The 144,179-nt window shown below is 42.8% G+C and overlaps 2 protein-coding genes across 4 annotated transcripts; both read right to left on the minus strand.

The window, feature by feature from the left end:
• Positions 1-3,336: 3,336 nt before the first annotated feature.
• LOC101282393 (anaphase-promoting complex subunit 15-like) lies at positions 3,337-3,663 on the minus strand. Its single transcript, XM_033429873.2, has one exon. It carries the CDS (start codon positions 3,634-3,636, stop codon positions 3,337-3,339), a length of 300 nt encoding a protein of 99 aa, XP_033285764.1. The 5' UTR covers positions 3,637-3,663.
• Positions 3,664-14,780: 11,117 nt separating this feature from the next.
• SYK (spleen associated tyrosine kinase) lies at positions 14,781-111,407 on the minus strand. 3 transcript variants are annotated; one of them, XM_004270606.4, is made up of 14 exons: positions 111,264-111,401; positions 69,367-69,795; positions 66,865-67,025; positions 53,724-53,859; positions 50,493-50,574; positions 50,070-50,113; positions 48,310-48,378; positions 39,181-39,262; positions 37,582-37,759; positions 34,117-34,326; positions 33,085-33,274; positions 21,732-21,872; positions 20,204-20,316; positions 14,781-17,421 (listed from the first exon to the last, which is right to left on the minus strand). In XM_004270606.4, the coding sequence occupies exons 2-14, from the start codon at positions 69,766-69,768 to the stop codon at positions 17,349-17,351; spliced, it is 1,881 nt and encodes a 626-aa protein (XP_004270654.1). In that variant the 5' UTR covers positions 69,769-69,795; positions 111,264-111,401; the 3' UTR covers positions 14,781-17,348. The 3 variants fall into 3 exon arrangements, with proteins under 3 accessions (XP_004270654.1, XP_012388807.1, XP_012388808.1); XM_012533353.3 differs by lacking the exon at positions 48,310-48,378; XM_012533354.3 differs by lacking the exons at positions 14,781-17,421; positions 20,204-20,316 and adding an exon at positions 31,136-31,205 and having other exon boundaries at positions 21,731-21,872; positions 111,264-111,407.
• Positions 111,408-144,179: the final 32,772 nt, after the last annotated feature.

The following is a 144,179-nucleotide window of genomic DNA, read 5'->3' on the forward strand; positions in this document are numbered from 1 at the left end:
AGCATCCTCACCAACTCACAGCAAAGCCTCAGTGTCCAACTCTGAAGGAACCATCGAGTTGGTCAGCTAGAATCTCTCCGAGCTGGGAGTGAAGCTCTGGTTGGACCCCAGTGGAGACCCAGCCATTTCCAGTCTCTTGAGATGAGCCAGTGAACAGAATGACATAGAGTCCATCTGCACAGTGTTATGGGCTGTGTCATGTGCCCCAAATTCTAAAATCCTAACGAAGGGGAAATATGGACTCAAAGACAGACACTCACAGAAGGATGACCACGTGAGGACATGGAGAAAACAGCTGTCTGCAAGCCAAGGAGAGAGGCCTCAGGAGAAACCAGCCCTGCCCACACCTTGATCTTGAACTTCCAGCCCCCAGGACTGTGAAGCGATAAATGTCTGCTGTTGAAGCCACCCTGTGTGTGGAGCTTTGTTACAGCAGCCCTGGGACACTGCTGCACACAGGGATGTTGACCGGGGGAGGACTTGGTTCCGCTGGTCTAAGGGAAAGGTTGGTCACAGAAAAGAGCATGTAGAATGTGGTCTTGGGGGCAGGGCCTGATGGCCACACCCAGCTGCAGACATACACACAGGTGTGCGGACAGGTGTGGCAGGCAGTCTGGAGAACACAATTTGGTTCTTGTTCCGTGAGACATGGGCCAGGAGCAGCCCCACTGGGCCTTGGTCCCTGCATGGACTCCAGGGCAGGCTGTCCTGAATGCCCATCAGCGTCCCTGGCCAGGGATTGCAAAGTCTGTTGGGGCCACATGTGAGACCCTGGGGCGCTCAGCAATAAGACGGAGTGTTCACAGATGCCGGGAGCCAGGGACATTACCATTGTCTCTATGAATCTGGCCTTAGTTTCATCCACAGGTGGTGTGACCTGGTGAAAAGGAGGATGGAGAATGTGGGGGCCAGGAGGGGCCCTTCTCAGAGCCTGATGATGTCCTGATGGGGCTGAGCTCCAGGGGGCCCAGCTTGGGGGTGTAGAGGGGGTAGTAAGGGTCCAGGCAGAACCCACAGTAGAGTGTGGCCCTAGCAGGTGACTTCTCTCCTCTTTTTTGGCACTACTCGCCCACCTCCTCTCACACCACCCACACCCAGTTTCTCCCCTCCCTCCCTCCCTCCTCCATTCTCTCTCTCACTCTCTCACTCTCTTGTTCTCTCTCTCCCAACACCCAACTTCTCTCTATCGTATTGGCTGTTGGCAGAGATGGGTTCACCATGCAGCTATCTATAATTCGTATAATCCTCAGGGCCTGGGGTTTGCATGGGCTCCTTCCAAGATCCTTGGAGAGGACCTAGCAAGGTAGTTATGTTTTTTACATAAAATTTTCCCAAGTAAGAAATTTGATCTACAATCTCTCAAGACAGCTGTCTCTTTCCCCTCCATGTTCCTGGGTAGCATTGGAATAGCCATGGGCACTGTTAAAATTCTGAGAAAGGAAAGCCAAGTTAGGGATGCAGAGAGCCTGGGCTCCCTGCAGCAGAGTAGCTTGGTTCCCTGCGTCTTCCATGTATACTTAGGTCACCGCCAGCCTTCCAGGCAGCCAAGGCCACCACCCATTCTACTGAGCACGTGGTTTGAGACGGGAAGGTCACAGGTGATAGGATAGTGCCCTGTTTGCTAGCACTGGATTGGTGGGGCGGGGGGACTTGCAGGAGGAATATGGTGGCCACATGCAGGGCTGGAAGCGTGTCTGAGAAAACCTCCTCATGGTGGGAGGAGGGGAGGTCCTTATTGTGAGGTGAATCCCCCTGGCAGCCACACGCCCTGCACAGTGAGACTTATACAATCATTCATATGATTGCACCATGCTTTTGTTTTTTCTTTTGGATGGGAATTAATGGAATTTACCAGAATTCCTATTTTCTTGCATCAAACCTGTAGCCATCTTACACTCAGTATGCAGAATTGCACATTTTGTATCTCCCAGCACTTTGGACCAGTCTTAGCACACCTGGGCCAGAGCCGATTCTGGTGGTTCCGATGAAATCTCTTTCTTAAAGTCGGCTCCACAACCCTGCGTGTGAGCTTCAGACTCCACGAGCCTGAATCCGCCCTGGCCTCCGGGATAGACATAAGAGGTATTCGGTTCACCTGTTCCAGGGCTTCAGGGATGTGGACCTCCACCGGGATGTTTGTAAGGGAACGGCTTCAAGCTGAAATTACCGTGGATTTTGCTCATTGTTGGGCATCCTGCAAGTCATCTGGGGACCCAGGTGCTGAGGCTCATGCATTCGAGGCTGAGATCTCCCAGATTCTTCTCCTGAGCGAGGCCTGAAACTCACAGGTTCCTCTGAGCCACCCTGAGCTGACAACAGCTCCTGACGCCTTCTCAGGTCCCCCAAACCCCAGCCCCCTGTTTGTCAGACTCTGCCAGCAGAGAGGGAGTGAAGGAGGCAGCTCAGTTCCCAGGCTGTTCCCCAATTTGCTGACCAACACCGACAGGCTGTTCCCTGTTCTTCCATGAAAAGTTGGAACCCACATCACAGAAAAGTGATGAAGTTTAACAGGGAAAACCACGAAGTCAGATTTCTACCAGCCAAGAGAATTTTAGACCTTCACTCTTCACTGGGCCACTTTGGGATTGCAGGGACCTCTTAGAGGACTGTCCTGGCAGGTGTTCAGTGACCCATTGTAGAAAACATCGGTCCACGCTGTTTGGCTTCATTGGAGAAACCCAACCTGCTGGAACTCAAGAGAGGCTCTGACCTCAGCTTCCTGTCCCAGGACCCCAAATGATTCCAAGTCCCCTAAGTCAGAGCCCTGATAAAAGGGAGCACCAGTGATGGGCCACACAACGGGAATGGATTGTACTTTTAAATATTGTCAATGCCTTGACCTCCCTGGGCCCCACTTCAGAGGAATGCAGCCATGCTCTGGGAACGCAGCCTGGACATGAGCCTTTTTAAGGCTCCAGCTGATTCTGCTGTGCAGTCCGTCCTGGGACCCAGTGGTATTAGGCAAAGACATCTGGGCTGGCCACTTTCTGGGTGCTCTTTTCTGAGTCAGGGACTTTTCATTTGTAACATAAGGAGTTAATAATCACAGCTATCTCAAACGTTGGTTGTTTATTTTTATATCAGTCCTGTGTCTTTATTAAAGAGAGTTAGAAAGAGACTAGGTCTGGCAACCAAGGAGTGAGGTACTGGCCAGAAAGGTGGGGAATGCAAGGGCAGACTGATGAGCTGGGAGGGGCTGAGGATACCAGGTGCTGGCAGCAGCTGAGGAGGTGCCCGAGGGTGAGCTTTCAGGCACTGGGGTCGGTGTGGGGGGTGTTGGGTGATCAGCTGGTTCCGCAGGGCATCCAGGATAGATTGGGCGGGCCTGGAATCTCCCTAGATCATCCAGTGGTCCTGATCCTGTGAGCTGCCTTCCATGTCCACCTCACTGACCTCTCCATCATCGGGTGACTCATTGTAGCCATTCGTCTCATCCATGCCCTGCGCGTCCCCATCAACCTCTGAGTCCTCTTCACCATCTTCATCCTCATCTTCATCTTCCTCATCATCACAGTGCCAGGCCTGATGCTGCTGTTCCTGCTGCTGCAGCCCTGTCTCCTCCACACAGGGTCGATCCAGATTAAACCACAATGTCTCAGTCACACAGGGGAAGGGCGAGGGGAACAAGGTGCGCATGGCTTCTAGACTGGGTTTGAGTCCTGGCTGCACCACTTACTAGCTGTTTGACCTTGACCGAGTCACTTAACCTCTCCAAAACTCAGTTTCCTCATTGCACCGTGAGGTGGCAGCTGGCGGCAACCCAGAAGCACTTCACTTTCAAAAGTTGGTTGTTTTTAGGCTTAAAATAGAAAATATATCTGAAAAGGCTTTGCCAGCTGTATTATGCAAATGCAACTTCTATTACAGAGGGCTCAAAAATGACACTGCACATACCTAGTCTACCAAAGCAGGTTGAACCATTTGTGTGCCTGAGCAATGCTCTGGGCATTCACACACTGTTTGAGTTTTTTACTATAAAGCCCTTTGCGTGCTGGTGCTCAGTGGTCAGAGGTGCAACCCATGGGCTGCTGCAGGGCATCATAGAGACATTCATTTCTCTGACCCGTGAGTGCTCACTGGGTGCTCTCCAAAAGCTGAGAATGGGGAGAGAGGAAGACTATGACCCCCACAGACTCTAATTCCACCCTCAAGTGATGTGGATAAGTAGTCTAACTTTGTTTTCTCTCCTGATGAAGCCTCCAAGAATCACCAGTGGCCTGAGGCTTCACCCAAGGACCAAGTAGTGTCCGCCCCTCCCTGTTGACCATGCAGGGAGTTGTCTTTGGGAAAACCTGGGCCATGACTGGCTTCCAAGTGCCGTGCACTGTCGCTCTGCTGGCTAGGCTGGTTCCTCAGGGGCAGGAGGACAGGGAATTGCAGCAAAAGTCCAAGTTCCACTGAAGAAGTACCTGCAGGTCCGGAAAGGATGCCCCCTGCTCTCGGTGGACCCGATTCTCGCCTGACTTGGGGCTTCCCAGCACCCACCCCACCCTCTCACCGCAGAGCAGGGGGTCAATCTCTGCGCAGTGCAAGGAAAGCAGACCTTTCCTTGTGCACTGAAATACTTGGCTCTTTCGAAGACGTCAGTAACAGTGCGTCAGGCCCCAGGTCCATGCAGGTAAGCGGGGGAAACCTGTTCTCCACACTGAGAACTGAAAGGGGAAAAGCAGTTCAAGCTGGTTAATAAGAGAGAGTTATTTTCATGTTGAGAAGAGCATTAAAAGTACAGGAAGTTCTGAAAAAAAGAATAGACCCAGACACCTGTTTGACAGAGTCACACATACACACAAAGAATCCCTGGGGAAACATTATAAAAGAATACAGGTCCCATGAGCCAACTGTGGACCCTGTGTTTCCAAACGATAGCATACAGATGTAGGAATTCGGAATAGAATGAACTCTTTGGCACTTTAACCAGCGAGTTCTCATTGCAGAACGTTTAGGAAAGGATGTCGTACTGACTTGAAGAGAAGAGTGTCCCAGAATGAACAAATGTCTAAAAGTTTTGCTTGCAGAGTAAAGTCGATAGACGTGGCTCTCTGTTCCATGCTATGCTTTACCCCGGCAGTCCTTTTCTTTGGAGAGATCTCCTCTGCTCAATTCTGTCCATCTCAGGATAGAACTCATCTCTGAGCCAAGGAGAGTCTGCTCGGGTCCTAGTGTCCTGATACCCGTTGTGTGTTTAGGTCACTTTTTTTCTGTCTGATTTCCCCTCCATGTTCATAATTGTGTGAGGTACAAAGTGCTGGTAAGTGGGATTGGCTTCATCAAGCATCCTCTTTTCTTTCTTCTTCAGGGTTGAATGCTGACAGAAGTAAGAAGAGATAGGGAGGGATGGAGCAGGCTGGAGGCTTATCAGGCAGCTCGTGCTCCTCAATTCTGACAGGTGGTGGGGGTGGCAGCATGCTGCAGTGTAAGTTTGCTCACCTGGGCACCTTGGCAGGCAGAAAGCTCCCTGGCATCCCTGGGAACACAACCAGTGTCCAGGGGTCCTGCTCTCCCAGATGCCTTCAGTATGAGAGGAGACACTTCTCTGGATGTTCTCCAAGCATCTCCAGGTGCATCATGAAATGGAAAACTCGCGTCCTGCACAACAGATGCAGATTACTCGCCTACTTCAGTGAAAATCACTTTCTTTCTGGAACAACCCACCTGAGAAGGACTCGAATTCAACAAAATGTTTTTTTTTTTAACATCTTTATTGGAGTATAATTGCTTTACAGTGTTGTGTTAGTTTCTGCTGTATAACAATGTGAATCAGCTATACATATACATATACATATATCCCCGTATCCCTTCCCTCTTGCGTCTCCCTCTCACCCTCCCTATCCCACCCCTCTAGGTGGTCACAAAGCACCGAGCTGATCTCCCTGTGCAATTCAGCTGCTTCCCACTAGCTATCTATTTTACATTTGGTAGTGTATATATGTTAATGCTACTTTCTCACTTTGTCCCACCTTACACTTGTCCCTCCCCTAGTACTCAATTCCATTCTCTACATCTTCGTCTTTATTCCTGTACTGTCCCTAGGTTCATCAGCACCATTTTTTTTTGTTTTTTTAGATTCCATATATATGTGTTAGCATACAGTATTTGTTTTTCTCTTTCTGACTTACTTCACTCTGTATGACAGATTATAGGTCCATCCACCTCACTACAAATAACTCAATTTTGATTCCTTTTATGGCTGAGTAATATTCCATTGTATATATATATACCACATCTTCTTTATCCATTCATCTGTCGATGGACACTTAGGCTGCTTCCATGTCCTGGCTCTTGTAAATAGAGCTGCAGTGAACATTGTGGTTCATGACTCTTTTTGAATTATGGTTTTCTCAGCGTATATGCCCAGTAGTGGGATTGCTGGGTCATATGGTAGTTCTACTTTTAGTTTTTTAAGGAACCTCCATACTGTTCTCCATAGTGGCCATATCAATTTACATTCCCACCAACACTGCAAGAGGGTTCCCTTTTCTCCACACCCTCTCCAGCATTTACTGTTTGTAGATTTTTTGATGATGGCCATTCTGACCAGTGTGAGGTGATACCTCATTGTAGTTTTGATTTGCATTTCTCTAATGATTAGTGATGTTGAGAATCCTTTCATGTGTCTGTTGGCAATCTGTATATCTTCTTTGGAGAAATGTCTATTTAGATCTTCTGCCCATTTTTGGATTAGGTTGTTTGTTTTTTTTCATATTGAGCTACATGAACTGCTTGTATATTTTTGGAGGTTAATCCATTGTCAGTTGCTTCGTTTGCAAATATTTTCTCCCATTCTGAGCGTTGTCTTTTGTCTTGTTTATGGTTTCCTTTGCTGTGCAAAGCTCTTAATTTTGATTAGGTCTCATTTGCTTATTTTTGTTTTTATTTCCATTTCTCTAGGGGGTGGGTCAAAAGGGATCTTGCTGTGATTTATGTCAAAGAGTGTTCTTCCTATGTTTTCCTCTAAGAGTTTTATAGTGTCTGGACTTACATTTAGGTCTTTAATCCATTTTGAGTTTATTTTTGTTATTGTGTTAGGGAGTGTTCTAATTTCATTCTTTTACATGTAGCTGTCCAGTTTTCCCAGCACCACTTATTGAAGAGGCTGTCTTTTATCCATTGTATATTCCTGCCTCCTTTATCAAAGATAAGGTGACCATAGATATATGGGTTTATCTCTGGGCTTTCTATCCTATTCCATTGATCCATATTTATGTTTCTGAGCCAGTACTATATTGTCTTGATTACTGTAGCTTTGTAGTATAGTCTGAAGTCAGGGAGCCTGATTCCTCCAGCTCCACTTTTCGTTCTCAAGATTGCTTTGGCTATTCGGGGTCTTTTGTGTTTCCATACAAATTGTGAAAGTTTTTGTCCTAGTTCTGTGAAAAATGCCAGTGGTAGTTTGATAGGAATTGCATTGAATCTGTAGATTGCTTTGGGTAGTATAGTCATTTTCACAATGTTGATTCTTCCAATCAAAGAACATGGTATATCCCTCCATCTGTTTGTATCAACTTTAATTTCTTTCATCAGTGTCTTATAGTTTTCTGCATACAGTTCTTTTGTCTCCTTAGATACGTTTATTCCTAGGTATTTTCTTTTTGCTGCAATGGTAAATGGGACTGTTTCCTTAATTTCTCTTTCAGATTTTTCATCATTAGTGTATAGGGATGCAAGAGATTTCTGTGCATTAATTTTGTATCCTGCTAGTTTACCAAATTCATTGATTAGTTCTAGTAGTTTTCTGGTAGCATCTTTTGGATTCTCTATGTATAGTATCATGTCATCTGCAAACAGTGACAGCTTTACTTCTTCTTTTCAGATTTGTATTCCTTTTATTTCTTTTTCTTCTCTGATTGCTGTGGCTAAAACTTCCAAAACTATGTTGAATAATAGTGGTGAGAGTGGGTATCCTTGTCTTGTTCCTGATTTTAGAGGAAATGGTTTCAGTTTTTTACCACTAAGAATGATGTTGGCTGTGGCTTTGTCATATATGGCCTTTATTATGTTTAGGTGAATTCCCTCTATGCCTACTTTCTGGAGCGTTTTTATCATAAATCGGTGTTGAATTTTGTAGAAAGGTTTTTCTGCACGTATTGAGATGATCATATGGTTTTTATTCTTTAACTTGTTAATATGGTATATCACATTGATTGATTTGCATCTATTGAAGAATCCTAGCATTCCTGGGAACCCACTTGTTCATGGTGTATGATCCTTTTAATGTGTTGTTGGATTCTGTTTGCTAGTATTTTCTTGAGGATTTTTGCATTTATGTTCATCAATGATATTGGCCTGTAGTTTTCTTTTTTTGTGACATCTTTGTCTGGTTTTTGTATCACGGTGATGGTGGCCTTGTAGAATGAGTTTGGGAGTGTTCCTCCCTCTGCTATATTTTGGAGGAGTTTGAGAAGGATTGATGTTAGCTCTTCTCTAAATGTTTGATAGAATTTGCCTATGAAGCCATCTGGTCCTGAGCTTTTGTTTGTTGGGAGATTTTAAATTACATTTTCGATTTCAATGCTTGTGATTGGTTTGTTCATATTTTCTATTTCTTCCTGGTTCAATCTCAGAAGTTGTGCTTTTCTAAGAATTTGTCCATTTCTTCCAGGTTGTTCATTTTATTGGTATATAGTTGCTTGTAATAATCCCTCATGATTCTTTGTATTTCTGTGGTGTCAGTTGTTACTTCTCCTTTTTCATTTCTAATTCTATTGATTTGAGTCTTCTCCCTTTTTTTCTTGATGAGTCTGGCAGTGGTTTATTAATTTTGTTTATCTTCTCAAAGAACCAGCTTTTAGCTTTATTGATCTTTGAGATCATTTCCTTCATTTCTTTTTCATTTATTTCTGATCTGATCTTTATGATTTCTTTCCTTCTGCTAACTTTGGGTTTTTTTTGTTCTTCTTTCTCTAATTGCTTTAGGTGTAAGATTAGGTTGTTTATTTGAGATTTTTCTACTTTCTTGAGGTAGGATTGTATTGCTGTAAACTTCCCTCTTAGAACTGCTTTTATGGTATCCCATAGGTTTTCGTTCATCGTGTTTTCATTGTCATTTGTTTCTAGGTATTTTTTGATTTTCTTTTTGATTTTTCAGTGATTTTTTTAGTGATTTAGTAGTGTATTGTTTAGACTCCATGTGTTTGTATTTTTTATAGTTTTTTTCCTGTTATTGATATCTAGTCTCATAGCACTGTGATCGGAAAAGGTACTTGATATGACTTCAATTTTCTTAAATTTACCAAGGCTTGATTTGTGACCCAAGATATGATCTATCCTGGAGAATGTTCCATGAGCACTTGAGAAGAAAGTGTATTCTGTTGTTTTTGGATGGAATGCCCTATAAATATCAGTTTCAATTAGGTCTATCTTGTTTAATGTGTCATTTAAAGCTTGTGTTTCTTATTTATTTTCATTTTGGTTGATCTGTCCATTCGTGAAAGTAGGGTGTTAAAGTCCCCTACTATGATTGTGTTACTGTCGATTTCCCCTTTTATGGCTTTTAGCATTTGCCTTATGTATCGAGTGCTCCTATATTGGATGCATAAATGTTACAATGTTATATTTTCTTGGATTGATCCCTTGATCTTTATGTAGTGTCCTTCTTTGTCTCTTTAATAATAGTCTTTATTTTAAAGTCTATTTTGTCTGATATGAGAATTGCACTCCAGCTTTCTTTTGATTTCCATTTGCATGGAATATCTTTTTCCATCCCCTCACTTTCAGTTTGTATGTGTCCCTAGGTCTGAAGTGGGTCTCTTTTAGACAGAATATATATGGGTCATGTTTTTGTATCCATTCAGCCAGTCTATATCTTTTGATTGGAATATTTAATCCATTTACATTTAAGGTAATTATCGATGTATATGTTCCTATTACCCTTTTCTTAATTGTTTTGGGTTATTTAGGTCTTTTCCTTTTCTTGTGTTTCCTGCCTAGAGAAGTCCCTTTAGCATTTGTTGTAAAGCTGGTTTGATGGTGCTGAATTCTCTTAAGTTTTGCTTGTCTGCAAAGTTTTTAATTTCTCCATCGAATCTGAATGAGATCCTTGCTGGGTAGGGTAATTTTGGTTGTAGGTTTTTCCCTTTCATCACTTTAAATATGTCCTGCCACTCCCTTCTGGCTTACAGGGTTTCTGCTGAAAGATCAGCTGTTAACCTTATGGGGATTCCCTTGTATGTTATTTGTTGCTTTTCCCTTGCTGCTGTTAATATTTTTTCTTTGTATTTAATTTTTGATAGTTTGATTAATATGTGTCTTTTTGTGTTTCTCCTTGGATTTATCCTGTATGGGACTCTCTGTACTTCCAGTACTTGAGTGACTATTTCCTTTCCCATGTTAGGGAAATTTTCAACTATAATCCCTTCAATATATTCACAGACCCTTTCATTTTCTCTTCTTTTTCTGGGACCCCTGTAGTTTGAATGTTGGTGTGTTTAATGTTGTCCCAGATGTCTCTGAGACTGTCTTCAATTCTTTTCATTCTTTTTTTTAAAATTCTGCTCCCTGGCAGTTATTTCCATTATTTTATCTTCCAGCTGTCTTATCTGTCCTTCTTCCTCAGTTATTCTACCGTTGATTCCTTCTAGAGAATTTTTAATTTCATTTATTGTGTTGTTCATCATTGTTTGTTTGCTCTTTAGTTCTTCTAAGTCCTTGTTAAATGTTTCTTTTATTTTCTCTATTCTATTTCCAAGATTTTGGATCACTTTACTATCGTTACTCTGAATTCTTTTTCAGGTAGTCTGCCTATTTCCTCTTCTTTTTTTTTGGTCTGGTGGGTTTTTACATTGCTCCTTCATCTGCTGCATATTTCTCTGTCTTCCCATTTTGCTTAACTTACTGTGTTTAGGGTCTTATTTTTGCAGGCTGCAGGTTCATAGTTCCCGTTGTTTTTGATTTCTGCCTGCAGTGGTTAAGGCTGGTTCATGGCTGGTGTAGGCTTCCTGGTGGAGGGGACTGGTGCTTGTGTTCTGGTGGGTGGGGCTCAATCTTGTCTTTCTGGTGGGCAGGGCCGCATCCGGTGGTGTGTTTTGTGGTGTCTGTGAACTTATTATGATTTTAGGCAGCCTCTCTGCTAATGTGTGGTGTTGTGTTCTTGTCTTGCTAGTTGTTTGTCATGGGGGATTCAACACTGGAGGTTGCTGGCCATTGGGTGGAGCTGGGCCTTAGCATTGGGATGGAGATCTCTGGGAGAGCTGTTGCTGATTGATATTACATGGGGCTGGGAGGTCTCTGGTGTACAGTGTCCTGAACTTGGCTCTCCCACCTCAGAAGCTTAGGCCTGACACCAGGCCGGGCCACTGAGACCCTGTCAGCCACACGGCCAGGTACGTGGGGATTTCTTGCCTTTTGCGATGTCTGAGATCTTCTGCCAGCATCTTCTGTAGGAGTTGTTCCACATGTAGATGTATTTTTGATATATTTGTGGGAGGAAGGTTATCTCCACATGTTACTCCTCTGCCGTCTTGAAGGTCCCTCAAATGGTTTTCTTTTTATTTTCCAGATGGTTTTCTTGATCAATGATCTTTCCTACCTTTCCTTTCCTGTTCATTGTCTGTGAAGCTGAGGCACCACCTCTTCCCCCATGTTGGGAGAGGAGGGACTCAGAGCAACTGTTCACAAGCCGTGGGTATTAACAGTGCTGTCTTCCAAAGACATCCTTGGTGGTTTATAGAAATTCATGGTGTCATTTCATATGCGCTATGCAGAATAAACAGTACTAGACACTGGCTCTTTACTTTTATGAATGAGGAAGAGTTGTTTGTGAACAACGTACAATTTCCACTCACTGTTCCACAGTTGAATAGTTGTCATGGAAAACTGAGTCATTTGAAGACCTCAAAGACTGCAAAGGCATAAAGTCTCATGAATCACGACTTGGGTAAAATAACGCCTCGCTGAGAAAATAGCTCCTGGAAATGTCCTCAGCTGAGTAACATGTGGGCTGAGAGCATCACTTGGTCAGCTAATGCCCCATAAAGGGGCAGTGACTGGCAACGCCCAGCTGGTGAGATCATGAGTTTAAACAGGCACAGGACGGGTTTGAATCAGCTCAGGATGTGCTGGGTGTCCAGGTGGATTTTTGCTGGATTTGGTGGTGGTGGCTCTGGAAATGTGTACTTTCTTAATGTAGGTTAATTCTGTAAAACTACAAAATAATAAATAAGTGGTCTTAAAAAGAACTCTATGTAATGAAACATCAAGTTATGTGCCCTGGGCCCTCCTTCTGTATCAAAATGCTATCATTTTATTTCTTTTCTTGGAAGGAAAGATTGATTATATGTGTCCCAGTGTTGTGTGTATGTGTGTTTGTGTTTGTGTGTGTGTGTATGAGAGAGAGAGAGAGAGAGAGAGAAGCAAAGAGAGAGAGGGAACATGATGTATAAATAACCCACATTTGAGAACAGGACAGGGCTGGTTTTTCAGCTAATAAGAACAGGGTAACTGTTTCCTTGGATGATTTCAGGGACAGAATTACGTTCCCACAAGTGCACAGTATCCCACTGCAGAGACCCCTCCCTCCTGCGTGGTAAGTCTGGCATTTCCTAAAGTCTGTGAGGAATACCAGCTTGGTCTTGCTAGTAGGCATTGAGCACAATAGTGCTTCTGTGGTCAAAGAAGCCGGGAAAATGATGAGCTAGAAAAAAATGTGTGAAAAGGTCTTTGTTGCACTTTATTCCTTGAACTTTGGGCTAATGGGGCACCAGAGTCCTTACGTGGGAATGCACTCAGCCGTGTTATTTGATCAGGGAACTGCTGGGTGCAGAGCACAGCTCTGTCTTCCAGACTCATGTTTGCAGGAAGACACCTGTGAGCTGTTTCTCCGGTTTTTCTTTGGATGGACAGTAGGGAGAAGGAAAAGGTGTAGGGCCTGGGGCCTGACTGTGCTTTGCCTCTGCTGGGCTCCCAATACCTGAGAAAGGCCATGATTCAGGAGGACTTGCTTTCCCTGAAGCAGGGACAAATTCCACCCTGAGGCCACAAACCAGTGTCTAGAAGGAAGCAACTGCTGCATAAAGTGGGAAATGGCAGCATCGTTTGTCCTGAACAACGATGAATCTCTTTCTGGCTCTCTCAAATTATTTTCATTTTTCTGAAAATCAGCTTTATGTTTCAGAAGCTGGGAGCCACTGATGCTCCTGGCCTTAGGTGTTCTACAAATTGATGGGCAGTTCAGGGTCACACAATGAGTTGTCACTTCCATGTATCAGGTGGTCATTTGATACGTTTCTTTATAGCAATGTCATTCATAGCCCCTCCCCCCCATATGGGGGGTTAGTTTTCAAACTCCTCGGTTTGGCCTGTGTGGGTGGGATGGGAAAAACACATTCTCTTCCTCCAGTCACCACCACCAGAATGGGCCAATTTCAATGAAATGGAACTCTTGAGTGGACAAGAAGTCACCCAAGCTTACAGGAAGTCAGCTGTTCTCTGCCGCCCCCCTTTCCTTCGGGCCCCAGCAGCTCTCATCTTAACAGCAGCTCGGGACAGACAAGGTCTAATGGGTGCTTCTTCTAAAAAGAGAAAGTGTTTATTGGCTGGTTCTGAAGTCCCCTCCTTCCCTTGGAAAAACAAGGGCAGGTCTTAAAATCTCTCTCTGCCCAAGCTCACTTTGGTGACAAAGCCATCTCACATCCCTGCTTCCAAGGATCACAAACATGTGATTACCTGGGTTCTGCGCCCTCCCTGGGGTTGAAGAAGTCACTTCCTGAGCTGTCACACAGTGCCACCTGCTGGCCTACAGAATCCCCATCGACCAGGTCGCCCATTGCTCTTGGGGGCACAGGCTGTGGGGCCCGCTGGCATTTTTAGAATATGGCTCCTGGCCTTTGTGGCCAGCACTTACACATGTCATCGTAGGTCAGTGGGTAACCCTCAGCTGCAGTCATGCACATCAGGAGGTTGAGTTTGCAAGACTCGCCCAAGGTCAGTGCCGGAGACCACCTGTTGTGCCCTGCTTCCAGGGAAACCAGCCAAAGGGCTTTTTGGCAGTCATCCCCCTTCTGGGGCCCTCCTGGTCTCAGGGCCCACCAATGGAGTGTGAGGCCAGCCAACCCAGGTCTCCTCCAAACCTCTGCCTGCCAGGAGCCGGAGGACCTCTAGTGGGGCTGGGAGGGAGGCTGATGGCCAGGAGAGACTCTGGTACTTTACCTAGGCCCAGAGCAGGTAGAAGAGAGATGACTAGATCCACTAGCATGTATTCTGAGGCAGGATGTCTGCCCCACGGTGGCATTGAAGTGGTCATTCGGAATAAGGTTCAGTGTGCACGTGTGCTTATTGCAGTGTGTGTATGTGCATGGTGTGTGTGTGTACGTATGTGTATGTATGCGATGTCCATGCATGTGTGTAACCTCCTTTAAAACAGGGGATGGGGGCTCTGGATATCTTTTCTTGATACCCCCAGTGCTCCCTAAGCTATCTGTACAGAGAAAGGGAAAGTTCACCAGCCACAATGCTGCTCTGGCCTCTTTTGGGATTTCTATCTTGTTAGCCCACCTCTCATTAGTGTACGATGTGAGCTGTGAGGCTCTCGCTGGGCAGATCCCCTGCCCGTGAACAGAGGATCATGGCGGGCCAGGGCCCTCCTTGACAGGCCTTTTCCTTCTGTGCATGGCAGAAGCTTCCAGATCTGCTCCAACCAGCCTGCATACATCCATCTTTTTAGGATGTGGCTGGGGACTTACCATTTTTTAAAATACATGTTGCACATTTGACAATGCTGTTTGGCACCGTGTATTTGACAGTATAACCTATCATACTTTAATCACATCCATGAAAATCATCACAAAGCTCATTTAAAAGTTTTATTAAAAATCACAGTTGAAAAAAAGTCCAGTGACAAAAGATTGCTCTTCTGAAATGAATGGAGAATATGATGCCCGGATTGACAGGTAGAGTGTGCTCTTTGGGAGTGTGGGAGCCTGATAAACCGGCGGTCACCCCTACATGTGAAAACCCAGGTCGGGTTGCAGTCATTGGGCTGGGGTAAATGTGAAGTCACCACGCAAAGGACAAAGGCAAGGCTGGTACCAGCAAGTGCAGGGGAAGGACATGCTCAAACGAAAAGCACTTGTAATTATTTTAACCACAGAATGAACTGTGTCTCTGCTACAAAAACTTTTGGTCCCACTGAGGTGACAAAGTGTTTGTGGCATCAGCAGACAATTGGTACTGGCCAGGGCCGTGTGTCTGATGTGCTGTCCTTTTGTTCCTGCTAAACATGGACCAAAAGGTGAAGGCACATGGAGGGCGCCCAGACCCAGGTAAAGACGTGGTTAGACCCATCAGAAGGGCAGCATGCATGTGAAAGCCCAGCCCTGCAGTAAGCCCTAAGCTTCCAAATTTTGCTCATTTACATCATAAATCCTTCCACAAAGCTGCCTTTCCCTATGTGCCTTCCTCTGTAACCCCAGGGAGGAGAAGAGCTATCTCTAACGCAGGACACAATTTTCACTAGACAAGACTTGGGCGAGCGGCCACAGTGAAAATTCTACACACAGGCCTCTTTCCACTAGGGGGAGAAGCAGAGGGCAGAGCAGAGGGGAGTGCTGGCTGCCTCCTGGGCAGGGCATCTCTTGCCCACTCACATTCTAGATGTTCTTCATCCCCAGACTCCTGGGAAGTGTGTTGAGCTGCTAGACAGTGTGGAAAATCCCACTGGAAAGAAGGCAAGAGCTCTACATGTTTATGACATGCATGCCCTCTATTCCTGTAAGTGTGTGGCCTTGCTACAGACATACTTTGGGGGTAGAAGAAGGACCCTGGGAGTTCAGCAGTGTGTATGGATGGTCTCTTTCTCAGATGCCATTACTGCTTTATCCAGCCCTTTCTGTGATGATTCTACAAACAACCTGACCACAGAGATTGTGTCACTCATCTTTATAATCTCAGGGACTCTAAATGTGTATTGCCATTGTTTTGAGTATCTGCTCAGCACACAGGGATCCTCTCTTTAACACGATGATTAAACAACCATGTGGCAAAAAAGCATGGGCGGCTTCTGAAAGTTTCTTAACACAAGTTCTACCAGTGGACCCATGTCTTCTGCTGGCTAAGCTGGGGTGCCGACTGCTGCCTTTCTCCGTGCCCGGCTCCCCTGTCATGAGTGGGGCCTCCTCTCTGGCCATAGGCTGGATGTACACTTTAAAATGTCTTAGGTACCACTGAAGACAAGATGGTCTGAGTTTATGTGTCTCGACTGACCTAAGAAGGATGGCTACAGCAAATCTGATATCAATGAGATCAAACATTAGCCAAGGATTAACTAAGACTCAGGGACTAGAAAAAAGTTCTTGGGTCTCGTATCTTCAACCCAAAGTCACACTCAATAAGGTTGACTTGTGGAGAGGGTCAGGATCTGTGGCTTTATTGTGAATTGATACTTGCCTTAGAAACTCCTCTTTAGATGACCTTGGCCACCAGGTTGTCCCTCACTATGAATACAGAAAAAGTCAGGGAATTCTGGCTGCAGCCCCTCTCTAGGGGAGAGCAAGCTTGGACCCCACTAAGCAGACGACAGCCCGCTGTACCCTGCTGTCTGTCCTAGGTCAGACCTGAGATGACAGACATCCTCTTCCCTACTGGGTCTCCACGAAGAACTTTATTTATTAGTCTCCAGTCAAGTACAGTCTTCAGAGAGGCTTTTGGGGGGAAAGGAAGCCAAGCCAATTCATTCCAACAGGCTCCACTTTTCATACAGATGTGAGTCTTCTGCCTCAGAACATAGAGCAAAAGCAGTATCCATACTTTTTATTTTCCCTTAACTGGGCTACAGGCTTAGAAATTGCAGTGGTCCAGCCTGATTTTTTTAAGCCTCAAAACACTTTTATTGGGGAATGTTTTTCAGTGGCAGGGCTCAGTCTTGGGACCTGTAGGGGCCATGCTCTGGAGGCAGTCAAACCTCTTCTCCTCTCCCTTCCTTCCCTCCACGGCAGGCATCACAAGCCAAGGGCACCCTCTGGCCACTGAAAATGCAGCCGAAATGGGCAAGAGGGTTCAGCACCCCATGGTGATGCTGGGTATTCAAATGCAGCCCAGGAGCCCGAGAACTGAAAAGACAGAAAGAAATTTGGAAACAAATCCTGCAAATAACCTGCCACACAGACAAGAAACACACATGAATCCACGGGACCCTTGGTCCTGGTGTCCGTCTGTCTTCCCACCGCTCCTCTGGGATGGGTTGCTTTGTGGAGGGCGTGTTCCAGGACAGGCTTTGGGGAACGACAGTCAGTGGAACATTCCACCTGAGCTGGCTCTCCCGGGTGGAGGAAGATGGAGACTCAAAATCAAAGCATTGGAATAGTCTTCCCTCGACTGCTCATTTGCTCAAAGGCAGCCACAGAAGGGCGCCAGAGCCGTTAGTTAACCACATCGTAGTAGTAATTGCGCAGCCGCAGTTCCACTGCTACAAATCCGGGCCTGTTCTCCACGCTGCAAAGGGAAGAGAGGCATTATTGTTTGTAATCAATGCTTGTGAAAAAGTGCTGGTCACAGCAGGGGTCTTTGCAGGCCAAGCGCTAGTGGAGTGGCGGCGCCCCACTTCCTCATGAGCCTGCGGTCACACTGCATCCCTGCTCTAAGTGTGGCTGACCAGAAGCCTCTGGGGAATACAATGTTAGGCCCACCCCAGACCTAAAGAACGCAATATGCATTCAACAAGGTTCCCAGGTGACTCCTGTCCACCTTAAAGATGGGAAAGTTTTGTTCTCAAAGTCAGGATCTTTTAACCGCAGGTTCAGAGACTGTCTCCTTATGACCTAGCAAAACAGAACGTGTCTGAAAATACTTAGTTGGTCAGTGTGCTGCAAATATATATTTAACGTTTGACTCAATCTTTTTTTAAAAAAAATGTGGACACAATTTAAACTTCCCCTCCCCACACCCCAATCAGATGGCTCTGGATTTTCTGAAAAGACGCTGCTATTCTAAACCTTAACGTGGCCAGGCCTTACTTCTGTCACTGTTGGCAGGTGAGGCGATGATGTATATAAGCCATGGGTAAAAGTTTTTTTAACAACTTGCAACCTCTAAACAAACTTCTAGAGACATCTCTGCTTTCTCTAACATGGGCATACTGAACAGAATCAGTTGGAAGCAAGTATTTCTTAAAATTCAGAGAGTCTGTCCTTGCTTGGAAGTTAATTTTATTTTGCAAGAGTTTTGGCTATATTGCAAGTGGGTAAAACTGCCCAAAAAGTGACATAGAACTTGAGGTTAAACTGCATGAACTGTCCACATTCAACCTTTTTGACCTACAACAACTGTGATTTCACATGGTTCAGTCTAGTTATAAGAGAACAGCCAGGGACCACCCATGGGAACCAAGAATCATTTACTGTTATAAGGGCAGGGTGGCTTCTACAGAACCAAAATAGGTTGTCTTGTCAAAGGGCATCAAACAAATGGTTGCACCTACAGCTTTCAAGAGCAGGCAATAAAACTGCGTAAAAATATCAGCCATCTGTGGTCATGTCTATAGACCACACTCACTGTGGGAAGATGTCTCTGGCCACCACATTGTGTTGCAGGAGGGGACGTGATGGCCAAGCCTGGGATGTAGGACCATGTGTGGAAACCTGTGTCCACACGGAAGGAAAGCCTCCCTCCTGCTACTAAACTTCAAGCCAAAGAACACAACTTCAACATCTTTGCCAAACAGGGTGTTCTACTCCTACCATGGGGATCCACATGCACCAAGAGTCCCTTTGAGTCTTGCTATAAGGGTTTCATCCACCCAGCAGCCTAGCACCAAGCAAACAAACTAGTGTAGGGAAACAGGAGTACAGACTGGCCCTCAGCAAAGACACCTGGTCAGGTTTCCCAGGGAACCTCTCCTTTATACCACGGGTGAGGTTGCCTCTAGGACATCACTGAGCTTCTGCAGAGGAGGGTGGTCAAGTGTCCTGTGTGTGTGCCAGCGTCCTGGTCACTCCCGACTACCTGGGTCTGGGGTGCTCTTTCCGCTCTGACCCTCGTGCCTAGTGGGGGCATTGCCGGCACTCAAGCTCCTCAACCTGCAGTTCTCGGTTGGAATGCCCCTCCCTAAAAGAGGCCAGTATGGACTCTCCAATGGAAGTATGACCCTCCCCCCAAAACTCTCTACTCTCATTCAAAGCTCCCTGTAGCTTGCTCTATAGCACCCATCACAATACATAATCAGGCGTTTATGTTGGGGTTAATTTGTTTCCTGTTTGCCTAGCCCAGAATTGTAACCTCCATGAGGAAAGTGGCAGGGAAATAACTGCCCTCTCTTTTGCTGACCCTGGGTCACTTCTAGATAATAATGAGATTCTTCACTTCCACTCCCAGCTACAGTTCTGGAAGATGCTTCCCGGGGTGTTGCAGAATCCCAGGTGGCATCTGAAAGCACCTGAAATATCCATCATCCTGAAGATACTCTTGCAATATCAGCTGTCATATCTGAGAACAAACCTGACCCTCGAAGTACCAAATCTACTGGCAGATATATGAGCTCCCCCAGATGACAGACCTGCATCATTGCCAAGTTGCAAGGGCGCTATACGCACACTTCAGTGTCAGAGGGACAGAGACCATGGCTTGGAGGTTTCCCCATGATGCATGTCCAGGCTGCCAAACCCAGGCAAGGTCAAAGGCCACGTCCCTGATTCTTAGGTGCAGTGTGTTTCCCTTGCCAGCTGAGCTGCCCTGGACATCACCTGCCTACAACGTCACATGTGCTCTACCAGGCAGGCCATGTGAGGCCCCTCAGTGCAGACTCTAGGGCCACTGTTCCAAGTTCTGAGTTGCTTCTCAGGAAGTGCTACCTTGGCCAATCCATCTGTGAACTGGCCACCATCCGTGGTCATGCCTCACTCTGAAAGGTGGTCAGGAATTAGGAAGTATGACATCCCCCTGCTAAGTACCTCTGCCATCCGCTCATGCCAAAATAGCACGTATCACCAGACCAGACCCTTAAGCGTATGTTTTTACTTTGACCACCCCTCCACCCTTTGGCCAATATTATCTACGTTTAAATTTTGATATCCCGAATTAGAGTAATTGTCTATACTCTTTAGACTAAAGAATATAAGTGTGTGGTCCAGGAAGCAAGACCTCTCCCCCCATTGTTTGTTTAGAAAGGAGCCCATCCCTGATTCATGAAAAGACAGAATTCATGCTCCTTTTTAGTGCTCAGCAATTCTATCTGCCTCCAGAGCATTGGGCTAAATGGCAGGAAGGGCTGGGTACTCACTCATAGGTCCAGCACAGGGTCATCAGCTCGTACATCTCTCTCGGACACCCTGGAGGGCACCCCATCCTCTCTCCTTTCTCCAGCATAGCAGAAACTTCACTGCCTTTCATTCCCTAAAACACACAAAATATTCTTGAGCTTTTTAAACATAGCACGCAGCAAAACAAAACAAATACATCCTACCCCCCAAAAGAAACAAAAGAGTACATGCTGCGTGATTTCAACTATATAAAGTACAAAAAATAGGAGCACCTAATCTATTTTTTTAATATTTATTTGGCTGCTCTGGGTTTTAGTTGCAGCACACGGGATCTTCATTGTCATGTGCAAGATCTTTAGTTGTGGCATGTGGGATCTTTTTAGCTGCGGCATGTGGGATCTAGTTCTCTGACCAGGGACCGAACCTGGGCCCCCCTCATTGGAAGCGTGGAGTCTTAACCACTGGACCACCAGGGAAGTACCAGGAGCACCTAATCTATGATGCTAGAAGTCAGATGGGTTACCCTTGGGGTAAGTTTTGTGTGTGCAGGGGGAAAGGGGGGCTTCTGTTCTGTTTCTTCATTTGGGGGCTGGCTTCATGGGTGTGTCCCAATTGTGAAAATCCATCAAGCTGTGGCCTAGGATTTGTGCACTTTTCAGTATATATATATATATATATATATATATATATATATATATATATGAAAGAAAAAAATCGAAAAAAAGGTAACAGCTACAAATTTGATAACGGGAATAGCCATTATTTCTATTTCAAATCTAATAAATGGTGATTTGGGTATACATTTGATGAAATAAAATTTATATTTTAAGGCAGGACAAGAAAAAAATTAAACATAAAATTCTGTGTTTGTTTGGACATTCTCCCTCCCTCCCTGCTGTGCAGTGTGCATCTGCATTACACATTAACCAGAGCTCCTCAAAGATGGGAGTGTCTGTTTGACCATAAAGATCACTTTTTTTCCTTTCTTCTGACGCTAGCACTGTAACTTCTTTAAAAAACAGTGCTCTTTCCTAGCTCTGTAGGTCATGGTGACTTGCCGCTCCCTCTGTACATGTTTACCTGGACTGTATATCCCTAGTGACCTTTATGTAAAATATCGGTATGTCATTTTGATGTATGATCCTTTGTCTCAAAAATATATATGACTGTGCCTTTGACTTCTAACGGTGGAACAGTTCTCAGAGCTTTCCGAGAATCTACTTCCTGGGTTATAGTCCTCAGTTTGGCTCAAATAAAATTCCCTTTTACCCTTCTTAACTTGATAGTTAATTGAATTTTTGTTGACATATTTTATGCATATTTATATGTGTAATACACAATTAAAAAAACCCCACATACTGTCCAGATAGCTTCAAATATTTCTTTCAGTTTAGAATAAAGTGAGATCATATTCACCCCCCACTCTCAAAAGATAAAGACTCAGAAAGGGTGTCCAGATTTGATGATTTTCAGGGTCCTTTAAAGATAATCTGGGGCTTATCTGTTTTGATGGTCTGTTAATTAGGAAATGAAACAAATGTAGCTCACCCGATACGGCTTCTGCCCGTAGGAAAATGCTTCCCACATTAACACTCCAAAGCTCCAGACGTCACTCTTGCTGGAGAACTTGAAGTAGTTGATGCATTCCGGAGCGTACCACTTCACGGGCCACTTCCCGTGGGTCTGGGCCTGAAAACCAAGCACATAAAGAGATGTTTCATTAAGAATAAAATGGTGGACATCATGTTTGTTCATAGCAGCACTATTCACAACAGCCAAAGGTGGAAGCAACCCAAATGTCCATCGACAAATGAATGGATAAACAAAATGGGGTATATTGATACAGTGGAGTATCATTCAGCCTTAGGAAGGAAGGGAACTCTGATACACGCCACGACATGGATGAACCATGCGGTTACCCTTTATTATGCTCAGTGAAGTAGGCAATTCAAGTCACTAAACGACAAATATTGTATGATTCCACTCATCTGATGCCCCTGGAGTAGTCCCATTCATAGAGACAGAAAGTAGAATAATGGTTGCCTGGGGCTGTGGAGAGAGGGTGGGATGGACAGTAGCTGTTTAATGGGTATAGAGTTTCGGTTTGGGAAGATGAAAAGAATTCTAGAGATGGGTTGTGAGCAAAGTGAATGTACTGAACATTACTAAACTGTACCCTTAAAGACAGTTAAGATGGTAAAATTTATGTTATGTGCATTTTACCATAATTAAAAAAAAGAAATAAAATCATGACTCACAAAATGCCTGTGTGTATATATCTGGTCTGAATCTTAAAAATATGTTAAATCTTAACATCTTAAATTTAAAAAATTTAAATACATATTTTTAAGGTTCAGACTGAATTTTTTGTATTTTTTAGTCGCTTTCTCTTACCTCTTCCTTTGTCTACTCACAGCTTCTTGGAGCTTGGCGTGGCAATGCAAGAGTCAGGCCTGAATATTACTTCATGGTTTTGCTCCAAGAAATACTAGGTTGTTCATAATATATTTAACTATTACTGTACATTTGTCTACATCTTTAAGCCAACACTGTTTTGGGGGAGATGGTTTGCTAGTATTTAAAACAAAGTTGTAAACTTTCTAATTTAAAAAAGCAGGTGCTAGTAAAGAGATAAAAATCTTGCCTAGCAAAACTCTTTCTTTGGGGCTTTAGGGTTCAGCGTGGCGTAGTGAAGTCTTGATACCTCCCATGGAAGTCACTCTAACCTGGGTGACATCTCTTGAAGTGGAGGGAGGGAGGTGAGTTGCCCTACGGTGGTCAGAGGAGACAACTCGGGGATATCAATCTGAGACCACAGGTGCTAGGGCACTTCTCTAAATGACACACTGCTTATATGTCTGTCTCATTCATGTTATGTATTGTTTCTAGATTTTGATTTCACAAGTTGTGAACAATCTAGTCATGTGTGTTATTTCAAATTTATTCTGAATTTTAAACCGATCACAAGATAAACCTTTGACAAACCCTAAATATGATGAAAAGGGAATCTCTCTCCACCACAAACTCCAAATCCTCACCAAGAGAGACAGCACGTTTGATCGTTTTTCTTGAATCCTTCCAGAAAAATCTACATATAAGTATAAACTGGTAATATATGCTTTCTTGAGGGGTAATCAAGCTATAGGTATATACATTTTGCACTTTTTACTTTTTCTACTTAACCATGTGTCATAGATATATGTCTATGTCAGCACATGCAAAGAAAGTCACTTTTAGGAGAGTTAATTGTATGCTTCGCATAAATCTGCTACAACTGATTTAACCAGCCTCCTACTGAGAGGTCATTAAGTCGTTTCCTGATTTTTGCTATTACACATCATGCTAGAATGAACATTACTGACAGTGTGTATCTTCCCTGTGTGTAGAGTACTTGTAAGGAGTTGCTGGATTAAAGGGCATTTGCATTTACAGTCCTGCTGCACAAATTCACGCTGTCATGCACAGTTCTCTGAGCACTGAGCTAATCTGCTTTCATCACTATCATTTCTCTTTAATCTTGCTTAACTCTTTAATGTTTTCCATTTCACTTTGTTTTCTCAAAGAAATTCTCCATGTTCCCATCTTTTCATTTGTGTTCAGTCTCTTTTAGCTGCTTCTAACATGGCTTCTTTCTTTTGTACAGTATGATGATTGAGACACGTATATATTGCAAAATGTTTACAACATAAGGTTAGTTAACACATCCTTCACCTGACAAAATTGCTAATTTTTGTTGTCACTGTTGTAATGGTGAGAACACTTAAGATCTACTTTCTCAGTAACTTCCAAGTACTATACAATGTAGTACTGTTAACTCTAGGCACCGAGCTGCAGATTAGATTCCCAGAATTTATTCCTCTTATAACTAGAACTTTGTACCCTTTGACCAACATCTTCTCATTTCCCCCACCTCCCAAACCCTGGCAACCAAAATCTACTCTCTGTTTCTATGAGTTTGGCTTTTTAAAATTCCACATATAAATGATATCATACAGTATTTGTCTTTCTCTGACTTATTTCATTTAGCATAATGCCCTCAAGGTCCATCTATGTTATTGCAAATGGCAAGATTTCCTTCTTTTTTATGTCTGAATATATCCTATATATTTGTCTACAGTTTTAAGCCAACACACACATACACACACACACACATGCACACACACACACATACACGTATCATATTTTCTTTATCCATTCATCTATTGATGGATATTAGGTTGTTTCCATGTCTTGGCTATTGTAAATAATGCTGTAATGAACATGGGGGTAAAGATATCTTTACGAGATAGTGATTTCATTACCTTTGGATACATATACAGAATGGGATTGCCAGATGATACAGTAGTTCTACTGTTAATTTTTGAGGAAACTCCATACTGCTTTCCATAGTGGCTGCACCAATTTACATTCCCACCAACAGTGTACAAGGATTCCCCTTTCTCCATATCCTCAACAACACTTGTTATCTCTTATCTTTTTGGTGATTGATCGCTATTTTAACAGGTATGAAGAGACATCTCATTGTGGTTCTGATTTGCATTTCTCTGATGCTTAGTGATGTCAAATACCCTTACATGTATTTGTTGGCCATTTGAATGTCTTCTTTTGTCATAGAAATATAGAAAAAAATAGAATACTTCTATTCAGGTCCTTTGTCCATTTAAAAATCTGATTATTCGGGGGGCTTTACTATTGAGTTGTATGAGTTACTTATATATTTTGGATAATTACCGATTATCAGATAGATGGCTTGCAAATATTTTCTCCCATTCTGTAGGTTGAACTTTCATCCTGTTGATGTTTCTTTTGTTGTACAGAAACTTGTTAGTTTGATGTAGTCCCATTTGTTGATTTCTCCTTTTGTTGCATGTGCATTTGGTGTCATATCCAAAAAATCATTGCCAAGACCAACACTGAGGAGCTTTTTCCATATGTTTTCTTCTAGGAGTTTTATGGTTTCAAGTCTTACAATCAAGTCCTTAATCCATTTTGAGTTAATTTTTGTTAATGTTATAATATAGAGGTCCAATTTCATTCTTTTGCATGTGAATATCCAGTTTTTTTAACACTATTTATTGAAGAGACTATTTTTTCCCCATTGAACATTCTTGACTCTCTTGTCAAATATTAGTTGACTATATATGCATGGGTTTATTTCTAGTTTCTTGATTCTGTTCCATTGATCTATGTGTCTGTTTTTATGTCAGTACCACACTGTTTTGATTACTACAGTTTTGTAGCATAGTTTGAAATCAGGAAGCATATGCTTTCAGCTTTGTTCTTTCTCAAGATTGCTTTGGCTATTCAGGGTTTTTTTGGGTTCCATATGAATTTTAGGACTATTTTTTCTATTTTTGTGAAAAATGCCACTGGAATTCTAATAGGGATTTGTATTGAATCTATAGATGGCTTTGGGTAGTGTAGTCATTTTAACAATATTAACTCTTCTGATCCATGAACACAGGTTATCTTTCCATTTCTTCAATTTTTTTTCATCAATTTCTTATTTTTGGTACATAGATCTTTCAGTTTCTTGGTTAAATTTATCCCTAAGTATTCTATTGCTTTGATGCAATTGTAAATGAGATTTTTTTCCTTTATTTCTTTTTCAGATAGTTCACTATTAGTGTATAGAAATGCAACGGTTTTTTGTGTGTTGATTTTGTATCTTGCTATTTACTGAATTTGTTGATTAGTTTTCAGTTTTTTGAGGGAGTCTTTAGGGTTTTCTATATACAGTTGACCCTTGAACAATGTAGGGGTTGGGGGTGCCGACACTTCACACAGTCAAAAATCCATATATAACCTTACAGTTGGCCCTCTGTATCCACAGTTCTGCATCCATGGATTCAACCCATAGTGGATTGTGTAGTACTGTAGTACATACTAATGAAAGAAATCCATGTGTAAGTGGACCTGCACAGTTCAAATCTGTGTTGTTCAAGGGTCAACTGTATAAGATCATGTCATCTGCAAATAGAGATGAGGTAATTTTGGTTTATAAGCCTTTTATTTCTCTTTTCTTTCTTTCTTTCTTTTTTTTTTTTTGCCTAATTGCTCTGGCTAGGACTTCCAGTACTGTTTAATCAGTGGTGTGAGTGGGCACCCTTGTCTTATTCCTTATCTTAGATGAAAAACTTTCAACCTTTCTCCACTGAGTCTGATGTTAGCTGTAGACTTGCCATACATGGCCTTTATTGTGTTGAGGTATGTTCCTTCTATACTGACTTTTTTGAGACTGTTTATTATGAAATGATGTGAATTATGTCAAATGCTTTTTCTGCACCTAATAAGATGACCATATGATTTTTATCTTTCACTCTATTAATGTGGGATATCATATTTATTGATTTGAGTATATTGAACTATCCTTGAATTCAAGAATAAATCCCACTTGACCATGGTGTATGATCTTTTTAACGTGTTGTTCAATTTAGTTTGCTAGTATTTCGTTGAGAATTTTTGCATCTATGTTCATCAGGGATATTGGCCTATAGTTTTCTTTCCTTGTATCTGGCTTTTGTATCAGGATAATGTTGGCCTTGAAAAATGAATTTGAGAGTATTTCCTCCTCTTCCATTTTTGGGAATAGTTTGAGAAGGACTGGCATTAATTCTTCTTGATATGTTTAATAGAATTCTCTTGTAAATTCTGTTAGGCCCATTTGGTCTAAAGCACAAGTCAAGTCCAATGTTTCCTTATTGATTTTCTGTCTCTATGACTTATCCATTGTTAAAAGTGGGGTATTGAAGACTGCTACTATTATTATATCGTTATCTATTTCTCCCTTCAGATATGTTAATATTTGATTAATATATTCAGGTTCTCCAATGTTGGGTACATGTATATTTACAATTATTTTATCTTCTTAATGAATTGACCCCTTTACCATTATAAGATGACTGACCTCCTTTGTCTCTTGTACCAGTTTCTGGATTAAAGTCTGTTTTGTCTGATATAAACATAGGTATACCTGCTACTTCTTGGTTTACATTTGCATGGAATATATTTTTCTATCCCTTCACTTTGAGTTTTTCTGTGTCCTTAAAGTTGAAATGAGTCTCTTGTAGGCAGCATATAGTTGACTTTTTTTTTTTGTCCATTCAGCCACTCTATGCTTTTTTGATTGGAAAATTTCATCCATTTACAATTAAAGTAATTATTCATAGGTAAAGACTTACTAATACCATATTACGGCTTTTTGGATGTTTTAAATTTCTTTTGCTCCTTTCTTCCTCTCTTACTGTCTTCCTTTTTGATTTGATGAATTTCCATAGTGGTATACTTTGCTTCCCTTTTCTCTATCTTGTATGTATCTATGGCAAGTTTTTGACTTGTGGTTACCCTGAGGCTTACATAAAACATCTTATAAATATAAGTCTATTTTAAGGTGATAACAGCTTAACTTCGATTGTATGTAGAAACCCTACCCTTGTACTCCTCCCCACATGTTATGTTTTGTTTTGTTTTGTTTTTTGCGGTATGCGGGCCTCTCACTGTTGTGACCTCTCCCGTTGTGGAGCACAGGCTCCGGACGCGCAGGCTCAGCCGTCCATGGCTCACAGGCCCAGCCGCTCCGCGGCGTGTGGGATCTTCCCTGACTGGGACACGAACCCATGTCCCCTGTATCAGCAGGCGGACTCTCAACCATTGCGCCACCAGGGAAGCCCATGTTATGTTTTTGATATCACAATTTATGTCTTTTTATATCATGTATCTATTAACAAATTATTGTAGCTATAGCTATTTTTAATACTTCTGTTCTTTAATCTTTGTATCAGCATTAAGTGATTAACACAACACCATATTAGAGTAATGGGGTATGCTGAATTTGACTATATACTTACCTTTATCAGTACGTTTTATATTTTCATATGCTTCCATGTTACTAATTAGCTTCCTTTTATTTCAGCTTGAAGAACTCAGAATTTCTTGTAAGGAAGATCTAGTGGTGATAAACTCTCTCAGCTTTTGTTTGCCTGGGAAAGTCTTTGTCTCACCTTCCTTTCTGAAGGACAGTTTTGGAACATAAAGTATTCTTGGTTGGCAATGTTTTTCTTTCAGAACTTTGAATGTATCATTCCACTCTCTCCTGGCCTGTAGGTTTGTGCTGACAAATCTGGTGGTAGCCTTATGGGGAGCTCCCTTGTAAGGGACAAGCTTTTTTTCCTCTTGCTGTTTTTAAGATTCTCTCTTTGCCTGATTTTTGACAATTTTATTATTTTGTGTCTTGGAGAAGATCTATTTGAATTGAATTTATTTGGGGACCTATGAGCTTCATGAACTTGGATGTCCAAATCTCTCCTCAGATTTGGGAAGTCTCAGCCATTATTTTTTTATTTTTAATTTTTTGTTTTCAGTATGCGGGCCTCTCACTGCTGTGGACTCTCCCGTTGCAGAGCACAGGCTCCGGACGCGCAGGCTCAGCGGCCATGGCTCACGGGCCCAGCCGCTCTGCAGCATGTGGGATCTTCCCGGACCGGGGCATGAACCTGTGTCCCCTGCACCAGCAGGTGGACTCTCAACCACTGCGCCACCAGGGAAGCCCTCAGCCATTATTTTTAAAAATAAGTTCTCTGCCCCTTTCACCCTCTCTTCTTCTTGGACTCCAGAAATATATAACTTGTTTCTCTTAATGGTGTCCCATAAGTCCCGTAGGCTTACCTCACTTCTTTTTATTCTTTTTTCCTTTTTGCTCCTCTGACTAGCTAATTGCAAATGATCTGTCTTTGACTTCACTGATTCTTTCTTCTGCTTGGTCCAGTTTGTGGTTGAAACTCTCATTGAATTCTTCAGTTCAGTCTTTGTATTGTACAACTCCAAAAGTTCTGTTTGCTTCTTTTTTATGTTCTCTATGTCTTTGTTGAACTTATTTTGTTTTTGTACTGTTTTTCTGATTTTTATTAAATTGTTTATCTGTGTTCTTTTGTAGCTCTCTGAGCAGAAGAATTATTTTGAATTATTTGTTAGACAATCTGTGTATCTCCATTTTGGGGGGATCAGTTATTGGGAGTTTACCATGTTATTTTGGTTGTGTCATGTTTCCCTGATTCTTCATGATCCTTGCAGCCTTGTGTAGGCATCTGTACATTTGAAGATGCAGCCACCTCTTCCAGACTGTATGGGGTGACTTCAGTAAGGAAGGACTTTCACCTGTGGGTGGGAGCATGCTGGAGCATACTTTGACCCTGGGTCTAGGACATGGGTCCCCAACCCCTGGGCCAAAGACCAGTACTGGGCTGTACAGCAGGAGGTAAGCAGCAGGCAAGCGAGAAAAGCTTCATCTGTTTTTACAACCACTCCCCATTGCTCGCATTACCACCTGAGCTCCGCCTCCTGTCAGATCAGTGGCAGCATAGATTCTCATAGGAGCACGAACCCTGCTGTGAACAGCACATGCAAGGGATCTACGTTGCGTGCTCCGTGTGAGAATCTAATGACTGATGATCTCAGGTGGAGCTGAGGTGGTGATGCTAGCTCTGGGGAGTGGCTGCAAATACAGATTATCATTAGCAGAGAGGTTTGACTGCACAGAGCCCATAATAAATCAATTGCTTGCAGACTCATATCAAAACCTTATCAGTGAGTGGCAAGTGAAAACAAGCCCCGGGCTCCCACTGATTCTGCATTATGGTGAGTTGTATAATTATTTCATTATATATTACAATGTAGTAATAATAGAAATAAAGTACACAATACATGTAATGTGCTTGAATCATCCCCAAACCATCCCCACCCCCGGTGTGTGGAAAAACTGTCTTCCACAAAACTCGTCCCTGGTGCCGAAAAAGTTGGGGACTGCTGGTCTAGGGTACAGGATATCAAGTGCAAGGGTATGTGATGGCTCCAGGTCTGGGGGTAGGGCTTGATGTTTCACTTGCTTACATCTCTGTGGTTCACAAAACAACAACTGTGTGCTCCTTGGCAATAGCTATAGGGGATCTGCAGTGGCTTCAAGGGCTGTTGGGGTCCTCAGTGGTACCTCCAGGCCCAGCAGCTAGGGACCAGGCAGGTGTTGGCAGTGGCCAGAGCCAGTGGTGTGCATATACTCAGCTGTGGGGGCTGGCTGCAGCTGCCTCTGTAGTGACTGGGGCTGGCTGCAAAACACATAGTGGCAAGGGCTGGGCCTAGCAGCACAGGTTGAGGCCAACTGTGGGTGCACTAGCAGCTGCAGTGACCCTGGGCTACTGACATGCTCTTTTGTGGCTGCAGAGACTTGCCATTGGTACATGCGTGGCACTAAAGGTGATGGGAGTTGGGCTGACAGTGTGTAAGTGTACAGCTGCAGGTGAGCCCAATGGTGCAGGCCAGTGACAGGAGACAGGGATATATCCAAGCCCACAAGATGCCATAGGGGCCTTGGCTGTCAGAGTGCACTCCTGCAGCCGCACAGGCTCATCCCAGGTATACGCACAGCAGTGGAGGCCAGTAATGGGATTTGAGCTGGCAGCGTGCAGGTGCACAGCTGCAGGAGATAGCCACGAGTGCACACATGCCGGTGGGGATCAGCCATTGGGGTCCAGGCAGCTGCAGCAGCTGGAGCGGGCTGCTGGTATGGATCCTGCTCCCCAGTGGGTGAGGTGGGGGGAGTAGGGAGGGACTCAGGTGGCTGGTGAATTAGAAAACCTGTAGGGCAAAAACCCTCAGCAGTGAAATCTGTGGGGAGTCCATGATGAGATCCTGCGTGATGAAAGCTGGGGGGATCTGCAGCATCTGTAAGGGCGGTTGAAGTCCTCAGTAGTGAAGGCTGCTGGGGTTCCTTTGCAGAGTAGGTCACCAGGAACCATGCTCACTCCTGCTGTGTAGCTGATAGTGGTAGCCCCCACTCTTCTCCCTTCTTCCTGTTCCTAGCTGTCTCTAGACAGCTCAGCTTTGCTGGCCTCTGGGTTGGGTGAAACTGAAGCAGGTCCTTCGTGCACTGCTCCAAAAGGCTGGGGAAGCTGGTTGCTCACCCTGCTTTCCCTTTCCTGGTGAAGAGAACTCTTTCTAGCTGGGTTCTTGCCTCCACTGAGCAGTGCTGACCTGAGGGATGGGATGACGTAAGCAAAATTAAGCTATTGTTCCTTCCCTTTTTATGTAGCTATTCTCAAGTTTTTCGTTCCACTGTGCTGCTAAAGCTTCTTAAGTGGACTCCAGCATTCTCCCAGAGCTGTTTCATTCATGGATAGCTGTCTAACTGTTGATCTTTGTTGGGGGACAGAAGCTGGGGTCTCCTACTCCATCGTCTTGTTCCTGATCCTTTGCCTTTTACTTCTATACTGCCTTCTATATTTTCTTCCCCACTGATTTTCAGAGATTCACTGGTTTACTTTGAATGGTATGTTGTTTAATATCTGTGGCAGTTGAAAAAATTGGCCCTCGTGTTCTTTGACATTCCTCCCCACTCCCTTGAATATGGGTGGTCTGTGGCTGCTCTGACCAATAGAATAAGTGGACATGACTCTGAGTCAGTTCCTGGGCCCTGAACTTAGGAGCCTGGCGGCTTCCACTTCCTGCCTCTTGAGTAACTTGCTCTTAGGACCCAGCTGCCATGCTGTGAGTAAGCTCAGGGGCACATGGAGAGGCCACATGTAGTTAAGTTATTGTTTAATGGGTACAGCCCAGTGGAGGTCCCAGACCACAGCCCATGTCAAATCAGTCATTCGCTGTGTGAGTGAGCAGAGTGGAAATAAATCCTCTGCCCCCTTGGAACCACCTCCTGAGACACTGTGTGGAGCACAGATGCACCATTTCCACCAAGCTCTGCCTACAGTGTAGAACTGTGTGTAAATAAATGTTTGGCATTGTTTTAATGCACTAAGTTTTGGGATTATTTGTCATCTCAACTTCTTCGTCTCCTCTTTGAGTCCTTGTTTTAGTCTATATTTTCTTCTAATTATCTTGATGAAGTGCATGTTACGAAGTGTCTCCAACATAAAATCTATTTTTTTCTGGTGTGCATGTGTGATTGTTATTCTAGGCTATTGTTCCCTTTGCTCCATCTCCCAGCAGTCCCTGCAAAGGGCTCACTTGATACTTTTCTCATGATGGCTCATTTCTGAAGCAGCTTTGCTTTGGGGCCAGCTTCTCTATGAAGAATGGAGTGAGGAGCTCTGATGGGAGCTCTGCTACTGTTGCTCGTACCTTTGTGCTGACCCTTAGCTGACCAAGAGCTGCTATCTGCTGCTATCTGTCATATCCACACCTGGCTCTCAGAGAAAGGGTGGGTGGGTAGGGGTGGATACTTAGGCATATTTCTCCAGCCACTCCAGGGTGTGGCACACAGGGCAATCCCACAGATCCCATCCTGCCATTCACTAGTTAGATCTTCAAGGTATGCTGTCTATTTCTGAGGTGGCTGGACATTCCCAGGGACCTGAAGAGGTGGGAATCTGTTCTTGGTACACTCTTCCACCACCTGGTCTCAATCCTAGTACATCTTCTAATTGATCAACATAGACTCTACATACAGACTGTGGTTGAATTCATATGAGGATGGGGCTTTCTTATTTTTTCCCCTTCTTTTAGTTGCTATTAGTTCATTTGAGGGTTCAGAGAGGAGCTTTGAAAAGTCCTGCAAGAGTCAACTTGTTCAACGCATATTTTCCAAAACAATTTAACAAAGGAATTCTATTCTTGTTTTTTTCCAAATGAATCATCATTAATACCTTGATTCCCTATTGCTCCAAGGAACATAGTTTGGAAGATACTATTCTGAGTAAATCCCAAGTTGTGACATATTAGAGTATTTCCATTTTTTTAAACAATAGAATCAAAGCTTAAGAAGAAAATTTCTTACATAGTTATTTTTAAATAGGGAAATTGCTTCTTGAAACCCTACCATAATAAATTAAGAAAACATACATTTGCATTTCAGATTTTTACTACCTGATGCTCTGAATACTGGCTAAGTTGTTCCTACCTTGTAGTAGTTTTCATCAGCACGAAGTGCTTTGGAAAGTCCAAAATCACTGATCTTGGCATAATGTTGAGTAACCAGCAATACATTTCTTGCAGCCAGATCTCTGTGCACAAAATTGCACTCTTCCAAATACTTCATTCCCATAGACACCTGATGAACCAGCTCTATGATGTTCTTATCCTTGACATGCCTGAAAGTCACAAATGTGTTATTAGTAATAGTGAACAAGAGTCCATTTTAGAACAACCAACCATGCACACAGAATATGAACCCACTTACTTCCTATTCTTCTTAAGCAAGAGTCACAAATGGTGGTGACTGGTGTTCAGCTGGTAGAATTTTCAAGGTATGCTTTGCATTGCATGAAAAGCAGTATAATGGGGTGGTCAGACCTGGCTCACCAACAGACAGGCTTCAGTTGGAATCCCCCTTCCAATATTGGACAGCTAGCAAAACCAACCCTGAGTCTCAGTTAAGTATAAACATAATGTAGCAAATGGGATAAAGTAATCAGTGGCTATTATTATGACTTATTCCACGTGAGTTCCTCCATCTCAACCATGGCTGGAGATGAGCACAGAATGATTACTCCATCGATGGTTGTAATCAGTTAATAGCAATGGATGTTTTCAGAAGTAATTACTCAAGGGAATGTAGAGGTCAGCCAGACATGTAAAATATCACTGTTTTCTTTTATAATTGTTTATTTAAATATTTCTTTTAAAAGAGCATGTTTTTTCTGCTTGGTGAGGGGAGACTGCTTGCCAAGATAGTCTAAGGCTGATTCTATCACCAGGCCAGTACAGAGTGAGCAAAGGAGACCAAATTGTTGGATTAGAGTTTTTCTTTACACATTAAGAACTAAAGAGCACTTGATCCAAAGACTACAGCTCTCTTGTCTCCCTGAGTGTGGACCAACCCTGGGAAGGTGTGGGAGGAGACAAGGCTTCCTGTAGAAATCAGGTTATGATGTGCATTGGGCAGGTGGGTCCTGCCCCTCACAGTATGAGCTTCTGGGGTACCTAAGGATACCTGTTCTGCTGTAAATATTTGTTGAGTGGACCAAGTTCCGCCATCTCCATAACCAGCATCCAGGACTCGGCTTCGCATATCCCAATCATGCGCACGATGTAAGGGTTGTCAAGTTGCTGCATGACGTTTGCTTCTGCTAATAACTCATCTTTAAGCGCGGGGTCATTGGCCTCGTTTTTCAGGATTTTCACAGCCACTGTTTTCACAACTCTGCAAAAGAAATCACAACACATAAGAAGCTTTTCAAAGTGGCTCACATGTAGGTAACTATCTTTCATGAAGCATAATTCCTACGCTAGAAATGATGTTATAGAAATATCTGTCACAGAATGGAAATGCGTCTTAAGAAGCCATGTTACACATGATTAATTTTCCAATCATGTTCTCTCATTTTATAGACAAGGAGAGGAACACTCAATTGGTTAAAAATAATGGGAGAGTGCTGTAGAATGCCACAACCAAGCAGAAAGCCAACACATTGTAGAATATTTAAATAACTTTCCAACAAACTTTACAAACTATGACATACATGAATTCCAGTAACATCTTGAGATGTATCATCTCAGATTATGTGTAATGTATGTAAATACAACATGCCTTTAATATATGTTACAATGAATTTCTAGCTGGAGAATTAAAAAACATATACTGTTAAAGCTCATAATTTATAAAACTTTTAAAAACTGAGCTCTGCTAATTTTAAGCACATTTCAACAAGTTTGAAAAAAACTAATTACTTTCCATTTTCTAATAAAAACACCACCTGGGTCATGTTTCAACTCTTGAAAATATTCTGATATAGTGGGGCTTAAATAAATGAATGGAACTTAACTACGTATGATTTGAGAAACTGCATCTCTCCATGATACAGTTCCCACAAATATAAGAAATATACCTCTTTTGTTGAACTCTGAAATGGGAGAATAAAAACAGAACTATCCCATAAAATAGGGAAAATAACAGAGTAACAGACTAAGTCTGACATACATTCAGAAAAGAACATACAGCTTCAGTGCAGAACTCAGAAGAGTATTTACACATTGGACACATGCTATAGCTCCTACACAGATAGAGATACACAGCATCACCAGCACCCTAGAAGACCCCTGCATCCTCTTCCTGAGACCAAGGAAATATTATCCTATGCTATCTCTAGACAGTTTATTGTTTTACCTTTCACATTTCAGTCTGCCATCCACCTGGAACTGGTTTCATGTATGGTGTGAGGTAGGGGTCAAAATTAACAAGGAAAAACCTCTTGATTCTTCCCAATGTTTAAGGAAGAGAGAACACCCACAAACTCTTCCAGAAACAAAAAGAGGAAGGGAACTTCTCAACTCATTTTATGAGGATGACATTAACCTCATTAAAAAAAAGGAAGTTACAAGAAAATAATTTACTGATATCCCTCACGAACGTAGATGTAAAAATTCAAAGGGAAATATTAATAAATTAAATTCAGTGATTTATGAAAAAGATATGATGAATATATAATTCATGAACAAGATGGGTTTATTCCAGGAATGCAAGGTGGGTTGAACATCTGAAAGTCAATCAGTATAATTCACCACATGAACACAATAAAGGAGAAAAAGCCTGTGGTCCTAGCAGCAGAGGAGAAGAAGTACACAAAAAATGTAATACACATTTAGGATTAAAAACAAATCCCTCAGAAAAGTAGAATAGAAGGAAACTTTCATAATCTGATAAACAGTAGCTATAAACCTAATGGTGAAATGTGGAAAGTTTTCCCCCTGAAATCAGGAAGGAGGAATGAGGCTACTGCCACTTTTATTCAACACTGAACCACAGTTCCTAGTTAGTACAATAAGGCAAGGAAGAAATATAAAAATATAAGGATTGGATGGGATGAAATAAAACTGTTGTTATTTATAGATATATTTCTGGGTCAAAGAATACATAGATAAACTACTGGAAATAATAAGTGAGAAATAATAGGGGACTTTAAGCAAAGTTGCTGGGTATCAGGCCAACAGACTAAACCAGTCATATTCCTGCATTCAAGCAATGCCAAGGAATAACAAGTAAGAATTTTTAAATTATACCACATATATTAACATCAAAAATACTAAATACCTATGAATGAATCCAACAAAGAAGTTGTACAAGATCTCTACACAAAAAAACTAAACAACTCTGCTCAGAGTAATAAAAGACCCAAGTAAATGGAAGGATGGGTCACTGTTATTGATTGGAAGCCTCAGGATTGTAAAGACATCATTTTGCCCCAAATTCACCTATATGGCCTCTCCTCTCCCCAAATCTCTAGCTGAAATTATGTATCTATAGTTATATCTATGTTAATTTATATATTTAATTAAGTAAGGAATTTGAGTATCACAAACTAGTTGAGAACATCTATACCTTAATACAGGATAATTTATATTCATTTTACAAAATAACTGTGATATATATATGTATACACATATATTTAAAAATAAGCACAGCAGTCACATATATATATATACATATACACATACATATATATATATATATATATATATATATATATATATATATATATATATATATACACATGTATCCACACACACATACGGTGGAAGGGGCAGGATTAAAAGCGTAAGTTTCTGTGCATACTTTTGTCTATATTTTTGACCCTTGAATCATTTACATGATTCAAGGGTCAAAAAAAAAATTTACACTAATTCCTTAAATTTAAAATAGCATCAAACAACCAAACCCAATTATATTCCTATCAAACAGATTTTCAGAGAAGATTTGTTTCAAAGGACTTTAGAAACCAGTATTTTTCAAAGTACTTAGGGACCAGTACTTTTACTGAACATTCCCTGTTGGATTCCTTCTAAAGACCAAATGAAGTACAAAGAGATTTTTAGTAATTTAGCAATTCTAACTGTTATGTAATATATACTATTATTTGAAATTACAGGATAAAGTAAATAATTATGCTAAGGATATTTGTAATCAAGAATTTTCTGGTTAAGGGAAATGAGACACAATTTTTAAAAATCAAAGAAAATAAGTGAGAACACTGGGTTATCACTGAATGATTGCATTTTAATTAATTAGTACATATGTGCATGTGTGTACATATAAAGATCAAAAAAAATATAGACACGTTTGTTAACAGTAGTGGTGTTTGAGTGGTAAAGTAGGATGTTTTTATTTTCTTATATTTTGCTTGTTTCTATTTGCTAATTCTCTGGAAGGGACACATAATACATCTAAACTAATATGTATATAATTATTACATACACAGTTAATATATATAATGGATGCTTTCACTTCAATTGTACCAGAACAGAACAAAAACTACACTGTTGATAACAAAGGATTTAGCCATGCCAGGTTAAATTTTGCATTTGAGATTAAATAAACACAATACATGTATATGTGGTAGTTTCTAGAATGTAAGCTCACATGAGAATGAGTGTGTTGTGACAGGGCACAGCTTTGACTTACTTTTTCATCTGGTAGTAGCCCTTCTTCACCGTCCCAAAGTTCCCAGAGCCCAGTTCCTTGTCCTCCAGGGTCAGCAGCTTCCGGTCCAGGTAGACCTCTTTGGGCCTGATCTCCTCGGGGTCTGCATAGGGGCTTTCATAGACCTCGGTGTCCATGGGCAAGGCTTCTCTCTGGGCTTCTGCAACGCAGTCAAGAAATGCACAACCCTGGGGCTGGATCCCCCATGAAACTGCCATCGTCCCCCCCACCCCTACCTCCTGGGCTCACAGCTTGCCTTTTAAGACCTTGGTTACCTTGGGCAGTTATGGTGTCTGTGAGTGCTCAAGGCACTCAAGGCAGCTGGTAGCGGGGTAGGAAAAAGCCCTTCATCCCTGTTGTACTTGACCCCTGTTCTTGCACTAATGAACATCGAGAAAGGGTCTTCCTGCCAGAGGCAAGGACAGATGGGGCCCTCCTAATGGGCCGTGGTGGCTTTAAACTATGTCTGAAAATTGTGACCCTCCTTCATTGAGAGGTGGAATCTATGTCACCTCACCTCAGTGGCTTTTGTAATCATGTCAACCAACAGAGTATATCAGAAGTGATGTCTGTGATATACTCAGGCAAGGTTCTAAAAGGCCATGCACCTTCTGCCTGGGTTGCTGGAAATCTGCCTCTTGAAGCTTCAGACGCTATGCAATTGTCTAACTGCCCCGACCCCTTCTATGCTGTGAGAATGTTCCAGTCAGCCCAGGCGGAGAGACCAGACTGAGAGCCTCCGAGGCTCTGTGGAGACAGGGAGATGCTGGCCAGCCGCCAGAGCCCCGGCCCCAGTCTCACCACAGCCTCCAGCCCCTGCTGGCCCAGTTCCACCCCCAATCTCCCTGCAAGAGGCCCTGAGCCACCATGGACCAGCTCAGCCTTGTCCAGATTCATGATCTGCATGAGATAATTAAATGATTGCTGTTGATTTAAGCTACTAAGTTTGGGGGTGCTTTTCTTTTTGTAGCATTAAACAGACCAAGTTCACCAATTTAAAAAAACCTGGGGCCACCTAGAAAACCTAAGAAGGTCACCCAGATGTCCCATTTCTGATCAGTCTAGTAGAGGCCTATTGAGTTTGAGGGGGTGCCTCTCTGAATCCTATCCTCTCCTGGCCTCACAGAATCACTACAATTCCCTGAACATGTGTTGAATTCCAACAACTCAGACACTCCTTCAGTTTTTACCAGTCACCCATTTCTTTCTGCACCTCCTGCTGAAACGTATTCCTGAACACAGACATTTTTCCAAGAACAGGATCTTAGAAATGGAAACTTTGAGTAGTATCAGTTATTGTTGCAAGAGGTGAGAAATCCTGAAGCAGCAGGACTGAAGGATATTTTCAACGTGGCCAATTTATTGTGATGGAGGCCACACAGACCATTTCATCCAACAGACAGCACTGCTCACAGACACGTGGCATCTGTCCCCTGCCACCAGATGACAGGACCACTTGCTGCTAACCAGTGCTATGTTACAGCTGCTGACAGTGGGGTGAGCCCACCCTGCAATTGGCAAGGGACTGTGGGAGACAGCTCTGTGCTGTGAACACCCAGGGACAAAAGGTGCATCTCTCACCTCTTTCGTTGGCCCAGGGCCCTCGGTCTGGCTCATAAGGGTTGAACGTCACCGAACTTTCTGGCCTTTGGGATGAGGAGCCCTGAGGCACACAAATGATAACAGCTCACTTTTCTTCAGGGATAACACTGTTGAGTTGATCTGCGTAATTATTTTTATTTCCAAATAATCACATTTTAACTTAAGCAGGGAAGACAAAGGAAGGAACTAGGAAAAGAGATGGGAAAATAACAACGACATGGCTTATCTCATTCTTTGGGCAACTGATGGGATGCTGTGAGGGTTAAATAAAGCTCTTGCTCCCACAAAGAAAGGGGCAGGCAGGGGTCCCATTGTGAGAGAATTAATCATAACTGTTTGGGTGGTATTCCTTCCTACGTACATGCCCTTTCAAATCCTACTTCCACTTACTAAAAGATGCTAAAGATTCTCATTATCCCTTTGGATTTGTTTTCCTCCATTATTTCTTTCCCTTTAAGTTTATATTGTAGGGAAGTTATTTAAAAAGAAACACTAGGTATCCACCAGCTGCTCCCACCCACTCCCCAACTCCAAATACCTATGCCTTCCTAGTATCCTCTTATATCTTTATCATCCACGGAGATGTAGCAACTTTTGGGTAGATGCCAGAGGGTAGTGCTGGTCAGTAAGCTAGAGGTCCCAACAGCAAGCGGCTGCCAGCAGCCCAGGGTCCACTGCCCCTGCTGTAGATCTTCATCATTGTCATAATCATCATCATCATGGACCCTGTGAGATGGGGAAGCCTCTTTTTGCTAGCCAGAAGGAAAGTAATTCTTCCTTGTACTCAGAGCAGGTAACTGAAGCATATGGAGACAAAGCCTTGCTGGCCATTATTAATGGCAACCTTCCGTATTATTTATTCAATTTGCATCAGTCTGCAGCATGAAATAATGGGGGAAAAAATCCACTGTTATATTCCTATATCCTTTCCCTTCCAAAAGTCTCTATCTCAAAGTCTGTCTGATCCACCTTCACCCCAACTTAAAACAAGGGTATTGCTACTAAATTTGGTTCATGGGAAAACCACGATTCAAACTATTTTTTTGGCATGAGTGAGTGGAAATTTTATATATCTATTTACCTTAGCAGTGCCCAAACACTGGCCACAAAGGAATGAGATACTGCCAGATTTTGGAGAAATTTAAAGAAACAGAGACAGTAAGCTTAATTTTACACAGTCACTTATCTCCTGGTACACACTGAATCTTCTGCTGCCTTCCTGATATCCCAAGCCCGGGAACCAAAAGTACAGTAACAAAGTCACAGTGCATCACTGCCGCCACTTGTCCACTTGTCTCCAAACCTTCTTGCTACCTACTGAGCTCTACAGAGCCACTGCTCACTGGGCAAAGGCCCTTCTGACCGCCTACGGGACATTCGCTCTTATGTGTCAATGGCGTGTCACTGGATCTATTTTCTGACGACTATCTCAGCATTCTTATCAAACTGTTTAATAGAAGTAGCTATGATATATCAAAAATGAAAACAGAATATAAGTTACAGGGGGCATAGTCATTTATTCACTGAATTAGAGCTTTTCTACTAAATTTGGTTCACTCAACCCACCACTGATGCTAAACAAAAATGGGTTCAACAAACACATGATGAATGAATGAATGAATGGAGATACCCTTCAAACTGGGAGAGGTGAAGTGTAAACTTAATGTGATTTAAAAGTGAATTCTCTCTCAAGTTCTTATATTAACAAAGAACAGGTGTGGATAATTCCAAATGACAATATACCACTTTTAAAAATTTACATATAATTACGAGATTATCGGACGTGCTGTGAGCTCACTTCTCATTTATAAAATAATTATACTGTCTCAACAGAACTGTCCTAGGAGAAACTAGGTAATTCCCAAGGCTTGCCATCCTCCTGCTCTGATCAATTCTCTCTGGCAATCAAACTCTAAGATGGAAATAGTTTTCAAATTTTAAAAAAAGGTCTCTTTTAGGTTCACATTGACTATCATTTCAATTTCTCTGATTTTCCCTCCAGGTAGGGAGGTTCTGAATCCAAAGAGACAAAACTTCAAGACACCAGGACCAACCATGATGGACAAAGACAGGGCACCAGCACCCCTTCTCTTGACTGGAAGACCTCCCACCCTTTGTTCACTTAGAGATGTATCCTGGGGCTGCAGCCTCTCCATCCCTGATGGAACGTTCTCCAGAGCAGGACTTCATAAAGGCTGTTACAATTAAGTCAAAATGCAATTACCTGCCATATGAATCCTGTGGGAGAGAATTTAAAAACAGAGGTAGGGGTGTAAAAAGTACTGAAAAGGATACTAGGGCACGAGGAGTAAGAATCAGTAGGGACGGACACAGTTTGCCTAAAGCCCTGGACACAGTAATGTATACTCTGATTAGCTGTGTGGTGCTCACCCCTCATCTGTCTTGGCTATGGATAAGGAAACGGGTTGGGCGTCTTCTTTGAAAGGTTGGGTCCCATCTTTTAAGCTGAGGTGGTTCAGGACTTCATTTCAATGCTGCCCACATGGACCACCACTTGACTATGAGCCTTTGCAGAGCCTTGAGTTTCCCTCAATAACCACATCAGCTCCCTGTGCGGACCCCTCGGCCCTGCCTGTCCTGACTGGGACAGAGGATGGAACTACACTCGAGAGACTGTTCTTGGGAAGAAATGGGAGGTTTTCTGCTGTGTCTGTTAAAAGGGTAGTATTGACTTTATGTGAAGATGAAGATACAAAATACAAGTTTCATCTTTCCCAGAGTACTCGGTGAATATGCCATTAGTAAAACAATGACAAAAGCCCTCTGGAATCAAATGCTCAGTTGAAAAGGAGAATTTGAGGACTTTGTAAAGAATGAGCTCTAAGGCAAAATGATAAATTATCGAAGAATTTAAAGAAATTTTAATTTAATGAAAAACATATTGCTGGTCCAGTTTGCTGGTCCAGTCTATCATTTGTCATTATTCTTTCTTCCTTGTATTTGATAACTTATTCTGTCCTAATCAATAGCATCCCCTTTTCTACACAGAGAACAAGGTATAAATGAAATGTTGACTGTTGCTTTTTTCCCCATTTTTGCTGGTATTTGAAACAGAAGTCAAAGCTGAAGGACACCACTAGATGGCACTAGCTACCTTAGCTTTCCACCTTCCAAAGAGCAATTTGCGATTTTTCTTTAAGTTTTGCAAATTCAGGTAAAAACAGATCACTCCACAACAATAAAAAGAATATTTGTTTAGGTTATAAATTATGATCTGTGATCTCTGACTGGCCAGGCTTAACTGCAAGTAGGATATATATTTGACAAATATTCTTTCCGTGCCTGTTTCTAAGAAGTGCACATTCAGAAGTGAACAAAAGAGAGAAAAAAAATATTGCTGTTATGGAGCTGGTAGGCTAATTCAGAGTTTCCTGATTGGGGAGTATTGCTAGATGTTCTGATGGCCATTTATAGACTTTAATTTTTAGACTTCTTAAAAGACATTTTCAAATCAGGCAACAGCAGTAATAAAGATGACAACATATTTGTCACAACTGAAGTGACAAAAAGAGCCAGTAGGCTTCAGAAATATTGGCTGCCCAAACCAGACATGGTTCTGGTCTCTGGTGGAATGACCGTGGTCCCAATGGGGACTAAGGTTCCACAGGTGAAGGCAGACTCTTCTTGGCCAGGCTATGAGATAATCTTAGGTTTGCTTCAGATCCATGAAAATAAACACTTCACCTTCATAATTGATCTTCCCTCACCTTAGAAGCAAAGATCTAAAATCTGGCCCTTTATAATCATGTGGAAATATTTTCTCAGGGGTCTGGTCCACTGCTCCCACATTACCAAGTAAATGGGTATGACTTAAGGATTCTTCTTTCTCTCCCAGCTGAACACTAGTGAATCATGTATGAAAATGTCTTAGGGCTTCCCTGTGGCGCAGTGGTTGAGAGTCTGTCTGCCGATGCAGGGGACGTGGGTTCGTGCCCCGGTCCGGGAGGATCCCACATGCCGCGGAGCGGCTGGGCCCGTGAGCCACGGCCGCTGAGCCTGCGCGTCCATAGCCTGTGCTCCGCAATGGGAGAGGCCACAGCAGTGAGAGGCCCACGTACCGCAAAAAAATAAATAAATAAATAAATAAAATGTCTTAAAATATTCCAACCAGCAATGTATGTGTTGGAATAAAACATGTAAAATGGGTTTTAACTTGAAATTCTGGAACACTTTTCCACAACTAAGATAAATGTGAATGCTATGTCTCATCTTAGAGACTCTGCCTTTGAACTGTGAAACAGAAGCACAGTCTTTAAGGCTGCTGTTGTTCCAACTCTGCCAATCATCCTTAATAGAAGGATAGGTTTATGCACTTAAAGTAGCAAAGAAAAATATTCCAAGGCTAATAACAGGAGAAATTTTATTCCTGTAAGGACTACAAGTCCTTAGAGTAAGTGATGGCAGGGGGTAAGGAGAGGGTGAATTATACTTTGATTTTTCAATTAAATCCATTTATATTTTTAAGTGTTAAAACGTACTAATCTCTAAAGAGAAGAAAAATACACCTGCTCTAAAGTTTTTATTATGGAATTTCAAATTATCTGATTAATAATATTCTGCAAATCAAAAAACACTTGTCATTAACTACCTACATGCTAGAGTTAATTCAAGTTCAAACATGTCCATTTTGTGCCTGAATTATTAAAAACAACTATTTATATTGATCAAATTAACAAATTCAAGAAAATTATTTACACCTTAGCTTAACAAATGGGATATTTGACATAATTCCCACAAGTCTTTTCTCATGACTGGTTAAATAATGGAAAATTCCCCTTCTATTTGTGAAAATGTAAGTATTAGTTCTCCTAAAATATTTCTGGTGAGCAATTAAAATATTTTTAATCCATTGCTTAAATCACACAATCCTTCCTTTATCAATTAACTATTGATATTTTTGATATTTATGAAAATTCAATGCATACTTCAAAGTTGTTATAAATTTACATAGGGACTTCCCTGGTGGTCCCGGGAAGTGGTAAAGAATCCATCTTACAGTGCAGGGGACACAGGTTCAATCCTGGTCAGGGAACTAAGATCCCACATGCCTTGGGACAACTAAGCCCATGCACCACAAATACTGAGCTCACACGCCTCAACTAGAGAGCCCGTGTGCCACAAACTACAGAGCCCACGCGCTCTGGAGCTTGTGCACCACAACTAGAGAAGAGAAAACCCCCATGCCACAACTAGAGAGAAGCTCATGCACCACAACAAGAGCCCGCGCACCGCAACGAAAGATCCTGCATGCCTCAACAAAGAGCTCACGTGCCGTAACTAAGACTCGATACAGCCAAAAAATAAAAATAAATAAATAAATAATAAAAAAAAGAAACAGCAACAGCATGCTTTAAAAATAAATAGACAACAGCCCTCTTTTAGCCAGAAAAGTATTTCCACAGTATTAATCAGATTAGTTTCTAATATTTAATTATCCTTTAAAATTGATTAAATAATTTAGGAGGGGCAAATTTTAAAAGGCACGACAGGGTTTACTATGAAAAGTGGGTCTGCTTGACACCCCATTTCCTACTCCCAAGGCAACTAGTGTTATCAGTATTTTCTGTATTCTTCTGGAACATTCTACACTATATCAGCACATATATACGTGCATGACTTTGTTGTCTTCAATTAACATTGTATTTTGGAAACAATTCTAGATCTCAGCTACCCATCACAGTATGAATTTTATTGTAGCTGATTTCATTTATTTCTCACTGCTTGACTTTTAAATTATTTCCAGATTTTGTCAATGATACAACATTAGAATAAACATTTTCATATATACATGATTACACATAAATGCAAGAATATCTGTATGATAAATACCTACAAGTAAAATTGCAGTTAAGAGGTTATATGTACTCTCAATTTTGATGGATGTTGTGAGATTGCCTTTCTTAGAGATTGTACCATTTCACACTTCTCCAATAAATTACAGCTGTGCTTACTCACCACACCCTTGTTGTGTGGTGTCACCGAGCTTGTTTATTTGGATCAGCTTCACAGGCGGACATAAGGGAGCCCCACAGTTTTAACTTGCATTTCTCTTATATGAAATGGAACAGCTTTTCCTATGTTTAAGAGCTATTTATGTTTGCTTTACTATAAACTATTGCCCATTAATCTGTTAGACAGTTAAAACTTTTATTGATTTATAGAAACTCCTTACATATTAAAGATATTAACCTTATATATGGATCATCATTACTAATACTTATTCCAAGTTTATTATGTTTCTTTTGATGATGTTATGGTTCTTATCCACACATTTTATTTTTAGGCAGTCTTACTGATATTTTCTTCAACTTTCCTTAGACATGTTCTTCTTTAATTTAAAGATCTACTAAAACTTATTTTCTGTATATTTCTTTAGTCACTGTGGGTGACCTGAGCTGGCTTCAGCCTGCTTGGACAGGGGTGGGAGTAGGGCTTGTCTCCTCACAGTGCTGGGTTACTGTTTCCTGGGGTGATGGCATTTCGATGTGTCAACCTGGCTAGCCTGAATGATATTCCTGTGTTAATGAATCAAACTGTGATCTTGGTACTGCTGTGGAGGGATTTTGCAGAGGTAATTAAAATCCTTAATTTGCTGATTTAATTTGAGGAGATTATCCCGGATGGGGCTGGCTTAATCGGTCAAGAGCCCTTAGAAGAGATTGAGGCTTTCCTAAGAGAGAAAGGGCACCAAGGGGAGAGGGGTGACTGACCCTTGGCTGGCCGTGAATGATAGCTTTGGCTCCTCCCTGCGTGGTTCCACCCTGCTCATCCTCCCTTCAAGATGATCTGCTCTATGGACATTGAACTTGCCCCTACAGTTGTGTAAGGCAAGTCCTAGTGATAAGTCTGTATATCTGTGTGTGTGTACATGTATATAGATGTGTGTATGTATAAATACGTACATGCGTGTGTTATGTATGTACCTGTGTGTGTGTGTATGTGTGTGAGTGTGCTGTGTGTCTTTCATGCATAAATCTCTGACTGGTCACGCTTCTCTGGGTGAACCCTGAATGATGCCCTTAGAAACCACAGAATTAAGATAAATGTGGATTGCTGTTGTCTACTCTGTCTGCAGTGAAACTGCTCATTTCTGGGACTGCGCGTGGGGAAGGGCTATGTGTTGGCACACCAGCTGTGGGCCATCATAAAGAGAACAATGAAGAAACAAGCGGTGGGAGCCAGGGGCGTGGCCCACGTCCACGGGGGCTCCTCCATGGCTGCCGGTTAGACCTGGTGCGTGGAGAGGCCAAGGAAGCCAGGCGAGCGAAAGGTTCTGGGCCTGCTGATGGGGCACCATGCATGGGCAACTCAGTGTCCCTCCCTGAGTTGTGCTATGAAGCTTCGTCAACGTAGCATTTGATCAGGACTCCTGAAAAGATGACTCATGATTGAAAAGCACCCTGAACCAGAACACATTTTGAATCACCTCAGTTGATGGGGTACCATCTGACCTACTTCCCCCAGACAATGGTCCTGTGAGATGCCATCCTGGCAACCAGGTGAGCCCTGTCCAAGGAGAAGGGGCGAATGCCAACAGGGGTCGAGGGCCAGGTGGGCCAGAAGGTGGCCACCGTGGAAACTCTCCATGAGTTTCGCCTTTGATCATGGGGAATGCTGACCTATTCAAGGTCAATGCCTCAATCACCTACTGGCCCTGGTGGCCTGAAACAAACACCAAGTCATGGGGCAAAAGGGACACCAACATAGAGCATGTATTGCCTTGACAACCTGGTCCCCAACTCCTAACATGCCACCCTGGCATGGGTAGCCGTCACTGTCACCCGCCCCCCCCGCAAAAGGGATGCCCCCTCATGGCTGATGTTTCCCACGAGCTGATCCACACTGACTGGGAGCATGATATCAAAACAGATAGTTATTCCATTCAGGTTTATTACATAACTTTTCCCCTCAAACACCACACTAAACTCACTTCTCTGTTCTGTGGTCAACAAGATTGAGAACATCTAGAATATGACTGCCACTTGGAAAGAAAATCTCAGGGCTTTTATGCTTTTTATTTCCATTGTTTCTAATAAGTACTTTAGGCAATCTGCTTCATGAACTGACACTCAATTATATGCTGAAATGTTTGGAAAAATACCAACCAATATGAAAATGGAAAGAGTTATTAATAAAATAATCAATTTTAACCCCAATGATAAAACTGAAAAGTAAAAAAAAAAGCAATCCATATACAAGTTATAAATACATTTTTTGAGGGAGGTGATTCATGATAAATAAAAATCTTTAAAAAAGAACTTTTTATGTTCTTCATAATTCAATCATATAGCAAACTATGAAAATGCATTACATGTCAGTTTTTTTTTTTTTTTTTTTTGCGATACGCGGGCCTCTCACCGCTGTGGCCTCCCCCGTTGCGGAGCACAGGCTCCGGACTCGCAGGCCCAGCGGCCATGGCTCACGGGCCCAGCTGCTCCGCGCCATGTGGGATCTTCCCAGACCGGGGCATGAACCCATGTCCCCTGCATCGGCAGGCAGACTCTCAACCACTGCGCCACCAGGGAAGCCCCTATATGTCAGCTTTACTGTCTCATAAAGAAAAACGGCGTTTCTAATTCTCAAATTCCACCTTGTCTTTATATATGTTATAGTTAAAGTTCTGTGTTGGAACTCTACAGCCACAATGATATTTATAAAACCAATGGCCTTGTGTAGTCCCTGGGCAGGATCCACACAACCTTGGCTGTTCCTTCTGCCAACATGTAATTTATCTAGTCAATTACCATAACGCTGCAGCATGTGATTCTGGCTTGCTTTGAAAAGACTTTGCCATATGAGAATTCCCTCCCACCTATCACATGGACTGAAATGACTTCCAAGAGCACATTATAGCAGAGAGAGCACACTCACGGTGATGGACTTTGCAGGAAAGGGACTCGGACCACACAGAAAGCAGGGCGTGGGCTGCCCAAGAGGGCTACATATGGCAGGGACATGAGACCAGAGCAGCAGGAGGGTCGGCAGCAGGGCACACGGAGTGGGTAGCCACAGGGCAGAGTGTGGGTGCTGAGTGCGGGTCTGTCCTACCACTTAGTCAGGGACAGCAAGCAGGGGACGTTTTAGCACCTTTCTGTGGCCAGGCTTTGGGAAGGAGTATGATTTGATTCTTGAGATTATTCCACCCGCTGACCAAGTCTAGAAACCATAACGGCAAAGAGGAACAATAAATGTTTCAGAAAACAAATACAGGCTACCTTACATGACATGCTATTTTAACCTGTTCTGTAATTACACTAACGCCCTCCAGATTCTGTTGATGAGATGCACTAGGGGCAACACATGATCATTAGAAAGGCTTCAGGAAAAGCCGACCACTTGAGCAGAAGGATCTGGAAAAATACTTTGGCAATATTTTCCACAGAAGGCTATAAAATTTGAGCTTTTACATTAAATAGCCGACTTTTCATACAGAATTATTAAGTCACAAACTCAAGACAAATCATCCTAAAGAAACTAATTTTGCATGCTCAATTTTGTTACTTCTTGTGGGTGCTGGTTCCATGATGTTTGTGGAAATTCACTGAGTTTGGCCCTTAGGGAACATGCATTTTTTTCCTATATGTTTTTCACTAGTCAATAAAAGTTTTTCCAAAATGTCCAACTCCTTGAAGCCATTAGGTGATGCAAGGTTAAATAGAGGGCTTGATATTCTTTTAAGAGTACTCAGCCCTAAGCCCTCATGCCTCTTAGAGGAAAATGGACCTGTCTCATGATGGGTACAACCTTAAAGTTGACTCGCCAGGCCCATGAGCTGTATAAAGGGTAAAATAAAATGATGACTCCATTAAGGTGCTATATTTTAGAGGTTGATCCCAAAGTTCATCGGTAGTTTAGCAAGTTCCAGTTCCCCCAGTCTGTGGACAGGGGCTGTGCCTGGAGAACCTGCCTGGTTCAGCACAGCTGCAGCTTCTGAGCAAGTCAATAGCTCCCTCAGAGGGCAGAGTGGGCATTCTGCCTTTTGCAGATTTTAAGGGTTAACAGGCAGAAAGTGAGGTATAGAGTGCACAGCTCACGATGGGGTAATTTTCATTCCTCACAGATGGCATCAAAGGGCATCAAATGTCCACAGTGAGGTCCCCCTTAAAGTAGCAGGACATCATTCCTGCTTGGAGTATAAATCCGTGTGTCAACTCATAACAGTCTGCAGGGAGGAGAGAGCTGGAATTCTCTCTTTTTGGGAGTATCAGGCATGTGTTGGGCAAACCCACGTGGAGAAGTGTGGACAAACCACAATTCTCACCTCCTATTGACATGGAGGGAGATGTGGGTTCTGGCCAAGCCCCTGACTTTAAGGGCTTCTCTCATGTGATGGCACAGAGCATCCCCATTCCAAGCCTTCCTCCACCAAGGTATGGCCAAAGCAGCTCTCCTGGAAAGGGTGATTTTTCTGATAACAATGTCTCGGTTGATTTAACCAAAAGAGTTGGGCAGCCAACCTCAGTGAGATGTCTTACACACCTGGCTCGCCACACCATCATGCACGTGGTCACATGGATCGTGCACACGCCTCCACATGGACGGACCAGGGACTGAGCCTGAACAATATGCTACATTTCCCAAATCTGCCAGGAGGCATATTTCTGATTTAACATTGGGTTGCATGGTCATTTAGTATACGTTTAGAAAATGGAGGAATTTTAACCTACCTAAGAAGTTAAGTTGGCTAGCTCGGATCTGAAAATAGGCTGATTCTAGCTGACACCCACAATCCCAGTTTACCAAGTGTGATGAAAACAATTACCATGACTCCTGTTATCTAAACATGCTTTTCATCATGCTAATATACAACTGTTTCACTTTTAACAGCATGGCTAAGTAACACTTACCACAGGATGGGAACTTGGAAGTTGTGGACGGAAATTAATATTTCCTGGTTAGAAAGAACATGGACAGTTACTGCTATGTTGGTGAAAACCAACTATTTATCCCCTCCCCCACTGCAGATCAATGTGACTGTAAAATATTACTGCTTGAGGAGTAGATACATTTTCTGCATACATTTCTTGATACCCTCTTTCATCTTTCTCACATAAACAATTAAAATGAATTTGTTTTTTAAAGTTAAACTTATCAGCTATTTTTTGATGAATGATATCTATAAAACTGGAGCAATCTGACATTATTTTAATCAATCAGTAAAAACAAAGCCTCATCCCATCTTGTTTGAGTTTGCAACAGACCAAATCTAAAACGAGGCTGATTATTACCAACATCTGAAAGAGTGAGACTCCAATGTCTTGGCTACTCACCCATTTGCCCATCAAATTTTTGACATGGAACTGTAAGAACTCTTAACAAACCATCTGACTTATAAGAATAATGCTCGACGAGCTGAAAAAGAAGAAAGTAAGAAAGTATAATAAATAATGGAGGCAGGCAATGGAGAAATCCTGACAGCAGCTGACTCCCCTTTTGGACTTTAAAAGTGATTCAAGGACAGCGCTTAACAACAGAAGGTGCTTCCTTGGTGGTATTCCTGATCCCTTCCCATGCCTCTCTCCTGCCACCTCAGACTTCTGGACAGAAGTCCACATGCCACCTTCCCTTTTGGACTCTGCTCTTGGCTCACCCTCTTTCTTTCTTTCTTCTTTTTTTTTTTTTTGGGTAGCAAGTTGCATTTATTTGTTTATATTCTCCCATATCTGTGTGATATTATAACAATGAATTCAGCACGCTAATGTTCATTCATTTATTCAGTCATTAAACAAACATTCTGCTGTGTACTAGGTCCTGAGATAGGACAGAAGGTAAACTATGGTGAATCATCCTACAGTTGAGGTACTTTCTTGGTGGAGAGAGATATAAATGAACAATGTAAAGTGATTAATGGTGTAATAGTGCTGTGGGCAAAGGCTTTGGAAGGACCAAACAATTCAGCCCAAAAGTTTCAGAGAGAAGACATCACAGCACAGGTGATGTAAGAGCTGGGACATGGGGAAAGCTGACCCTTTGGCAAATGGCCTTATGTTGACAGGATATGGACAGCCTTGGCTAATGGCTCCCAGAAAACTATGAATCATGATGCCTGATTGCTACATTAAAAAATAAATGAATGGCAAATAGATTTATTTATATCTAATCAAAATTATGCAATAGGAAGACGGTCTTAGTTTTCACATTTACTTTTCTCATACAGACATTTCCTCTTCAGACAAGCTAAAATCTTCCTATCTGATATTTCTTCCTTATCTGTTTATTGGTACCTTTTCCAGTTAAGGACTCGTTGCTTCTGAATCTTCTTTCCTCTCAAAACTTACCTATTTAGGTGAATGTTTGTTGAATGAATATATTTTATCCTTCCAGGGAACATTCTGTTTTTTAAATTTTATTTTATTGTGGAAAGAACACAACATGAGATCCACCTTCTTAATAAATGTTTCAATCTGACCAGCCCTAACACGCTACTGAGATGGACATCAAAGTTCTCTCTATTCTGTTAAATGCAATAGTGTGTTCTAGGGCTAAATAGTATTGAGGTCCCTACAACAGCTGAAATATCACATATCTCTCCAATGTCATTCAAATATCTCCTTACAAGCTTATGTTTTCAGATAATCTATGCCACAAGGGTGTCTGGGAGGTGGGCATACATGTTAGGATTTCCCTCTTGGGCAGGGGTCTGCAAACTTTTTCTGTAAAGGGCCAGATAGTGATATTTGAGGCTTTTTCACTCCACATGGCATCTCTGTCATACAGTTCTTTATTTTTTTAAAAAACCACCCTGTAACATATAAAAACCATTGTCTTCAAGTACTACACAAAAGCAGACCAGGGGCAGATCTGGTCCACAGATGTGTTGACTCTAGCTCTAAAGAAAGGAATACTAGAGTAGTGTAGCAGTTACCACCTCTCAGACTCCTGGGTGGGGGAAGGGCACAGAGGTACCTTACATTGATATCAAGGAAAACCAGTGAAATCACACTTGTAAAAATGGAAGGTACTGCTGGCATTTTTATGCTCTTTCTTAAACATATATACAAGGGGAAAGATTTAATTAAGGCTGAATACTGTGAGATACTGGAGGAATCAGTAAATGGGAAAGCGTAAATATGGGAAACAGTCTTGGGAAGGAACTTTCCAACAATTAAAGATGTTTAACATTATAGTCAGCATGCAGACTTGGAAACTGTGACTGGGCTCAGACAGGGAAAATGGTCATTCAGGAGAAGTATAATGGCTGTGTACCAGTGATGGAGCCCAGGACCCTCAAGCATTAGGCTGACAGATGGACTCCAGTGCCTTTAAATGCACACCATCAACAATTCTTGTAGGAAGTGAGAGACTCTGACAGGAAATTAATACCAGAAGGCAACATTCCCTACTCATCTCTCTGATTTGCATTGGGCATTAGTACCTAATAGGTTAAATACTCTTTCAAAGCGATACCATTAAAACAAAGCAAAGTCTGTGGTTGATAATAAGCTACATGCTAATGATCTACAAACCAAAAGACAATGTCAGCATTATGACTAATATGAATAAATATTAAAATACCCAGAATTCAAAGAAGAAGATTTTGTCCCCAACTACAGCATTAGGAACCAAAATACACCGTGTGGTGGTTACTCTAAGTGCTTTAAAGGTAATGGGGATCCCTGATCACAGTTTTTAAAAAGGCAAGATTTTGAGTCGGGTCCTTTCCTGCTGTAACCACACATGAGGTTCCTGGTGGGGCCTGGTGTGGACATTTGAACCCATCCCCGATGATGTCCCGCACCTACAAAAGCTCAACGTAGCTGTCGCTCTTGGGATGGCAGAGTCCCTTGGTTTTCTCTGTCTCTGGACCCACTACAGTTTATAGGATGCTTTGCCATTTCCTCATGGAGCTGTGATTTAGAATGAAGCCAAGTCATTCGTGCCCAATGGAAAGCAGGGATGAACACCGGATTAGGGCTCATTAGTGCCTAAGAAACTCCCAAATTACTCTCTGTTTTCGGGTTTACTATCAGGTAGGTCAAGAAGAACCCCATTTTAGACCAGGGCTGAACAATCCTATATGAGTGGCGGCCTGAAGCGCAGGTTCAACTGCCAGGTTGCCCTAATTTTGCAGCAAGATTCATTTTGCAGTAAGAATGGCACCTGGCATTTTATATTAAATTTGGCCTCTCACAACTCAAAAAACAGTCTGATTAGCCACTTCTAGGCCTACCTTCCCATCCATCCACACCTTTCTATTGTGCGTATTTGTATGATAGGCAGAACGTCTTAGAAAGAAATGCCTCTAGAGCCCCAAGGCTGGGTCTCTGGTTAAAACTAAGCACAGTCCTGAGTGGGTACCACTTACTAGTGCCAAGAGCTAAGGGGCTCTGGATAAGCTATGGGAGCCTCTGTCACCTGACATGATGACCCTAGACCAGTCATCCAGGAACCTGAAGGCTGAAAAGCAGACTCTGATTGGGCAGGTCTTGGCAAGGACCCAGGTGGCATATTCTAACAAGGTCCAGAGGCCGGTTCCTCTCTTTTCTGAGGTTGATGTATACCTGCCATAGTGTGTCGAAATTCTTCCCGCCAGGGATGGAGAGCTTCCCTGTTTTGTCCTTATCGATGCGGTAGTGCAGCACCTTCCCCTCGTGCAGCAGGCACAGGGCGTAAGACCCGTTGTCCCTGGACCTGATCCTGGAAGAGAGGAGACAGCGCATCACCATCACTCCTACCGCCTGGAAGGGAGGAGCGCCCTGGGGAGGCACCCTGCAACAGCGTCCCAACCTCGGGGACAAGGGGTCAAGGACTTTGTACCCAGGGAGGCCCAGCCCACAGCTCAGTGACACCGCAAGCTCCAGACAAGGAAATACTATGGTCAGGGACAGGCCACAGCCAAGCCCAGCAGGCTGGGGAGCGTTGGGTGGGCATCAGGAGAGGCCTGGGCTCTGGGGGCAAGTCCTCTGTTTGCCTGGAGCAGCAACGCTGCTCAGCGTACCAGTAAGTGGGACCCTCAGCGTTCCGCAGCTGGGGAGTCTGTAGAGCCCTCTTCACTCACCTCCTCTCTTCAGTGAGGTCTGCATTTGGATCCGATTCCAGGGAGTGCAGCTCCCCTGTCTAGCCAAGGGTGGGCGTGGAGTGGGGGGGTGTCTGGTGGGCATTTTAACTAGGAACCTTCTGGACCCCAGATGGAGGGGGCTGAAAGCCCTCTTCACTCCCTCAAGCTCGCTCTCCCCTTTGCAGGGAGGAGAGGGCGGGACCAGGACGGGTATTTAAAATGTTCCATGTGATGCGGTCAGATGACATTGCCAGGAGAAGGAAATGTCCTCCAGCGTGGGGTGGTGAGCAGCAAGCAGAGCCAGGTCTGCACTGGCTGTGCTGGGCGCCCAGGCTCTGCCTCCTGGTCCCAGTGGGTGCTCCTGGGCACCACCCCCTTCCCTCATTCAGGAAATGAGTGTTGTGAGTCTGATACTGAGTAGAGAGGCACCCGCTGTGATGCAGGGGGACCTGCCGCCCACGGGGAGGGCCTGTGGGACTTGGGGAGGGCGCAGGCCAGGTGGGGCTGCAAAGGCACGGAATGGAGGTGAAGCCCCTCCCCAGCTGAATTCCTCAGTCATCGCCATCCTCAGCCCATCTTCCCCTCTCAGCAACTCAAGCCCTTGGGATCACAAGATCTGCGAGATGGTGAGTCACCGAGGTCCCAGCGGTCCCAGAAAGTCTCTCCGGCCTTGGCACTTTCTAAAATGAGGAAACTGAGGCCCCCAAATGTTAAGCAATGTGCCCAATGCACTGTATTTTGGGAAGAGTTCAAATATGCCAAGCTGCCGTCGTATTTCCACGTTGAGGGGAAATTTCTGATGCCTCCTTTCGGTTGTACGAGGCCACATCCACAAGACGCACTTTGGAAGCTGACGTGGTCACCCTTGGCCTTGTAGGTTCACCTCAAAAAGCTAACCCAGGACTTGAGATATGAGCTGTGTCTTTGGAACCTCGTTTTAAAAATAAGTTTAAGTCGTGCTTGGCTGTGCGTGATGAACGGGTTCCCTCCATGCACCAGTGCTCAGGGCAGCTGGTGTGGGTGGCGGGAAATGCCCAGACCCGCCTCGGCCTCTAGGGGCCGCTTCTGAAACCTTCTTCTCTGTGAAAACATCCCTTCTTCCCAACCCAACCAGGTCACCGGCACCCCAAAGTGTAAGCTCCCTTTCACAGTTACATGGCCCATTAAGGCCAGTTGGTTGCTGTCAAACCGAAAAACCACCACACAGAAAAGGAAAAACATATTTTTATATGAGGGATAACTGAGTCTATCTTGTAGGGAAGCTATTTTATAATGTGGGGCTACTCACACCTGCTTTGTTTATTTTATAAGCATCCGTGGCAAACAAATAGGATAGTTTGGAGGTACAAAGAACTATACAAATTCTTAATATGAAGCAATATCAATTTACGTATACGCATATAAAAGGTGACCTTGGGATAATGATGCTCAGAGGCCATTCCAAAATACCACTCTCTTTGATTTAAAGTCCTTTGTATCTTGGACCTCAGGGTCCTGGAATCAAGTAACTGGATCTGAACTCTGGTTTTCCAGATCCATGTCCAATGCCCAACCATTCCACCTTGCCTTATGCCCTGATTGACCTTTTGTTGTTAAAACTGGGATGGAGGATCACAGAATGTCTGGGGAGATGGTTCAGTCACCTCATTAGAAATTGGGAAATGCAAATTAAGACCACAGTGGAAATACCATTACACGCCCTTCAGACTGGCAAAAATTAAAAAGACCAAAAATGCTAAATATTTCTGAGAATGAGGGTAATAGGCACCCTCGTATACTGCCTGTGGGAGCATGAATCAGTTCAATCATTTTGGAAAACAGTTTGGAATTCTCTACTGAAATTGAACCTATTTATCCCCTCTGAGTCAGCAAAACACTCCAAGATATACAAAACATGTGCATTCTGCACCTATAAAGTATGTGGGGATGCTTATAACAGCTTTATCTGCGATTATAAAAAACCGTAAGCAGCGTAAGTGTTCACTAAGTGCAGAGTAAGTAGGTTGCGGGGTATTCATACCACAGAATGTCATAGAATAAAACAAACAAATGGCAGTGATACAAAGCACAGATGAGTCTCACAAGTATAAAACGTATACTGTGATTCCACATGCATGAAGTTCCCAAACAGGCAAATGCGAACGGTTTTGATGTACGCCTAGGTCCTAGGTGGTGACGAGAAAGAAAAAAGCCAGGGCATGCTGGACACAAGGGTGCAGGAAGTGGTGTCCTGTAACAGGTGGGTGTGAGTGAGCGGCCTTCTGCGATGCTGCTTGTGTTTTAGTTCTTGACTCCAGTGGTGTTTGCTTTAGAATTATCCATTAAGCTGCACTTACAGAGTGACTCACTCTTCTGTGTGTTTCGTATTTTCGTAAGAAAAACAGCATTAAAAGAGAGCTGATGCAAGGCAGAAATAGAGCATCTCTTGCTCTTGGGCAGTGATTTCTGCAAAGGCACACGCTTCCTTGAGGCTCCCCCTGAGAATAGGTCCCAGAGGAGTTTCTCTCCCAGAGCTCCAGCCAGGCAACCTGTTTCAGCTCCCAGGATGCCAGTGGCGACAGCTACCTGGTGAGCACAATCTAAGGACCGAGAGGCACAGGGACAGGCTGTGGACATGCAGCCTGAGCAGCCCCCGAAGCAGCTGGCAGGAAACGAGGGCAGAGAAGGGAAACCCACAGGCCCAACATCTGTAGGTGGCAAAGCCCAGAGGCTTGGTGACACTAACGGCCAGTAACTGTGAGGTGTCTGCTGGCTGCAGGCAGATCCTGGGCTGGGCTATTTTTAATCTAACATATGGAAAATACTGGTTTGGAAGCTGAAGTAGCTCCTCTTCCTGGCCCCCTCCTGTTCCTCAGAAAGCCCCCCTCTGCCCTGGGACACCTGCCAGGTTTGTCACATGGACGCCCAAAGGGGAAAGAGCAAAGACTAGTCTTGCACCTTCTCTCGGGGTTGCTGGCCTCCACCCTCCAGGTCAACTATCTTCAGGCATATTCCCGGAAGCCCCAGAATACTGTATTTTTTCCCAGTGAGTCTCTTGGAACAAGCAGGCTCACGACAGATTTGTGTTTTGCTACGACAGGGTGTGGGACTTCAGCACTCTTGAACTGCGAAGTTGTCCTAACTGGCCTTAAGACCATCTTGAGGTCCTTGGTGAGAGGGCAGGAGAGCCACCTTGCCTCTGCGGGTGGATGGTCTCAGGCTCTGCGATGAGCAGGCCTTGCACCTCACAGACACCAAGCACTTGGCCAAGCTGAGGTGGGGAGAGTGTTCGTTCTGCCAGGCACAGCCTGGGGGTGCTGAAGCCCTTTTCCACCCTCCTATGACCTCCTGGATCGGAGAAAACATGTGGTAATGATGCCCAGATACTGACAGGGAAGTGAGGACCAGGAGGTGGTGGGACCCTCAAGGTGACCTCCACCCACCAAGGTCTGGGGACAGTGCATTGTGTCTGCTGCAGACAGAATAGGACAGCTGGGGCACATCCTAGCCCACCAGGCATTCTCACTGTCCTGTGCATTTGTTTTCCCATGGGCAGAGTAGAGCGTGGCTGGCTGGAGGGGAAAGGGGGTGCCTGGGATAAGCTGTGTGCCTATGGCCGGGATGGGCTGTACAAAGAGACAGGGAGGGGCTCACTTCCAGGGCTGACGCTGTATCGGGTGGTCAGATACTGTGGCATGGGGCCCAAAGGTGGCTTCGAGACAGCAGCTGAGGAGTAAGGAAGGAGAGGATATGGGAGTGGCACGCCCAGTAGTATGCTTGCCAGTATAACGCTGAGAGCATCCCCAGACTCAGGAGAGGTATCAGCGCTAATGATCCACGGAAGACAAGAGGAAATGCAACTTCTGGGTGCTTTTGCTTTGCACTATAGCAAAATTTAGGCACGTGAGCATTCCATACATGCAATGAAAGCAGGATCAATATGGAACACAGGTCTAAATGTGGGGCCATGCCAAGCTATTCTTTCACACGTCTGCCTTTTAAAAAGTTTTATCAATTCCCCTCTCTCTCCCTCTGCTCTAGTTTATGAGGTGAAACTAGGTCATGCTGCTTCTCCTCCAGCTTCATGGGGACCTTGATCAGACCAATGAAGTGATACTGACGTTAGTCCACAACCCCCTTTAAACTTTTCACCTCAGACAGGCCATGACACTTTATGCTGACCTGCGGCTGCAGAACCACACGTGTCGAATAAAATGGCACACTTTGATCCATGATGGCAACACCTAAGAGCGCTCACAGAACTCAGCTTTTATTGTGGCATATGAGGGTCATGCAGTCTCATTCATCTATGAATAAGGTTTTTTTCTAAACCCAGAGATCACTTTTGAAATTTAAATATGTAACAAAAAGTGAGTTATAACTTAAGGAGGGAAAAGTGAGTGGCAAATAAGAGCAAAAAAAAAAAAAAGTGAGATTTAGCTAAGGACAAACACCAATATCAGTGCTGCAGTGGACAGGGGGAGAACAACCCGGGCCAGCAGCAAGGTGGGCACCTGAACCTGAGATTCCCCCATTAAAGCAAGGACGGTGAAGAAGAAAACCTCTTCAACTCCGGAGAACAGTGTTCCCAGCATAGAACACTCAGGAGTCCCACAGATGAATATCAATCAAATACGAGCTCAAAAAGATCACCCAAAACATAAGGAAACAGGAGTTATAAGAAAGAGGTCAGGGAGGGAAAAAGAGCAGGAGAGACAGAGATTTATACACCTAAGGACTTTCTGTATTGGAATCATCAGATACAGAATATAAGCTAACTATACATGAAATATTCAAAGAGACAAAAGATGGAATCACAAAAACTAGCAAGCAATAAGATACTCTCAAAAATATAGAGGACTATTTGAGAAACAACAAAAACAAATGGAATTTCTAGAAATTTTTTAAAAATATAACTGATGGAAAAAGCCAGTGGATGGGTTTAAAGTAGATTAGATACAGATGAGGTAAAAATTAATGAACTGGAAGACAAATCCAAGAACATTACATAGTTCAGTGCAAAGAGAAAAGGCAATAGAAACTAAGAAAGAATAGAGGATAAATTAAGAAGGTCTAAAACACATTTAATAGGAGCCTCTGAAGGAAGAAATGATAAGAAAGAAAGATGATAATACTTGAAAAAAATAGATGAGTATTTTCCAGAACTGATGAAAGAATCCATGGTTGTAGGAAGCACAGATACAGGACAACCACTGGCTTAGCTTTAAACATATTACCTTGTTCATCTCTGTAACAACTCAGGTAACACAGTAGTTTCCCCTTTTTATCATTCAGTAAGCTGAGGTCAGAGAGATGAATTAAGCTATCTAACTCACAGAGCTATTAAGTGGCTGTGCTTGCCTGAACTTAAGTTTCTACAAATAGAAGCAGTTTCAAGGTTAACTCTGTCTCAACCAGTCAAATAATACAGGAACATTCCCTAATGCACATATGGTTAAAGACCCTCCAATGAACTTGGAATATCTCAAATGATCACTATTCTTAACGTAGCTTAGGTAGGCATCCAGCATCTTGAGCAGGCTCAAATGTGGTCCTCAGACCAGCATCACTTGAGAACTTGTTAGAAATCCAAATTCCTGAGATATAACTCAGGCCTAGTGAGTTAAAAACTGGGGGGTGGGGGTGTGTGGTTTGACCCAGCAATCTGTGCTTTAACCAGCATCCAGGTGGTCTGCACACAAACAGAAGGTTGAGAATCACTGCTTACATCATCTGCTCTGGACTTTTTATCCATCCTGTGGAACCCCACTGAAGGTACTGTTTTCATTCTTCATCCTTTCTCCTAGTTTACATTTGTTCCTTGCTCATGGGGAATACAAGTGTATATTCTTACAAGCTATCTCAATGTCTCTGAAAAAATGTAGCATATTCTGAATACATTTTATCCTGGTTACCTTACACTGAGTTGTACTTGCACTGAAAAAGATTACTAATAGCTATTTCCAAAGAGAGGCATCCACCTGCCATCCAGTATACCTGATGGGGAAGGGGGAGAGGGAGGGGGAGGGCATTGGTGAAAGGTATTGTTCTAATATTCAAGAATGGCCGGTATGTCACCCAGTGTCCCCAAGCCAGGTCCAACCTGGACAAGGACCACATGGTTTAGCACATTCCTGATTTTGGGTGCACACAACCCTTTTCCTTAGAAAGCCACTGTCACCAAATCTTCTAGTACCCAGTTGTGTACAGAATGGTGGATGCCCTCATTGGACCATCTGTGCATGTTGCTCATTGTTTTACCTATAGGTTCCCCTGGAAGGCCTCCTACAGGGCCCCGAACATTAGAGGAATGAATAAGTGAATGTGTGTGTGTGTGTGTGTGTGTGTGTGTGTGTACGCGTACATGTGTGTAAAGGAGGAGAGGGTGTGAGGGGCATCAGGCTATAATGGAGAAGGATGTGGTGGGGAAGGGAAGGGAAGAAAAGGGAGGAAGGGAGAAAACAATGAGAATGTCATACTCCATCTAGAAAATGGCTAATGAAGAAGGGATGACTCAAAGATTAAAGTGTTTATTTCTCCTTGAAAGGGACAGGGGAAGGAAGATCTGGGGTACCTGGATTTCAGATGCACATAAGAGCACATCACACAGGGAACTCAATTGTTCTGCAGGGCTGGAAAGGTGGTTGACTGTGGAGGGCATGTGAAGGATAAACGGCACCACTACTTGGTACCTGCTCAGAGGCCTCTGCACTGTCTTGTTTCTCTGCATACAGGGCCCCAGGCTACCTGGGATGACTGTCACATATTAAAGAGCTGTCATGAGAAAAGCGTGGGTCGAGGAGTCCCACCCATCATATGCAACAACCACAGGCCAGCGCAGGGTGCTGAGGCCCACCCCCAACTGCAGGGGATGTAACGCTCTACGACCTCAGGACCCGCGAAGCCCACAGGTCACAGCTCGTACACTCCCCAGCACATGTGCCTCTCAGACCCTCGGACTCCAACTCTCCTGGGCTTCCTCTAGGCCTTTGTTCTCACCTTCCTGCCCTGCCCACACTACTCAGCTATGGCATGGGCAACACTCGCTCTTGACTTCTGCAAACTACTGTCCTGGTCTAAGACCTGACTCTCTGCCATCTCTCCCCCTGCAGAACCCTCATTCCCCTCTCTTCAGAATCCAGGGGACCAGCCCAGAGGTCAGGGTCTTCCTCAGGACCTCACAAGTCTCTCAGACCTGACTACACCACTGGTTTGGCCCAGGAGACTCGATCTGGCAGCACCTCGTCCCCACCTGCTCTCCTGGGATCTCCTTCAATCCCCTCCACCTCTTAGTCCCACGGCAACGCTGGCCTGGCGTTCACCAAGCATTTCCAAAATAAGACCTGCAGTCAGCACCTCTTGCCTTCCACCATTCTCACCCAGCGGCTCTGGGCACAGCCGCCCCAGCACTCATCCTGCTGTGGCTCTTCCTCCCTCCTGATGGAGTCCAGAACTGCCTTACTACCACCTCAACCTCAGCTAAATCTAATCGGCCAGTTTAAGGATCATTTGGCAAATATTACAGTTGGTGTGTAAATAGGATGACCCTCTGGTCTGAGACAGCCCTGCTGACCCCTGCTGTACCCCCTCCCATCATGTTATCGGCCCCCTTTCCCTCTCCCTGAGTGGACAATCCATTCCCCAGTCCACCCCTTAGGGTCAGGAGGGACTTCCTGTCTGGTTGGACAGCCTTTCCTTCACACAGCTTGTCACTCCTGCCCTGCTCCTGGGCCAGGCCACACTCAGGTGGCAGTGTTGACCCCTAAGACTCTGCACTGACACTTCCTCCTGCCCAGGACCACTTTCTTTTCTTTCTCTACTGATTCTCTTCTCCTCACTGCTCAGAACACAGCTGAAACGTTCCTTTCCCCAGAAAAAGATTCCTACCACTGAGACCTGTTCTGAGCACTTGGGCTCCACCCGTGAAGATGGAGGCCAGTCCCTGCACTTGGGCATGCAGAACAAGTGGGACTGACGGACAACAAACAAGCGAACAGAAATAAAGATACCAACAGTGTCATTAGATGGGACGACCGTGATGGATGGAGCGGGACATGTAGTCACACGTCACACAGTTTGCAGTATGTGTTTCTGAATTTAACATCTTCCCCTAGGCTGTAAGCACGGTGCAGGCAGGGACTAAAGTCTAGTTTGTCACAGTCCTATCACAATGCCTGGCACACATCTGGTGGAATGCATTATTTTGTGGAATGAGAGGCTATTTTTGCAGCTTTTTTTTTTTTTTTTTAACAGCATACTTCTAAAGTCAGAGAATAAGAACTACAGTGAAAATGGCATTGGCGACTTACTGGTTTGATGACTCCTTTGACAAATCTGAGATACTATCTTTTCTGTGCCATGTTAATTCAGCCATTTGGAGAGCTGCCATCTGTGTATTTTAAAGGTCACCTAGAACTCACTCTTGACTCTGTAAGACTTGCAAGGACATTTAGCCAAAAACAATAAAATGTTTTCCTGGGTACTAAGCACAAAGCAAGTGACAATTCCATTGCTTTTCGTTTGCAGAACATGGAAATTTTAGAGCGTTTTTGTTCTGAGATCCCTTACATGATGACACAAAGGGACTAGTACATTACATTTCAGCAGATGTGATGTGCTCTTGGAGCAGCACTTGTGAATGTGAGCTCTGAGCTGTCCTGCACGAACCACATGGTGAGATACTTCTGAACTGGACAGTCAGAGAACCATTGACCACAGCCCGTCCCCATAGCCTCGTTTGGCCCAAGCAGGGCCCAGCAGTGTGACCACATGGCCTTAGAGTTTTGTATGATTTGTAAAAGATATTTAATCACAGCCAGAGAAGACCACTCTTTCTTCCACTCCAACTTCCTTTTCCAGAGTTGACAATGATCCTAAAAATGGACATGCATTACTCAGAATGAGGTGTGAACCTAGAGGAAGGACTGAGTTTTCTTTTTTCAAAATGAAGAAAATACTACCAAATTATTGTCAAATGAAGAGGGAAACACTATACTGTCAAAAGATGTAGAAAATAAAAGGTGCTATAGACATGTGTCAAGAACTTAAGTAAAAATAAAAATATTACTTTTTCTAAATTTTGTATGTTTAAGGTATTGATAAGTTTTTTAAAAATTGTAAATCTTTGTGATTTTTTTCTCACTCTAAAATATACTGCATTGTATACCTAATTTTGTGTTCTTTCTTAAAGAGGGTCTCCAAATTATATATGCTTTGGACCCCACCAATTCTGGATCCTTCCTTTGGGGGAGAGGATACAACATTTTCGGAAAGTAAGCTTTGTTTCTCTTTCCTAACAAATCTATTTTGTAGTCACGCCTGAGCTGTGGCTAATTTCTCAAAATGGCAAACTGTGCTGTCATATGAGGCCTCAGAGAGCTGAGGGGACTCATCCCCAACACAGCCTGTCCACTCTGCCTCTGTCCCTGATGTCACAAATGAGGCAGAGCTCCAGCCCTGACCCACAGGACCTGGGCTGAGGGTCCCTGTCTGGTGTTCCCATCTGGCCAGCCAGACCCCAGACACAGGCAGGTGCCTTAGTCAGAATACCACAGGCTGAGGGGCTTTAACAACAGACGTTTCTCTCAGTTCTGGAGGCTGGAAGTCTTGGATCACGATGCTGGTGAAAGCCTGTTCCCTGGCATGTAGACAGCTGCCATCTGGCTGTATGCTCACGTACGTGGCCTTGCCTCTCTGGTGCAGGCAGAGTCCAGCCTCCTCCTTTTCATAGATAATCCCATCATGGGGCCCCATCTTCATGGCTTTGTCTAAACCTAATCATCTCTCAAAGGCCCCTCCTCCACATCTGTTACACTGGGGGCTGGGGCTTCAACATACAAATCTGTGGGGACACAAACATTCAGCCCATCATAGCAGATGATGAAAAGCCACCTCTAGAAATGCCACAGATGACTGCAAGGGAGGGTCTATAGGCCACACTGTCCATCTCCTCTGTAAAGAGCCTTTATTCTCCAAGGACAGTACAAAGTCCCTGACAGCCACTCTTCACAAAGCCACTCCTGAACAGTCCCAGCCAAGCTGTGTGTACAGGAGACAAGAGCGGGGAGCGGGCATTCTGAGTAATGTGCCCTGGCACCACGCCTTGCATGGGGAGAACGGTGGAGCCAGAGACAGTGGATGCCTTGGACGTGGCTTTTGCTTCTGCTTCCTCTCAGCTCAGACGTGCCAGGGACACCACATTCCAGCTCTCATCTCCTACTTGCCTGACAGCCTTGGGCAAGCTCCTCTGTGCCTAAGTCCTTGTTTGAAAATCAAGGGATTTAGACCATTAGCAGTGAGGTCCCTTCTGGCTCAGGGGTTCTGCTACTGCAAATGGATTTCATACCATAGTTCAAGAGGAGAGAAAATATGTACAGTGTGGCCGGTGAGCATGCTCACTTCTGCACCTCTGCACTGGCTCTTTTCTTTTTTTTTTTTTTTTTTTTGCCGTACGCGGGTCTCTCACTGTCATGGCCTCTCCTGTTGCAAAGCACAGGCTCCGGATGCGCAGGCTCAGCGGCCATGGCTCACGGGCCCAGCCGCTCTGCGGCATGTGGGATCTTCCCGGACCGGGGCACGAACCCGTGTCCCCTGCATTGGCAGGCGGACTCCCAACCACTGCGCCACCAGGGAAACCCTGCACTGGCTCTTTTTTACACGCAGCCAGACGGGTACCATTGAACTTCAGTTGGATCTGCCCTAACACCTTCCCGAAGCTGGACAGACTGGTTTGCCCAAAGCAAAGTCCTCCCAATGCCCGAGAGCCCTCAGTAAACTGGCCCCCATCCTCCATTTCTCCCCCTCTCACTCTGCACCAGCCACAGTGGCCTCGTGGTGGCCTGGCCCTCCTAGCACACTCCTGGCCTCTGGGCACCCACACATGCTGTTCCCTCATCAGGATGGCTCCCAGCTGCTTTCAGGTCTCTGCTCAAATGTCTCCTTCACAGTCAGGCCCTTCCTTGCCATCCAGCATAAAACAGAACCCCCAACCACAGCATGCTCTAGTCTCTTCCTTAAATGCTCCGATGCGCTGTGCAACTCTTGTTCAATCATTCAGTGTCTACTTCTGCCAGTGACATGTGGGCCCCACGAGGCAGACGCCTCCGTCTCCAATGCCCAGGACGGAGCTGGTTTCCAGTGCCTCACGCAACTGTGGACACCAATAAATGCTGGTCCACAGATGGACGAGTCAGTTTAAATGATGGGAAAGTAGGCAGGAGACACATTCTTTAGGGAAACCTGGATAAGGCCGGAGAAGACCCAGTTGGAAGGACCCCACAACTGTGGGGCTGTCCCAGGGTGGGTGCTCCCTGCAACACCCCCTTGTCTAAGTGGGGAGCAGATGGTCTCCCTGAATGCAGCTCTTCCCCAGCGAGAGTCTGAGCCCAGGCTTCTGAACCGGTGAGAAGGCAGAGGTCTTGCTGTTTGGATAACCCAACTTGGGGCTGACTTAACGTACCAAGATGCCATGTATGCAGTCCCATGAGAGGTGTGTTGGAAATTATTCCTAAGAAGTTGGTAAAAGTTCAAACCTCAGGGGAAAATGAGCTGATAGGTGCCACACTGAGGGCAAAAAATATCCCTCTGTCCCATGATTTCTGCCAGTGGCCATTACTGCATCCACTAAGCCATCATCCCAGTCATGCAGTGTGCCAGCCTGGGCTGCTCTGGACTTGTTTTTAGGATTTTTTTTTTTTTAAGAGTATTGTGTTTAAGATCATTTCTTAAATAATAGGGATTATAGTAAAGTCTGAGGAAAATTCTTTACATAGATGGATACTCAGAGAAAACACTTCAATTCTAGGAAAAGTTTACAGTGCCAGCTGGGTGTGACTCCACATCCTTGGTCACGGGGCTACACTGCTGTGTAAGTGTCCGAGGCCAGATTGGGGCACCCAGTCAGCATGTCCGGGGCGGGGGTCACTGAGCAGTGACAAACACAGGTGAGCATGCCTTGGCTGGCAGCCCCCCGGCATCCCACCAGCCACAGCACCTCAGGGGAATGAGGTCGACACCTGTCCGAGACAGCTCCTTGCCCTCTCTGGACCACCGACCCTGCCCCGAGGCAGCCTACATCTCCAGCACCTCCAGGATTGAGGTGCACTGAGCACTGAGGATAAGAGTGAGCAGGCCTTGAGACACACACCTCATTTCTGAGATTATGAGGCCAGAGTCTGCACACCTGCTTGTGATCAAGTTCCTGCACTAACCTTTCATATGAGCGACTCCCAGCAAATTTTCTTTACTATCCATCCTACTGGTACTTCTCCCCAAAGAGAAGAAAAGTCTGAGATCTTGGGGCAAATGTGAGCAATCGCACTGCAGTATCTTTAGCTTGGATGGATAGCCACAGATAGCGTTATGCATCCCATGTTTATCATTAAAAGCAGAAGACGTGGCTGAATAGATACTCTTCAATGATGTCCCTCGGTGCCCAAGAAAAAGTCCTCCCAATGGGGCCATACTGGGCAAAACAAATGCTGAATTCCATGAGATGGCTTCAATTTGAGATGTCTGTGCAGCCAACCAACACACGTGTTTTGATGATAGCACATGATCCCTTCCCCAAGAGTCACCAGGACTCCAGGAATGTGGAGGCTGAGCTACCCCTAACTGTCCAAGCAGGCCTGGAGCTACTGGGTGAAGGGAAAAGACACAATACTTACAAAAACTTTCCATTTGTCTTTGATCCTATCAGGACAATCTGCTCAGATTCATCCCGAGAGATTTTTCCATGGAACCAGGGCATTTTTTCATGGGCTGTGGTGGCGATTAGCTTCTCCAGCTGAGGTTTCTGGCTGATAATGGCCTGCTCGAGAGCTTGACCCTGTCACGAGGAGAAGACAGTGAAGCCATACCAAGCGAAAGTGACGAGAAAGACGCAGAAAGCATTTCCAATCTATCCTAAGTCCTGACATGGTAAAATGTAATCACATTTATTTATGTGTTTGTATGTTCATTCAATAAATAAAGCCAATAGATCTTATATATTATTTAAGTGCCTTCAAGTATATAACTAACAAAATAGACTTTAGGATACAGAAGTGGGCACTTTAAAAGCCACATTGGGCTTCAGAAACCATCTGGTATAATCCATGAGGTCTAGAGAATGGTCCTCCTGCCCTCTTCCAATCAGTCGCCTCCTAGAACTGACTGTTCTGTGTTAGACGCTGATCACATAATAACAATCAGGAAGATGTAAGACGTGCTTTTTCCTGTCTGCCTCTACAAGGCTTCACTCTGAGCACTTACACATGTTGCTGCCTGTAACTGCAAGAGATGTGATCACAGAAAGAGGAGATAAACCTTGACAACATGGAAAACAAAAATGAGAAAAAGGCTGACAGCTGGGTGAATTCGCTTCTTCAACTGTTCTTAGTGGGAGAGAAATAGATATCTTTCACAGTAGTAAATAAACAACCTGAGCTGATTATTCCAAGTTATAAAAAGAATCAGAAGTGAAAATAAAAACATAACCAACCCACGTGAGGAGATGGAAGGGGGGAGGGAAGGCAGAAGGGAAGGTGAATTTGAAAATTTTGTCATGCTTCACAGATGGAATGAAAAACAAAAGCAGTAATAGTTACATACCAGAGAGGCATCCGATTCAAAGTGAGCAGAGGGCAAAAGCAAAAGGGTGTGGAATACTACTCGGCCATAATAAGGAACGGACCCCTGACACACAGCTGACTCACGAATGCATTATGCAGAGTGTAAGAAGCTGGTCTGAAAAGGCTACATGCTGTGTGAGTCCATTTATATGCATTCTGGACAAGGCAAAACTATAGGGACATAAATCAGATGAGGAGTTGCCAGGGGCTGGGGTTGGGGGTGAACATGAGGATGCTTGATGGGTGATGGAACTGTTGCATGCCTTGACTGGGGTGGGGGCTACATGATGCCATGTGATTGTCAAAAAATCATAGAACCAGGGCTTCCCTGGTGGTGCAGTGGTTGAGAGTCCGCCTGCCGATGCAGGGGACACGGGTTCGTGTCCCGGTCCGGGAAGATCCCACATGCCGCGGAGCGGCTGGGCCTGTGAGCCATGGCCGCTGAGCCTGCGCGTCCGGAGCCTGTGCTCCGCAACGGGAGAGGCCACAACAGTGAGAGGCCCGCGTACCGCAAAAAAAATAAATAAAAATAAAAATCATAGAACCATATACCTAAAAAGGATGAATTTCACAGTGTGTAAATTACACCTCAATAAATCTGATTTATCTGATTTTAAAAAAGAGTAAAAAGATGGTCTAAGACTTATGTAATGAATACTGATGAAAAATACTGAATACATAGTATCTGTTTGCAAGACTGAATTCAGTGCAGAACATATTAAAGGAGTAAAGAAGTCAGTGTATAGAATCCTCAGAAAGCCTGTAGTGTCATACATCCACATGGATATATAGAAAACATACATCCAGGAAACACAAGGAAATGGTTGAACACGTGGGTCTGAGCAGGAGACCATCAGCCAGCCTGGTGGCTCCTGATATCAAGTGCTGTTGAGAGTGTGGCAGGAATGTAAGTTGTCACAACCTCTGGGACCTTTCTGGATGACAACCTGTCAATATGTCCGAATCCTTCACTGTGGCAAATCCAACCTGTTCAGGGTTATCCTGCTGATGCTGCATAAAGCGTTAGGAGAATGTTACTAGCAGGATTATTTATAAACAATGAAGATGTCCATCAATAGGTACTAGTAAAATAAATTATGGTGCACAGGAGGGACCATCAGGCAGCCAGTAACAGGCTGATGCAGCTGTGTGTCTATGGACATGGAAAGTTCTGCAAGAGATATTATGAAGGTGTGAAATCAAGTGCCAATCAGTGTGTCCAGTATGACCCTCTTGGGTAAATAAAAACCAGTATATGCCTGTGATGCCTCTCTGAAAGGGCCCAGCACGAATTGGGTAACAGTGGTTTCCTGTGGTGGAGAAACCACATGGCTGGCACTGTAAGGGCCCACCCTCTCAAGTGTGACCGCAAAAGAGGAAAGGCTGTCTTCTTGGAGTGAGGCATTTGGGGGCCCACGCTGATGACTAAGGGATAGGTTGCTTATCTGAGGCACCACTGCATGGCTCTCATGCAACTGGGTGCCTGTGTGGAATCCCAGGGCCGGCGAGCACACGAGACCGTGCACCGCCGCCGCCGGGGGACCGGCTGCCGCCCACCTGTAGGTTCCATGTCTGTTTCACATACTCCCGGATGAGGTTCTCCTTCAGGTCCTCAAAGGGTCCGGTTTTGGGCTGCACCCCGGGCGGCCGGTTGAAGGGCTTCTTGAGGAGGCAGATGAGGCCATCCAGCTCCTGGGAGTGGTAGTGGCAAAGCTCGGCGGGGCTGCTGTGGGCCCTGCCGCCTGAGATGGCGTAGGTCCCGTTTAGCTCCCGCTCAATGGTGTAGTGATGCGCCTTCCGGTCGTGCGCCACCGACAGGGCAAAGCCGCCCAGGTAGTTGCGGCTCTGGCGCAGCAGGTAGAGCCCGTCGCTCATGCCCCCCTGGGCCAGGTAGTCTTCTGCCTCCTCCCGGGTGATGTTGCCGAAGAAGAAGGGCAGGTGGTTAGCGCTGTCGCCCATCCCTGCGCCTTCCCCTCAAGTGTCCACCTGGCAAAACAAAGACGGGGCAGTGGTCAGGACCTGAGCGGCACGACACTGTTAGAGCACCGACCCTCCAGATAAGGAGACAAGTCCTCCCGCCAGGCAGAAGCTCTTCCCTCTGAGACTCGGATCTAGAGCCTGAACTAACTGTGCCCTCGTCCTTTCTGCCCACATAACCATTACATTTCCAAACACACCCTCTCAGTATTGAACCAAGAAACAGAGCATTGGACCAATGCAGTCAAATTAATCTTTTGTGTGCATGTGTGGGTCAGGGGGTGGGGGGACAGAGAATTCTAAGAGACAAACTAAAAAGAGAAGTCCCCTTCCAAAACAGGGCTTAGGAGCTCTCTGACAGTCAGTGGGGCACAGGGGCAGAACCCAGACGAGCCCCTTGTTCTCTGGAGATGCAGTTGTCCAGAACACTCACGCTGGTCAGAGTTATGTGCAGTGAAGATGTCACTGGACTCCTTCTATGTGAACATTGAGGGTCTACTGTGTCACACGCTATAGCTGGACACCAGAGAGCTGAGCACTGGCCACATTTATATATGTCAAACCTCTGGCCAGGAGGTTGGACGGGCAAGTGGCTGCCCTGAGGCATGAAAGTGCCATCCTCCCAGAGCCCCAGGCCTCAGAGACACACTGTCCCCTTCCCACCCTCCTCCAGACCACTTCCTGGCACCCGTCTTGTACCATCCGCCGGAACAGTATCGAAGAAATAGTGCAGGTTCCACATTTGATGAGGACACCTGTCACCAAAAACAGATACTTCTCGCACTAAACAGAAACACACTTCAGAGGGGAAGTGTGAAGGCAGTGAGTGCAATTTGACAGGAAGACTGTTTGATCATTTGTGGTTGTAGATGAGAAGGATCTATAATGCCAGTCCAAAAAAGTATCTAAAATAGTGTATATTTTAACCAAAAGGGGATTTTCATCAATGGAAAAGTATCTAGATGACTGCATCTGTGCATCTAGGGAGCAAAGCACATACCCCTTCATGTTATACACACAGACATACACACAGACACCCAAAGAAACACACACAGACCCACACACCACACACATACAGAGACACAGATACACACACACATGATTATGTGAAACAGCCTCTTCTCAACAGGACTTACCTTACAAAAGACAGTAGAACATAGTGCCTGCCTGGTAGAGGTAACAGAATTTTCTCCAGGCAATACTGCCAAATCCTGAGTGAGCCCCCCAAAAGATATGGGTTTCATTATAATTAGATTGTACAAATAATTTTCTCATTTGCTTCTCTTAATATTTGACTATCAATCACTAATTTTTCTTTGTCAATGTTTCTAAACATTCATCTTCCAGCAAGGTTTTGTTTTCTCTTATAAGTACGATCCATATTTGCTCTTAAAGCAAAGACATCTGCTATTAACCAAAAGACATCCCTGGAAAGACGGTGAGTAGATGTGTCTTTGGGGAGCAGTAGTTCCCTTCTGCTTCTTTCTTCTTCTCAGGCTAATCCCTCTATGCCATTTGTGTTACAGTTTCAGCCCCTGCCCCCCCATCCCCCAAAGAGTGAGGGCTCTGGACTCCTTTCTCATGCTCTGCTCTGTTCCTGCAGTGGGTCTTCCAGGGCCTCACCTATCTGTCATGCACAGTGAGCCCACCTGCACTTCCAACTCCTGTCCCCTGCAGCCCAGCACTTTTCCAACCTCCACGTGCCTACACATCACCTGAACTCTGTTAAGCGCAGGGGCCAACCGAGCTGCAGTGTCAACAATCTGGGTGATGCTGATGCTGGGCCCCTGACCGTATCTGAGGCTGAGATCTCCATGTACTACCCCCTGCCTTCCTCAGCCCAGGCCCTCCCCCAGCCAGGAACCCAGAGTCCTTCAAGAGTCCTTGCTTTCTCTCAGGCTGGTTTCCCAAATGGCTGTGGTGTGTGTTCCGTTCCCTCTGTATCTCTTACCACTGCCCTTTCTAATGCACCCTCCCAGCTGCACTGCTGTAAGCACTGATGTCCTGCTGCCCTGCCATCCCCTCCCCTCCTATTCTGCTTCATCTGCCCCATAGGCCCACAGTTTCCTGCAGCTTGCCCCATCCCTCTCTGCCTATCAGCCTCATTCCTAGCAGGCTCGGTCCACAGGCCACGGCTGTCCCCTCCTATCTCCTTGCTTACACACTCCCTCTGCTTGAGGGACACACCATCTTGCACACCTGCCCCAGATGCACCCTTGATCTCAGCTGTCCCTAGTGCTTGGGACTTCTCACAGAGCTGCCACCCACCACTGGCCTCAACAGTAAGTCTTCAAAAACAATATTGTAAGTGTTTACAAATATTTTTTAATTTACATAAACCTTAACAACTATTATTTTTAAAATTCATCAGTTTGCCACTAAGATTTACATCAGTGCTGGCCCTCTGCTGTGAATCCCACATTGAAGCGAACCAACATGACAAGATAGAAGACAGGCGGAAAGGCAGCCTGCCAGGCCCATCTTCCAGGCCCATGCGGGATGCTCCTGAATGGCTCTGATGGTGCATGTCAGACTCACCCCTAAGCAGGTGGTACCTCTCTGGCTTCCCTGGGAGGGGAAAGGCCTGGCTGCCCTCAGTGTCAGCAGTGCCTGGCCAAGCAGCCCTTTTATAATGGTGTGATTTCCTGGGCTGGAGGTGACACTGGGAGAGGGCCTGAGCAAATGCACTGGGCCGTTGCCGTTGGCGGTGGTTTTGACAGTAGAGATGGTTTACTGCAAGGACAGCTTAGGGCACATTCTTGGGCTATTTAATTTGGGAGATGAACAACATCTGCGATGCCTTCTCAGGACCGGCTCCCACCACTGCCCACCCGGGGCCTTCTCCACAACACAGGCCACGGTGATGGGAGACGGTCACCTTCATTGCAGCCGCTGTCCACAGAAGCTGCGTGACCGCACTGCTGCTCTCAGCCCTGTTCCTCAGACAGTAGCTCTCGCTCACTATGGTAAATAAGTACAGACAGCAGCTTCCCCGCTGTGCTGTGTACTCCCCTCCACAAGCCCGTTGACTTGGGCCCCTCTCCGTCCACACTTGCTCACAGGCACTGCTTAAATCTTCCTTTTCTTTGGACCCCAGGGAAAGTCTGTAGCTCAAACTCTGTTTAACACACACAGGGATAATACTCTCCTCAACAGTGCCTAGAACTTGCTACCTATTTTTTTTGTCTATTTCAACATTCCCAGTTATTTCTCGCCATGTGTGAAATCACTTTATTGTGATAAATCAGCTTTATTCCAAAGCTCAAAACTGAGAAACAAAAGAGGCCGTTGGTCCCCGTGGACCAGGCCCCCCAACTCCTCCCCAAACACCCCCAGCACCTCGGCTGGTGCACAGGTAGCTCTTGAGTAAGGTGAGGCTTCATGCTATTGCCGGGTCAGTGCCTCAAAACACTACAGCATTGGGGAGGGTTGGATTGGGAGTTTGGGACTAGCAGATGTAAGCTATTACATATAGAATGGATAAACAACAAGGGTCTATTGTGTAGCACAGGGGACTATATTTGATGTCCTGTAATAAACCATAATGGAAAAGAATATGAAAAAGAATATATATGTATAACTGAATCAGTTTGCTGTATACCTGAAACTAATACAACACTGTAAATCGACTATACTTCAATTAAAAAAAAAAATAACACTACAGTATCATTTCCCTTTTGGGGCCTTTTTATGACACAGGTTCAAGGTGGATTTCACACTAGAAAAATGTTTTATAACATGAAATAATGTTTTGTGATGCCTGGGCAGCCTATCCCCCTTCCTGGCTTAGTTTTTCTCCAGAGCACACCTCCATGGGTAACAATCCTTTAACACACTGTAACTTGCTGTTGAATTGGATTCTTGTCTCGGTCCCCGCACCAGAGCGCCAGCTCTGAGAGGTGAGAAGAGGATGCCTTTGTTCACTGCCCTGTCTCGGCACACAGCAGGTGGTCAAAAATATTTGTTGATTAATAGGTATTGTAATAGGGAAGAACAAATCTGACTCCATATTGGATGTGTTTCTCTTACTTTAACCTTTGTATTCTATTGCTTTTGCTACAAGTTAATCACTAAAGAGATGTTGCCCATAGCTTAGAGAACACATAATGGCCCATCTCTGGAAACCCTGCCTCCCATGCCTGAGTGTTAAGCTAAAATACCTTTGTTTAGCTCACAGGAAATATCCTGACAAGGCCCACCTGTGAATGGCCGCAGGAAAAGAAGAAATTAACACATTGCCTGCAGGGTCTGGCCAGAACCAGGAAATATTTACAACAACTTAGTGTCAACCTTTTTTATTTTACCTCCTTACCTCCCCCTCTTTGCTCTAGAAAAGAAACTAGCATCCAAACCCCAGTAAAATGGTTCTTTGGGACAGTAGTCCATCATCTTCTCGGTCTGAATAAAGTTGCTATTCCTCGCCCCAATACCTCATCTCTCAATGTATTGGCCTGTCGTACGCCGATCTTGGACTTGATAACAGTATGATTAAGTGAAAGCAGCTTTCAAAATAATGTGTCCAGAGCAATCTAGTTTTGTTTTTAAAAGGTTATATGTACCCAAGTATGTAATAACATACACCTAGAGAGTGAGAAAAGAGACATAAAGTCTGAGAGGACAGTGGGTATGGAGGAAGAACCCTGGCTGGTTTTACTGGCCTCTTTTATATTTTCTGTCAAAGCCTCTGCACTGCCCCATCCTCTTCTGCCTACTGTCCTCTGCCTGGCCTTTACTCCACACTCCATTAATCTGCTCTTGCCAATGCCACCAACCTCTAAATGGCCAAACTCAAGGTCACTCCTCTGGCCCTATCTTGCTTGACCTCCCAGCAGTGCTGGATGCCACCCAGCACTCGCACTTCAGTGGGTCAGTCCCTCTTCTTGGCCAACCCCTCCCCAGTCCACGGCTCCTTCCTTCACTTAATCTGCAACCCAGTGTTGGGTCTTCAGCTGCATCTTCTCCCAGCACACGGCCCCACTGCCAACGACGTGCCCGTGGATCCCACATCCATCTCTCCAGGCTGAGCTCCTGACCTAAACGCTGTTTACCTGACGTTTCCACCTGAACATCTAAAGGGCAACTCAACCTTCAGGTGCCTAAAACGGGACTTTCAATTGCTCACGCTTGGTCCTCCCTGAGCCCCTTCTAATTGAGGAAATGACACCAACTCTAACCAGTTGCTCTGGACGAGACCCTAGAGACTTTCAGGATCCCTCCTTTTCACTCATCATGCATGTCTAATCCACTAGCTTAGAAAAGAACATGTTTTCTTTCGGATGTGTCCAGGCCACCCTGGAACATGTCCCTTTGAGAAGCAGTGAGCTCCATTCAGAGACCAATGGGCTCCATCACGGGCTGGGGAATCTCAAAGGAGGTTGGACCAGCTGGTCTCCAGGGATCTCTTATCAGTTTTCCTCTAAAACATATCCCAAAGCCATGTCTTCTCTCTTTTTCCCCTGACATTCCCTGGGTAGAAGGTCCATCACCTCTCACTCACGTGGATGGAAGTCTTACCCGTTAGTTCTCCCTTCCACCCAGCCCTCCTCATGGACCATTCCCCACACAGCAGGCAGAGTGATGCTAGCAAGCCATCTCCCTCTCCCAGACACATCCCAAACCCTCTTCCTCCGGCCTTCAAGCCCTACTTGGTTAGGCCCGAGCCCCCTCCTCACCTTGCCCACTTTCCCATCTCACCCGTGCTTACCACGTCCAGCCACACCACCCTCCTTCCTGTCCCAGATGCTGTACTTTCCCCCATGGCTGGTTTCCTCCTTCTCAGGCCTGTGGTCTCAACTCACGTCACCTCCTCAGAGGGGCGCATGCTGATGGCCGAGTCTAAGGTGGCTTCATGACCCGGTTCATCTTTATCTCCTGAAAAGGTTTATTTCCTGCATCACATTCACCACAAGCCTGCCCTCGTACAAGGTAAGGTCCAAGGTCTGGAAGTATCGACCTGCATCCCCAACACTTAGGGGCTTCCCAGGGGCTCACAAAATACCTATTAAGTGGAAACCTGCTGATCTCTCCTTTTTAGAGTTTCTACAGTGAATAATGCCATTGCTTTACTAATATAAACTCTCACTGTGCAGCTGCTGCTTCGCCCAGGTGGAGAGCATGGTTGCAGAGTCAGAGAACCTCGGAGAACATGCGTCCAACCTCCTTCGAGACCCACACAATTCCAATTTGCCCAAGACCCTCTTAAAGGTATAGTTGGCTTCAATGCCACCACCGCCGAGATCTAAACACACAAGTGCACAGGCCCCTCTTGGGCTGCTGTCGGTAGCCCACAAATGCAGCCATGGGTGGCCTCAGCTCCCAGTATCCACACTGGGTTTCTAGCAAATGAAAAGCTGCCCTTTTCACATGTGGTCAAAGCACGTCCCCCACCCTTGATTTACACACTAAGACCGCTGCATTTGCCCCCTCTCACACTCATTTTGTTGGTCTCACCCATTTCCATCTGTCACCTTTCATTAAATCAGCACCGGGCTTCTCAACCTCGGCACTCTTGACATCTGGGTTGGATCATTCTCTGCTCTGGGGGCTGTCTTGTCCACTATAGGCTGGGGTAGCAGCAATCCTGGCCTCCGGCCACTAATTCCAGCAGTTTCCTCCCATTCCCCAATCATGGCAACCATTTCCAGACATTGCCAAATGTTCCCTGGGGGCAGTGTCCCCAAATGTCCCTTGACTGGAAGCCACTGTGTTAGTGGTTTGGCCTGTCCACAAATCTGATGTGTTCCTTCCACTGCTCGAGCACCTGCACCAATAAATTAGATAAATGAATATCCCTCTATCGAATGATCACTCTGAGCACAGGACAGGGAGAGGTGGAAAGGATCAGAGCCCCGTGGAAGTAAATGTGCGCTGACCCTGGAGGAGAGCTAGGGGTGCAGAGCAGAGTCTGGGAGCCGGACAGGCTGGTGTCCCATCCCAGCTTGTGTGACCCGGGCACATTAGCATCACAGGTCTGCACCTGTGAGAGCGATGACGGTGGCACCAAAGTCGCCGTAACTCACCGCAGTCATGATGGAGAGTGTGGAGGGGTGCCCATGACAACTGGTACCTCACAAGTGGGAGTTCCGAATAAAAGAGAGGAGTGGTTCATGGTGGAATGGTGAAGGGGAGGTATGGGCAGCCCACACTTGAAAGGAGAGTGTGTGTGTGTGTGTGTGTGTGTGTGTGTGTGTGTGTGTGCACGCAACCCCAGTAGACACCTTCACAAAGGCAAGATGGAGGCTTGAATGGAACCACAGACAATGTTTTCTTACTTTAAAATCCTGCCTAGTCAGGTAAGGCTTCATCCTCCATTCAATGCACTCTGAGGAGTTACATCTAGAATAGAGCTATATCATCCCTGGGCTTTGATTCTGGCTGCCCACCGCCCCACACCCCCCCTAGGAGCCCCACCAGCAGCCCTCCCAGAGCCTGCAGAAACGAATTCCTGTGACCTACGATGAGCCCCTTGAATCCAACTAGCACTCTCATGTCTTCCTCGTTTGATCTAAGCAGTACTGTATCCTTTTGCACTTCCTGACATGTTACAATCTCCCCTGCCAACTAGACTCTCACAGTGCATTTCCCCAGTCCCAGAACCAAGGCTGCCTGCATGACCTTTGCCCTTTAAAATGCATTTAGCTTTGAAAATATCACTAAGTTCTAGCTTATCAGACAGCAGTTTCATAGATTAAGAGGAATAGCCCAGGCTTGTCATCATAAACAAAATGTTTCAGATAAGATTTGAGCTAATTTTTTTTAAAAAAGTCACATTTCTGGGGGCAGCCTGAGTGGAAGATTAGGTACAGCTGCTCACATCTAGGCTAGTAGCTGAAAAAGCTGTCTGGAACCCACAACTCAGGTGGAAGGAAATTTCGTCCCCAGCACAGGACAACCAGAGTGAAGTCAACGCGATGAAGCGGGGCTGGGCTCTGCATGCTCACCCACCTCAGCTTTATAACCTATTTTTTCCTTGTCTGCATCCTGAAAGCCATTAGAATAGATACTCCGTAAGGATCAGTATGTTTACTGTATTGTTCCCTACTGCCTAGAACAGAGGCTACCCTAAGAATGGGCCTCCACCCTGCAAAGCTCGGTAGAGAATTATTATAGAATGTATACATGGCAGGCAGCCTCCTAGATGACGCCATCAAGCCTCACCTCTTGGTTCCAGGCCTTCGTGTGGTCCCTCCCACACTGACTGAGGGCTGCCTGTACAGTGAGAGTGTGGGATGCCTGAGCCTAGTCTGTAAAGGCCTTTACAATTTACGCCTGGTCTCTGGGTCTCTCACCCTCGGAGAGGCCAGATGCCAAGTCGTGAGGATGCTCAAGCAGCTCTTTGGGGAACTGAGGCCTGCAGATAACAGCCAGCATGGACTTGCCACCCATAGGAGGGAGTCACCTCAGAAGAGGGTCCTCTAGGCCCAATGAGCCTTCAGACTATGCAGCACATGTGACTGCAGCCTCATAGGAGACCCTGATCCAGGCCAACCCATCTCAAATTCCTGACCCACAGACACTGTGAGGGATGCTAAATGATTATTGCTGCTTCAAGCCACTAAGTTTAGGGTAATCTGTTATGTAGCAATGGATAACTAATGCAGCATGTGGAATAGGGTCACATGAGAGAAAGGGGCTTCATAAATATTTGAATGATTTGTTGACAAACAAGGCCCCCAAATCTGGGGAGTGAGTGAGGGAAGTAATTAGAGGGGCTGGGTTCTGGCAGAGTTAGAATAAAACTTTCTGGTACTGGGGAGGGAAGAAGAGGAGGAGATAAACCCCTAAGGTCAGGAGGGAGGGAAATGAAGTACCTGTGCCCGGCGAGTGTCCCTAGGAGCTGCCATCTCAGTCTGCCTTCCTTCATTCCCTACTTCTACCCGCTGAAGGCTGTCAGAGGCACTGACTCCAAGCCCTGCAAGGCTTGGGAACCAGGATCAGAGGCAGATCCCAGAGTTCAGATTAATTTACTATCTCTGACAACTGTAACTCACACACCTACACAGCATCCTTTCCTTCCCTTCTTCCTCCTCTCTCCACTATGTCAATATTGCTACCCTTGCCTCTATTCTCTTTTCATCTAATGCATAAAACAAAGCACAGTCAGCTCTCATTTTTGGCGGCGGTAGTTAGGCTCTACAAAGGCACAGTGAACAATGAATTTTCAAATGCTGAAACACTGCTCCTGGAGAAACACTGGGTTAGGTTCTTGCGAGCCTCTGGTCCACGATATTTTTGTCAATAGATCAATATATAACCTTATTTCATGTGTATTCCTGTTTAAAGAAACTTATTTCATATATATTGTTGACTTATTAACATTGCATTCACGGCCAACAGCACCATAACCCACACCTGAAGGAAGCTTATCTAACATGTGGTTTCTCTGTAAGGCATATCACAACCTTCTTGCCCTTAGGAACACCAGACAGCACTTCAGCACTATGCTTGGGGCTCTTCTAAATAAGAAAAGCACAGAAATATACAACACACTTGGCACTAAACAGACCACAGAAAGGACCCTTGTTTGTGTATGAGCTGAGACAAGAGGGCAGAGTGTCTCCTCATTCAACCTCAGCGGGCAACGTATGTCTTGGGCAACTCAAGTTTTTCACTGCCCTGTGCGTGTCCACAAATAACCACACAAGTGTGGTGGGTATTGATGTGGGTGTTACAAATCTATTTTAGCGAGACGGTGGATTCATAAATATGGAATCCGTGAATAATGAGGATCGACTGTAAGTGACTTTCCTCCACTCTCCCCCACCTGCCCCGAAAAGCCCCCACCTCGTGGGTAGATACACGATGATGCCTTAATATAAGACCATGCTCTTAAATGTATTATTCTTATTATCTAAATCTGTGTTCAGTTCAGTGCTTTTTGTTTTTTTTTTTTTTTTTTTTTTTTTGCGGTACGTGGGCATCTCACTGTTGTGGCCTCTCCCGTTGCGGAGCACAGGCCCCGGACATGCAGGCTCAGCGGCCATGGCTCACGGGCCCAGCCGCTCCACGGCACGTGGGATCTTCCCATACCGGGGCACGAACCCGTGTCCCTTGCATCGGCAGGCGGACTCTCAACCACTGCGCCACCAGGGAAGCCTCCATTTCAGTGCTTTGAAACTTGGCGTGGAACCAGAAGAGGTAGCCTAGCTCTCCGTACTTTATTTTTTTTTTTTAATTTTTCTTAATGTTTTTTAATTTTTATTTTTTAAATTTTTTAAGAGTGTAGAATATTTTTATTGAATAATAATGTATACCTTAATCATAGATTCCATAAAAATCCCAACACTTGAATGCTAAAATATCAGCTACAAAACGATCATTTGCTTACTTATATACATTTTATTCTTTTCTTCCTCCAAATTTTTAAATAAATTTTTATTTTATATTGGAGTATAGTTGATTAACAATGTTGCGTTAGTTTCAGGTGTGTGGCAAAGTGATTCAGTTATACTTATACATGTGTCTATTCTTTTTCAAGTTCTTTTTTAAAACCCTATCTGCCCCGGTTATCACTGGCCCAGACCTGCGCTTCAAGGCTTCTGCTTTTCTTAAGACCCATCAAACCATGGCTCCTGCAGGTGCTGTCCTCTCGACTACAGGGTTCAGCCCTTTCTACTTCCTGTGGAGAACATTTCAACAGCACTTAGCACATTAAAGGTGGCTGATTTCTTATCACTGGGCCACAGTTTCCCCACATAATGTGGACTGAGGTGACAGTGGCAAGAAGTAAATGGTACCCTGGGGAGACAACATCTGGGGACAATTTCTGCCATTGCCCTACCATATAGGGGAACAAAATCAGGAAGATGCAAAAAGATAGCTTGGCTTACCATGCTCAAAGCCACACAGCCACCTCAATGCAAAGCAGCCCTGATAAAATTTGCCTGGGAATTTCCTTTGCAGGTCGAAGCTGAGAAAATTAAGTACCAGGACTTTGGTAAAAGGAAAAACTTCATCTGTGGGTTTGACTGATTTTCATAAGAAAGAGGAAAGAGCCCGGCCCAGAGGGAGAAGGGTTCTTCCTGGGTCAGTCAGGGACTGGCTGATTAGTTACAAGAAATGACCAGGCAAAGGGAGATGCAGATGATGCAGATCCACCCCAAACAGCACCTGCAGACAACTGCCCTCCATCAGTCTGCAAAGGGCCCTGGGCACTGCCTGACCCAGCCTGAGTTGGCCCCATGTCCACCCGGCCTCCTGAGTGACACCAGCTGGCCTCGTGCAGGGCTGTCCCCAGCCCCCCTGAGGCCTGCTGGGCCGGTCATACTGCTGTAGACCTGGTCTTCCGAGACAGAAACATACTTCGCGACTTCCGCGGAGTGGCCCCTGTTTTGCATTTGTGGTACGGCACAGTTTCTTAGGTACAGACACACACATTTCAGAAACAGAAAGTAAGTCTAAGGCTGGCAAGAACATGATGTTTCACTAATATTTAGAAAACAGGGGCTGTTCCAATACTTGAAAACATTACCCAAACCTTCGAAACTGAGTTTTTTTGCTTTGCCTTCAAAAACCCTGAAGGTGCTGAAAACGCATCAAGGAAAGACTGATGTATCTCAACCAACAACATCTGGATTTTCAGACTCCACAAGAGATGTTCAAGAACCTCTTTACTATGTCCACCTAATATTGCTCCCTCGACCTAATAAGCACAACTCACTGATACTACGCCTACATAAACGTTAACTCTTAACATAAACATTCACTCTCAACATATTTGGTTACAGATAAGCCACCAGCCCACCACAGTGAATTTAACTTTAAAATATGAATCATTTATTCATTCAGGATGTTTGTTGGGCATCTACTAAGTGCAAATCATTTTGTTGGGTACCCTGTGGAATAGAAAGGGGACCTCCTGCCTCCAGACAGTGAGTAGGCATAAGAGGCTCATGGGTGGCGGGATCTGTTCCAGGGGCCCTGCTTCCATGCCCAGGATTGTGAAGATCCAGGGTCTCTACTGTCTATACCTCTTCTCACTGCCCAGTGTGACTGGCCAGGACCACTGCAGACGCAGCTTCTAGGCAGGAACTCACCATGCCCATGCCGTGCACTTCAGGCTCAGCCCTGGAAATGCGGGTCCCGACCCAGCTCAGGCCCGCAGGTAGAGAAGGCAAGTCTGGATTTTAAACGACTTCCTGGTGATTTTCAAGCACTCTCCTGTTTGAGAACCTCTGCCGTAATCCAATGTATCACTCCCCAAGTGGGACTGGCAGAGAGAAAAGGGAGCTGAGTATGTCTCCCTCCAGGATATAGGGAGGAAGGGAATCAGGAGATGGGCCGAAACTGGGCTGTCAGCTGCCACGGCAGCGAAGCGAACCAGGGAAGAAAATTAAAGTCCCCTATAGTGTGCCTGCTGAGCCCGGGGCAGGAAAACTCGGCTCCAACTCCATCAGGGAGGGAAAGTTACCCCTGCACTACTCTACCAGGGCACCAAGTCACAGGCATGCTCATCATGAGGCCGGATTTATACACAAGGATGCGGTGATTAAAAATGAGCTATCCAAAAATGGGCAGAAGACCTAAATAGACATTTCTCCAAAGAAGATATACAGACTGCCAACAAACACATGAAAGGATTATCAACATCATTAATCATTAGAGAAATGCAAATCACAACTACAATGAGATATCATCTCACACCAGTCAGAATGGCCATCATCAAAGAATCTAGAAACAATAAATTCTGGAGAGGGTGTGGAGAAAAGGGAACCCTCTTGCACTGCTGGTGGGAATGTGAATTGGTACAGCCACTATGGAGAACAGTATGGAGGTTCCTTAAAAAACTACAAATAGAACTACCATATGACCTAGTAATCCCGCTACTGGGCATATACCCTGAGAAAAACCATAATTCAAAAAGAGTCATGTACCACAATGTTCATTGCAGCTCTATTTACAATAGCCCGGAGATGGAAGCAACCTAAGTGTCCATCATCAGATGAATGGATAAAGAAGATGTGGCACATATATACAATGGAATATTACTCAGCCATAAAAAGAAACGAAATTGAGTTATTTGTAGTGAGGTGGATGGACCTAGAGTCAGTCCGTCATACAGAGTGAAGTAAGTCAGAAAGAGAAAGGCAAATACCGTATGCTAACACATATATATGGAATCTAAGAGAGAAAAAAAAATGTCATGAAGAACCTAGGGGTAAGATGGGAATAAAGACACAGACCTACTAGAGAATGGACTTGAGGACACAGGGAGGGGGAAGGGTAAGCTGGGACAAAGAGAGAGAGTGGCATGGACATATATACACTACCAAACGTAAAATAGATAGCTAGTGGGAAGCAGCCGCATAGCACAGGGATATCAGCTCGGTGCTTTGTGACCACCTAGAGGGGTGGGATAGGGAGAGTGGGAGGGAGGGAGATGCAAGAGGGAAGAGATATGGGAATATATGTATATGTATAACTGAGTTACTTTGTTATAAAGCAGAAACTAACACACCATTGTAAAGCAATTATACTCCAATAAAGATGTTAAAAAAAAAATGGGCTAGACTTAGTGAAGAATCAATGAGCACGGGATCCTATCCAAGTTGTCACTGGGTGATGCCCTCTCATGCTCTCCTGAGCAGAAGAGGAGAAGTGTGGTTGCTGTCAGTGGGCTGAGGCCCAGGTTGCCCCGGAGTGGGTCCCAGGACATCCCCCCACCCCTCTGAGAACTTCACTCAGCCACTGTGTCCTGAAAGCCACCTTGTCACCCACTCTGCTTTGGGGAAAGGTAAAAACAACACACAAAGTCACAGACAAGAGAACTCACATTGAAAGTGGCTGAGAGCCCTCACTGGCATTCTCTTCCTATGGGCAAACCACACAGGGAATCTGAACAGGCAGCAAAATTACTGAGTTTCCTGATTCAGATGACTGGTCCTGATTCAGATGACTTTCCAAGACCCTTTCCCACTCAGAGAACAGAGCTCCTGGCAAGGCCGTGGTCATCTCACAGTGTCTTGGCCTCTCCTGTCCCCTGTGGTGGTACCTGGAGAAAGTTTTTAGCTTCCAGGCACTATTTTACTTTCCTGTCCCCCCACCTCATTCACACAATATTTACAGGGACCCTGCAGCTGCTAGAAAAACCATACCACCTGATTTAAATGAAACACGCCTTTAAATCCTTTAAATGAAAGGATTACATCATCTACAGAAAGTTTTACTTTCTGCAGATAATTTTTACATTAAAAATAGCCATCACTTTTTTTCTAGTCAGTGAAAGAATAATGTGAGTGACTCATGATGGTAAAATATTATAGAAGCTTATGATCGTATTCTTAGATTTCATAAACCTGTGACATATATATACCCAATGCTTAAACAAGTGGCAAAAGGTTCTATGAGGGAGAGAGAGATGATCTGACCACACAATAACTGCAGGCAAGGAGTAGGATGGCAAAGACCTGAGCCCCGGCTCTTCTGGGCATGCGGTCAGTGGGAGAAGGCTGGCTGTACAGGGAAGAGTACACACAACACATGAGCACAGACATGAACTCACTGAAGCACGAGTGTGGTATCCTTCCTGTGGGCAGCCACAGAGGGTAGAACTCTGAGGTCACCCTTCTGGATTTATTTGATTCAGACACATCTGACCCACCTTCCTTTTCTGGATTCAAGCGTAGGTCTGCAATCAGAAGCCCAGGACAGCATGGAGTATGGGATGGAAAAGAGCCCAAGATGGAGAGATGTATTTAAAGGGAGAACAGCAGAAATGGAGAGAAAGCAGAAGACAAGCCTTACCAGCTGGAATACTTCCTGTCCACACTGTGTCTGCAATTAGGGAAGTGGGCCTTCTCCTCCCAAATCGGCAAACCAACCAGAAAGCAGAAGTGCAGTTCCCCACGCAACCAGCCTCCTTCACTTGCGGGTACAAAAGAACACCCCAGGGACATGGAACCCAACAGAACAGATCACACCAATGGCTGATCCTGTTATGCTGAGCCAGCCAGGAAATGCACTCTCCCAAGAGTTCTTGCTAAGCAAACATTGTCCTGAAGTGCTAGGTGGGGTATACCAAAATCATCTTGGTTATTTTATATTTTTAAAAGCCCTAGGACATTGTAAGTTCAAATTCCACCTGAACGGTGGATCAAATAGGAGAGGAATCCTAGGAAAGGCCTTCTCAGAGAACTCAGGATACTGATTCATGGCTGGAGACTGGAGAGGTAAGGTCATTATGGCAGGAAGGCCAAAGTGTAGGGTCAGAGTACATGTGCCAGCCCTCCCCGACTCTGCTCCCAGGACTCCTGGCAGACAGCCGCTCATGGTACCAGCAGGAGACACAACTCCACAGAGGACCTCTGGTGAGGTCCTTCAAGCTGAGTCAGGAGGTGCTTTCCAAGCATCTCCTAAACATCCACACCCTCTGCAGGAAGAATGATTTTGAATTTCTCACTCCAGGCTGCGTCATCCCCCACGCTTGGAAAAAGAGCTGGGAAGAGCCTAGTCAGGCTTCTCTCTGAAAAGGTGAGGAAACATCCGTGAAAGGCAAGATGGAGAGACACCCTCTCCAGACACCTGAAGCTGGAAGGAGCTCAGTGGGTGGTTTACAGGGGTGAGGCCAGGAGACTCCCAAGGATGTGTTCAGAAAAGTAACAGTAGCCAACCTGCCCCTGAAGCCAGCAAAAATGACAGCTCAATGCAAAAAGCATTATCATTTTACAGGTGATAAACCCAAGCCACAAAGAGGTTTATGCCAACCAGGATGACTGTGAGAAGGACGATGACGAAGATGACAAGGATGACAAGCAGAAGCAGCTCCCTCGTAGGGCATTGGCTGACCTGCATAACATCCCTAAGGGTAGCGGCTACTGTCACCCCCAATTCACAGACTTGGACATTGGGCTCAAAAAGGTCAGTTACTTTCCAAAAAATACACAGGTAATAGTGGGAGACCAATGTTGGAAGCCAACCCTTCTCTTAGCTACTGCCTTTAGAGACCCTCAGGTGGATGTGAAAAGGCGCCTCTATCAGCACATCCAAATGCAAGTTCAGAACTTTTGCAACATCAGCATCACCAGGAACTTGCAGGAACTTTGGCTCAAGGACTCCATCCATGTAATGGCTACAGACGAAAACCTAAGTCCTCTCAGATAGTGCTGTCCTCCGAATTTCTGAAAGTAGTGCATCACCAATTCCACGAATCTTATCTTGCAGTCTTCCAAACACGTCCTCTCTTCAAACAAAACCTGATCACACCACTTCTCTGCTGAAGATCCACCACTGTCCACTCTCTGATCTCAGGATAAACGTGCCCCTGTCCCCCAGCATCCACATCAGCTTCCCTCAGATCTCACTCCCACTGGGCTTTCTCTGTACAGCATCCTCGGATGCTCTCAGACCATCCAGCTCCCCTCAAGGTACCATGTGCCTTTGTTTTGCAATACTGACCACTGTTCTGACTAAATTTTAATTTACCTTTACTTAGACGTGTCTGATTATTTGATGAATTCCTGTCTACCTGAGGAGGGCCGAGATTATATCTATTCATCTCTCTCTCTTACTTTTTAAATAAACTTTTAATTTTAGAATGTATTTAGATTTACAGAAAAGTTGCAAAGATAGTACAGAGAGCTTTCATGTACCCAACGTCCAGCTTCCCCTATTATTAACATCTTACATGATTATGGTACATGTCTCACAACTAATGAACCAATAGTGACAAATTATTATTAATTAAAGCCCATACTTTATTACTTTCTTTGCATTTCCTTAGTTTTTACCTAATGTATTTTTTTTTCTGTTCCAGGACCCTAGCCAAGATACCATATTATATTTAGTTGTTATACCTCCTTAGGCACCTGTTGGCCATGACATGTTCTCAGACTTTCCTTGTTTTTGATAACCTTGACAGTTTCGAGGAGTACTGGTCAAGTAGTTTGTAGAATGTGCTTCAATTGGCATTTGTCTGATGTTTTTCTCATGGTTAGACTGGGGGTTATGTGTTTTGGGGAGGAAGAACACAGAGGTAAAGTTCCCTTCTCCTTAGACCTTACCAGGGTGCGTGCTGTCAACATGACTTATCACCACTGATGTTAATCTTTGATCTTGGGCAAATGGGGTTTGTCAGGTTTCTCCACTCTAACGTTGCTCTCCCACCCCATCCCCTTTCCATACCACCCTCCTTGGAAGGAAGAAACTCTGCACAGCCCACACTTAAGGAGAGGCACTTATAGATCACCATAACAAATATTTATACAATAATGAAAAAGTTTGAAATATGGTGAGAATTACCAAAATGTGGTGCGGAGACATGAAGTGAGCAAATGCTGTTGAAAAATGGCACTGGTAGAGTTTTTTGACACAGTGTTGTGACAAACTTTCAATCTGTAAAAAACACAAAACCTGTGAAGCACAATAAAGGTAAGCGCAATAAAACGTACTATGCCTGTATTTTTCCATTGTTGGACTGAATATCTTATAAGTATCAAGGAGATCAAGTTGATTGACAGTGCTGCTCAGGTCATCTACATCCGCACTGATTCTCTATCTACTTCATATATCAATTACTGACAGATGGTGATGGAAATCTCCAGTTATAAGAGTGGATTTGTCTATTCTCCTTTCGGTTTTATCAGTGTTTGCCTTTTGTATTTTGATGCTCTTTTGTTATGTGCACACAAGTTTAAGATTGTTCTGTCTCCTTAGATAGCTGATCCCTTTATCATTATGTAACATACTTCCTTATCCCTGATAATCTTCCATTTTCTGAAGCCTGCTTTGTCTAAAATTCATATAGCTACTCCAGCATTCTTTTGATTAGTGTTAGCATGGACTATCTTCCTCCATCCCTTTACTTTTACTTTATATGGGCTTTAACATTTAAAGTGGGTTTCTTATAGACAGTATTCAGTTGGGTCTTGGTTTTTGATCCACTCTGACAATCTCTCTGCTTTAATTTGTGTGCTTAGACCATTTGCATTTAAAGTGATTAATGACTTAATTGGATTAATATCTACAATATTTGTATCTGTTTTTTTTTAATTCACTGCATTTGTTCTTTTTTTTTTTATGAGAAATATCCTTTTATTCCTTAGCCATGAACACGTTATATATATTTATTTATTTTTGGTGGTGGTGTGTCTTCATTGCTGCATGCGGGCTTTCTCTAGTTGCTCAGTAGTTGTGACGCACGGGCCCAGTTGCTCCGCGGCATGTGGGATCCTCCCAGACCAGGGCTCGAACCCATGTCCCCTGCATCGGCAGGCAGATTCTTAACCACTGCGCCACCAGGGAAGTCCCCATTTGTTCTTTTTTCTCCTCTGTTTCTGCTTTCTCTGGTTTTAATCAAGCATTTTATATGATTCCATTGTATATCTTCCCAGCATATCTTTTAAAAATTTTTAGTGGTTGTCTTGTAGTTTACAATATATCAATACATTTTAAAATTTAAATTCCATTTTCAAATAATACTATACTGTTTCATATATACAGGTACCCCGTAACACAGTATTCCCAATTCCTCCATCCTGTCTTTAAGACAATACTGTCGTTCATTTCATGTATCCATATGCTATAACCATCCAATACACAGTTACTTCTATTGCTTTAAACAGTTAACTTTTTGACCAATTAAGATTATGAAAAACAAAATATCTTATTTTACCTTTATTTTTCTCTTCTTTATAATGCTCTTCCTTTATTCAGAGAGATCCAAGTTTCAGACCTATATCGCTTTCCTTCCACTAAAGAACTTCTTTTAGTATTTTTTGTAGGGCCAGTCAGCCAGTGGTGAATTTTCTGTTTTTGTTTGAGAAAGTCTTTATTTCTCTTTCACTTTTGAAGGGTAAATTTATCTGGATATAAGATTCTAGGTTGTTGCTTTTATTTTTTTCCTGTCAACACTTCATATCTTTTACTACTCCAATTCTTGTTTGCATTGTTTTTGATGAGAAGTCTGCTATAATTCTTATCCTTATTCCTCTGTAGGTAAGAGTTTTGTTTTTGTTTTTTTCATCTGGACTCTCCTAAAACTGTGTCTTTTGTATTTGAAATAATCAATCCCCCACCAACCTCATTTACATGCCAAGCCACTATTCCCCTGCCCCAATCATCCCAAGGTCAGGTACCAGGCAACTAGGGACAGCCCCTATGCACCATGGCCCACTGAAATCATTCAGGCTAGCCAATCCCAAGCCTACTTACCCTACCTCACCTGTTCTTTCCCACAGAAACCACAACAAAGGCTCTTGTCCACATTTTCCCCTCTCCCTCTGCCTCCTGACCAAACCTGGTGATTCCCCATGTTGCCCAGCATGGTATGCTGCGCCTGCTATTTCTAGAGATATGTGAATACAAAAACTTCTATCTTCACGACAGTTATTTCTGTGTCTTTGTGTCTTACCATACCTCAGTAGAACATAACCCAGGTACCCTTAAAACAAGGTTTCTACAGGTAAAGCCCAAGAAAGTGGAGATGCTTCTGAGACTGTGACCTATTGGAGTTTCTCTCTCTCAAACTAGTCCACACTTGGCCTCACCAAAGTGACCATTTAAGAGTTCCTGTCTGGTTAGGGCTCCAGCAGCATCAGGCCAGGTAAGCAGGTTTTGGTGTTTCTAAATACACCTGTCTCTTCCAGACTTCTAGGTGACAATCTGCCCTAAGACTTCAGTTCTCTGATAGTCTAAGAAGAATCACTGAATCACAATTAGTCCAGATTTTTTCTTATTCTAAGAATAAAAGTGAGAACACCTATTTTAAGTTCTTTATTTGTTGAAGCTGAAACTGGAAGATGGTGTCTCTTTTCTTTCACCCTTACCTGGTATTTATCCTATTAGAGATGGCCCACAAACATTTGTCAGATGAATGAATAAATGAATGAGTAATTAGATGTGATTACTCTATAACAGATGGTCCATAAGCATTTGTCAGAAGAAAGAATGTATGAATGATCCAGATGTGATTACTCCATAATCGATGGTCCATAACCACATCATACCTATGAATTTATGAATGAATGAAAGAATGATTCAGACGTGATTTTCTGGTCCATAAACATTTGTCAAATGAATAATGAATGAGTGAGTGAGTGAGATGTGATTGCAGTTTTATCCAGACAGGCGTCCCAACTGCTCATCTCAAATCTAAGGCAGCCCACAGGTGCTCCGGGGTCCTGAGTCCACTCCACACTATTTCACTCCAAATCACTAGAGAGCCCAACATCCTCTGACACACAGTGTACACCCTTTCCATATTTTCTCCTCAGGAGCTCTGAGACAGTCGTAAACTACTTTTGCCTCAAATGATTAGGTCTCTGCTTTTTCATGCAGGTCTGGAATGCAGAAGGAAAAAAAATATTTGTTTTTCACACTCCCCCAAATACAATATATTTAGAAAACCTTGATATGCCCCATTTAGATATTGACCAGTGTTATTTTCTACCTGGCTAATTAATAAACCATAATCTTGTCCCAAATTACAGAGAAGTTGTGGGCCTTATTGTCTTAATTCCCTTCTTTTTCCCTCTGCACAACCTTTAACAACATTTGAGGTCTACACCAAGAAAACTACAATAACTCTGCAAAATTAAGGGCCTTGTGTTTTGACAGCAATGTTCACTTTTCACTTTCACCTGAAGAGCAAGGTCAAGCAGCATTTTCTGTGCCTTATTTCAGGCAGAACCCTCTTGTAGAGTCACAGAAAGCCTTGCATACATGGGGTGGAGAGGTGGTCTGTGACAGGCTCATGAGTCCCAGCTTAAGACAAGAGTCCCTGGGTCCAAACACTGGACCTGTTGCAGCTGAGCCTCAGCTTCCCTCATTTGCAAGACGAGAATCTTGGTGAAACCCACCTCCAAGAGCAGTGTGGGGATTCCATTGCCAACCTGCGTGAAGTGCTCACAGCACGTAGCCTGGCACCTGGTATATGCCCCGGGTTGGCCATGAGGATAAGTGTCCTAGTGGCAGGCAGGGTGACGACTAAGTGCACACCCTCACTATTGGAAATGACCTCCTTACGTAGATTTTCTTATCCAATCACTCCCAGGATGGTGTGTTCACACATTCCTCTTCACCTGTCTCTGTGGTTCTGCAGCTAGGGTGATGCCATAATTACAAATGTCACCTAATGCTAATTGTGTTAGGGGGGATATCATGCCTTTTTTCAGAAAGGAACATCAAAGTGTTTAGAGGTGAAATTTTATAATATCTGTAGTTTACTTGGAATGCACTTCAGAAAAAAAAATATGGAAAAATATTACCACAACTAAGTCATGAGTATACACATGATCATTACACTCTTTTCTCCATGTGTCTGCATATGAGAAAATATTCATGATAAAAATGTAAGCTTTTTTTCATGCAAAAAGATTAAAAAATGAGCATAAAACTTACGTTCCATAATATGGGCTTTAAAGACAAATTTGAAGCCTGTCCCCATCAGCCACCACTCTGACTACACGAGGGCCCATGATTATGTTCAGGCACATCAACTGCAGCCCTGGGCAACGATGATCAGCAAAGACGCTCTGTATTTTACGGATCTTAGTGGAAAAAGTGGGGATGACCACACACCCTAGACACAAACACACTCCTAGCACATAAAGTGATAGAGAGGATCAAGAATAAGGTGCAAGAAACTTTGAAAACATAGAGCCTTAAACAAAAAACATTCTCTATTATGACATCATTGAAAGTATTTTGTTCCCAGAAACCTCCAACTGCTAAAATGACCAACATTTTATCCTCCAAGGAGCATATGACCTTTATCACAAGAATTGCTTGGGTTCAACATCTCCCACCTAAAGAACAGGCTCTGCCCCACCAGAGGATGCCCTTCTCCCATTGGCTATGTGGTGCCCACCTATTTAGGCAACACCACTTTTGCTCGTGTTAATTAGCATTTAATTTTATAAATTGCATCTGGACTGGAGGAACTATAAATATCTAATAAAAACCAAAGGTTTGGCCTGTTTCCAGTGGGACCTTTAGGCTGTCTTGAGTGTTGTTCAAAGAGATAGCTGGCTTCCTGGGCATGCTCCGGGTGTGGACCTGGCTCTTTACACCTGAGCTGTATGATGCAGTAAAGACCCCACTGGAGGGAAATGCCTGCCGTCGCCCTGCTGCACAGAGCAGTTTCTGCCTGACAACCTTCTGAGTCAGCCAGTGCCAATATGACCTGTGATGACCTAGGGGTCTGAATACTGGGAGCCACGAGGACTTTCTGGTGTGTGTGTTTTACAGCATTTCATCACGAGCCTCCAACTGTGCAGCTGGGAGGGAACTTGCCATAAAATCAGTCCCTGGTTATGAGAAAGATATTTACTTAAAAATACTGCTATGAAAAACTATTCTTTCATAAGAAAACACTCGTGTGAGAATCAGACTCTTGTTTTGAGAACTCACTAGGGTTGTTACCAAATTTAAACAAAAATCATGTTGATGAAGTGTCAGGACTTTTAATCCTGATGATTGTGATCTGACCTCTGGACCTGTTCACCGATGTCCTCCTGGTACCAGAACAGTGCCAGGCACACAGTAGAAGCTCAAGAAGAACCTGCTAATTTAATTAACTAATACAAAATGCAAGGCAAAGAGATTTTCACTGGATTTTAAAATAGTTCTTTTCTTTCAAAGATATGTCTCATAAAAACAGTCACATCTAACTGGGTGTTAAAAATCATTTCCCTGATTTGTACCAAAAAAATAATAAAATACATATTTTATAATAAAATATTATTTTATTATATTATATTATATTATATATAATATATATATAATATAATATGTATTATATATATAATATAATATATATTATATTAATATATTTATTATATTATTATAATAATAAAATATTATTTGTGATAATTATGTTTTATAATGTTGCCACAAACACTGAATTAGCAAATATTGAACCCTTGCTCCTAAGGGAAATACACAGCTAGGTTCCAAAGAGCCTAAGGTCACATTTTTGTCAACCAATCAATACATAACCTTGTTTTATGTGTGCTTCTGTTTAAAGATACCTTATTTAATATATACTATTGATTCATTACCACTGAACTCACAGCAAAAGCTCCATAATTCATGCCTAAATGAAGCTTATCTAACACATGTATTTTACCCATAAGGTACAACACAGCCTTCCTGTGCTTAGGACACCAGATAGCACTTCAGCACTGTGCCATTTTTTTTTTTAATTAATTAATTAATTTTTTTTTGCAGTACGCGGGCCTCTCACTGTTGTGGTCTCTCCCGTTGCGGAGCACAGGCTCCGGACGCGCAGGCTCTGCGGCCGTGGCTCACGGGCCCAGCCGCTCCGCGGCATGTGGGATCTTCCCGGACCGGGGCACGAACCCGTGTCCCCTTCATCGGCAGGCGGACTCTCAACCACTGCGCCACCAGGGAATCCCCAGCACTGTGCCATTTTAAACAGCAAAATCACCAACAAAAAGCACAAAAATTAAAATGTAACACTCACTTGACCCCCAAAATGACACTGTTTATAGGATGAGCTGAAGCTAGAAGGCAGAGCTTCACCTTATTCAGCCTCAGCTAGGAACACGCATGTAGGGTGACTCAAGTAGTTTGCTGCTCTGCACATGTCCACAAAGGACTACAAAAGCACCATGGGTACTGATTTGGGGGTTACAAATAAATTTTGGTGAGTAGGTGAATTTGCAAATATGGAACCTGCAGAATGCTAAATATAAGTCTTAGATTCATTCTTTATCCATTTTGAGTGACTTCTAGAATATTCACAAGGGGCCTCAATGGTCACAAACTAGATGAAAAAGTATGAGCTACTGTAAAAATCAACACAAGGGTAAAGGGATACTAACATTTGGAAATTTCACATCTCAATTCATCTCAGCTTCTGATAACCACCTTTCCCTTTACTTGCTTCGCTCTCTAACAAGATGTTTCTTGGCACTCTCAAAAATGTAGGCTTTATTTACATTTACTAAAAATCAGTCCATTGCATAAGAAAAATCTGTCTGGTTTGCTATCGTAGGTGTTGATATTTGCTGCAGATGAGCCGCACAGCTAACATGGCACAACCAATGCCTCGTACACAAGGCAATGCAGCAAAGTAAATAAAAGAATAAACAGACTTTGTACCTAGAGGGGCCTGCTGCTCACCAGCTCTCCAGCCTTGAGCAAGTTACTCTCCATAAAAAGGGTTCTACTTTATTTGGGATGTTCTTTCTTTAGAAGAAATAAAGGCAAAAATGGTAAACTGGCAGTGTTTGTTAATTATGAGTGTTATTGCACTTTTCTGAACTTTTTAAATGGTTATTGTGAAGAATAAATGAGGTTACATCTGATTAAGTCCTGGTGCTGGGCCTGCTCTTTCTTTCAACTTGACTGTAAACACCTTGAGTGCAGAGAAGGATATTGGCTACAGCTGTAGCCTCAACACCTGCCACCATCCCTGGCTCATGGAAGGTGGCCAGTGAATCAACGTAATGAACAGATCAAGAAACCAGCCAATAAAACGGTCCCAGTTGGCCAGGTAGATCAGAGAGGCTGGCAGAAGCAAAGAGTGCCACGTGAACTTTTGTGGTCATTCTGAAGTTTTCTGTTTGTTTGTTCTTAACTGTTCCTGTAGAAACTTAGTTGTTTGACAAAAATGCCAAACACGCTAAAGTTGTCCCATATGATGAATATCAAAATATCAGATAGCCTGGATGTTGACCGAGTAAAGATGTCACAACCCCCTTCTCTCTAAAATCACCCCCCAAAAAGAACAAGAAAGAGAAATGTCATGGAAGTAGTAGACCGCTCTCACCTGGAGCAACAACCCAAGAGGAACAACAAAATGCAGCAAAGGCTTGTCCTGGGAGCATGAAGACTTTTAGGGAAGATGGTCAAGGAAGCGGAGGTGCTGCTGCAGACCTCAAAGCCTGCAGATGTGTAGCTTCTATAGAGCAGGAGGAAGCCAGCCACCGCCCAGGGGTGGAGAGGAGATTCTGAATGGCTAGCAGCCTCCATGGGAAGAAGTAAAGGTTTAAGCAATTCTTCCTTCCTTCCTTTTCTTTCTTTCTTCCTTCCTTCCTTTCTTTCTTTCTTTCTTTCTTTTCTTTCATTTCCTTCCTTCCTTCCTTCCTTTCCTTTCTTTCTCTTTCTTTTTCTTTCTTTCTCTCCCCCCCACTCTCTCTCTCTCTCTCTCACACACTCTCTCTCTCACACACACACACACACACACACACACACACACACACAGCATTACTTAAAATGAGGAAGATATTCTGTTAGGCTAGAACACATGCTGGGCCGCTCCCTGACATGATTCATTTCCAAGATGAGGAACCTACCCTGGATCTGTACAATTACACTAAAAGAATAAAAGGAGAGAAGCAACAAGAGAAACAAATAGCCACAAAGAACATTGGCCAGAAAATCTTCCCAAGGGGCAGATGAAATCACAACCACACATATAGCCATGGAATCAAAGGACTTCACAGAAGAGTCACTGTTAAAAACAGTAGCTCTAAATGGAGACATGAAAGGCAGGGGATGAGACGGGAAGGCAAGAAAAGTCATGGGAAATAAGCTGGAGATCAGAGGAAAATGCAGGAAAGAAATGATGGCTATTATTTCAAACAGCAAAAAGAGAGCAGACATTAACACTGTGAAGAAGGTGGTGGACAGGATGGAGTAGCCTGAGAAAAATGAAATGAAGATGAACAAAGAGTGAAAGAATTCAACAGAAAAGGACTAGAAGGACAAAGGAGATCTAAAATATGCAAGATGGACGTTCCTGAAGTAGAGAATTTAAATAAAGGAGTGGAAGAGATGTTTAGAGTCATAAAGTAAATTTCCAGAAATAAAAGAGGACTTTTCTCCTGGATTCTCTTATCCAGGATCCTATAAAGGGAAGGAAAGTACTGGGCTTCAGACTTCTCCTGGGCCATGTTCCCAGCCAGCATAGAGAGGGCTGAGGTCCCCAGAGGAGGCAAGAGTGTCCAGCCCAGAGACAAAAGGTCCAGCTGGGCTAAGGGCTGGCTACAAGCAGCACAACTTCAGGACATGGACTAAGAGGATTGTGAAAAGTAGCAAGGCTTTAACGCTTCTGCCAAGAGTCCAAAGGCCAAGCAGGCCCATTACACCTCCAAGATGGCTTCAAAATCACTCCAGATGCTTCTTATCTGTGCAGACTCGGGGCCCACAGCAGCCTAGGGTGTCTAAGTCTGAGGGCCTGGGCTGCTGCCCCAGGTGTTGGGTATGCACATAAAATCACAGAAGAGTGCTTTCAACAGCAAGTTCAAGAGCAAAGCTCTAGGCCAGAGCAGTGATTCTCTACCCTGGCTGCAGGTGACAACCACCAGGGTACTTGAAGTACTGGTGAGAGGGTCCTAGCCCAAACTAACTCAGAACCTCCAGGGCTGGGGCCCCGACAGCACTAATTTTTTTTTTTAAGTTCTCTGGGTGATTCTCATGAGCAGCCAGGACTGAGAATCACTGCTCTAGAATTACTGCCTCTGTATGGAAGGTTCAAAACTGATCTAAACAGAGCTGACCACTGAAGTGAGCAGCGGCACGGGTTATGGAATGGAGGAAGATGGGCAGAGTAAAAAATTCAAAGTTTTACATAGAATTCTAAAGGAGAAACAGGAAAGGCATCATTCAGGAAACCACTTTCAGTTCAATAAAACCTCCTCACACACACTGATTTTGAGACGTACTTATTTTGCTAACACAGTAATTCAGGTAAAAGAATCTTGCCCGTGCTCGCCTTGCCCATCACGCATGCGTATTGGCCGGGGCGTGAAGTCAGCTTGGGAATAGCATACGTATTGCTCCACTTCCTGATGTCGGGCTGAATCATGAAAGGAAGTTCTATAATTCGCAAACCCTTCCAACCGCTTCTCTTGTGGTATTTTATCTCTCCTGAAACTGAGCGGCACAGGAATTCCAGAGACAGGCAAATGGCACATCTCTCCCCCGCCACCCAGGATGAGAATGAGGCAGAGATGGAGCCTAGTGGACGGGGCAGGCGCCCAGGTGGAGTGGGTCTCCCTGCCTGCGGTGGGCCCCTCCACCTGTCCCCTCCCCATTGCAGGCTCCTCGGGTGCTGCCTCTCACAGGATGACCTGCGTCTCAGCCCACCTCACCCCTGCCACTGCCCTCGGAGTTCTCAAATGCACATTCCAGAAATGAGTCTTGTTTTCTTGTATTTGCAAGAACAGAACATGGTCACGTGGTAAGCACTGCATTTTCCTCATTTTGTCTTGACGAGGAGCACACTCTCTCTTCAAATCTTCATTTTAAAGTGGACAGAACCTTGCATTCCAAATATTTTGAGAAAATGACATTGGATTTTTTTTTTTTTTTACTGCACAGAAATTAGTCAGTACTAAAGTTCTTTCCATTACCTCTAAATCCTCTTGATCAAAAAACTAGTTTATTCTTTCAGAAACTATACTGAATCAAAGGGTGCTTAACCGCAGCCTAGTATTCTCCAAGGCTGGGTTCCCACTAGACCGCTCCAAGAAAACAACTGGGAACCATTTCCCTTCCTATGTTACTCATTAGTAACCTCTCACTTACCCAGACTGCCATGGTTTGTTTGCATGTGCGTGTGCACACACGTGTAGGTGTGTGCTGTGTATCTGTGTTGATGGAAGCTGTTGTGGTGAGTAGGAGACTGTCACTGTGTTGAGGATGAAAGGGCCAGGCCAGATCCTGTGGACAGACTTGGGGTCTCATCTGAAGGATGTGGGCATTCTGATGCCACCACCACTTTCCAGGGTCAGAGCCTCTTAAGGAAATGGGAGACAACCGGGGTCCACACATGGAAAAGTGTAATGATGCATTGTCCACACGCAGTGGTACCAAGGGCTAGGAAATGTGGGAGGGGGTAGAAGCTTGTGTCTCCTGACTCCCCAGGAAGAATCGCGTGGGGCTCAGGTGTAACACAGAGTAGTTAATCTGTCCCAAAACCGTACTGCAATGATGGAGATGTTTGTTCTACTTTGTCCCACACAGAGCCACCAGCCACATGTGGCTAGCGGCCCCTGAAATGTGGCCGTTGTGACTGAGAACTGATTTTTACATTTTATTTCAGTTTAAGTATTTGAAATGTAAATGGCCACATGTGGCTGGTGGCAATGTTCTGAACAGCACAGTTCTAGGTCCTTGCCAGGGAAGCTGGAGAGAGGCCATCTGTCCTCACCTGGGCTAGGTGTCCGAGGTGGAGCAGCAGGCAGCACCTCCCTGGGACCAAAGTGATGGGATTGCAGGTCGACAAAGGGAATATTATAAATTCACCCTGAGGAACAAGCTGTATGGTCCAGACACTTCTCCCTTCCAGATGTTTCTCCTACTTGGGCCAAGCTTGGGGCTGTAGGTTTTCTTTCTATTAACGAGAGACACATTTTACTCCAAATATCTAGCTTACTGTATCCAAATCCTATGTGACATATTGAAATGTAAGGAGGGGACTTTAAGAGCACCTACACATGCACAGTGGGCCCCATGCTGGGAGCACAGAGCTCACAAAAATGTCCACAGCATGGTCTCCAAACGGATGTTGTAAAAATATATGACAAGGGCCAAAATAACGTTACACAGCATTTTAGCACTTCAGGTGAGAGTGCTGCCAGGAACCCCTGAGCAAGGTATCCTTGTCCAATCACTGGGGACAGGAGAGCACGCTCCCTAAGGGCTGCCTGTTAAAACCCAGGAGGGTTCCCAGGTGTACTGCCAGGGAATAGACACTCATTTGCTTCAGAGTCAAATGACACTTGGGCCAGAGCCACTCTTTCTGTGACCTTCCCATAAAGTCTTCTAATATCATTTTGTCCCCAGAAGACCCCCTTTTCAATCCCCAGGTAACCAGAGGCTACGTAGCTCCTTGACTTCCTGTACCCAAATACGACTGCTCTGCAGGGTACCTCTTTGCAAGCCATTCTGATGGGCACTCTGCACAGTGGGTCTCTGGGTGCCACAAGCACCCAGGGGCAGGTCTTTCTGGCCTAGTTTTGAAGATGAGGTGGCCAGAGCTGAAGGAGTTTCAAGGAAGGATGAATTGAGAAAGGCTGGGACCCGGGACCTGGGACCCGACACCTGGGACCCTTTGCTGCAATGTTCACACCTGGACAAACGTCTCCTCCAGGAACAAAATACAAAGAAACTATAAGAGACTAAAAATAACCATGTGCATGTACAGTTGGGGCAAATTATGGACAAGAAGGTACAAAAAAGACCAAAGAAGCCCCAACTGCCACTTCTGAAGAGCCAGGAGCAAAAGCAGGGGATCGGGAGCAAAAGCAGGGTACTGCGCATGCCCCCTGCACTCAGCACCACCAAAGGGGTGGGCAGACCACCTAAGTCACCCCTCTGGCCTGACCCCCCGGACCTACCCCTACCGTCACCCCATATAAGGAAACAGCTCACCCCCCCACCTCAGGGAGCAAGCAAGGGAACCTGTTAACTTGTTCCCGTTCCCCCTTGCTGCAGCAGGGGCCCCAATAAAGCCTTGCCTGAATTTCTTGTCTGGCCTCTGATCAATTTCTTTTGCTTAAGGAGGCCAAGAATCCTGGTCAGTAACAGCATCAGAGGTGTGTGCCTGGTCTGCTTCCGCCACCCACACTGCCCCCAGAGGGGCTTTCAGAACTGGATGTTTATGGGTTACAGTCCTAGAAGTTTTATTACAAAATATAGATGTGGGTGCCCTTGGTGAGCCGCAGGGTCTCCCCATGTGAGTGCTGCATGGTGCTCCCACGTGTGTGCTTGGACGGACAGGGTCAGTACCGGGAGGCCCAGCCACAGACTGTCCCCAAATGGCCCATAGCGGGAGCGGCCCCTCTGTCACCATCTGCTGCAGGCTTCGAGGCCCAGAAGTCACAGACACCAAGAAACCCAGGCCCTGGCTCTCCACCCACAGCGAGACTGTTCATTCACGTCCTTCTCTTGAGAAAAACCATCTCACATGAAACAGGCAGATGACAGAAGATAAGTACAGTGGACTTGGAGTCACACTAAGAACTAATCTGAGAGATGGAAATCATTCAGTTTATCTTGGGTAGAAAATGTTACTGGTGGCTTTTCTATCAGACCAGTGCGCACATTCTTTCTCTGAGAATTGTTTCAACGCGCTCACCTCCCACAAGTCTCACAGCAGTGTGCTGAGAACACGCTGACATCCTCCCTCAAATGCCTGCCTCTGTAACTGCCACAGGCCTCCAGACTTTATGAATCCACGTTCCCAAGGAATGGAGTGTTTGCATCATAGAAACATGTGAGTTCTCTCTCTCAATCATTCTTCTCTCAGTCTCTCTCTCTCTCCCTCTCTCTCTCTCTCTTTCTCTCTCTCTCTCTCTCTCTCTCTCTCTCTCTCTCTCACACACACACACACACACACACATACACACACAAAGTGGGGATGCACCAGCTAATATGCCCAAAGTCTCTACAGTCAAAGGCACACACAGCTGCCACTATACCCAGTGTACCAATACGTTCAAATTTGGTGGAAATTGCATTAGGCTTGAAGGATGTGCCTGTGTGCTATACAATCCCATTAACTCATTCTAAACCAGTGGTACTCAACCTTGGCTGCTGTACTTGGTGGGGAGGCCTTAATCATGAATTTCCAAAGGCAGGTCACACATTAGACCACATCAGAAACTTTGGAGGCAGGCTGGGCATCAGTGGGCCAGACAAGCTCGGGTGACGGCTGTGCACAGGCACACTTGAGAACCTCGACTGTATAACTCTGGGCAAACCACCCAACCTCTCCAAGCCTAATGCCTTGTTTGGAGACAGAATGGTCCCAACAGCCATGACTGATGCTTTGTTGCTGAATTAGTTCTTTTCCTGGTCTCATCCTACTTAGCCCCCAGATCCCCAAGCAAACCTCATTTTATCATGATCACTGCAAATATCTGTATGCAGAGTAAAAATGTACATTGCACTTTTTTTCTCAAAACCAATTCCCTTACTGCCTTCCCCAGACAACTGCTACTCACAGTTTGGTAACTTTGCTTCTGGATCTCTCTGCATATTTACACACACACATCGGTATAGGCAGACTTGCATCTATATGTAGTAAATAACATTCCAATAGAGCCTACATGGCTATGTGCATGTATGTGTTTTTAAAAATATAGCAATATATTACATTTTGCTGTTTCACTGAATATAACTTGGACATCTTTATTTTTTGGTCTACAAGATTCCACATGTTTAAAAAGGCCACATATGATTCCAATGCATGGATATACCATAGTTTATTTAACCAGGCATGATACATATTTCCCTTCCTTTTCTCTTTCTTTCTTTATTTTCTTTCTCTCTCTCTCTCTCTGTCTCTCCCCCCCTTCCTTCCTTCTTTCCTTCCTTCCTTCCTTCTTTCTTTGCTATTACAAAATAAAATGTTGCAATGAATTACTGTATGCACATATATTTCCCCACCTTTGTTAAGTTATGTGTGCAATAAGTTCCTAAAAGTGAAATTGTTGAATCAAAACACATGTGCGCTTTACATTTCAGAAGACGTTACCCAACTGCCCTGCTGGTGCTGACCTGTGGGAGTGTCTCTTTTCCCCACACCTCACCACACAGCAAACCCTTAAATCAATGCAAGATTACACAGAGGCAAAGCATATTTGTGTGCTTTCGGTTCATTTACATTTTGAGTTGCCTGTTCGCGTCCTTGACTGATCTTTGTATTGGAGTGTGTTTATTTTTCTCATTGATTTGAAAGAACTCACTGCATATGAAGGCTACTGGTCCTTCACCACAGACCTTGAAAATAAACACATTTTATAGGTTTTTTCCCTCACTTATTTATATATATTTTTCATTTGTATAGGGACTTGCTTACAATTTTAGAAAACCATACTTAACTGTTTTCTATTATGGCTCCATATTTCCTACCATATTTATAAAGGCCTTCACTCCACAATTATTTTAAAACTCACCTGTTTTCTTCTAGCACTTTTATGATTGCACTGTTATATTTTTATTCTTTGTTAAATTCGGAACTTATTTTGGTATACAGAGCAAAGCTTTATTTTTCCCAAATTATCAGCTGGTTTTCCCAAGACCATTAATTGATAACCCATGCTCCATTTCCTGACTGATGGGAAAGGCCACCCTTGCTTTGCACTAATTTCCATGTGAAATTTGTGTCTGTTGCCCCACTTTCCATTGCAGTTTTGCCTTAAGATCTTACAGAATTTGTCTCTCCTCATCATTCTTATGTTTCATTTTTTTCTCTGGGTCTCATAGGTTTCTTTTCTTAAAAATAATGCTAATCTAAGGTGGAAGGACAATTGTTTCTTGAGCATTTTAATTTGCTTAGTTTTGTGTGTGGTGTCCACGTACATCATGTTCCATAACCATCTGTGCACAAAGCTCACTTCAGCTGGCTTAGAAATCTCTCCATCATGATACCGGAGAGCTCCCTTGTGCTCTCAATGGCAGCACAGCAAGGCCACTTGGGAGGAGAGACCAGGCTCCACTTAACCACCTGCTGTGGGAGGAACTGTTTCCCCTCCGAAATTCATATGTTGAAGTCCAGACCCCCAGTACCTCAGAATGGGACTTTTCTTGGAAATAGGGTCTTTACAGGGGTAAGTTAAAATGAGGTCATTAGGGTAGGCCCTAATCCCCTATGATTGATGTCCTTATAAAAAGGGTAAATTAGGACACAGACACATGCAATAGAGGGAAGAAGATGTGAAGATACAGAGAGAAGATGATGTCCACAAGCCAAAGACAGAGGCCTCAGGAGAAACCAACCCTGTCCACCTTGATCTCAGACTTCCAGCCTCCAGGACTGTGACATGATAAATGTCTGTGGTACTTTGTTCCAGCGACCCTAGCAAACTAATACACCATTCCTCTATTAATGGATACTGACAGTTCCCAGAGTTTTCTTAGAAGGGATAATCTAGAAAGAATATCGTGCACACATCTTTGCAGGTATTGGCTCCTTCGGGGAAATCATACATGACTTTTCTATCTTCATTCTAGAAGGCATCTTTTTTTGCAGTTGTCAAGCTGCCTTTCTTTCACTGAGCCACTGAAATCCCACCTGCATCACAAGTGTTTCCACCATGGAATAGAACTACTTTTGAAATTTTCCTTTATCTCCTCCATTCCAACCTTCAGGACCCCATGTATGTCCCCTCCCCAACTCTAGGGACAGTAATGTGTGCAGAGAGTAGCAATTCTGTCCTGTGTGGGGACAGCCACAGAGATGCAGGCCTGATGTGCAGACAAAGGCTTGGTGCGTCCTTTTAAACCAGCTTCTCACATTACTTTAGTGCCCTTTGGGTGGTAAATTTGAAAGTCAGCTCAATCTGTGTTGGAAGGAGACGTATGCAAAAACATCAGATATTCTCATATTAACCTGTCATTGATTCAGGATTTTTTTGTCCAATTCCTACTGAATTTGCTTAATTTCTCAACACAAAGCTATAAAGATAATAATAAGTTTTCTAAAACTCCTGGTAAAAGAGTGAATCGACACGTCAAACTGGGCTTATGCCCTCCGGCTGCCTTCTCAGGCTCCTGTCTCCACTGATAGGACTTGAAATCTTCTCACCACCAGGCATGATGGCAGGTCCCTTTTTGCTCCTCATTGGAGTAGTGGATAGGAATTCTGGTTCTGGATTAGAAACACCTGGGTTTTGGGCTTCGAATCACAGCACCATCACTTAGCAGCTGGATAAGTGAAAGTCACTTTACCTTTCTGGGCCTCACTGCTTACCAGCAGGTTGAATTAGACATTCTCCAAGATCCTTTCTCCCTCTAATATCTCTGGTGTCCTTAAACATGTTTCTAAGAAACTTATGATTTGGGACTAGCAATTTCCTAATAATCAGTACAGACTTGACCACTGCAGCCCTCTCCTTGGACACACTTCCTGCCTAAGCTACAGGATGGCTGGCCCAGCTCTCAGGGCAACAGTGAAGACCAAAGAAGCCCCAAGCCTGCCATTCATGCCTGCTCTAGAGAGCTCCTCTCCCTCCTCCCTGTCACTTCCTTCACAGCTATGACCATCAGCTGATTGGTGTTGCTAAAAAAAAAGAAAGGAAAAAAGGAAGTGGTGGACTTGCCCTTCAAGTAAATACAGCAGCTATAAATGCAGAGAAAGAAAAGAAACAGCATTGAAAATAACATAGAATATAAATCCATAACCACGCTGGGGAGCAAAGGAGGCATATTACTAGTGGGCTGGAAACTACTGCTATCGTTGAAGGAAGCAGAGCGAGATGGGCTCAAACTGAAGAGAGAAACCACAGCCTAAGTGCAGGCAGCTGGGGATGGCTGTGAAGAGCCAAGGGTGTGGTGCCTTGAAAATGACAAAGCCTGGGTGGGATGGGGTGAGGGAGAAGCAGAGCGGGAAGCAGGCAGGCAGCCAAGCCCTCTCCAACTCCTCAGCTGCTGGCACCCTTAAGAGCAACAGGAGTCCCTCTGTAGGAAAGACGTGCATTTGAAGAAGCAGGGTATGGCCACATCCATGAAGAACAGAGAGCACCTGCACTGCCCCCCCCCCATTGGTTACTGGCTCGTCCTGCCCTGCTCACATCTCACCTTCCTCACATCTCATGGGGGACAGGTTACAAGAGGGCCATGCAACACACACAGCATTAAAAGACTAACTTGTAGGGCACCTCAAAAACAAGACCAGCATACATCCTAGAAGTACCAAGCACATCAGGAAAGCTAACCGCACAAAGGAAGGCACCCAATGGGCAAACAGATGAGTAGGTGCCAAAGAAGACAGAGGTCATGGAGCAAGAAGAGAACATCTACGCTGGAACCAGTAATAAAAACAAATATTAGAAAAAAAAAAAAAAACGAGTATTAGGCAAGAGCCTAATGTATCACTTAAAAAATAAATAATTAACTACCTCCAGTGCTTGCTAAAATATAAATGACTCAATAGATGGCCTGAATAACAGGATGGACAGGGCTGAAGATCTTTCTTAAGAAAGTAATTAACCTGTCAGTTCCATGAAATGCAATGAAAAAGGTAAAACAGAGGGAAAGAATGAAAGAAAAAGTGCATTCCCTGCAGCTTTGTTTACAGTATCAAAAATTAGAAAAAAGTCCTAAATGTCTAGCAATAAACAATCATTTTTCACCCTGGAATAAAGCACGATGATCACTGATAGGAAGGGCTCCCCCAATACTGTTGATTCAAAAAAGAAAGTTGCAGGATGATATTGGTATTAAGAAGGCACACACACACACACACACACACACACACCCCACCACCACCACCACCACTACATCGTCTAAAAATACACACATATATACACATGCATGAATGCACAGGATGAAAGATTAGAAGAATATGCACCAAGTTGCCCTCTCTCAGTGGGGATGGGCTGGGGCTGAGGGTGGTGGTTAAGGAGGGCTTCAATGTCGCCTGTTATATCTGAATTCTTCACCAATGGATATGTACTTAGACATCAGTTATGCAATTTAACACTTTTCAAAAAGAAAATGATAGAAAGTTCTCCCATCTTGCAGGCCAGAGAAACTAACTTCAGAGACAGTACTTACTCATCTGTGACCTATTTGGGACTGCTCTTATTAGCCTCCAGCCAAGACTACAGGCGCAGACTCCCAGAGCCACCCACCTGGGAGAGACTGTGACAGTTATGCCAGTTCTAACCACAGGCCAGGTATGGGCACTGCATGCATGATCTCCACCGTACATCACAGTGAAATCCCCTGTAATCCTTCCATCTACAAAAACTAAAAACAGTAGCTTGAAAACACAGTGAGATTTGAACCCAGTGGGACCTCAGCCCCCCTGCTCTCAACCACTGTTGATAAAAATATTCAGTGACTGTGACTTTGAAGCATTAGGGCAATCAAGTGATTCATATACTCTTAGCATTTTGGAACTTCCCTGGTGGTGCAGTGGTTAAGAATCTGCCTGCTAATGCAGGGGACACGGGTTTGAGCCCTGGTCTGGGAAGATCCCACGTGCCAGGGAGCAACTAAGCCCATGCGCCACAACTACTGAGCCTGTGCTCTAGAGCCCGTGAGCCACAACTACTGAGCCCAAGCGCCACAACTACTGAAGCTCATGCGCTCTAGGGCCCATGCTCCACAACAAGAGAAGCCACCGCAATGAGAAGCCCGCACACTGCAACGAAGAGTAGCCCCTGCTCGCTGCAACTAGAGAGAGCCCACACGCAGCAACGAAGACCCAACACAGCCAAAAAATAAATTAATTAATTTTAAAAAAATACTCTTAGCATTTAAGAGGTATTCTGCCTCCACCTAAGCAAAGCCCGAGGATCTTGTAAAGGGGTAGCAGGTTACCCAGTGTTTCCCAAAGTGGACTTCGGAAGTCCTGGTCCCCAAGGTGCTCCAAGAACCAATGAATGCATCCTATGACCACAGGGGTGTAAGAGTTCAGTGACGTATGTCCTGACCATGCACAACACCTGCACAACGGCTCTGAACAAGCCCACGACAGTTACCCTGCTTACTCAACTTTATTCTGTCTCTCATTTCACTCACTTCAACAAGGAAAGCTTCCTCGGGAATACCATTTAAAATTGCACAGCACCCACTTCAGAAATCCAGGGAATCGAGGCTGGCCATCTGATTAAAGCCCTGTGGATTCCCTAGTCCCAGGAAAATACATATTCCCATCAATCAGATAATAAACCATCAGGGTCAGAGCAAATACAGAGGTGACACTGAGACTGATTTAAAACGTAGCTGCTGACCGCTAAATTGGAGCTAAAAGTAATCTTTCACGAAGCATGACTCAGAATATGTCCTGACGGGAGAAATTATAAAAGTTCCAAAAGTTACAAAAAGTAATAAGTTATATAAATGAGCAAATATCCATAGAAATCAAAAGTTTGGGGAAAATGTTTTCAACAATTATGACAATGGATTTACAATGGATTTGAAAGCTACATGAATGTTGATAAGAGTTATGTTAAGACTCCAAAAAGTATACAGGGCAGCAACTTGCAGAAAATATATTTAGCTAACCAACTCCCCAAAATATGCTTCAGTTATTAATAGGTGTGTAGCAAGACTGAAAAGAAACCGTCCGACTGGCATAAGGAGGCGGAGGCTTCCAGAAAAAGAGAGAAATGGAACTGATAGGTTGCTTGGTATATTTGACTCAGTGGGAAACTGAGTCAAGTGGGGGGTGTTTAGCTTTGTGTCAGAGAGCTGGGGAGAGAATTGTAACAGGTACAGGACCAACTGAGAAAACACAAAAATGAAACAAGAGTTTACACCAGGAAAAACAACATGGAGTAAATGAAAGAAAATGGAACTATATTATATACTGTGCTCTAGCAGTAAATATAACCACAGCAAGGTAAACAAACACCAAATAGCATCTTAACCCTAAATTGTAGAAAGATTATCCTGAGTAATAAGAGTCTAGGACTGCCATGCACTTATTTATCAGAGTAGGAAGTCAGGAGACATTGTCTAAAACTGATACATTAAAAAAAAAAAAAAGTGCAAGTGAACATAACATCAGGAAATAAGAAAGAAAATTCTAGAAGAAAGAGCTAAAAAGATTAAAAGATTGCTTTTGGGGAGCAGTACTAGAGCATTGGAAGGTATTCTTATAAATTGAAATTAAATAAAAAGAAAGATTAACTCTGGTCCCACCAAAAAATTTCCATGACAACTGAACAGAAAACGGATAGATTTAATAACTTGTTGGGCTGACCAAGACAAAAAGATGGAGTGGGAATGTAGGAGGTTAACTGTTGGACATTCAAATGCTCTTTGTAGCCATTCTGAGTATAACTAAACAAACCAATATTTAAATTGTGACTTTTCCTAACACTTGGCCCTTGGCCCTCTTCCTTCCTTCCACACTCCCCCCATTGACTGTATCCAGGCCTGAGCCTCACGGACCCTGACATCAGCCCTACACTCTCCTGTCAATCCTGCTGCCTGCCCAGACTCTCTTCAGATCAAAGATGTGACACTCAGCATGCCAATCTGCAAGCCCAGTGTCCTCCCACATCTGTGCTCCCCTCCAGGGCTCCAGCACAGAACTAAGGGATACTGCCTTCTCCAGTTTCAGGAGCCAGGACTCCAGGGTCAGAGACAGGTACCCCCAGGACAGAGGATGCTGCTTACCAGATACTGTCCATCTAAAAGCTTTCAGTATATCCCCCTTAGTAATTGAGGTGTTAACAATATTCTAAATCATCCTCACCTTCCTCTTCCCATCATCAGCCTCTGGCAGCCACCAAAACAAATACACAGTTTCCCAGAAATAAAAGAATCAAGAAAGAGTCATTTTTGAGTTGTTAAACCCACTATAATAGAAACTAAATATTCTTTCTTCTACTGGTATTTTTGGCAGTGGCTAAATTTGACTATACTTAAGATTCCAATGCAACCACCTTTCAGGATTCATAGGGCAAAACTTACATAACTCTTATTAAAGTAAAAAAAAAAAAAAATTCAAACCGACGCAGGCTAACATTTTGCCAGACAAAATTATAAGCTAGTAGAAAACTTTCCTGCTAATATAAAGTCAAAATGAATGAATAAATTTTTCCTTTAAAATCCAATCAGCCTAGTTTTTTTAAATCTTCCTACAATTCCTCAGTTTAAAAAAACTCTCTTTTTCTGAGTGGAAAAAAAAGAAAACCCAACTTGTTCAATTCCAAGGTAGAAGAGTAAGATGGTAAGATATAATTAAGTCAGACAATTTAATTCCAATCTCTCTTTAAGACTCTGCCTTTTGATTTCAACTGCTGTAAAAGAAAAGCAATGTTCAGTGTGCAGACATTTTTAAAAAATTTCTTACCCAAAGGCCTAATTTCCTAATTTTCTCTCCACTCATTTGCAGCTAAATCAATCCAGAAGTGGAAGAAAGTGTTGGGGGGCAGGGTGGTGGTGAGTTAGGGAACCGTTGGAAAAAAAATCTATTTGGTGAAAAGCTGAGAAAGCAAAAATTAGCTCAGATTGTACAAAGTACCCGGCCATTCCTTAGGTACAGATAACAGACAGAGATAGAATGAGCTGCAAAGTGAACAGGAAACAGTATTTCTTCCAAGGCCATGTAGCTGTGAAGGGTGGTAATAGCCCTTCTTTAAGTAACTACTGCCTTCTTTCTCTAGAATCAGACTGTCAGAAACTTTGCTGTTGGAAAGTCTCTCAGTAAGGATGAAACATCGTATTCTCACTTGGAGGATCTGTATTTTGATTGTCATCACTGAAAATTCAGGAAAGTCTTGCTATTTCAGGCTTCCTGGAAAGGGGGGAACTACCCATCTAATTACTGGAAAGTGTGAGTTGTTGGGCAGTAGAAATGTAATTTGCTTTCAAAAGCAATCGGTAGCTTGACAGAATCTAATACAGAATCAGTCCCATAGCCCTAACTCCAAAAACTGCTGAAAAACAAGGTTTTTTGGTGAGTTTTATAGGGAACCTCATTTAGTGACATTGACACACGGCTATTTGTAGCCTCTCTTTATTCCACTTAGTGAGACTTTTCACACTGTTTGTGCAGAAATATTAACATGTGGGATTATAGGATGCTGCCCAGGCTGTGTTGGAGTGGTGTGTAACATATGGCATCAGTATGTATGCAAACCTTTCTAAATTCTGAGAAATGCCTTTCTCAAGGCTGAAATTCAGATTCTAAATTTGAATTCTAAATTCTCAAAAACCCTGAATTCCAAAACATATCTTGGCACAAGGGTTTTGGATAATGATTATGGATATGCTATGTGCTAAGTGATGTCCTACTAAGAAGTCTTTGGTTTAATAGAGAAATCAGACCTGCACTTAGAATACTAAATATGAACCTAAAGAAGGCTAAGGTAACTTATTTCTGAAATGCAAATCTAGGGATAAAATTATCTTTCTGACAATTTCATCCCTCAGGAAAGATAAAGAGCTAAAATATACACCTCACTTTTATCCTTGGCTTAAAACATTAAAAACATTCTGGTTATTAAGATGATTTACAAAATCCTACATATTGAAGCACTCCAAATACAAAGAATATAAATGTTTCTATTTTAGCGCAAAATTTCCCTAAACAGATCAAAAGTTCAATGCAGACAGAACAAAATAATTTGATAAAATATTTTTAGTAGACAAGATTTCTCACTTAAAATACCTAATACTTTACAAGTATTTAAACCTTTTACCTCAAAGACAAACATATCCAGGCACTGTTTGGCCTTTTGTTTTTGTTTTTTTTGCAGGGAGAGGGAGACGTGATATGCACATCAGTGAATTAAATTGCATTTAAGTAAAATGCCACCTGTGTAACAGCAATGAATTTGTTCTTACTAAAACAAAGAAAACAAATACTAGAATCAATTCCATTTCTTTCAGGAATTCTCCATCATCCCATGATTTTTCTTTTTTAACGTGAAGATTCAGATGTGACAATTTGAATCTCCGAGTCTTTAAATTACATCTCCAAGTCTTAATTACACACTGAAATGCCTCCAGGGTTTAAGAAAATGAACAACTCCAGTCAACAGTTTTACTTGGGTTAAACGGGAATCTTTGGCAAGTCAAGCAAACTCATTAAAATAACCTGCAATCCTGTTTCCAAAGGCCACCTGGCAGGATGGCATGGGCCTTTTGATCACCAGTCGGGAACGTCTTGGGTTAATGAGTGGGAAGACTGCACCGTGAATGAGATTCTCTTTCCCAAGCAACTGCACCTCAAACAGCCAAAAGACTGAAACTCTAACTTCTCCAATGATTGTCTTGCTAGTTCTTGATATTCAAACAAACCAAAAAAAAAAAAAAATTCGCTTTTGTATCGTTATTTAGGTGGGTTTAAGGTTTTGAAGCCATACGGCCAAAAATATCTTTAACTCAAATTCACATTTGACTACACAAAACTTCACTGCTCTTCAAGTCATTCACTGGCTGATGAAGTTATTTTACCATGAAAATGTGGAAAAAAGGGCAATGATGCTACATTTTCGTAGTGGTTCAGAAACTTTCATGGTTTTATGCAACTGCTCTTTCTTTCTGTAGTAAAAGTATGAATAAAACCTTTGCAGGCATATAAACATCCCTACATTGAATCACTTCGACAAATACACTGGAATTTTCCAGTGCATTCTGTGAATGGCCAAACGAAAATGTGCCCTTTCCGAGACCCCGACACGGAGTTTCTTGTGCCTGCGGACTCCAGCTAAGTCTCCCAGGACCCAGCCGCTTCCGAACTTCCTGCGCTCGCGGCAGCACCTGAAGTTTTGGCTTCTCGGCACAGGGCCCCACCCGCAGGCCCGGCTCCCCATACAAAAGCTGGACCCCAAGAGGCACTAACTAGTTTTAGGAGAAAAGCTGGCACAACTGACTAGTTTTCAATAGAAAAATTTTATCAAATATTCCCTCCGATTATCAAAGCAGGAGGGCCCTAGGCGAACCCGTCTGGGTTAGCATAGGCGCACAGACCTTGCGCGGGCCAAGGAGGAAGGGCCGCATCCTCCCCTCTCGGCGCCTTCTCCCCTTCCACGCCGCCTTCCCAAGCCTAAAGGTGCGTCCCGACTGCCCAAGCGGAGAGAGCAAGCGGCCACACCTACCTGTATCAGGTGAGGCTAGGGCGGGGCGCGGGTCTCCGGGAACCGGACTGGCGCGAATTAGGGGGCAGCTCTGGGCGCCGCGCCGAGCAGCCCCCTCCTCCTCGCTGCTCCCGCCGCCGGAGTCGCCTCAGTCGCCCAGTGCATGGCGCTTCCTCATTTTGGGCAACTTCCTTAACGCTCCCAGGCAGGCCCCGCGCTTCCTCCAGGCCGCCGCGCTCTACCGCCCTGGGACCGCCCCGCAGCCCTTGCGCCGCGAGCGCCCAGTGTGCCATGTGCGCCCCCAGCGCCCAGGGCAGGGCAGCGGCGGCCGGAGCGCGCCGGAACCCAGCCCGCGGGGTTGGCCTACAAGGCGGGAGGCCGGAGGGGAGAAGAGAGAGGAGCCAGGTGGGCGATCCTTGCCAATTCCCGGGCGCAGAAGGCCTGGACAAGGGGGCCTCATACCAAAAAAGGGCGCGCGGCCAACAACAGGAGCCTCTTGCCACCTGGCCTGCCTGCTGCCTGATCCTTCCAAGGACCGACAGGCACTCAGGGGCACGCTCATTTGCCGTGCAATTGCTTGGGAAGAGAATCTTGTTCACTATGCGGGTATTCCCAGTTACCAACCCAAGACGCTTCTGCTGACTGGTGATCAGAAGGCCCCTGTCATCCTGCCAGGTGGCTTCTGCCTTAGGTGAACATCAGATTTTATAGCGCACCTTTGGGTGAGACCAGCCTGTCCAACAAGGCAGTTTTCTGAGGGCTTTATTACAAGGTTCTTGACAGTGAGTTAAACTTGCATCCTTCTTACCCACGAACGGTTCTGTTTCATCCTAATTGAAGTTTCATCCTTCTCCGTAGTCTTTAAAATAGTTTAAAAACACCTACGTGGTTCCCCTTCCCCCTTTCTTCTGTTAACCCTCTTTAAAATTTTCCCATAAAAGTTGCAAGCCCCTCACATTCTTGGTAACAGTGGCTAACAGTGCCTGTTTTAAAAAGCTGTACCTGAACCGAAATACAATCAATAAAATAAAATATATAGTGTGTTAGATTATAATTGCCATGGAGAAAAATAAGGTGATAGGAAGCATTTACACTCGGTTGGAGCCCCTCAGCATTTTCCACTGGGACATTCTCTTCCATTTACTTTTGCCACGAAATTTTTATTCCAAGTGAAAGATTTTTATTATGGTTATATTTGTTAACCACTGGACTTAATTTTACTGCAAATAACCAACGAAATATCCATTGTTGTCTAAACAGAGGCTGCAGATCCTCTGGCAATATTGTTGGAAATGGGCAGGAGGGTGATCTGTCTTGCTTTTACTAAGATTACAACGTTTCCTTAGGGAATGCTAGTGGGAGATGAGATGAAGTTTTGGATCCATCTGTAAGCCACCCTTTAGCATTGCTGCAGTCCTTCCCACATTTGAGTCATCTTGAAAGTTAATTAGTATGCTTTTAATGATTTTTTTAAAAGTTAAAATCATCACACAAATGCCTAGAAAAAGAATCCTCCTAAAAGTCAACACATTTCTCCCAGCCTTTCTTCCTTCACCCCATGTGCCATTTCCTTTTGCTGACTTTGCTTTTTATCTTTCATTGAAATAAATCTTAGCTGTGATCACATGCGAGTCCTGGAAGCCCTCCTAACAAAGCCCTGCACCCAGAGGGTCTCAGGGACTCCTGACACCTTTACTTTTTAAAGTCTCCTGTTACCTGGAGGTCCTTTATTTTTATATTTCTTTGAAAATGGTAAATATATTTTTTATATATGGTTTTGCTGTGTTAATTGCACCTTATGAAGTCTTTAATGTACACTTATGTTGTCTGAGTGTTACCATTGCTTCTTGCTCATGGTGCCTGGCTTCCTTGTGTATTTGGTTACATTGGATGTGATCCACTCATTGTCCTTGAAAAATTATTTGTGGAGATTAATTGAGGCCTAGGGAGAAGGTACTTTCTTTCAGAGAGAATTTGCCTTTGCTTCTGTCAGAAGCCTAGGGTGCAACTGGTGTTTGGACAATTTAAGGTAAATTCTCAGCTTTTGTGTTTTGGGACCACCTAGGAGATATGAACCTGGGCTGGAAATTTGGGCACAATTTTGGTCAGCTGGTGGTTACTGTTTCTCAAGGATTCATTTCTTATGCTCTGTGCTCTGCTCTGTGCTTCCATTCACATTTCTTTTAATCTTTGAGTCCGTGTTTTTTGTATTCCATGCTTTCTCTCCCTTAGTTCACGCCATCATTTTGGTGGAACACAATCTTCAGGAGTTTCCTGAGAAGCAGAAGTAGGTATTTTTTTCCTGTACACAGATATTTATTTTTTTAAAAACGTATTAACAAGTAGATACATTACAGTTCATATGACTCCACAGGTGAAGTGTGTCTTTAAAATAATTTAGGCAATCATATATTTCTAATGGCCCTAATACCCCCAATGAGAGTCCATATTTAACATCCCTATGTTAATTATCAATACCTGGGGTGGGTATGTTGCCACTGATAAAAGAAGCCATGTAGTGGTGGCCTCCAATGTGGTTAGAATTCTAGCTGACCACTAACTGGGATGTGAATCCCAGATAAGGGAAGCGGAAGTAGGTATTTTAAAGACCTTCCATATCCCAAAAGTTTCTACCTTCAAGTTTGATTGATGGTTTAGATTGTAATTACACCTTTTTCTTCTCTCAAGATTTGAGAGAGAATTGTCAGGATTTTGTAGACTCACAAGATGTAGTTTTTGGGAGGTGGGGACATGACCTCATTGTGATACTCTCAAACTTCTGTTTTGTAGATGAGCCAGCACTTTTCTAAATTCATCCAGTTAAGCGCTTCTCCTTTTCTTGCTTGGTTACTATTGGTAACTTACATTTTTATTTCTCCCCCTTCCTTTTTTTACTGGGAAGGGGTAGAAGGGAGGTGTGGGTGAAAGAGGAGGAAGGGTTCTTTATTTTTTTCTAGATAGTGGATATTATTTGGCTGTTATGAATAATCCTGCCATGAACATCTGTATACAAGTTTTCATGTGGATATATGTTTTATTTTTTTCTTGGATATAAAACTAAGAGTGGAATTGCTGGGTTATATGGTAACTCTATGTTTAACACTTTGAAGAACTGCCAGACTGTTTTCCAAAGTGACTTTACCACATAAAGGTGGCCAATAGGCACATGAAAAGATGTTCAGAATCACTAATTATTAGAGAAATGCAAATCAATACTACAATGAGGTACCACCTCACACTGGTCAGAATGTCTGTCATCAAAAAGTCTAGAAATAACAAATGCTAGAGAGGGGGCAGAGAAAAAGGGAACCCTCCTACACTGTTGGTGGGAATGTAAATTGGTACACCCACTATGGAAAACAGTATGGAGGTTCCTTAAAAACTAAAAATAGAGTTGCCATATGATCCAGCAATTCCACTCCTGAGCATATACCTGGAGAAAACTATAATTTGAAAAGATACGTGCATCCCAGTGTTCATGGCAGCACTATTCACAATAGTCAAGACATGGTGGCAACCTAAATGTACATCAACAGATGAATAGATAAAGAAGATGTGGTATATATACACAATGGAATACTGCTCAGCCATAAAAAAGAAGGAAATAATGCCATTTGCAGCAACATGGATGGACCTAGAGATTATCATACTAAATAAAGTAAGTCAGACAGAAAAAGACAAATACCACAGGATATCACTTATAGGTGGACTCTTAAATATGACACAAGTGAACTTACTTATGAAACAGAAACAGACTCACATAGAAAGCAAACTTATGGTTACCAAAGGGGAAAGGGGGTGGGGGAGGGACAAACTAGGAGTATGGGATTAGCAGATACAAACTACTATATATAAAATAAATAAACAACAAGGTCCTACTCTATAGCACAGGGAACTATATTCAATATCCTGTACTAAATCATAATGGAAAAGAATATGAAAATCAATATATATATGTATAACTGAATCACTTTGCTGTGCACCAGAAACCAATACATTGTAAATCAATTATACTTCAATTAAAAAAAAAAAAACAACAAAGTGGCTTTACCATTTTTAGATTTCCACCAGCAATGTGGGAGGGTTCCAATTTCTCTCCATCCTTATCAGCTCATGTTATTGTCATTTTGATTATAGCCACGCTAGTGCATATGAAGTGGTATCTTACTGTGACTTTGATTTGCATTCCTTTATGTCATAATGCTGAGAATCTTTTGATGTGCTTTATAGCCATTTGTATATCTTCTTTGGAGAAACGTTTATTCAGATCCTTTGCCCACTTTTCAGTTGACTCATTTTTATTATTGAGTTGTAAGAGTTCTTTACATATTTTGGATACAAGTCCCTTATTTGATATAAGATTTGCAAATATTTTATCCCACTTTGAGGGTTGCCTTTTCCCTTTTTTGATGGTATCATATACCAAACAAAAGTCTTTAATTTTGATGAAGTTCAATTTTCTCAGTTTTTCTTTTTCTGCTTGTAGTTTTGTATTATATATAAGAAGCCATTTTCTAACCCAAGATCTTGAAGATTTGCTCCTATGTTTTTCTCTCGGATTTTTATAGTTGTAACTCATACCTTTATGTCTCAGATCCATTTTGAGTTAATTTTTATATATAGTTTGGGGCAAAGGTCCAATTTCAGCTTTTTTTCAGGCACATATCCAGTTTTCCCAACAGTAGGTGTTGAAACAACTATTCTGTCCACAATTATCTCGACACCCTGTTGAAGATCAACATAAAGGTTTATTTCTGGACTCTCCATTCCATCTCATTGATCTATATATCTGTCCTTACACCAGAACTACAGAATCTTAATTACTGTAGTTTTGTAGTAAACTTGGAAATTGGGAAGTTTGAGTCATCGAGCTTTGTTCTGTTTCAAGATTGTTTTGGCTGTTATGGTTCCTTTACATTTATTATATGAATTTTAGGATCAACTTGTCAATTTATGCAAAAACAGAAGTTGGGGTTTGATAGGGATTGTGTCGACTCTGTAGATCAATTTGGGAGCATTTCCCTCTTAACAACATTAAATATTCTTATCCATGAACATGGTCCATTTTTTTAGGTCTTCTTCAATTTCTTTCTTTTTCTTTCTTTCTTTTTTATGGTTCCTCTACTTCTTTGAACATATTTATAATAACTCCTCTGAAGTCTTTGTTCACTAGGCCCACCGTCTGGGCGTACAAAGGCTGTTTCTGTTGCCTGCTTTCTATTCCTGTGTATAGGTGATGATTCTCTGATTCTACGCATGTCTCATTTTCTTTTTTGGTTGAAAACTGAACACTTTAGGTTATACATAGCAAGTTTGGAGACTGATCTCTCCACCAGGGCTTGTTGATGTTTGCCTGTTTGCTGGTGCATTTGTCTGGTATTGGCTGGACTATTTTCCTGGCTGTGGGAAGCCTGTGATGTCACTCCTCTGAGGGCACAGCCTTGGGTGTGGGACAATATCTCTGACCATGGGGAGTGATTGTGGTCTTAATGGGGTCTCTTTGACTTTGTCTTTCCCTGATCTCCTTGACGAGCTTCTGACTGGTTTGCTGTTGGTGTCACACCAAGATTTTAACCTCTTTTAATTGCCTGCTGATTTCTTTGTTGTTTTCAACAATGCCCTGGGTATAAATTGCTCAACTGTCTGATCCAATTAAAGTCAGTTCTCTTTGCAGGGACAGATGTTACTAGGCTTTGAGGCTTGCTCCTACCCGGGAAGGCTCTTTTTAACTACCTCTTGTTCTGGTTCTGTTAATCTTCCAGCTGGTCTGTTTTGCTTATTGCTACTAGTATTATTAAGTTACCATCTTCCTTTTAATTGCTCACCTCCAGAACCTCTATTGTTTTTAACAACACTTTTAGATGTGAACTTCCTTATGTTATATTCCCATTAACTAACATTAGTCCCTATGGACCTACTTATCCCTGAACCAAACAAATAATTGTTGCACCCTCCTTGGCATGCATGCTAGAGATTGTACTTGCCTATCTCAGACAGTAGAAAATTAAACTTATAAAATTGACACTTATGGGCTTCCCAGGTGGTGCAATGGTTGAGAGTCCGCCTGCCGATGCAGGGGACATAGGTTCGTGCCCTGGTCCGGGAAGATCCCACATGCCGCGGAGCGACTGGGCCCGTGAGCCATGGCCACTGAACCTGCACGTCCGGAGCCTGTGCTCCACAACGGGAGAGGCCACAACAGTGAGAGGCCTGCATACCACAAAAAAAAAAAAAAAAAATTGACACTTTGTAAAAAATGACTGGTATTTTTCTTTTAGTTCAGTAGTACTCAAATGAATTTTGTTTCTTTAAGTCTATATGTGGTCTTAGGGAGATGGTGAATGATTTGTGGAGGAAATTAAGTTAAATATAAAGTAAATAACTTGATGAGAAAATATTATTTTAAGAAAGTCTTCTAATGTAAAGCATTAAGCGTACTGGTATGAAATTCTATTAAATATTAGTACCCTGGGAATCATAATCTATTTCAAGCGTACCTAGAAAAAATATGCCTAGAAACAAAGAAACATATTCTGATGCAAAATATGTTGCAGTTCCATGAATGGGCATTTCCTGCTTGCATTTCCCATATATCTCTTCCCTTAATAATGTTTGAAAAACTTGACTGATTTGAATTTTCAGGTTTGATCTGGGGTTGCAATTGCCACCTTGAAACTCAGTTAAAAATGAAAACTTGTCATTCTTTTCATTCATACAAATGGCCAACAGGTACATGAAAAGATGTTCTACATCACTAATCATCAGGGAAATGCAAATCAAAACCACAATGAGATACCACCCCACACCTGTTAGAATGGCTATCATCAAAAAGACTAGAAATAACAAATGCTGGCGAGAATGTAGAGAAAAGGGATCCCTTGTTCTGTTAGTGGGAATGTAAACTGGTGCCACCACTGTGGGAAAGAGTAGGGAGGTTCCTCAAAACATTGAAAATAGAGCTACCATATCATCCAGGAATTCCACTTCTTGGTGTTTGAAGAAAATAAAAGCATGAACTCGAAAAAATATCTGCCCCCCCATGTTCATTGCAGCATTATTTACAATAGCTAAGATATAGAAACAACCTAAGTGTCCATTGGTGGATGAATGGATAAAGAAAATGTGGTGTATAGACACAGTGGAATATTACTCAGCCATAAAAAAGAATGAAATTGTGCCATTTGTTAAAACATGGATGGACCTCGAGGGCATAATGCTAAGAGAAATAAGTCAGACAAAGACAAATACCATGTGACCTCACTTAAAAATGGAATCTAATATATATATGTATATATAAGCCCAAAGGTACAGAGAACAGACTGGTGGTTGCCAGGGGAGGTGGGGGACAGGAGAAATGGGTGAATGGTTTTTGTCTTTTTTTGCTTAAAAAAATTGTATTTATTTTTGAACTTAAAAATGAAAAGCTTTCAAATTAATGTATCTTTTATATTATTAACACAGTTTGTTGTGAAATTTGTTGCCATATAGAAATTGAAGAAAGGAGTGACTGACTGAAGTTATCTGTCAATACATACTTTGACTTTTGAGTCTGTGGACCCTCAAGTCTCCCTCCTCTCCAAATGGGGGCTCTTTGATTTGAGTCAAAGACAAAATAGATTGCAAGAAATGTCAGGGGGCTACTAGACAGATGGGGTTAAATGAAGACAGAATTTATACACAGAAATGACTCAAGAAAGAACTCTGGATTTCCAAAGAAAATATATATCTAATAAAAGGGGTAAAATATAAAGGTCATCCCAAGTCACAACTCTAGAGGCAGCTACTCAAACTTTTCTTGATGTAGTTTCAATCATTTCTCTGCATACAGAGACATATAAATGTGTGATTGTATAAGATGTTTTATCACTCAGTTATAGGATTACATAACATGTTATGGAAATACATTTTTTAACATCTTTATTGGAGATTAATTGCTTTACAATGGTGTGTTACTTTCTGCTTTATAACAAAGTGAATCAGTTATACGTATACATATGTCCCCATATCTCTTCCCTCTTGTGTCTCCCTCCCTCCCACCCTCCCTATCCCACCCTTCTAGGTGGTCACAAAGCACCGAGCTGATCTCCCTGTTCCCGCTAGCTATCTATTTTACTTTTCATAGTGTATATATGTCCATGCCACTCTCTCACTTTGTCACAGCTTACCCTTCCCCCTCCCCATATCCTAAAGTCCATTCTCTAATAGGTCTTTGTCTTTATTCCCGTCTTGCCCCTAGGTTCTTAATGACCATTTTTCTCTCTTTTTTTTTTTAGATTCCATATATATGTGTTAGCATACTGTATTTGTTTTTCTCTTTCTGACTTACTTCACTCTGTATGACAGACTCTAGGTCCATCCACCTCACTACAAATAACTCAGTTTCGTTTCTTTTTATGACTGAGAAATATTCCATTGTATATATGTGCCACATCTTCTTTATCCATTCATCTGTTGATGAAACTTAGATTACTTGCATGTCCTGTCTATTGTAAATAGAGCTGCAATGAACATTTTGGTACATGACTCTTTTTGAATTATGGTTTTCTCAGGGTATATGCCCAGTAGCGGGATTGCTGGGTCATTTGGTAGTTCTATTTTTAGTTTTTTAAGGAACGTCCATACTGTTCTCAATAGTGGCTGTATCAATTTACATTCCCACCAACAGTTCAAGAGGGTTCCCTTTTCCCCACACCCTCTCCAGCATTTATTTTTTGTAGATATTTTGAGGATGGCCATTCTGACCAGTGTGAGATGATATCTCATTGTAGTTTTGATTTGCGTTTCTCTAATGATTAATGACGTTGAGCATTCTTTCATGTATTTGTTGGCAATCTGTATATCTTCTTTGGAGAAATGTCTATTTGGTCTTCTGCCCATTTTGGATTGGGTTGTTTGTTTTTTTGATATTGAGCTGCATGAGCTGCTTGTAAATTTTGGAGATGAATCCTTTGTCAGTTGCTTCATTTGCAAATATTTTCTCCCATTCTGAGGGTTATCTTCTCATCTTGTTTATGGTTTCCTTTGCTGTGCAAAAGCTTTTAAGTTTCATTAGGTCCCATGGGTTTATTTTTGTTTTTCTTTCCATTTCTCTAGGAGGTGGGCCAAAAAGGATCTTGCTGTGATTTATTTCATAGAGTGCTCTGCCTATGTTTTCCTCTAAGAGTGTTAGAGTGTCTGGCCTTACATTTATGTCTTTAATCTATTTTCAGTTTATTTTTGTGTATGGTGGTAGGGAGTTTCTAATTTATTTCTTTTACATGTAGCTGTCCAGTTTTCCCAGCACCACTTATTGAAGAGGCTGTCTTTTCTCCACTCTATAATCTTGTCTCCTTTATCAAAGATAAGGGGACCATATGTGCATGGGTTTATCTCTGGGCTTTCCATCCTGTTCCATTGATCTACATTTCTGTTTTTGTGCCAGTACCATACTGTTTTGATTACTGTAGCTTTGTAATAGAGTCTGAAGTCCAGGAGCCTGATTCCTCCAGCTCCATTTTTCTTTCTCAAGATTGCTTTGGCTATTTAGGGTCTTCTGTGTTTCTATACAAATTGTGAAGTTTTTTTTTCTACTACTGTGAAAAATGCCAGTGTTCGTTTGATAAGGATTGCATTGAATCTGTAGATTGCTTTAGGTAGTAGAGTCATTTTCACAATGTTGATTCTTCCAATCCAAGAACATGGTATATCTCTCCATCTATTTGTATCATCTTTAATTTCTTTCATCAGTGTCTTATAATTTTCTACATACAAGTCTTTTGTCTCCTTAGGTAGGTTTAATCCTAGGTATTTTATTCTTTTGTTGCATTGGTAAATGGGAGTGTTTTCTTAATTTCACTTTCAGATTTTTCATCATTAATGTATAGGAATGCAAGAGATTTCTGTGCATTAACTTTGTATCCTTCTACTTTATCAAATTCATTGATTAGCTCTAGTAGTTTTCTGGTAGCATCTTTAGGGTACTCTATGTATAGTATCATGTCATCTGCAAAGAGTGACAGCTTTACTTCTTCTTTTCCAATTTAGATTCCTTTTATTTCTTTTTCTTTGCTGATTGCTATGGCTAAAACTTCCAAAACTATGTTGAATAATAGTGGTGAGAGTGGACATCCTTCTCTTTTTCCTGATCTTAGTGGAAATGGTTTCAGTTCTTCACCACTGAGGATGATGTTGGCTCTGGGTTTGTCATATATGGCCTTTATTATGTAGAAGAAAGTTCCCTCTATGCCTATGTTCTGGAGGGGTTTTATCATAAATTGGTGTTGAATTTTGTCAAAAGCTTTCTCTGCATCTATTGAGATGATCATATGGTTTTTCTCCTTCAATTTCTTAATATGGTGTATCACATTATTGATTTGCATATATTGAAATATCCTTGCATTCCTGAGATAAACCCCACTTTTTCATAGTGTATGATCCTTTTACTGTGCTGTTGGATTCTCTTTGCTAATATTTTGTTGAGGATTTTTGCATCTATATTCGTCAGTGATATTGGCCTGTAATTTTCTTTCTTTGTGACATCTTTGTCTGGTTTTGGTATCAGGATGATAGTGGCCTCATAGAATGAGTTTGGGAGTGCTCCCTCCTCTGAAACTTTTTGGAAGAGTTTGAGAAGGATAGGTGTTAGCTCTTCTCTCAATGTTTGATAGAATTTGCCTGTGAAGCCATCCGGTCCTGGACTTCTGTTTGTTGGAAAATTTTTAATCACAGTTTCAATTTTAGTGCTTGTGATTCATCTGTTCATGTTTTCTATTTTTTCCTGGTTCAGTCTCGGAAGGGTGTACATTTCTAAGAATTTGTCCATGTCTTCCAGGTTGTCCATTTTATTGGCATAGAGTTGCTTGTAGTAATCTCTCATGATCCGTTGTATTTCTACAATGTCACTTGTTACTTCTCCTTTTTCATTTCTAATTCTATTGATTTGAGTCGTCTCCATTTGTTTATTGATGAGTCTGGCTAATGGTTTATAAATTTTATTTATCTTCTCAAAGAACCAGCTTTTAGTTTTATTGATGTTTGCTATCGTTTCTTTCATTTATTTCTGTTATGATCTTTATGATTTCTTTCCTTCTGCTAACTTTGGGGCTTTCTTGTTCTTCTTTCTCTAATTGCTTTAGGTGTAAGGTTAGGTTGTTTGTTTGAGATGTTTCTTGTTTTTTAAGGTAGGATTTTATTGTTATAAACTTCCTTCTTAGAACTGCTTTTGCTGCATCCCATAGGTTTTTGGTCATCGTGTTTTCATTCTCATTTGTTTCTAGGTATATTTTTATTTCCTCTGATTTCCTCAGTGATCTCTTGGTTATTAAGTAGTGTGTTGTTTAGCCTCCTTGTGTTTGTATTTTTTTACAGATTTTTTCCTGTAATTGTTATCTAGTCTCATACATTGTGGTCAGAAAAGATACTTGATATGATTTCAATTTTCTTACATTTACCAAGGCTTGATTTGTGACCCAAGATATGATCTATCCTGGAGACTGTTCCACGAGCAATTGAGAAGAATGTGTATTCTGTTGTTTTTGGATGGAATGTCCTATAAATATCAATGAAGTCCATCTTGTTTAATGTATCATTTAAAGCTTGTGTTTCCTTATTTATTTTCATTTTGGATGATCTGTCCATTGTGGAAACTGGGGTGTTAAAGTCCCCTATTATGAATGTGTTACTGTCGATTTACTCTTTTATGGCTGTTAGTATTTGCCTTATATATTGAGGTGCTCTATGTTGGGTGCATAAATATTTACAATTGTTATATCTTCTTCTTGGATCGATCCCTTGATCATTATGTAGTACCATTATTTGTCTCTTGTAATAGTTTTTGTTTTAAAGTCTATTTTGTCTGACATGAGAATTGCTACTCCAGCTTTCTTTTCATTTCCAATTGCATAGAATATCTTTTTCCATCCCCTCACTTTCAGTCTGTATGTGTCCCTAAGTCTCAAGTGGGTCTCTTGTAGAAAGCATATACGAGGGTCTTGTTTTTGTATACATTCAGCCAGTTTATGTCTTTTGGTTGGAGCATTTAATCCATTTACATTTAAGGTAATTATCGATATGTATGTTCCTATGTTCCTGTGTTACGCTTTTCTTAATTGTTTTGTGTTTGTTACTATAGGTCTTTTCCTTTTCTTGTGTTTCCTGCCTAGAGAAGTTCCTTTAGCATTTGTTGTAAAGCTTGTTTGGTGGTGCTGAATTCTCTTAGCTTTTGCTTGTCTATAAAGGTTTTAATTTCTCCATCAAATCTGAATGAGATCCTTGCTGGGTAGAATAATCTTGGTTGTAGGTTTTTCTCCTTCATCAGTTTAAATATGTCCTGCCACTCCCTTGTGGCTTGTAGAGGTTCTGCTGAAAGATCAGCTGTTAACCTTTTGGGGATTCCCTTGTGTGTTATTTGTTCTTTTTCCCTTGCTGCTTTTAATATGTTTTCTTTGTATTTAATTGTTGATAGTTTGATTAGTATGTGTCTTGGTGTGTTTCTCCTTGGATTTATCCTGTATGGGACTGTATGTGCTTCCTGGACTTGATTAACTCTTTCCTTTGTCATGTTAGAGATGTTTTCAACTATAATCTCTTCAAATATTTTCTCAGTCCCTTTCTTTTTCTCTTCTTTTTCTGGGACCCCTATAATTGGAATGTTGGTGCCTTTAATGTTGTCCCAGAGGTCTCTGAGACTGTCCTCAATTCTTTTCATTCTTTTTTCTTTATTCTGCTCTGCAGTAGTTATTTCCACTATTTTATCTTCCAGGTCACTTATCCATTCTTTTGCCTCAGTTATTCTGCTATTGGTCCCTTGTAGAGAATTTTTTATTTCATTTATTGTGTTGTTCATCACTCTGTGTTTGCTCTTTAGTTCTTCTAGGTCCTTTTTAAACGTTTCTTGTATTTTCTTCATTCTATTTCCAAGATTTTGGATCATCTTTACTATCATTATTCTGAATTCTTTTTCAGGTGGACTGCCTATTTCTTCTTCATTTGTTAGGTCTGGTAGGTTTTTGCCTTGCTCCTTCATCTGCTTTGTGTTTCTCTGTCTTCTCATTTTGCCTAACTTACTGTGTTTGTGGTCTCCTTTTTGCAGGCTGCAGGTTCGTATTTACCATTGTTTTTGGTGTCTGTCCCCAGTGGCTAAGGTTGGTTCAGTGTGTTGTGTAGGCTTCCTGGTGGAGGGGACTAGGTCCTGTGTTCTGGTGGATGAGGCTGGATCTTGTCTTCCTGGTGGGCAGGTCCATGTCTGGTGGTGTGTTTTGGGGTGTCTGTGGCTTTATTATGATTTTAGGCAGCCTCTCTGCTAATGGATGGGGTTGTGTTCCTGTCTTGCTAGTTGTTTGGCATAGGGGTCCAGCACTGTAGCTTGCTCGTCATTGAGTGGAGCTGGGTCTTGGCGTTGAGCTGGAGATGTCTGCGAGATTTTTGCCATTTGATATTATGTGGAGCTGGGAGGTCTCTTGTGGACCAGTGTCCTAAACTTGGCTCTCCCACCTCAGAGGCACAGCCCTGATGCGTGGCTGGAGCACCAAGAGTCTGTCATCCACACGGCTCAGAATAAAAGGGAAAAAAGAAAGAAAGAAAGAAAGAAGAAGATAAAATATAATAAAGTAAAATAAAATAAAGTTATTAAAGTAAAAAATAATTATTAAGAAAAAAATGTTTAAAAAGTAAAGAGAAAATAAAATGGACAGACAGAACCCTAGGACAAATGGTAAAAGCAAAGCTATACAGACAAAATCACACACAAAGCATACACAGACACACTCAAAAAAAGAGAAAAAGGGAGAAAAAATATATATATATATATATCGTTGCTCCCAAAGTCCACCTTCTCAATTTGGGATGATTCGTTGTCTATTCATGTATTCCACGGATGCAGGTACATCAAGTTGACTGTGGATATTTAATCTGCTGCTCCTGAGGCTGCTGGGAGAGGTTTCCCGTTCTCTTTTTTGTTCACACAGCTCCTGGGATTCAGCTTTGGATTTGGCCCTGCCTTTGCATGTAGGTCACCTTAGGGCTGTTCTACACTCAGACGGATGGGGTTAAAGGAGCAGCTGCTTCGGACGCTCTGGCTCACTCAGGCCGGGGGGAGGGAGGGGCACGGAGTGCGGGGCAAGCCTGCGGCGGCAGAGGCCAGCGGGACATTGCACCAGCCTGAGGTGCGCCGTGAGTTCTACCAGGGAAGTTGTCCCTGGATCACAGGACCCTGGCAGTGGAGGGCTGCACAGGCTCCCGGGAGGGGAGGTGTGTATAGTGACCTGTGCTCGCACACAGGCTTCTTGGTGGTTGCAGCAGCAGCCTTAGCATCTCTCGCCCATCTCTGGGGTCCGCGCTGATAGCCGCGGCTTGCGGCGGGTGAGCAGACAAGCCTCTCGGGCTGGTGAGTGCTGGTCGGCACCAATCCTCTATGCGGGAATCTCTCCGCTTGACCTCCGCACCCCTGTTGCTGTGCTCTCCTCCCTGGCTCCGAAGCTTCTACCCTCTGCCCCCCACAGTCTCCACCCGAGAAGGGGCTTCCTAGTGTGTGGAAACCTTTCCTCCTTCACAGCTCCCTCCCACTGGTGCAGATCCCGTCCCTATTATTTTGTCTCTGTTGTTTCTTTTTTCTTTTACCCTACCCAGGTACGTGGGGAGTTTCTTGCCTTTTGGGGTGTCTGAGGTCTTCTGCCAGCGTTCAGTGGGTGTTCTATAGGAGTTGTTCCACATGCAGATGTATTTCTGATGTATTTGTGGGGAGGAAGGTGATCTCTGGTCTTACTCTTCTGCCATCTTGAAGCTCCTCTTGGAAATACTTTTATGTTATCTTCTTATTGGCTACATTTTGGCTCTGGAATGCATGAAAAATGGTTTATAACCAATCCCTGACTGATATACCATTAATTGTTTCCAGGGTTTTGCTATTATGAATAGCCTTACTACAAACATCCCTGTTTATACATCTTTGATCCTTGATGGATCTTTTTGGGATAAATGCCTACAAGCTGACTTAGAAGGTCAGAGGAGGTGCAGTTTTATTTGTGATGCTTGTTGCTGGAAAGGTGTGAGTCTGATTTATACTTCCACCTTGCATAGGTGGTGCTCAGCACAGGATCAGGTGGGCTGAAATCTAGCTCATACTCTGCTTGACCAGCATCTGCCTGGAGGAAGGGTGCTGATTCTTCATGGTACACTGGTGCCATTGGGGCAAGCAAAGCCCTTGGGCCACCAGCAGTTTGCGAGTTTGCTACCTGTTGTAATTAATTCCAAGCACCATTGATGCCTTTATGCCATGTAGTGTTGAGAGGTGAAAGATATCTCATTTTTATTTCTAATTTGTATCATTTTAACTAGAGAGATTGAATATCATTTTATAGGTTCATTGATTATTAATATTTACTTCTTTTGTGAAATGCCTATTCATTACATTTCCCAGTATTTTCACCAGATGCTAATTTTTCTGTATTGCTTTATAAAAAGATTTTGTGGATTAGAAACCTTATTTCTATGTTCATCAGTTATGTTGTAAATATTTCCCCCATTTTTCTTGTCTTTCAGCTTCCTATATTTCATTTGTTTATGTATTTATGCCAAAATTAATATTTCAATTTTTTATATAAAAATTACCTATCATTTCTAGCTTTAATGACTTTGTTATCTTCAAATATATAAAAACACTCACACCTTTTTATATTTAAATGTTTATAATCCATCTGGCATTTATTTGACCATAAGGAGTGAAATAGATATTCAGTCTCTTTCCCCAAATGGTTAGTCAGTTCATTCAACAATCCATCTTTTCACGGATTGATAATTACATTTTATCAAATACTGAATTGCTAAACACTTGGGTCTATTTCTGGCCTTTCTGTTCTGTTTCATTTATCTGTCTAATATGCAAGGACATTACTGCTTTAATTGCTATAGCTCCGTAATTTTGCTTCATTATAATTATTTCTCAGGATTTGAAAAAGTCTTCTTTGATAGCAAAAGCCCCTCCCTCAACATGATAGGATGTTTAGTTTTATCATTAGTAGACTGAGAAAAGGCGTATGCATGTGGATTCTTAGATCACAGACTCTCTGATTCAGTTCTGAGATGAAGGAGGAAAACAAAGGGAAATTTTTCTCCAATTCATGGTTATCAAGTGGAAAAGTGAGTTTGGTATAGTGGTATCCCACAATTCTCCTACAGTGATCTACATTGAATGTTAAATTTTTCTGATATTTCTGGTGACCTGCAGCAGAATGAGCTGCTAAAAAACAAGTGTGGATCACTCTACACTTTGTTGTCTTTTCACAAATGCTGTTGGACATATTTGTATTTAATATAAATTTGTTAAACTATAATTTATGCTATAGAATGTGTTGATGTTAGTTCAAATTCAGAGGCTGTGGTTGTTGTCAACAGTTGTTTTTTGAATAACTGATGTAACTAGATTTTCCACTTTCAGTATATGTTTGATATTATGAAGAGACTCCTTAATAGGAAGTATACATTGGAGTAACCTTTCTGTTAAATGCAGACACACAAACTACATAGAACCTAAGTACTTAAAGACTTCTGCTATTTATTTCTCCTACAGTTAAGAAGACTATAGCTTGCAAGGCAATATATAGACACGTTCCCTACTCCAACCTTCTGTAATAGAGAAGGTAAATGTTAGGGCTTCCCTGGTGGTGCAGTGGCTGGGAGTCCGCCTGCCGATGCAGGGGACACGGGTTCGAGCCCTGGTTGGGAGGATCCCGCATGCCGCGGAGCAGCTGGGCCCGTGAGCCACGACTGCTGAGCCTGTGCGTCTGGAGCCTGTGCTCCGCAACGGGAGAGGCCGCGATAGTGGGAGGCCCGCGCACCGCGGTGAGGAGTGGCCCCCGCTTGCCGCAACTGGAGAGAGCCCTCGCGCAGAAATGAAGACCCAACACAGCCAAAAATTAATTAATTAATAAACTCCTACCCCCAACATCTAAAAAAAAAAAAAGAAAAGAGAGAAGGTAAATGTTAGAACACGCTGGGACCCTTGAGGATTTAGAAGGAACAGTGTCTGTAGTCACACTCAGAGGATGGACAGCTTGAAGCAGCAGGAAGCAGGGGACCTGTCAGTGTCCTACATTCCTGCCACATGATGGGAAGGGAGCTCCTGCGTGGAGCTCTCAGCAATGGAGATCATTAACCTCGGTAACATGGAAGGTATGGCTTGCAGTGATCCAAAATAGGTCCCCCATTCTGCATCCTTCCTCCTTTTCAGAGGCTGCACTGAGGGCCGAAAACACCTTGAGCAACCAGAGCATTAGAATAACTCATGATGGATGAGAAGCCAATGATGTCTCCATTTGGACTGGACCATCTTCTGCTGTCCACCTGGTCTCAGTGTCCTTGTAGTCCAGGGGCATCTCAGAGGAGAAACAGGACTAGAGCTTCCTGGATGTGTTGTCTGAACAGGTTGGGGAGGGGAGTGGGCATGAAATGCAGGGGAGGGGAAGCAGGGAATGCAGCTGGCTATTGAGCTCAGGTGAGTGGGCATCAGGTGAGCAGGAATCAGGCAGACTCATAGCCACACCCAAGATTGGAGGCTGCCGGCTTGTCCTCTGGGCTCCTGGGACCAGACCCTCAGATCCTGGAGAGCCCTCAGGATCCTCTGCACCCAGGAGGAAGTCCTTGACCAGAGGTAGTGTGAGACTCTGGCTACTGGCACACTCCCCCCACAAATCCACAGCCCTCCTGCCTGGAACCTGCAGAGGCTGATGTCTGAGCAAACCATGACCTGCGAAATGGCCCTGTTAATCTAGGAAGATTTTGTCATCTTAGGGAAAGGTTTTTAACAGGCCTTTTCATTCTTTTTTTTTCCTTTGAGACATTATTAAAAGTAAAAATTAAAGAAGTTGTCAGCAGCGATCAGGCATGGCAAACTACAACGGCTGGCCAAATTTGTCCAGTGGCCTCTTTTCTATGCCCTCCCAAGCCAAGGATGGTTTTTATATTTTTAAAGGGCTGTTTAAAAGCGCACACAAAAACTAAACACTATTGACTGTGCTCCAGCGATTCCACGTGGCCCACAAAACTTAACATTTTTGCTATCTGGCTCCCGGAACAGGTGTGCGGTCCTCTGACATAAACAATCTAGATTATTCAAGGAGTTTATCTATAGAGTATTATGGTCCTTCTGTACAGTGCATGGATTCCTTGCCCAAAGTCAGAGACAGGTGGCATAGTGCAGCACTGGAGATAACACATTAAGTAAGTTTAAGAGACAGAAACTATTTAACCGGAAGTTAGGTTCTATTTTGAAAAGCACATTCAAGTCACTTGGGACTGAATAGCTATTCTGAGCTGGGTTACCCTGGTCAGAGTCAGGAAAAAGAAAAAAGGGTCTCATTACCCTCAGAGCCCACTGAGGCTGCCTCTGGTCACAAGGCTTCCAACTCCTGCCTTCCTCCATGTGACCTTTGCAGGCACCTGATCACCCCCAACACCACCCCACCTACACGCCACCCTCCAGAAGCCAGAGGTTATGTCTTGGCTTATACTAAATCTTATATTAAATATGAAATATTTATCATATGCTTTCTCACTCTTGCTCTTTTATATATAATAATGAAAGGAAGAAAATACAAAATATAAAAGGAAAAAAAATTCTGTTTTCTTTCATTGAAGGTATTACTACTATGCAAACTTTTTAAAAGAATGATTCTGTTCAAAAAATTATGGTGCATGCTGATTTTCCTAGTAGTATCAGGGTCAAACTTTTTTTGTATCCATGTGTGGTGCTCACTCTAAGTTCTTTTTAACATTTATAAAGGTTTTAACTGTTCAGAAATTTTTCATTTTATCTCATGAATGACAATGAGAAGGCAGTGTTGATTTGTTTAACCTTTGGGAATCTTGAATAGAGATCCTGATTTAAACACACGTTAAAGGATTAAAAATGTATTATTACGCAATACAGAAAACAAATTTGACTCAGAAATATATTAATAAATGGAAATCTGTCTTCCATTTTTTTAAAAAAAACTTTTAATTTTGGAATAGTTTTAGATTTACAGAAAAATGCTATTGGAAAAATGCTATAGAGAGCAGTCATGTACCCTTCTCCCAATTTCCCTGACGTTAACATCTTATATAACCACGGAACATTCATCAAAACTGAATAATTACCATTGGCACAATACTGTTAGCTAAACTGCAGACTTTATTCTGACTTCATCAGCTTTTCTACTAATGTCCTTTTCCTGTTTTAGGATCCAGTCCAGGATTCCAGGCTGCATTCAGTGTCCTTTCTTGTTTCAACTTCACTACCGACAATAAGACAAAATCAGATTCACACTTACGTTTTTAACAAGAAGACTGGACCTTCTACTTTTGAAGGTTCCTTTGAGATCTGATTTTCTTTGATTCTATAATGTAGAAACCAATGAGAGAAAGAAATAAAAAATTCCCCTGACTTTGTTTAAGTCCTTTTAAATAACCAAAGATCTTTGGATAGATGCCCAGTCCATAATGACAGAAAGAAACCCTTAGTAATTTTTCTTAGAAACTCATAACTCTCATAATTAGAAAGTTCTTCCTAAATTACAAGTTAAATTCCTTCTGTGGCAATCTAATTCAGCAGAAACAACAAAGAGTTTATGATTGTAATCATTAAAAATAGAATCAATGGTTTTTTGGTTTAACTCATCCTGAGAATCAAGGTCCTGGTGGGGAGTTTGGTGGCTGTCAGAGAAAAGGCAAAGTCAAGAACCATAGGCGAACATTTTCTGGGCTGTGGCAGGAGAGACAGGAGAGCACCCTTGGGCAGGGCTGCTGGCTTTGCCAAGACACCCCTTCTTTTCACCAGGTGAGTGTGGGGTGAGACCCTGGAGGCTGGTGGCCCCCCAGGTTCGATGAGCCTCTTGTCATAGCTGTCAGAATTTCTACTTCAGAACAGTCTCCGGTGGGTGCATAGTTTTATCAGGGTTTGTTTAGTTGCAGATGACTGGAAAACAAAGTCCGGAGCAAAACACCTAAAAACTTGCCAAAAAAAACCCAAAACACCTCTGAGAAAAAGTGGCAGTTATACCACAGGGAGTGTAGCAGCTTCCTCCTGCCAGCTGAGCCTTCACATTGAGCATGTGCTTCTGTATTTAAAATTGTTTCCCTTTTTCTTGCTTTAAAGAAACCACATGTTCTCATGTTTCCAGAGAACATTCTGTCAATGACCTTGGGAAGAGGCAGTTGAATTCACTCACACTCCGTCAGGATGTTGCCTCTGCTTCCAGGAAAATGGCCAGCTTGCCAGGTCAGGAGAGGGAAAGGCAGCCCCGTTTGTGCCTCCACACGGTTCTCCCAGAGCCAGCCTTGGCTTAGCTGGAGACATCCCTTCCCTGGGGAATTCAGACAGCCCAGCCCACCAAGAGCAGGCTTGTGTTGGGGGATTTGTGCTTCTACTTAGGAAAGGATCCCTTCTGAGCTCCTTCCAGTGGCAGGAGCTCTGCATATGAGCATGTGTGCCCACACTGGTGCATGTGGGACCCCCTTGGAAACTCGGCTCTGTTCTGGGGCCTGTTTGATGCATCCATAAAGGCATAGGTGCCTCCAGACATTTTGTTCCCAGGGTCTGCGTGTAGGATCAGAACAGTCCTAGAATCTCTGTTCCATTTTCAGAGAACCCAATTTTTATAAAGTTCTTTCTCATATTGATCAACACTTTTACATCCTAAGACATCTCTCCTTTGGTGTTAAGGCTGCCTTCTAGAGCTAAGACTTAATCCTCTATTGCCACAGCAGTCTAGTTTAGAGACAGCTGTCACAAATATAGCAGTATAGTCAAGAGCACAGACTGGGTTTCTCTAACTAGAACTTCCAGTACTGTGTTGAATAGAAATGATGAGAGTGTCTTCCTGGTATTTAACCTGCAGGGGAAAAACATTGTTTTTTCACTGTTGATTATTATGTTGGCTGTGGGCTTTTCATACATGGCCTTGTTGAGATCACTTCCTTCTGTTTTTAGTTTATTTTGATCATGAAAGGATGTTAAATCTTGTCAAATGCTTTTTCTGCATTTGTTAAGATGATGATGTGATTTTTTTTTTATTCTTCAGTTTGGTAATGTGGTGTATCACATCTATTGATTTGCCTATGTTGAATCATCCTTGTATCCCAGAGATAAATCCCACTTAATCATGGTGTATGATCCTTCTTACGTGCTGTTGAATTCAGTCTGCCAGTATTTTATTGAGGACTTTTGCATCTAGAGTCATCAGGGATACTGGTCTGTTGTTTTCTTTTCTCGTAGTGCATTTTTCTAGTTTTGGTATCAGGGTAATGAAGGCCTTGTAAAAGGAATTAGGAAGTGTTTTTCCTCTTCAGTTTTTTTGGAAGAGTTTGAGAAGGAATTGAGAAGGCGTTAATTCTTCTTTGAAAGTTTGGTAAAATTCACCAGTGAAGGTATATCTCGTCCTGGGCTTTTCTTTGCTGGGAGGTTTTTTTATTACTGATTCAATCTTTTTACTCATTGGTCTGTTCAGATTTTTTATGTTTTCATGATTCAATTTTGGTAAGTTGTATGTTTCTAGGAATTTATCCACTTCTTCTAGGTTATCCAATTTGTTGGCGTATAATTGTTTATAGTAGTCTCTTATAATTCTTTTTATTTCTGTGGCATCAGTTGTAATTTCTGATTATATTTATATGAGTCTTTTTTCTGTTTTCTTCTTATAGCTAAAAGTTTGTCAAAGTAGCTGATTTAAAAGAAAAAAAACTAGCCCTTAGTATTGTTCATTTTCTTCTATTCTCCATTTAGTTTGTTTCTGCTCTTATTTTTATTATTTCCTCCCTCCTCCTAACTCTGGGCTTCTTTTTCTAGAGCCAGTTGGGGTACCCCATGCCTGTAGCCTAGTGACTGGACAAATGGTGGGCATGTAACTCAATTAGAGCCCACCTAGACTGCTTCCTTAAGATTTGACATAGGAATCATGGATGAGGGTGGGTTTGTCCTTCTGTTGGATTGCATACTGCAAGGATATGTCCCTGGAGCTTCCAGAGTCATAATTTCTTGGCTCACTGAGACAGCCTCTCTGAAGTAGGAGGGAATGTGGCCAGCAAATAAGAAGAAAGAGAGAACAATGTAGCTGGGATAATGGAGCAAGAAAGAGAGAGAAAACATTCACACATCATTTAACCTGCAGGTCTTCTAGCTATATCAAATCTCCTCCTTGATGTTCCAGTTGTGGAAGTCAACACATCTCCCCCTCTCTCTCTCTTTCTCACTTTCTTACTTTCTCAGTTTCTTCCTCCCTTGCTCTTTCTTCCTTTTGTCTTAAGCCATTTTGAATTAGGTTTACATCTCTAGCAATTGACAGTATTACTATATTTTGTTGTTGTGAAGTCTAAAAGCAATAACTTGTGTAAGATTTCTGACATCAATGAATATTATTTATTATTATTAACATTTATTTATTATTTATAACTCCTTAGATTCCAGTTCCTTTTTTTCTAGTACAGATAGCAACATCTACAGCTTTTTTACTCAAGATAGGGCAATTCCTTTTTCTCATTGCATTCAGAAGACCTTCCCTAGCCCTTTGCTTATAAATTATACTAAATACATATTTATAAAAGCTCCAGGCACTTTGCTAAAATATTTTCTTGTATCTATTTTTTTTTCTTCAACATAGCCTGTGAAGTAGGGACCATTATTATTTCCATTTTACAGATGGAGACACTGAGGAAAAGGAGGTGAGGTAATGTGCCCAAGGTCACATAGGCAGGAAGTTTTAGAACCAGGATTTGAACCCAGATCCCTCTGCTCCTGGGACCCAATTTGTCTTTAATGTTCCAGTGACCAGAGAATAGATTTCTGGAGTAAGTGTGCAATTATTTCAGAACCTCTGTAATGCATTTTCACAGTTCAAAACACAGACTAACCACTTTGTATTAGTCCACCAAATAATAAGGATGTTATTGGAATCCCAGCAAAATGAGAAAAGACAAATGTCACCAATGGTGACACCTTGAGTCCTCCATGTGATCATTTATGCAGGCTGTCACCCTCCTTGGGAGAGACACACTGGTCCAGAGCACACCAGACATCAAGGATTGTGACCTTCCTTCACCAGGATGTAGGAACCAGAAATGGCCCTTGAGGTCCAGGGTGCATATTGGGGTCACATAAGAGAAGCTGGGGGAAGAGAGGTTATTATCATTCTTGTTGTGGGATCAAAGAAACATACAAATTAGAATGATAGTCACATTTACATATCACATTCCACAGCCATTTTCACATAGCTATTCAGAGATGTGCCTGGGAACTAAATTTTATATATTTGTCAGGACTTGGGAGGATTATTGAAAGCATGCTATTTCTTTGTAAAATCCAGTAACTTTGGCCCTGGAAAGGTCCTGGGTATTGCTGACAAAGGAATGTTATTATTAATGTTTAGCTGATCAGACTGCTACTGATTGAATTCATACATCTAGCCAGCAAGACAAATTACATGATTTTCAGTATCTTTACAATTTACTGACTTTCCTAGATGAATTCTTACAAATTTATTTACTTATTCATCCCTTCCTCCCTCCCTTCCTCTTTTTTTCCTCCTTTATTTCTTTTAAAATTGAGGTTTAATTGATTTTGCCCTTGTTTATCTATTTATTTAAAATTGAGGTATAAATGAAACAATTATTTTTATTTTTCAAGAAAAATGACCCAAGCCAGATTCTTCTTTGCTGATAAATATTTTTATTTCCGGGCTTCCCTGGTGGCACAGTGGTTGAGAGTCCGCCTGCCGATGCAGGGGACACGGGTTCGTGCCCCGGTCCGGGAGGATCCCACATGCCGCGGAGCAGCTGGGCCTGTGAGCCATGGCCGCTGAGCCTGCACGTCCGGAGCCTGTGCTCCGCAATGGGAGAGGCCACAGAAGTGAGAGGCCTGCGTACTACACACACACACACAAATTTCCAGTTGAGGTCAAGAGCAGCTAAAATTTCATGTGAACTTGGTACCTTTCTTTATCCAAAACACTGTGTAATGTATTCTACAGCACATTTCTGTGGACATAAGAAGTAGAAGTCCCACATGGAGAAACAGAGGGCTTCCTGCAGAGATTTATATGTGGAGTTTTACAAGATCTCAGCTTTCTAGTGGAAATAAGCACCTTATAAGTACAAACCAATGAGAAATTGTCTTACATGGCTCTGCCCACTCTTCTTAGTCAACATGTATGTATGTAACATCTACTATGCACCAGGCAGTTCTAAGCCCTGAAATATAAGATGGGCAAGGTCTCTGTCTCCAGAAGCTGACAATCCAGTGGGCAGATAGGTGATCAATAAGCAAACTGATACATATGCAGTTTAATTTTGGGTAAAATTAGTGCTATGAAGAATTACAGCCAATGGGAAGGAAGAGATAGAGTGTCAGGGAAGATGTCTCTGAAACAAAGATATCTGGGCTGTGAGTAAATGAAGAGGTTCATGAATTAATGCTCCGTGAGAAGATGTGGAATAAGAGTGTTCTAAAGAGAGGGCAAGGGAAGTGCAAAGGACCTGGACTGTTCAAGCCAGGGTGTTTGAGATGAAGTGACCATTAGAGTGAGTGATAGCTGAGTGTGGAGAGGAGAGAGGCTAGATCAGGCCCCCCTTGTAAATCACAGTAAGTACTTTGATTTTGTTAAAAAGCCAAAGAAGCAATAGGAAGATTTTGATGACAGGAGGAACGTCATCAGAGTATTATTTTTTTTAATTAGTTGACACAGGAAACTACTGCATTGTAAAATTTTAATTTCACTGGGTTGATCCTGATCTATTTGTAAAATTAAGGCATCATTCACATACAGTAAATACACAAACCTCACGTGCATGTTTTGATTAGTTTTGACAAATTTATACGAATGTAGATACTTAGGTAACCACCATCACAATGAAGACAGACAATTTCCGTCCTCAAGAAACTGCCCCATTGCAGCAAGTCTCTGCTCTCCCAGAGTTAATAATTCTCATTTGTATCACCTTAGATTAGTTTACCCTGTTCTTGAACTTTATTTAAAAGAAATCATACACTTAATGTACTCTTGTGTGTCTGGCTTCATTTCCTCCTCATCATTTTCTTAAGATTCATCCATGTTATATGTTTATTTTCATTGGATGTATATTCATTTGTCCATTTTCCTGTTAGTGGATATTTGAGCTGCTTCCAGTTTTTGGCTGTTCTAAATAAAGTTGCTATGAACATTTTTGTAGATTTATGTTTTTATTCTTCTTGGGAAAATTCAGAGGATCTAGAATGGAATTGCTGAATCATGGATTTTGTTTAACTTTAAGGGAAACTGCCAAATACTTCCAGAGTGATTGTAACATTTTATGTAAAAGATTTGTGCAAAGTGTTCCAGTTGCTTTGCAATTTTGCCAACACTTGATGTTACTTGGCTATCCTTTAACTATTCTTGTGGGGGTGTAGTGATATCTCACTGTGATTTTAGTTACTCTGACAACCAACGGTTGTTGAACATATTTTATGTGCTTAATGACACTTCCATTATTATTTTTGAAATTAATATATAATTTATAATAATCTATAATTTTACATTAGTTTCAGGTGTACAACATAGTGATTCAATATTTTTATAGATTAAATTCCATTTAAAGTTATAAAATATTGGCTAAATTCCTGTGATGTACATTACATCCTTGTATCTTATTTATTTTGTGCACAGTGGTTTGTACCTCTTAATCTGCTATCTGTGTCTTGCCCCTCCTCCCACCCCTCTCTCCACTGGTAACCACTAATTTGTTCTCTATATTTAGGAGTCTCTTTCTGTTTTGTTATATACACTCATTTGTTTTATTTTTTAGATTCCACATGTAAGTGAAACATACAGTATTTGTCTTTCTGTGTCTGACATTTCACTAAGCATAATACCCTCCAGGTCCATCCATGTTGTTGCAAATGGCAAAATTTCATTCTTCTTATGGCTGAGTAATATTCTATTATATATATATGCCAAATCTTCTTTATCCATTCATCTGTGATGGACACTTAGGTTGCTTCCGTATCTTGGCAATTGTAAATAATGCTGCTAGGAACATTAGGGTGCATGTATCTTTTTCAATTAGTGTTTTCATTTTTTTTTCAGATATATACCCTGGAGTGGAATTGCTGAGTCATATGGTAGTTCTATTTTTAGTTTTTTGAAAAACCTCCATACTGTTTTCCACAGTAACTGCACCAATTTACATTCTCACCAACAGTGAATGAGGGTTCCCTTTTCTCTACACCCTCTCCAGCATTTATTTGAGTTCTTTTTGATAACAGCCATTCTGATAGGTGTGAGGTAATATCTCGTTGTGGTTTTAATTTGCATTTCTCTAGTGATTAACAATGTTGAGCATCTCTTTTTATATATATATAAATTTATTTATTTTTGGCTGTGTTGGGTCTTCGTTTCTGTGCAAGGGCTTTCTCTAGTAGCGATGAGTGGGGGCCACTCTTCATTGTGGTGCACAAGCATCTCACTATCACGGCCTCTGTTGTTGCGGAGCACAGGCTCCAGATGCACAGGCTCAGTAGTTGTGGCTCACAGGCCCAGTTGCTCCGCGGCATGTGGAATCTTCCCAGACCAGGGCTCGAACTCATGTCCCCTGCATTGGCAGGCAGATTCTCAACCACTGCACCACCAGGGAAGCCCTGTTGAACATCTCTTCATGTCCCTGTTGGCCACCTGAATATCCTCTTTGGAAAAATGTCTATTCAGATTTTCTGTCCATTTTTTAATTGGGTTGTTTGCTTTTTTGATATTTTGAATATTAACCCCTTATTGGTCACATATTTGAAAATATTTTCTTCCATTCAGTAGGTTGTCTTTTCATTTTGTTGATGGTTTCCTTTGCTGTCCAAAAGCTTTTATGTCCCATTTGGTTATTTTTGCTTTTGTTTCCTTTGCCTGAGGAGACAGATCTAAAAAATATACTGCTACAAATTATGTCAAGTAGTGTTCTGCCTAAATTTTCCTCCAGCAGTTTTATGGTTCCTGGTCTAACATTTAGGTCTTTAATACATTTTGTGTTTATTTTTGTATATGGTGTTGGAGAATGTTCTAATTTCATCCTTTTATCTGTAGCTGTCCAATTTCCCCAGCATCAATTATTGAAGAGACTGTCTTTTCTCCACTGTATATTCTTGCCTTCTTTGTTGTAGATTAGCTGACCATAAGTGTGTGGGTTTATTTCTGGGCTTTCTATCCTGTTCCATTGATCTATGTGTCTGTTTTTATGCTAGTACCATACTGTTTTGATTACTGTAGCTTTGTAGTATAGTCTGAAGTCAGGGTGTGAGATTCCTCCAGCTCTGTTCTTCTTTCTCAAGACTGTATTTTTGTTTCCATACAAATTTTAAAATCCTTTGTTCTAGTTCTGTGAAAAATTCCCTGTGTATTTTGATAAGGATTGCATTGAATCTGTAGATTGCCTTGGGTAGTATGGTCATGTTAACAATATTAATTCTTCCAATCCATGAATTGGAAGAATTCATCTGTTTGTGTCATCTGTTTGTGTCATCTTCAATTTCTGTTGTTTGTGTCATCTTCAATTTCCATCTGTTTGTGTCATCTTCAATTTCTTTCATCAGTGTCTTATAGTATTCCAAGTGCAGGTCTTTTAGCTCCTTAGGTAGGTTTATTCCTAGGTATTTTATGCTTTTTGATACTGTTGTAAATGGGATTTTTTCCTTAATTTATCTTTCTGATAGTTCATTGTTAGTGTATAGAAATGCAATAGATTTCTGTATATTAATTTTGTATCCTGCAACTTTAACAGATTCATTGATGAGCTCTAGTAGTTTTCTGGTGGCATCTTTAAAATTTTCTATGTATAGTTTCCTGTCATCTGCAAACAGTGGCAGTTTTATTTCTTCTTTTCCAATTTGGATTCCTTTTATTTCTTTTTCTTTTCTGATTGCTGTGGCTAGGACTTCCAATACTATGTTAAATAAAAGTGGTGAGAATGGATATTCTTATCTTTTTCCTGATCTTAAAGTAAATGCTTTCAGCTTTTCACTGTTGAGTATGATGTTAGCTGTGGGTCTGTCATATATGGCCTTTATTATGTTGAGGTATGTTCCCTCTGTACTCACTCTCTGGAGTTCTTATCATAAATGGATGTTGAATTTTGTCAAAAACTTTTTCTGCATCTATTGAGATGTTCATATGATTTTAAAAATTCAGTTTGTTAATGTGATGTATCACATTGATTGATTTTCAGATATTGAAAAATCCTTATATCCCTGGGATAAATCCCCCTTGATCATGGTATATGATCCTTTTAATTTATTGTTGCATTTGGCTTGCTAATATTTTGTTGAGGATTTTTGCCCTTATGCTCATCAGAGCAGAAATAAATGAAATAGACACACAAAAAATAGAAAGTTCAATGAAACTAAGAGCTGGTTCTTTGAAAGGATAAACAAAATTGAAAAACTTTTAGCCAGATTCATTAAGAAAAAAAAGAGAGAAGGACTAAATCCATAATAGCAGAAATGAAAAAGGAGAAGTTACAACCAACATTGCAGAAGTACAGAAGATCATAAGAGACTGCTATGAATAACTACATGGCAATAAAGTGGACAACATAGAAGAAATGGACAAATTCTTAGAAATGTACAATTCCCCAAGACTGAACCAGGAAGAAATAGAAAATATGAACAGACCAATTACCAGAAGTGAAAATTAACCAGTAATAAAAATACTCTTACACACAAAACTCCAGAATCAGATGGCTTCACAGGTGAATTCTACTAAACATTTAGAGAAGAGTTAACATCTGTCCTTCTCAAACTATTCCAAAAAGTTTCAGAGGAAGGAATGCTTCCGTACTCATTCTGTGAGTCCAGCACCCTATGTCTTTTGATTGGAACATTTAGTCTTTAACATTTAAAGTGATTTTTGATAGTTGTGTACTTATTACCATTTGTTACTTGTTTTCTTGTTGTTTTTGTAGTTCTCTGTTCTTTTCTTCTTCTTTTAGTTTCTTCCCTTGTAGTTTGATGATTTTCTTTAGTGGTATGCTTGTGTTCCTTTCTCTTGGGTTTTTGTGTATCTATTGTAGGGTTTTGATTTGTGGTTATCATGGGGCTCATATTTGTTGACCTATAACTATGTCTATTTGTTTTTCATACTACTAACCATTTAAGTTCAAACCCATTTTAAAGGTTCTACATTTTTTACTCCCTCCTCCACATTTTGTGTTTTTGATATTATATTTTACATCTTCATGTCTTTCCCTTAACTGTTTATTGTAGTTATAGTTAATTTTATAATTTTTTGTCTTATAGTCTTTATAGTTGGTTAAGTGGTTGATCCACATCCTTTATTATATATTTGCCTTTTACTAATGGGATTTTTCCTTTTCTATAAATTCTTTACTTTGTATTGTAGCCTTTTCTTTTCCACTTAGAAAAGACCCTTTAACACATCTTGTAGGGTCAGTTTAGTATTGATGAACTCTTTTAGTTTTTGCTTGTCCTAGAAATTCTTTATCTAGCCTTCAATTCTGAATGATAATCTTGCTGAAAAGAGTATCCTAGGTTGTAGGTTTTTGCCCTTCAGCACTTTGAATATATCATGCCACTCCCTTCTGGCCTGTAAAATTTCTGCAGAAAAATCAGCTTATAACTTTATAAGGATTCCCTTGTATGTGGATCTTTGTTTTTCTCTTGCTACCTTTATAATTCTCTCTTTACCTTTAACTTTTACCATTTTAAGTATGTCTTGGTGTGTGTCTCCTTGGGTTCATCTTGTTTGGGATTCTCTATGATTCCTGTACTTGGAAATCTGTTTCCTTCATCAGCTTCAGGAAGTTTTCAGCCACGATTTTATCAAATACATTTTCTATCACTTTCTCTCTCTCTTCTCCTTCTGATACCCCTATAATGCAAATATTAGTATACTTGATGTTGTTATGGAGGTCCCTTAAACCTTCCTCATTTAATTTTTTTCTTTTTGCTGTTCTGATTAATTTCCATTCATATATCTTCCAGATCACTTGTGTGTTCTTCTGTGCCATCTACTGTGCTGTGAATTTCATCTAGTTTATTTTTCATTTCAGTTCTTGTATTCTTCAGCTCTGATTCTTTTTTCTAGCTCCTTGTTAAAATTCTCACTGTGTTCATCTCTTCTTTTCCCAAGTTCAGTTAGAATTCTTATTGCTAATTCTTTGAACTCCTTATCTAGTAAATTACATATCTGTTTCATCAGATTTTTTTCAGGAGATTTTTCAATAATTTTTTCAATAAAGGGCTTGTCCAATATTTTCCCATTAAAGATATTAGACTATTCATGTTTTAATTATTGATTTCTTGGATTTTAAAAAATATGTTCCAAATTCAAGTCCTTTGACAGATATACATGTGGCAAACATTTCCTCCATTTTAATTTTCTCATCATTGTCTTTTAATGAGAAGTTGTTAATTTTGATTAAGTAAAATTGATCAACTTTCTTATTTTAAGTTTAGTGCTATTTTTGACCAGTCTAGAACTCTTTGCCTACCCCATCTGATATTCTCTCTCTCTCTTTTACAATTTTATAACTTTTAGGTTTAATAAAACTTTGATCCATCTTGAATTGATTTTTGTGTATGCTGTAAGATAGAAGTTGAAGTTTTTTTTGTATACAAATATACAATTGATTCAGCATCATTTCTTAAAAGGACTTTCTTTTTCCCTTTTGAATTGTTTTAATGACTATGTCAAAAAATATTGTATACTAATGGACTCTCTATTTCATTTTAATGATCTATTTATCCTTACACAAATATGCTTACTGTACTATAGTAATACAAATTATGTAATGTAATTCCTTCCTTTTTTTTTTTTTTCTTTTTTGAGACTGGGCTATTTTAGGTTCTTTTTATTTCTATATAAATATAAGAATATAGCTTATTATTTCTTACAAAAAATCCAATTTGGATTTTGATTAGTATTGAATTGACCTTATAGATCAATTTGGGGTGAAATGACACCTTAACTATATGAATTTTACAATTCATGAATATAGTAAATCTCTCCATTAATTTAGGTCTCCTTTATTTTCTCTCAGCAGTTGTTTTCTAGTTTTCAGAGTACAGGTCTTACACAACTTTATTTATGTATTTCTAAGTATTTTACTATTGTAAAATGGTATAAGTTTTGTGAATTTTTTTCCAAAATTTTACTGATAGTACATATGTATACAATTGAAATTTGTAGATTTACTTTGTGTCCTGAGACCTTAGTAAATTCACTTGTGTGTTATACTAGTTTATTTATAGATTCCTCAGGATTTTTGATGTAAGCAATTGTGTCATGTGCAAATAGAGGCAATTTTACTTTTAATTTTTCCTTTCTCATCTTTATGCTTTTAATTTTTTTAAATTTATTTTTTCTTGCCTTATTGCAATGCTTAAGACCTCTAATACAGGGTGACCAGAATAGGTGAGAGTGAACATTTCTGTCTCTTTCCCAATTTAGGGAAAACATTCACTGTAGCACCATAAAGTGTAATATTAACTATAGGTTTTACATAGATGCCCTGGATTGAGGAAGTTTCCTTTCATTTTCAAGTGCAACTTCTCCAAAAGGCCTTAGGGTTTGTTTTGAATTGAAAGGGTTTTAAAATACCACTAAAGTCAAAAGCATTATTTCACAAACAGTGTTAACTATGTGCTGTTCTCTGAGTATTAACTGATTTAATCCTGAAATAAGGTTGGGGAGCTATTATTTCCATTTTATAGTAGAGGAAAATGATGCATAGGCTGGTATAGAATTTGTCCAAGGTCAAACAGCTAAGAAGTGGTAGAATCCTACAGTCTGGCTTCTGAGATCATAGGCTGGCTGCTCCTATAACCTCATGCATGGGGTTGCTGTCATTGTAACTCCCTTCTGCCTTCACTTGCTCATCTGAAAGTAGCAGATGCTAGAGAACAATACTTCCTTTTGGGGGTGGGAAGGTGATGACTGCTTAGTGTGTTAGTAGCAGTGCATTTCTACAACATGACTATAACTTCTTGCCTTGAAAAAATGTAAGTCAACCTAAAATACATATTTATATACATATAATTCGCTTTTATTTCTTCAAAATACTTAAGGAAACAAATGAGGAGAAACACTGATTTCATTCCTCAAACAATTTTAAATCTCATTTTAATTTAGTGGCTATCTCCAGAGCTTTCCTTAAAACATGTCTTTTCCTTGCCTCAAAAGATAAAAAACAGCTTCATGACCCAAAGCAGTATCCTTTTTATTTTTCATTTGGCTAAGTAAGCATACTTACCCCTTGTAATATCAAGAGTATACATTCTTTCCTCTTTTCTAGTATTAGACTAAATATTTTACATACAGAAACAGAAATCAGCATCCATGTTTTTTGTTTGTTTGTTTGTTTGTTTTTTTCCGGTACGCGGGCCTCTCACTGTTGTGGCCTCTCCCGTTGCGGAGCACAGGCTCCGGACGCGCAGGCTCAGCGGCCATGGCTCACGGGCCCAGCTGCTCCACAGCATGTGGGATCTTCCCGGACCGGGGCACAAACCCGCGTCCCCTGCATCGGCAGGCGGACTGTCAACCACTGCGCCATCAGGGAAGCCCGCATCCATGTTTTTATATGCACCAGTGTGTATATATAAACCAACATATACACAGTTCACACGTGTATTTTGTTTAGGTGTGAAATAATAACAATGGCTATATAATGTATATAGTAAATGGCTATAATACTAACGATTTACTTAGTGCCCATTCTATTTAGGAAGCCAGGAGCTTGACATTTACTTTATTTAATTCTTCCAAAATTTTGCAAGATTAATATTATTATTCCCACGATCCAATGAGAAGTTGAACACAGGAAAGATTGAATAGTCTACTGAATGTGACCCAGCTGGGGTTATTTCTGGAATTCCAATCCAAACCCATTAGCAGTGGTGATTTAGACCTGTCCTTGTGTAGTGACCCTGGGGGGCTATGAGGGCCCAATGCCCAATTATGT

This window comes from Orcinus orca, chromosome 6 (genome assembly GCF_937001465.1).
Source record: "Orcinus orca chromosome 6, mOrcOrc1.1, whole genome shotgun sequence".
In the NCBI taxonomy this organism is placed as follows: domain Eukaryota; kingdom Metazoa; phylum Chordata; class Mammalia; order Artiodactyla; family Delphinidae; genus Orcinus; species Orcinus orca.

What these genes read in the sequence shown, in the direction of transcription:
- LOC101282393 (XM_033429873.2), bottom strand. Translation starts at nt 3,636, where the DNA reads ATGCGCACCTTGTTCCCCTCGCCCTTCCCCTGTGTGACTGAGACATTG.
- SYK (XM_004270606.4), bottom strand. Translation starts at nt 69,768, where the DNA reads ATGGGCGACAGCGCTAACCACCTGCCCTTCTTCTTCGGCAACATCACC. An exon ending in TTCCAAGTTCCCATCCTGTG is followed by an intron (nt 48,379 to 50,069) that starts GTAAGTGTTACT and finishes TATGGTTTCTAG; the next exon opens with ACTTGGTCAGCGGGTGGAAT. An exon ending in GCCCTGGGCCAACGAAAGAG is followed by an intron (nt 37,760 to 39,180) that starts GTGAGAGATGCA and finishes ACTGCGTTGCAG; the next exon opens with AAGCCCAGAGAGAAGCCTTG.